This window comes from Carassius auratus, linkage group LG44F (genome assembly GCF_003368295.1).
Source record: "Carassius auratus strain Wakin linkage group LG44F, ASM336829v1, whole genome shotgun sequence".
Taxonomy (NCBI): Eukaryota; Metazoa; Chordata; class Actinopteri; order Cypriniformes; family Cyprinidae; genus Carassius; species Carassius auratus.
This window is the reverse complement of record NC_039298.1, coordinates 24763-152698: the sequence shown is the minus strand read 5'-3', so window position 1 is coordinate 152698 and position 127936 is coordinate 24763. Positions and strand designations below refer to the sequence as shown.

Sequence of the window (127936 nt, the reverse complement as noted above, 5' to 3'; positions counted from 1 at the left end):
TTGTCCTTTCTTTATTTTATGTGCTGGAAGTTGGGGCACAGGCTGCAATGGCTTTAACAAGATTAACAGATTAGTGTCACACACACACACACACACACACACACACACACACACACACACACACACACACACACACAGTTCTCAATGCGTCTGCTTGCTATCCAGCAGTATAGGTTGATTGGCTAAGCAATGTAGGCCAAATACACTAGTGTATGTTCTGTCCTGTTTGTCCTGCGTCTGAGTGTCATTGAAAACCTGTGTCAAATTTGAATGAATGTATAAGAATACATCCTTTCCCTTCAAATAATGAAGGAAACGAACAAAGAGGCATGATTCTTTGAACGCTGTTAGATCACTGTTGTTTACTTGTGAAATCACTGATCAAATTGACCCTATTTACTTTCCTAAAACACTTATTATGTAGTGTTTATCAGTGCACATTACGTCCAAGTCTATAGTTTGTAATCATCCATCAAAACCTATTCCGCATCTGAAACCTCTTGCAAAAAAATTATAAAACGTGTAATAGATAAAACATGCGTACTGACAGTCACGCATACGCATGCAGACACAACAGTTGCCCTCTTCTGTGGGTCAGGGTTTTAGGTGTCAGCGCTCAGGCAGAAGAGCAGGAACAGAGCATGTGGCACGGCAAGCACTCGTTAATCTTATTGGAGCGTTTAAAGACAGGGCCATGGGCGCCATACTCCAGTTCCCACGCAAAAGCCAACTTTAAACGCATATTTCAGCCCACAAACTCTCACATAGACGCTCAAACGACCTGTAACCACTACGCATACATTTTTAGGCTTGTAATCGCAAACGCACTGATACGCACGTGCATATGCATGCACCTTCTCCCACACACTGAAGCGATAATCCACTTTTAATCCTTGCCAGCAATTGAGTAGAGTGCCACAATAACAACATGCCATTCAGATCAGATGAGATTTCTCTTGCTAACACTAATAGGAACGGCACATCTTGTGTTTTGACTGTGCACTGCGCAGATGTTATATAAAAACACATAAAAACAGGACTGTGAAGCACTTGCTTAATATATATATATATATATATATATATATATATATATATATATATATATATATATATATTTATTTATTTATTTATTTATTTATTTATTTTTTTTTTTTTTGAAGGAAAAGCCAAGGTTTCACTTATTTAAAAGTGTTTACCCTTGTGAAAACGAAGTGCGCTTAATTTTAATTGAATGCGGACTTGTACTGTACATCAAATCTTAAAAAAAAAAAAAAAAAAAAAAAAAAATATATATATATATATATTAAGTAAACTTCAAACATGTCAAATGAAAAATTTACTTTAAAGTACATTTTAAATAATGTTTTAATAATCTTTTGTCATGCTTTAAAATAACACTTAATTTGATGTGTTGACTAACATGCTAAAGCACATGGAAAGTACTGGATATAATTTTAACTGTAGTCTGTTATTCAATAAATAAATGCTAATGCTCCTCCAATAAGCTGGCAGAATAGTTTTTTAGCAGATATACAAATGTAAAATTCACAGCCTTTCCCTTCCAAGAAAACATAAAATAAATATTGATGACTCACTTGGTCTATTTTATTTTATTTTATTTTTATTTTATTTTTTCATTATATTTCATTTATTTTATGCTTTGTCAATAAAAAAGAATATCTATGTATATCCAACTTTTTATAAGACCTTTAGCTTATTTGTATGCCATAATACTACAGGAAGACACTGATATAAAGAGAACACACACAAAAGACCACGTTCACTCGTTGTTTTCCTCGATTTTGTAGCAGGCTTAATAGCAGACTGCTTAGTCGTGCTCCGAAACTTTACCTTGCTGAACAGCAGGGAAGACAGTTGCATAAGGAACGAAGGAACTACAGATTTCAATTTCAGCCTCTAGTCGTTTCCATTTCAGCCTCAGGAGAGGATGTTATTTACAGGAACTTGTGGCCACAGACTATAGGGTGTTAATATCCCTCCTGATCCACTGAGATTCCCCCATCCTTCTCGCCTTTCACAAACACATCACTTGTTTTCCTTGCCTCAGTTAAAGTGATTTCGTTTGGCCTTATTGTGTACAGAGAGCGCTGACAGAGCACCGTTGTTGCATAGCTATCGTGCGCAGCCTTAGCAATGGGCTTGTGTGACGTGAACTAGTCTGCTAGGACGGTTTGTACTCACACTCTCCTGTCTGGCTCGCCACTGCCACAACTGTTTCTCCATTGTTTCTCACCCATGTGTACCGGATATCTCTGGAATATTTGCTGCCTTCAAGTCATTTGGGAATTTCCTGCTTTTTAGTAGGAAGTGTAATGTATTACTCATTCCCTTTAACACTAATCCCCATCAGCTTATGGAAAATGTATAAACACTAAACTGTATACAGTTTATAAATGATAAAGTCATTGACACAGCCTCTGCTCTTGAAAGCAATTATGACATCGTAGTGGCATTCATCTCATAATTATGAAATATTTTGAAGGCAGCAAGTATTCTAGTTTCCATACTTGCTCTGATGAATGCTGATAAATATTTCAAATGTGAAACGTTTGTGCCTTGATCTGGATTAGAAACGCTTTCCCTAAACCTTAGCGATACTGAATATCGCTTTGGTTAAAGCACACTTATAAACACAAGACAGCAACCCAAGGAAAGCCACCACTCACAAAAGGGTTGATTATAGAGACAGAAACTTTGATTTACTCAGGCTAGAATAATCATAACCATGAGCCATTTTTCCACTCGCGTCAATGCTACTGTTTTGATCATTTCTTCTGTTGCCAGTCAATCAAATGGACCTGAAACCATGTGGAAACACCTTTGAAGGATGCGCTTGCACACACGACCATGTTACACCTCAAATGCTTCATTGACTGCTGTACATGGAGATTTTTAATGTGACAAAACAAGCACAGAGAGACCTCAGATCCCTATGGATTTTCCAACAAAGTGTCTTTAAACAGACATGAACTCCTGGAAGGGACAACTGGCATGTGGTTTTCCAGATTTAGACTACTGAATTAAGACACCGCGACATGTCGATGGACACTCAGGATCTGGATGTTAAAGTAGACTCTGCTGAACACTGTTTCTCTATGAGTTACGGCTACTAAGATTGATCAGTGTGTTCAATGCTGCTAAATGTATGTAGAATACAAAAGAAAAGCTGTGTAGAGTCTTAATACAGAAACATATCTAGTTCGGTGTAAATATGTTGCGTGTAACAATATAAAATGCATGTATATCATTCAGGAATTGCTACTGTGGTGGTGTACATGTCAACTTGACACTTTTTTAAATGGATATATATATATTGTTCGTTTTCATCTTATGAAGGAAATTCTATAATGTTTCATTTTGGGTTTTTATTTTAATTCAAATTATTTTTTGTACTGATAAAGATCCTGTCAGCTCATCCCAGGTTCGGGGAACCGTATGTTAGCAGTATAAGAATTGTTAATTTCAGACTTCTGTTTGCGTTGTGGTTTTTGATGTGGTTTCAGTGACAGCTTCTTCTGTGCACTTTTACGTACTGGGTACCTTTGCTCTGAAAATTAACAGAAAAAACTTACTACGATAAGTCATTTTGCCAGATAGATGATGACTCTTATTCAGGACAAATGGTATTCTGGTTTTGCCAGACATTAATTATTTTCTACTATCTATCAGCTTTATTTGACATCTTTAAACAGGTGAACAATATGCTGTGCCACAAAGTCCTTTGGTGGAGGCCTTTCAGAGAGCAAGTCTAACTGGTTTATTTTGGACTAAGCTCATTAACTAGGCACAAAACCTCTCTCGATTTTGGTCATTTAGCTCCTGAACTCTCTGAAACCACCATCAGCCTTGGTGTAGCTTCTGAAACCTCCCGTGCTCTTATCGGCACAATACGGTTCAGGGAGTTTTGAATAATACACATGGATATATTGTAGCTCACAGAGTGATGCTGTTGTTGTTTGAAAAACTTGAAATATCTAATATATATATATATATATATATATATATATATTAAATGTGACATTCGAGCTGTGGAATTTCCTTTTTTAAGTTTGATTATAATTATTTAATAAAGTATTCAAATGATATGTCTGTGCTTTGTTACTGATTTTATGAAGCAAATTCTTCGATGAAAGAATGATTCTGTTTCATCATAAAATAGTATTTTGCATAAAGAAAATTAAGCCTATTTTTTTGCCATTAAAATTGTTTGCATCATGATGTTATTGTCATGTCAATAAAGCTCATTTCTCCATTAAATACTTGTTACTATGCAATGTGTAAAAACAAAAACAATATATATATATATATATATAATATTAAATAGTAAATAAACTGTTATACATTATGATAAAGTACGTTTAAAGTATTATGTGTAAAATATTTATAGCTTTCACTATGGGATATTTATGGGGTTTTTAATATGTTAGAAGTTCAATGCACAGAAACTCATGTTAGTGCTTCAATGCACAGGCTTGTCAGTTTACATCTTCTGAGAGCACAGTGTATAAGTGTATAAGTGTTTGTTTGCAGTTATTGCTACTAAAGTTGGTATTAAGTTTAAAGGGGTAATTCGTTTTATACATGGATGATAGGTGCCGAATAACTTGTTTTCTATTTCATAAAAAATATGAAATATGTGTATATATATATATATATATATATATATATATATATATATATATATATATATATATATATATATATATATATATATATATATATATATATATATATATATATATAATAAAACTTCTGTTGAAGAACTTTGCAATAAACATGTATTTTCATTAGTGTATTTGTGCATCTACAACTAGGTTTTATAATCAATAGAGAACCAACCTATAGATTCAATGTTATTTACTTTTAATAAAAGCATTATTAGAACAATTGCAAAACTTCATTTTACAGTATAAAGTTAAACTATTTGGGTAAGATAAGTTTGTGTTTTGAGAGCAATTACATTTCTTCGGGGGAAAATGGTCAAACCGACAGATAAAAACTGTAAATAAGAAGATTGTATCACTATAGCAAATTGAAGAACACAATTTTATCATAGAGGTGAAAAAAAATGGAAATACATTAAAAAAAGCAAATAAATAGCTGTAATGTGGCATTGAGAATCTGGGGTTTTTATGTGTTACATCATCATGAAAAATTTCACAACTCTAAATAACCAACTGTTTTCTTCATGCAAAATGTAATTTACTTTTTGCATTTCCTTTTAGCTTTGAGGTTGATGACATTGTTGATGTTAACAGTGTTTGTTTGAACACAAGCATTTCTCTTGATTTGGTTGGTAGCCACATTTATTAGTGGCTCATACAGTATACTCTACACAGTAACAAATCTGTGCACCTGTTGGGTTTGTTTATTGTCTTTAACCTCACTCTCCTCAGCATGTGTGAGATACACTGCTAATGTGCTCCTGTTACATATGATATACAGAGGCCAGCCCAGCTGTCTGTGCAGTGAGTGTGTGTGCGGCCATAAATCTGATCTGAGAATGAAACGGCCTCGGTTCACAGGAGCACAGCCGGCCCAGCGCTGCAGATGGCTGCCCTGAATCAAAGCACGTCCCTCAGCAACCAGCTGCTCGTTCACATATTCACTTCTGTAATAAATAATAATTCAAATAATAGCACCTCAGGAAAGTTTGTTCTGGTGGTTATTTATTATTGTGCAAGTTCTGTGCAACACTCTGTGCTTTCTACTTGGCTTTTAACTTGACTCTCTTCATTGTAGCATTTTCTAACTCGTGTGTATTACATATGTGTTATTGTGTGCTTGTTTTTCTGACTTTATTGAGCGATGAAGAGAACTAAAGCATTCACACTTCAAAGTCGAGGTTAAAGCACTGAAAACAGAACTTCATCTTTAGTGGTCACAAAACAGACAAGGCCATGTATTCAAACTGCTTTATTTTCACCAAGAGACTAACAGACCAGAAGAAACTAAAAACGAAACCAAAATTTCATCACTTCTGAGATTGAGTATTGAACTTGAACATAATAGTATCCAACAGAACTCTGTACTTGAGTTCACATACAAACTGTTTATAATAAGTGGACATGGCAACCTGTCAAGAACGTGCTCTGTGAACAGTGCAAAGCAGATTTCCAAACATAAATCTTAAAGGGGGGGTGAAATGCTATTTCATGCATACTGAGTTTTTTACACTGTTAAAGAGTTGGATTCCCATGCTAAACATGGACAAAGTTTCAAAAATTAAGTTGTACGTTTGAAGGAGTATTTCTGTTCCAAAAATACTCCTTCCGGTTTGTCACAAGTTTCGGAAAGTTTTTTTCGAGTATGGCTCTGTGTGACGTTAGATGGAGCGGAATTTCCTTAAATGGGTCCTGAGGCACTTCTGCCGGAAGAGCGCGCGCTCCCTTATAGCAGAGCAATTCACTGATCAGAGCGAGAGCGAATTGTCACAAAAGGAGTGTGTTTTTGGTTGCCAGGGCAAGACAACCCTGCACAGACTACCAAAGAAAAACCAGCATTAAGGGACCAGTGGATGGAGTTTATTTTTACAGAGCATCAACGGAGTTGTGCAAGTGTTTTTGTTTGTTCCCTGCATTTCGAAGATGCTTTACAAACAAGGTCCAGTTTGACGACGGATTTGCACATCGTTTATTTCTTAAGGATAATGCAGTCCCAACGGAAAAGGGTCACGATCGTGTGTTGGAACCGCAGGCGGTGAGTAAAACTGCTTCAAATATCTCTGTGTTGTTAACTTAACTATCAGCCCGTGAGCACATCAAGTAAACAACATGCGATGTTGTCATCAAACTGCACTTTCCATATGTACAGCTTAAAAAAAGAAAAAAAAAAAAAAAAAAAAAAAAAGAAGACATAAAGTGGAACTTAGTCATTTTACAAAACCGCTAAGCAAATATATACAGTTTCAGTACATACCACATAGAGACGTCGTTGCTGCTGCTCTTGTTAAATTTCAGCCTCTGGATCTGATTCTGGATCATAAATAAACGGCTGAATCTGACTGCTAGCCATGGTTTGTTTTGGATGATGGTTTTTTCCTCACGGTAATGTCACAGCTTCCAGACGCTCTCAACGCAAAAGCCTACTCGCACTCGTGATTCTTTAGCTCCGCCCACACGTCACGCCTCCAGTCGGTCGTGTTTTTCCGGGAAAAATTGGTACAGACTATCTTTCTCTTATAAATATAATAAAACTAAAGACTTTTGGGAGTTATGAAGGATGCAGTACTACTCTATAGGTACTCAAGATTAACAGGATATTGAGTGAAAACGAGCATTTCACCCCTCCTTTTAAGGTTATTTAGGTTTATTAAAGGTTTATTAAAATCACACAACATTAGCAGTCTTTGGTTGGTGTTAGCGGCGTCACTAGACCCTTTTTACTGGGGCACGAGCAGATCATGAAGGCGTAAGGCCTGCCACACACAGACAACACAGGATGCTGCTTCTCATTAAGAGCAGATGGAATGTGAATTGCAGTGCTGTCAAGCTGTATATTCAGCAGCGGGTCATATCCGAATCTATTTCAGGTGAAATGAAGAGTGTTGTGATGCTCTATAAAGTTAGCAAACAACATCTACTTGGACATTCAGTTCCCCTATCTCATGTTATGTCACTAATTCTCTAATGATCATTGAGGGTAAATTTATAGGATAAAAATACAGTAAAATCAGTAATAAGTGTAGAAATATTATTGCAATTTAACATATCCGTTTTGTATTGTAATGTATTTTAAAATGCAATGTGTTCCTGTGATAAAAACAGAATTTTCAGCATAATTACTCCAGTCTTCAGAGTCACATGATTCTTCAGAAATGTTATTATATTTGTTCTTTTTCAATAATGTAAAACATTTTTTTTTTTTTTTAAAGGACAAGTATCATGTATAACATAAGACATCTTGCCATAAGCGATGTTGAGTCTCACCGCTGGGTGTAAATCTCCATGTCAGTCCACCAGGAGAACAGGGGCTCTTTTATAGATTAGAATGAGCCCTGTCATTCAGCGAGCCAGATGATTGGACGAGCTGTCACTGAGACAAATGGCTGATTGGAGGAGGGTCACTGTGGAAAAAGGACGATTGTTGGAAGTTTTGATCAAGAGTGAATGATCAGAGAATTCATGTCCACAGCTGCATCGTGATTGGATGAGCCTCGCTCCAATCTGCCGAGAAACATGAGCAAAAGAAATGACACATAAAGAAGATTAGAAATCCTACATGAGAGACAAAATAGAAAACAAATAGTTACATTTCAAAATTAAATGTGAAATTTAGTAAAAAGATGGTTGACTCCAATGGTCTGTTTTATTTACAACTTTGAAACAGTTTTTTTTTTTTTTTTTTTTTGGATGGACAGGGCTATATGGAAGCAATAAGCTCTGTGTACACAAAGCACTGATAATTTTCCATGGAATTTTGTTGTTTGCGTCGACATTTGTGAACCGGATACATGCACTAGGTCAAGATGGGCAACTTTAAAAACAAGACCCCAGGTGTCAGATGAAGCCGGTGACCCAGTCAGCTTCAAACCTGATTCATAATTACATTAGCTATCAGAGAAACTCAGTTTGCTGCCATGTGCTGGGGTCGAAGGCGGGTGTTGTTGCCGGGGGAATAGTTATTTTTGCCTGTGACTCAGTTTGCTCTAGAAACATGACTAATGAGATTGAGGAAAACAAACTTGGTCACAGAATGGCTTTGGTGCAGAGCTTACTGACCTAAAAAGCTTCCAAGACGCTTCGCTTTATTTTCAGACTTTGACATTTCCTCATGTTTTAAGGGTACTTTTTAAAACTAAAAAGCTTTTCTACACACAAATGTTCATCAGTGGTTCTTTTGAACACCTTAGTTTAAGCAAAAATGCTATTCTTTTGCCATAAGTGGTTCTTGAATTGGCCATATAGAACCATATACTTTACATTGGTTCTTTACATGACTGATTTATCATTGGGTTCTTTAAAGCACTATTTTAAAAACCCTTAAAAAGCTCCTTGTTTAAGCTCCTATTTGACATCAGGCTTTTGTTTCCAATAGGAACATGTTATTATACTTTTTTTTTTAAAGGGAATGTGACGTATAGCCAAGTATCGTGTCTCATACTTGTGACATTTCATGTCAAATCCCCAAAAGTAAACTGACAACTCGAGTAAAAGGTGTGAAAAAAACTGTCTTAGATATTCAATAACCAGTCATGCTCATGACACATTGAGACGGAAACAGAGTTGAACGTCAGCAGACAGACAGGTGCGCGCAAAGAAGTGTCAAAAAATAGTCAAATTACAAAGACCCGAAAAAAAGAAAACACAGGGGTGTCAGAAAAGATGAAAGATGCTCGCAGCAGGGGAGTGGAAGCAGGAAACAGAAAACAGAGCGACAGAAAGGCACTACTGAGGATCTTCAGACACACACACAGTTTAATTTAACAGGGTCTCTTCATAGTCATAATGGTTTTTATACTCTGCTAATCATATTTTATATCCCCTAACCTAATGTAATTCTCACAGAAACCTTTTTGCATTTCAAAAAGTATGTTTTTATGCCGTTCGGTTTATGAGGCCATTGTAAAACCAAAGTCATTATATGCAATTGTGTCCTTGCCATATACAACAAACACACGATTACTGCATGTGGCATTTAATAAACCAACATCATATTATTTGATTACAGTTCAGTTGCTGCTTTTAAAAATGCAGCATTTGACAAATATTAATAAGTATTGAAATCACTCCTCTGTTTATATATTACAACTACAAAGCAGTAACAATATTTTTAGGTTTAACCCGAGGTCTTGGTTAAATACTCCTGCAATACTCTCAGAAAAAGAAAAAACAAGGTACACAAGTTGTCACTTGGGTGGTACAAAAAAGGTACAAAAGCTAAAAGGTACATCTTTGTGCCTTATTAACCCCTTCAAGGTACATTTTAGCATATTAATACATATGTAAAGATACATATTTGCACTTTAGAAGTATATACTGTATTAGTACCTTTTGAAAGAGTACTGCCTCAGTGACAGCACTGGCACATGAAAATACTCTTGGTCGCATCTCCACAATTCAAATGTACACACTGAGAAAAAAATACAGTCATATAGAACATAAAAATATAATCTGCATACAGAAGGTTACGAAAAGTGCAAAGGCCGTATCTATATAATGTTCCTTCTAAAATGTTGAGAACTCATAAAATACCATTATTACATTATCGCCCACAGTTCAAAAGACATGACACACGTTATGGCTATTTCATGTGCAAAATTAAAAATAGAGGAGGGACGGCAGAATAACAGCGGATTGGCACAATAATTTATGCTGCATATCTTCATTTCAAGCACATGATCAACACACTAGCACAAACTGCTTTAGACGTTCCTTCTGTTTAACACAGAGGACTACTGCAGAGATTACCAAAACGTGTCAAATACTTGTATTTGAGCTCTTCTGGTTCCATCGCCCTGAAGTCAGCGGCTGTTTTGAATGGGTTTTTGGCTAAATGGCTGAAATTTGGTCTGTGGTGAACACAAGCTCAAGATGTTTTCATGTTTCATTCATGTTTTTAACAAGTGTAGAAAGCCTCGCTCAGACTGTCAGTCCAAAATCTGATTTCTGTGTATCTTATTGTACTTAAATGATGGATTTAAATGATTGACCGTCCACACTGTGTGTATGGCAACTGTTCAGATCCAATTTGTGTGTTCTGTGGCCCTCGTTCATTTTACTAAATATCTGCTTTGGTTTCTATGGTAACAACGTTGTATTGTTCTACAAACAATAAAAACAGTAAAACAACAATAACAGCAACACAGTTCGCAATACAGAAGCGGTTTTACGACATGTTGCAGTCGCGCTGGATTATATTCCATTTTACAAGTCTCAAAACTAAAAGAGGTGCGTAGAATAGCTCTATATTGTCATTTTCAGCTTGACTTTGCAACAACACAACCTTGCTTCTTCAAAAACTTACAGCATGTTTTCCACAAACAGCGTCTGGCGTGTTACGTTTTACATGGCGTGAGAAAGTGACGCGGGCAACGGATTTCCAGAAATGTGATATGAATAGTATTTGAAACCACGTGTGAATGTAGGCTGTCTACAGCCTCATTGTGTTTACAATCACAAACTATTCAAACTCAAGCATATGTACACTTATGCACAAAAATATCCAATCCTGTTTGAAATATCTGGAAGTTATGGTCCCTTCATGGCTGAATGGCTAAATACTGTTTTATGTCCTAAGTCTTGGCTTTACTGGTGGGGCAGCAGTAAGGTGAATCCGGTTCGACTCTTCTTGAAGTCTGCGATGGTCTGTCCGGGTTTGGTCTCGACGGTGATGCTCTTCGGTTTCCCGCTCATGTGTACCTGGAACGCTGTGGAGCACACTTTGACCGGCAGTGGAGTGTTCTTCACTCTGGAATAAACACATGACATAATTACTACAGATTCTTGCCAACGCTGAATACATCCCTAAAATAGGCTGTGACAGCTCTCTCAGCTCCCTGGCGTCTATAAAAAGCAGCCAAAGCTGTGAATTTAATTGTGGTTTAGCTGTTTTCAGTGGTTCATGATGAGAATCAATGAGAGTCCAATATAACATTACAGTATATCTTAACAATAGTCTTCTCTAAATAATCCTTCAGAAATGTACATTTTAATTCACTTTTTAAACCATGCTGGTTGATTTTTTTTTTGACTGTACAACTACTTAGTTGTTTTGCTCAAAACTGACCAAATAATGTACTGTATTTGATACAAATAAAAAGACAGAAAAACGAGGCTAACGTATCTGTATTGTATCCAATTATAGCTAAAATGCTGTTTTAAGCACATTTAATTTTCCGTCTATTATATAAGTGGTCCAGAGATGGTAAAGTGGGGCTCGAAAAGTCCCATTTGATGGAGTCAAAAATAATGTTCTATGTAGGACAGAACAGATTAGAAGGGACACCCCTGTCCCTGTTCCCTGAATGCAAAGTCTTCTCGCTTCCTCTGAGTGTTTAACATGATCACCAACTCTCAAACATGCCACACTACGTCTCTTTCATTCAGTTGTCTATAAAACACTAATGCAATGCTACATAAATGCACATCTTAATATTGCACATTGTTAAGGGGCCATATAGAATATTTTTCTTTTCACTTATTTCACTTATAATGTCCTGTTTTTGTACCCATGTTGCATTTTTTTTTTTAAGAAACAGGTTGTTTCTGTGAACTTCTGTAAGTGAATGACCTCTCAATTTTTTTTTTTATTAAATAAAATGTATGCATTTAGCAGACGCTTTTATCCAAAGCGACTTACAGTGCATTCAGGTTATACATTTTTACCTTTCATGTGTTCCCAGGGAATCGAACCCCCAACCTTGTGTTGCACTTGATAGCACAATGCTCTACCAAAATGTTTTAAAACATAATTTATTCCTGTGATCAAAAAAATAAATTAAATAAATACATCTATTATGCTGATTTGCTGCTCAAGAAGCATTTATTATTATTATAATCAGTTTTGAAGCAACTGTGCTGCTTCATAATTTTGCGAGGAACTGTGATACATAATTTTTTTTTCAGGATTTCTTTATAAACAGAAAGTTCAAAAGAACAGCAGTTATTTAAAACTGAAAACTTTTGAAACATTTTAAATGTCTTTACTGTTGTTACATTTGATTACTTTAATGCATCCTTCTCGAAAAAAAGTATTAACTGCTTTAAAAAATCTTACCGATCTCAAAATTTGGACCAGTAGTGTACATGATGATTTTTTAAACATTTTTTTGCAGTTTACTTTTTTTGCAAAAAATAAAATAAAATTAAATAAAAAATGTACATTAAATAATCCTATTTTTCCACGATAAAAATGTATTCAATTTAGTTCTTAAATATATATATCATCCCTGGATTGCACAAACTACAGTAAGACAGGATGGTCTTTTCCCCTCATTCAGGTTTTCTCTTTCCATCTCACTCCAAACCATGCACATAAGCACTCATGCTTTCCTCATAAGCCCTTCAACAGCTGGACAACAGTCCACCATGAAAACAGCCTTCCATGGGTCACGCAACTTCTCATTTATCTTGTTCCCTTTCCACTCAACTGTTCCCATCAGGGCTCCAAACCACCAACCCACTGATCGATGAACAGCATTACATTTTTTAAGTGAACTTTGGTTACAATTAGTGTAGATTAGTTGGGCAAGTTGCACAATGGTTTTCACAAATCCTCTAAGAACTTCAGGAGGTGTGCGATTCCTCAAAGTTGCAGGCGTGCGGTGGAGTTGACCTGTTTTTTTTTTTTTCAGGGACATGGCGCCCCAACCAAAGAGAACATGCTGCAGTGGGGCTGCATTATTTATTGCTATGGAAACCATACGACAGAACTGGGACGCAGCAACAACTTCGTACAGTTCTTGCGTGACTTTAAGACTGAGTCTTCTTTCATTCATTCAGTGTTTGTAGGACTGCTATAATCACATGTGAGTGTACATCTCCATGTCCATTACTGTGAATCATTGACAACTCTGTTTTGGGCCATGCCTGAAAAACACACTTCATTACACAATCTAGATCCGCTATTCCTGCAAGTCCATTCCTAAGAGTGGAAACCGACTCAAGAAAACACACACAAACACGGCAGTCTGCATCCCCGGGGCCCGGCTGTCACTGCGCATTCTTTTTGTTTACCAACACACCCTGAGTTTGTGCCCCTGTGGGCTGCATGCGTTTGTTTGTAGTCTCCTCCTAATGGCCTGTTGAGTACATCACCAATAAAGAGGCGAGAGCACTTCTTCTAACAGTGTCCCCACGAAGACACAATGTTAAATGTTGCATTACTTTATTAAAAATCTTTTTGTCCTTCTGATGACGGAATTACTGAGCAAAATTAGCAGCATCACATCCGAGATTCTCAGTCTCTCAGTGAAAATGCATGTCAAAAAAACATGAATGATTTTGTTTCTCATACACTTAAAGTATTTTTTCAAAAAATATTATTTGAATTTCGCACTTAAATCAGTGTTACTGTTTGTTCACAATTATTTGTGAAATTTGCTTGCAAAAATAGTTTCAAATGAAATATTCGGGGTTTTTTTAAGGGTATTTTTGTTTTGGTGGCTTAAATGTTAGAAATATTTAATATACATAAAAAAACAAAACATGAAGTTTAGGAAAAAATGTTGACGCAAATTTGTTCATTATGATAAAAACTGCTAAATGTATGAGTCATGTCAGCTGGTTTATATGTATTTTATTTTAATTTCAAGCATCACTTACATTAGCAATTGTCAGAATATTGGTCTTACAGTTTGACTGGTTTACATGTTTTATTTTTTATTTTTTTTATGCCAAGATCATACTGCATTTTTTTTAAACCAATGATGTTTGCTTAAGCAAGCATAACTATTACTATAATTTTGCTCATATATAGTGTTCATAATTCATATAAACCCCTCAGTATAATATCAAAGTAAATTGATCAAAATTGACAGTAAAGAATTTTACATTATTACAAAAGTTTACTATTACAAAAAATTCTTTCCTTTGAACTTTTTATTCATCAAAATTTCTTGAGCATTAATTCAGTATATTAGAATGATTTCTTAATGATCATGACTGGAGTAATGATGCTGATGATGCTGTAAATTTAGCTTTACATAACAGGAATAAATTAAGTTTTAAAACAGTAGAAAAAAAAAAAAAAAAAAAAAAAAAAGACTATTTTGACCAGTAATAATATTTCACAATATTACTATTTTTCATTCTATTTTGATTAAATAAATGCAGCCTATTTGCACATAAGTTCCCTTTCAGTCGGTCACTCTAAACGTCACATTGGTGACAGATGAAATTGGGTTCTCGCTTTGATAGACCAATCTACTTGGCTCCTCAGCGAAAAACTGATATGCATTGCACCTTCTGCCTTTTTATACTAATAATTAACAATAACTAATAAAAACAATAATTGCATGCCAGTGTGCATTGGCTCGTTTGGTTTACACTTAAAGTAGATTGGTCTTTCGAAGCGATATCCCAATTTCGTCGGTCACCGACATGACATCTCCGTTCCCTCCTTCAGGGAAGGAGGGTTACCATACGTAACCGAGACGATACTTTTAAATGTCCTGTACGTTTTTTTTATTAATAGAGTAAATATGTGCAAGCTTACGGCTGATTTTGCGAATTTCTAAGCCAAATTATTTTTGTAGTTTATAGCTACTACTAAATACTCTTTTACAGTTTATTAATAAAACTAAGTCATCTGAGCTGAGGTCAGTGGAAACTCTCTTCCACCTTTCCCTCTGTCACTTTCACTCAGTTTCATCCTGAACTAAGAACACTTCTGCATCTCTGCTGCTTTTAAAATCCTTTTCACCTCAGGCATTCATCCATAACTCTCAAACAACGTCACTTCTTTGGCCCTCTCCGAAACTGTCAGCCGTTTCCCCGTAGGCAAAGGCTCTCAGGACAGGAGCTGAGACTGCACATCTGTCAACAAGCAGACAGAAGTGACAAACTCTCTCAGAGAGACAAAAGGTGGAAGCAGAGATACAAAAACATGGCAGGAGAAGATATGAGATTGAAAGAGAGAGAAATATAGGACTGGAAATAATTACAGCTGACATAAAGTGCAGAAATAAGAAATTAATGTTTCTTTAATAACAGAGACACATCCCATTGAAATGATGGAAAATGTAAGTTTAGTTTTATCTCAAGTCTATGATTAGTTTAAAATCACACATTTTTAGCGACATGCACACTACTGTTAATTAAATGTTTTGAAAGAAGAATCTTAAGCTTGCAAAGGCTGTATTTATTTGATCAATATTTTTTAAATATTATTATAATATAATAATTTTCTATTTCAATATGTATTAAAATGTAATTTATTCCTGTGATCAAAGCTGAATTTTCAAAATCATTACTCCAGTCAGTAATTCAGAAATAATTGAATTGTGCTACTTAATATTCCTGTGGATACTTTTTTTTTTTAGGATTCTTGGATGAATAGAAAATTCAGAAGAACAATTACTTGAAATTGTATTTTTTTTTTGTCTTTAGAGTCAGTTTCTATAAATGTAATGCATTTTTTTGTTGAATAAAAGTACTCATTTGTGTTTGTTTGTTTCTTTTCTTTTTAATTGTTATGTTCTATCCATGTAAATTATAAATATGCACTCAACAATACTTTGTAACTTATGTAAACATGAAAATACTTTCGTAGTTCGTGTCTACAACAGACAGTTCTACTTGTTATGCCAAAATTGTGTGCAATAACATACTCTCTAATCATAATTATTGTAGGTTGAGAATACCAAACAGTCACATAAACAGGCTTGTGTTATTCTTCCTTGTTATACAGCTCTTTATGGACAAACTAAAAGCCTTTGGGGCACTAAAACAAACCCAGCAGTCATAAGACACCAGGAGGGACCATTAAGAGTCCACAGATTGAAGCCGTTTAAAACACATTCAGCCCCATACACAATCTCTCTCTCTCTCTCTCTCTCTCTCTCTCACACACACACACACAGACACACACACACACACACACACACACCTCCACTACTCCCCATCATCTCTCCTGCAATCCTAATTAGCACATCCTCAGCTGCTTGGCAACTATCGTCGAGGCAACAGCAGCATCTGCGTCCCACAGAGGTGTAAAGGAACAAGCTATTATCACTAAATGTGAGTAAGGGGAAATCGGGATAAATTGGGGGGCCAAAACACATGCTGAACATCTTTTTGATGTGACAAATTACAGCTTTAGCAGCTCCAAAAATATTTTAAGTAATACCTCATCCAGTAAGAAAATAATTAAATAATTTGACATTTGGAGTAATGGACTCAATAAACTTATCAATTGGCTTATATACAGTAATGCACAAGTCACATGGACTTCGATGGAAGCCAGTTTCCACCACTGAATAAAAAAATGGCAACTTTACCTCATAGTTACGTTTTTTTTGCTTCATAATTTCATGCATGTATAATATAATTTTAAATGTATATCTCACAATTCCGTTTTTCTGCCACTGAATAAAAAATAAGTTTATATCTCATAATGCTGAGTTTTTATCTTTATTATGAGTTTTCATCTCAATTCTAAGTTTATATCTAGCAATTCAGAGTTATTATGAGTTTACATCTCAATTTTGAGACTATATCTCTATATATCGCTATTCTGTGTTTATATCTCACAATTCTGACTTCATATCTCACAATTCTGAGTTTATATCTCTATTCTGATTTTATTCTGAGTTTATACATTGCAATTCTAAGTTCATAATGAGCGATTTCGAGTTTATATCTCACAATTCTCAGTTTATATTTCTATTCTCAATTTATATCTCAATTCTGAGTTTATATCTCAATTCTCTATTTATAACTCATAATTGTGAGTTTATATCTCAATTCTCTGTTTATATCACAAATCTTACTTTATATGTCTATTCTGATCTTATATCTCACAATTCTGTATATCTGTATTCTGATCTTATATCTCAATTCTAAGTTTATATCTCAATTGTCTATTTATAACTCATAATTCTGAGTTTATATCTCAATTCTCTGTTTATATCACAAATCTTACTTTATATCTCTATTCTGATTTTATATCTCACAATTCTGAGTTTATATCTATTCTGATCTTATATCTCAATTCTTAGTTTATATCTCACAATTTTAAGGTTATATCTCGTAATTCAGATTTTATATCTCAATTCTGAGTTAATATCTCACAATTCTGATTTAATATATTACAATTCTGAGTTTATTTCTTACAGTTCTGAGTTTATATTTTAATTCTGTGTTTATATCTCACAATTCTGAGTTGATATCTCTATTCTGAGCTTATATCTCAATTCTGATGTAATATCTCACAATTCTGATTTAATATCTCAAAATTCTGTTTTAATATATTACAATTCTGGGTTTATTTCTTACAATTCTGATTTCATATCTCAATTCTGAGTTTACATTATATCTGATAATTTAATATATTCAAATTCTGAGTTTATTTTTTACAGTCCTGGGTTAATATCTTGCAATTCTGAGTTAATATCTCACAATTCTGGGTTTATACTGTATCTCAATACTTTTGAGTTTATATCTGTATAAGTTAAGTTATGTATCAGTTATATAATCATATAGTTCATCACATAGATTACTTCAAGCTTAGTTAATCCTCAGTGAAACTAAATGTACATCTTGGGAAGGTAGTATGAGATAAGCTGCTCATCAACTGAGCCTGAGAAGATAGTTCCCTTACTGATACACAACATCACACGAGTTGAGGATTATTCAACAGGCTCGTCCTTCCTATATGAGGACAACACACAGACAACAGGGATGATGTCACATATGCCAACAATAGAGAATCTTTTCAGCAAAGATGCAAAATTGATCCAAAGTGAGAGTGAAGACATTTATAATGCCATTCTTTTGAACTTTACATTCAGTAAACAACACTGAGAATGAAAATGTGTTCATTTTCAACATTAATAATAATCAAAAATGTTCCTTCAGCAGCAATTCAGCATATTCCAATGATTTCTGAAGGAACGTGTGACACTGAAAACTGGAGTAATGATGCTGAAAGTTCAGCTTTGCATCACACAAATAAATTACACTATAATATATATAAAAAAAATATAAAACACTTCAGAATGATGAGCAGAATAATCTTCTGTCATAAACACTACCCCACACTTTTGAAAGGTAGGTTGCCATTTAAAGGTGAAGTTTGTAATTTAATATGATGAAACACTTATAATATATCTTTTTTTTTTTAACTGCAATAATGAATGTCTTGAAATCCATAATTCATAATTTGCAGTAGACTGGATTGATTAAACCTGAGAAAAGCTTTGAAGCCTTTAATACCTCCTGCCAATAGTTCTGGTAACCATTATGATAGAGTGAACATATCAACAAAATCCAACTATATGTATTATAATGCCTATATATTCATGGTTATACCTTATTACAGGACAGGGAATAACTAGGCCATTATTATAATGTAAGGCAATTATTACTAAATGACTCATGAGATTGGGCAGTCAATTTGAATGTGTATTTGAAGTAATTAGTCAGGCAAATTGATGTTATTTCCAAAATCTAAGTACAAACTTGCATTCCAGCAATTTTGCCATTTACTTTCCTTAAATTGGATTACTTTATGTACATAAGTAATGGTAATTGGCCACTCTGATTTCTTAACATTTGTATTAAATCCAACCATTGAAAAATTATCGTCCCCAACACACACAAGCATGCACGCACACACACACACATGTGTGTGCGCACACACACACACAGCTGTCTAAACAGATGGCCAAATAGGGTTTTAAACTAGCCAACACACACACACACACACACACACACACACAAGCAAGCACACATGACCCAGTCATAATGTCTGCGTGAGTCAGGTGAGGATGAATGACCCATGGGAAAGGTCACAGAGTTTAAAGACAGGAATATTAACAGAAATGCATCGCTGTTTGAATTTAGATACAGACATTGCTGATCAACAAGAGCTCTCAGCATGCATGCAAAGCAGAATGTGGAATCTTAAATCATGAAATATTTACAAAACTAGATCATAAGAGTGGTTTGATCAGATTGGAAAATGAGCATGAATTACATCGCAAACTCACTTTTTGACCAAACATTTCATGAAAACAAATTTATTTTAAATCACACATGAAATAAATTATATAAGCACTGACACTTTATTGCAGACAACATTTAGTGGATGGTGTAAATAGAACATTTAGAGCTTTGTGAAGTTGACTTCATACATCCACTGAAAATCACCCCGAGACCAGCTTCGCAAAAGCTTTGCTACAGTTCATACATATTTTATGCACATACTCGTCTTTATCTTCCTACAGGTCATGGCAATTTTTCTGATCTTTTAAAATTGAGTTAGAGATGAAAGATCATGAGAGATATGTTCATCTAATCCTGTTAATCACAAAACAAATTTATTGTCACTCTTGAGCCAAATCATCCAGGATTCCTCCAACAACCCAACTCAACCTCCATTTAGTCATTTCAATAATACATTAAATATCGTATAATCATTATTAAGTAATCCGGGGGAAGATCTGGAGCGTGAGATGAATCTCATATCACCCAATGATTACATAAAAAAATGTAAAAATTAAGCTAATCATGAAATTTCTCTATAATTACACAAATAATTTTACTCACCATGCATTTCTACTGTTTAAAGCCTTTATGATTATTTATCAGTTATTACAAATGATTCAAACGTACAGCAGAATTAAGTACCTAAAACCACTACCATAATGTATATTAAAGATATGTTGTTGTTGTTGTTGTTTTTTTTGTTGGAAATTATAAAATTTCACTTTAAAAAGAGTTTGTAAATGCTACAGTAAAAACCTGTTTACTGGTTCACTCTAAAGGTTTTAAATGGCAATGTGCATTACATGTAAAATCACTGTAAATTACCATCAATGCGTGGATTTTGAAAGCTATAAATTATCATAGAATTTATGGTGAAAGGACATTTGCTGTAGCCCCTGCGTGACAAAATTGAATTCATAATTTTGCTATCAGTAATGTACATTAGGGTTTTTTAGTGTTAAATTCTGTTATTTAGTGAATGTTTACAGACGTTCATCATGTGGATATTTTTACAGTTTAGACACAATGTCAGTGATCTCACGTCTTTCAAAAAAAAAAAAAAATTATCTAATTATCTGTACAACATTCTTCTGCAATTCCAAACATATTGTTATTACAGAAAACGATCACAGGCAAATTGATTCATGCCATATCTGTCCTAATTTTGCTGGAAATCTGGTTAGATACTGGGTGAAGACGTTTTTTCGTTGGGAAGAATGTTGTTTCAGGACCAACGAGACATTCTGATCCAGGAACATGCCCTACTTGGCAAAGTACAGTCCCCTTCTGTTTAGGGCTGGCCAGAGGTTATTTTGACATCTGTTTAACTGAAATACCTCACAAATGCTTTAAGACAGTCCCTCTTGTCTTCATGTTTGTGCTTCACATCCTCATCATTATCACCTTTATGAAACAGAACAATCTAGTTTTCATGAAAGTGGTGCTGCGTCTCTGCTGTGGGGATCTAGTGAACTGGACATTTGTGCTTTGTCATCTGTTCCCCCCACACACACATGCTCACACACTTCATCAGGCCTCTGTGACGTCTTCTTTTAATGATGTCGTAAAGGGGGCATGCCCCCACACACTGACTCGCAGATGGCAGCACAATGGCTTTAAAGCAGACGTGCAGGAGCAGTGATTACAGACACCCACTGACGGACACACACTCCACATCCGCTACACACACAATTTATACACCACCGGCCAGCTGTCTGCCCCAGGACCAAATATTGGCTCCCTCGAGGCCAGTCGAACCATTCCTTTTTTTGATTTAAATCTCAAAATTATACAATATACTTCAAATAAAGAAAACGCTGTTCATGCAACATGTGTGTAGAATCTTTGTTTGGATTATGATTGAAATGCAGCGGTTTTCTCTAAATTCAAATGACTACGGATATTTTTAAGGCTAGTTTGCTTGTTACAGGGCAAATAAAAAAGGAATTTGATTGTTATCTGAATCTGCCATTAAAAATCATGATTGGTAAAGCACCACTGATTAAAATATAAATAAAAGGCCTCAAAGTGACAATAACCTTTTAAACTGTAAAACTCTAAACCTTTTAAATTTATAAGACTCCTGGAATTAGAAGCTTATTAATAATCCAGATGAAATGTTTCATTGTTCTCCAGGCAAAATCTTATGTCTGATCACTTCAATTTAAAAGGAGTCTGAGGAATGATTCATGTCTGTAGAACAGATAGTGAGGGATGAACCAAACAACGTGTATGAGTGTATATCTTAATCATTAGTCATATTATTACATTTGCATTATATACAAATCAAGGTAAAAGCATTTTAACAAGTATGATGAATAGCTAATTAATATTAGCCATACTTTTTAAAGGGGGGGTGAAATGCTATTTCATACATACTGAGTTTTTTACACTGTTAAAGAGTTGGATTCCCATGCTAAACATGGACAAAGTTTTAAAAATTAAGTTGTACGTTTGAAGGAGTATTTCTGTTCCCAAAAATACTCCTTCCGGTTTGTCACAAGTTTCGGAAAGTTTTTTTCGAGTATGGCTCTGTGTGACGTTAGATGGAGCGGAATTTCCTTATATGGGTCCTGAGGGCACTTCTGCCGGAAGAGCGCGCGCTCCCGTATAGCAGAGCACTGAGAGCACAGACATTCACTGATCAGAGCGATTCACTGATCAGAGCGAGAGCGTCGCGAAACGTCACAAAAGGAGTGTGTTTTTGGTTGCCAGGGCAAGACAACCCTGCACAGATTACCAAAAGAGAAACAGCATTAAGGGACCAGTGGATGGAGTTTATTTTTACAGAGCATCAACGGAGTTGTGCAAGTGTTTTTGTTTGTTCCCTGCACTTCGAAGATGCTTGTTTTACAAACAAGGTCCAGTTTGATGCCGGATTTGCACATCGTTTATTTCTTAAGGATAATGCAGTCCCAACGAAAAAGGGTCACGATCATGTGTTGGAACAGCAGGCGGTGAGTAAAACTGCTTCAAATATCTCTGTGTTGTTAACTTAGCTATCGGCGCGTAAGCACATCAAGTAAACAACATGCGATGTTGGCATAAAACTGCACTTTCCACATGTACAGCTTAAAAAAAAGTACATTGACATTGCATACCACATAGAGACTGATTGCTGATGCTGCTCTTGTTCAATTTCAGCCTCTGGATCTGATTCTGGATCATAAATATACGCTGAATCTGACTGCTAGCCATGTTTTGTTTTGGTTGGTTTTGTTCTCACGGTGTCACAGCTTCCAGACGCGCTCAACACAAAAGGCTACTGGTTCGTGATTCTTTATCTCCGCCCACACGTCACGCCTCCAGCCACTCGTGTTTTTCCGGGAAAAATCGGTACAGACTATCAGACTAGCAGTTCAGTCAGTGTACTGTTTGAGTAGATGTATTACTCCGGGATATTGGTTTGTTTGAACTCAGAGGGAGTGTCAGCCACATTAAAAAAGTTGACATCTTAAGTCATTTGTGGATTAATGCTTATTAGAGATGCGAACCGTTTAAAACGATTCAGTTCGATTTGGTGAACTGAATGATTCGTTCGCGAGCCTGATATCCAGACTGCTTTGATTTTAACTCTCTCTCACAACAGACACGGAAGAGAAGACAATGCTGAATAAAGTCATAGTTTTTGCTATTTTTGGACCAAAATGTATTTTCGATGCTTCAAAAAATTCTAACGGACCCTCTGATGTCACATGGTCTACTTTGATGTTTTTCTTACCTTTCTGGACATGGACAGTATACCGTACACACAGCTTCAATGAGAACTCTCGGACTAAATCTAAAATAACTTAAACTGTGTTCTGAAGATAAGCGGAGGCCTTACATGTTTGGAACAGCATAAAGGTGAGTTATTAATGAAATAATTTTCATTTTTGGGTGAACTAACCCTTTAATGTAATTTTGAATAAATTATCAGATCTGGACAAAAGACAAGCCTTATGTGGCTGACCCTAATACTAAGGGCTACACGCCTGTTTAAATCCCCAACATAAAGAATGAACAATACTAACAGTTATGCTTGCCTTAGTAGCAGAAATATCTGCACAGTCCCTGAGAAATGTGCATGCTGGAGGTTATTAGCAGGGACTCTTACCGTGTAAAGTGGTCTGTGAGGCTGCCCACCAACTCCCCTACACGGTCCTGATTTGGGTTGAGTTGGCCCCTCTGTAGGTGCACTAGAAAGTCATCCTGAGAGGAAGTATGTAGCGCCACCATCTGGTCGCTGCCACTTGTTACGCTCACACCAACCACCTGTGGGATTGAAGAAAGTGTAAAACAGCAATGCAAACACATGAAACACATTGAATGGCATGTGTTGGTGCACAATGAAGTCAAAGCATTGGCGTCCAATAAATCCATCATTCCTGAGTCCAACATATCAATTTTTCCACCAACCAATGGCATTCAGTCAATCTCAGAGTTAAAGCTCATTCACAGCGCAATCACTTCCTGCGCTTCAGCACATGTAACCTTCAGAATGCTGGGCATAATCGTGAATGAATGACTGGATTGTTGCAGTTACTCAAAGAGTGTGACCAATCGAAGTTGTGTGTCAGTAAAATGTGTGCGTGCCTGGCTGGTACACATGATTCTGAGAGTAGAAACGGTGCTGGGGATGATGTTTGCATGTGCCTTTATCTTCTTTAATAGTGTGCTTTCGCCTTACAAACCCATGAAATCATGCCCTAAACATTTGAAGTATGCAGTCTCTTCTGGGAAAAATATTGATGACTCATCCTGCACTGCACATATTTTTATCCAGTTCAGCGATCCCTAAACAAATAGATGTCCTTCACCTAATATCACCAGCAGTCAACTTGCGAGTATCATTTTAATATATACAGAGGCAAGAGAAAGGATGCAAACCAATAGATATTGCTTGGTTTCTGAATTAATTGGTCATAATATGTCAGCGGATCTTCATTAAAGTCACATGTATAGACAAACACAATGTGCTTGAGCTAACAGTACACAGACAATAACAATCTTTAGTCTTTATTGAACACATCCCATTAAACATTCACATTGCTGCTGAAAAATGAAGTGAACTTTAATTGTCAATATATGAATGATCCACCACACAAGCTGTTCACGAGTCCCTTGTTCGTCATTATTCTTCAGGAAAAAGAAAAAACATCTAGGTCCTGCACTTTCTTTGGTTTTGTAGCATATTCTGCATATTTGAACCTTTAACAAACATGGCGGTATGACATCTTATTACCGATTAATGCAAAAAATCAACCAGTCCCACTGGGTTCACATACTTTTTCTCATCTCGGTATATACTATTACAGTATTTATTAATACTGCAAGTTAGTTTACATTTTAGTTATTTTGTATTGTAATTTTATTCGCTTTTTTTAACATTTCCAAATAGCTTGAAAATATTTTTATTTCAGTTTTTGTAATTTCCATATTTCAGCTTCAACTTATTTCAGAAAGCTGCCAACACTACTATTTTTTTATAGTTTCCGTTATAGTTAACAATAACCAAACACCAATTTTTTTTTTACCAAATACATTCCAAATGTCTTGATATTTGGCAGTCGAATCAAACAAGAAAGTGCATTTGTGGGATACAGTCCTCGTTTTATGACTACATAAAATAATACTTGTACATATGTGAACAGTATGCTGTGACAAAACTAAAGTCTACTGGCTATTTAAAAAAACAAGCCTTCATAATGTCCCGCCTATACAAATTTCCAGGGGTCTTTAATGTTCATTAAAGGCCAGTGTGTTTATGAGTGTACATGAATGTGAATGGTTATGAACAGCAGTAGGTTCGTCACCACTGTGCCTGAAAAAAAGAGAGTGATCAGGCAGCGTTAAGCCTCTTTACTCCCACTTGGATGGGCACACATTAGCACACACAAACATGCACACACACACGTGCAGGCGAGCACAGGTTAATCGTTCTGTGTCCTGCAGTATATGCGGCTGACCTCGCTGTCTGAGATTTTGAGAAATGAGGGTGGACCAGGAAAACACTGCACTGTGTTCCAATCAAACAGGTACACACATATCTGAATAAACAAAGCATTTCCAAAAAAATAAAATAAATAACACCTAGGTAGCATTTATGCAGACAAGTTCAAACAGGATTTCCAAGCACAACTATATGGTTACAAGGATATATTGTGAGGTAAGTGTGAATGGACATAAGGTTGCCCTTTCTGTTCTGTCGCTCTAGAATATCAGCTGATGTGATCAGCCCATGTGCCGCACAGAGCCGTAATGCGTCAGTCTGTGGTGAAATGAGATTAAAACCACAATGTACTGGGCAGTCATAAAACAATATCCTTGTCTGGGACTGCCTGAACCCATCCAGTGTGGTCTGGCTTGACCGGAGGGGCTTGTGAAAGTTCATAATATGCTCTTGGATGGTTACCCATTAGGTGCAGGGCTGCCGGCGAGGCTGTGAGATTACAATAATCTCATAAAATATGTTAGGACATGTGCAGGTCATACTGCTGTCCAAAAAAAATACATAAATAATAATAAAAAAATGTGTGTATGTATATATATATGTCTGTGTGTGTGTGTGTGTGTATTTTTTTTTTTTTTTGCTTTAAAAAATTGGAACCTACTTTAGGTCCATTAAGACGTCTTTTGCATTGTGACATTATTTTCATGACAATTAACCACAATCTTATCCATAATCTCACTATTTAAATAGTAAAGCATTTATACATCATGGCAGTACTAGGATTATTATAGTAAAATAAACCTAAAACTACAACCATAAATTACTAATGATATTAATATCTATTTCAAATAATAATACTTAATACATAATAATAATTATGTATATATATATATATATATATATATGTATATATATATATATGTATATACGTATATATATATATATATATATATATATATATATATATATATACGTATATATATATATATATATATATATATATATATATATATATATATACGTATATATATATATATATATATATATATATACGTATATACATATATATATACATATGTATACATATATATATATATATATATATGTATACATATATATATATATATATATATACGTATATATAAATACGTATATATATATATATATATACATATATATATATATATATATATATATATATATATACATATATACATATATATATATATATATATATACATATATACATATATATATATATATATATATATATATATATATATATATATATATATACTTTTATAAAATAAATGAAATATTCCAGCTAGCTGCCATGGGAAGATTTTTCATTTTCCTTTATTTTCTAATTAATTAAAATTAAAAACAATATACATTTAAATAACTGACTACATTAATTACTAAATTAATTAAAATGAATTAATATAAGAAATAAATTACTAAATCTATTTAAAAAATAAACTGAAAATGTAAAGTATAAAAATAAGATTAAAATATAATCTAATTCAAAATATTAGACTATAATACTTATATAACTATAATAGTTCATATATTATAGTACAATTTTTTTTTTTATTATAAATTATAGTACAATCATTTTAATAGTATTTGTTGTGCTACCTTTAATTTACCCTGGCCTTAAAACATAAAAAAAAAAAAAAAAAATCAATACACTAAATTGCATGTGGCTGTTTGATCGATACATCACATTATTTATTAGAATAATAACTGAGAATAATTAGATTAAAAATAATTTATAAAGTGAAAAGTCCATATGCATTACATTCATATGCTTAATTGCCTTTAAAATAATGTAACAATGCAAACAATAATAATGCTCTTTAAAATATTAATTATGCATTTCTTAGAATTTGGAAATATGATGTATATTTTTGTGAGAACTGACTTGGCATACAAACTGCAATCTGTAAACATCATAATGACAGGTGTAGCATGACAATTTTGTATTTGAAGAGTTTGTGTACATATTTGGCGAGATTTAGAGCTATACTGCAGTTTGTTCTGCCCAATCGCTTATCTCTACCTCTCTCTCTGAGACGTCTGCTCTTGCTTCCGCTAGAGACGTGTGAAACATACAGATATGGATTTAATGTGTGTGTATGTGATTGTGAAGGGGAGCTCAGACTGCAGTGCTGCAGTGTGTGTCCAAATCCCGCATCTGAGAACGTAGACAGAATGTAGGTCAGACACCTCACACACAGACTGTTCTGGTCACTGAACTCACTCCGACGCAGCCAGAAGTTTGTGAATGACCCTGGTTAAACCATCTGACGTGGCTGGTCATATGGAGAGACCAGTTGGTAGTTGCAGAAAAAAAACCATTAGCTAAAGACAAGGGACACGTGCTACGGATGGCAAATCTAAAAGAGCCAGGAGACAGCGAGACTGCAGCAGACAGATGCACTGACCCACATTGCACAGTTACATAAAACAAAAACAAAACCCAGACAATGACGGATACCAAGACACGTCTGCTTTGTTTTTGAGGCTTCATTTCACACTCTTAAGAATAATAAAGGTTCTTAACTGAAACTGATGTTCCACGACAAACTTTTAACATCCATAGAACCGTTCTATTATACAAAAGGATCTTTATAGTGGAAAAGGGTTCTTTAGATCTTTAAAGTGTTCTTTACACTGAAAAAAAGGTTATTTTAAAGGAATAGTTCACCGAAAAATGAAGATTTGCTAAAAATGTACTCACCCTCAGGCCATCCAAGATGTAGATGAGTTTGTTTCTTAATGGGAACAGATTTGTAGAAATGTAGCATTACGTAATTGCTCACAAGCGGATCCTCTGCAGTGAATGGGTGCCGTCAGAACGAGAGTCCAAACAGCTGATAAAAACAACACAATAATCCACACCACTCCAGTCCACCAATTAATGTCATGTGAAGTGAAAATCTGTGTGTTCGTAAGAAACTAATCAAAATACGAGTCCATATCCAACACTTCCACCAGTGAAAAGGTCCAACCCCTGTTGTCCTCTCACATCACAATCCACCCACATATTAGTTTAGAACTGTTTCCACCTGTAAACAGTGCTTGCTTTTGTGCATATTTCACAAGTGTTTTACTAGAGAAAGCAGTATTATTGATAGAGGATTTTAGCTGGAAGCAACCGTTTGAAGCTAAATATATCTTAATGATGGATTTCTTTCTTACAAACATTCAGCTTTCTGCTTCATGACACATTAATTGATGGACTGGACTCGTGCGGACTACTTGTGGATTATTGTGATGTTTTTATCAGCTGTTTGGACTCTCATTCTGACGGCACCCATTCACTGCAGAGGATCCTTTGGTGAGCAAGTTATGAAATTATACATTTCTCCAAATCAGATCTATATATATATATATATATTGGTCTGAGGGTGAATACATTTTCAGCATTTTTCCATTTTTAGGTGAGATATTCTTTTAGGAACTAATCTCTGAAAGGTCTCTTTGAAGATGCGGACCCAAAAATGTTTCTTTCATTAAATCGCTGGGTGACTGGGTGTTCAAGTGCATGAAATACTTACTGAATCAAGCGCTATTCGTTTTTGCACTTTAAAGTGTTTTCTGGGCTCCAGCCTGTAGATATGCTTGTCTGTGATGAGTAGAGCTCTGTCCTTTGTGTTGTTGAACCAGTTGAGCTGGAGAAAAAAAAGACATCAGGAGAGAGAGAGAAAGCAGAAATGAGCTAAACTAGCTTCCACTGTCTAAGCTTGACTGCATTAATAAGTAACAATGATATTCAGCAGGGATAATTGAAATTCATGAGCAACCTTCGCATCAGCACTGTTGGTACGTTTATGTGCTGCTCCCCTACTGTACTGCAGGGTCATGTCTTTAAAACTAGCTTGTGAAGTTGGGTTGAGTCTGGCTGGGAAGGGAAGATAAACTGGAGCACTGGTAGCAGCATCTATAGCTGCAGTGGTATGATAGAGAGTGAGTGTTACAGGCTTTGCTCAAGGCAGTCAAACACTGAGCACTCGGCTATGCTCGTGATCTCCACGTTGGCTACGCTCAGAGGTGCTCACGAGTGAGAAAATGAGAAAGTGAATGAGACTCTGTGACTTGAAGTTTGGTGAATAAGAGAGTGTGTGTGTCTTTGTGTGTGTAGAGAGAGAGGAGAGAGAGAGACTATATTTTGTCACGGTTACCCTATAAGTATGTTACTTTTTTTTTCACTCTACATTATTTATTTATTTTATTTTTTTTTTAAGTCATATTTTTCTTGTTAATAGTACCTATTTTCTTATTTGTAACATTTATAACATAGTACTTATACCACTCATACTTTTATTTTACTTTTTTTTAGTACAGTAGGTTATATTATTTGCTAATATTTCTTGTTTACTCTATTTGAACTGTTGTGTTTTGTTTTATTTGCTAATATTTTTTGATTATTTCATTTACACTTAATTTATTTGACTTTATTTGTACTATTTTCAAACTGTATTGTACTATTTTATTGGTATTTTTCGTTTACTCCATTCACTCATTTGTTATTTTATTTTATTTTATTTTATAAAAAATGCTTGTTCACTTTATTGACAGTTTTGTAATTATACTCCATTTTATATTGTTTTCTCTTTTATTCCATTCACATTTCTGTTTTATTTGATTTGATAACATTGCTTGTTTACTATATTCAAACTGTTGTAATTCTACTTTATTTGTTAATATACTTTACTTTTTTCACAGTATTATTGTTTTATTTTATTTGATAATATTGCTTGTTTGCACCATTCACACTTGTAATTTAATTTAATTTGATAATAATGCTTGTTTATTTCATTCACATTGTTGTAATTTTACATTATTTGACGATACTGTTTGCTTACTCCATTCATGCTATTTTTTTATTTGTTAATATTCTTTGTTTTCTACATTCACACCATTGTTATTTTATTTTATTTGATAATCTTGCCTGTTTACTTCATTTGCACTACTATTTTATCATTTTAGATGCTAATATTTCTTCCATTATTTATTCAATTTTGTGCTATTGTATACTCCAATCACACCATTGTCACTTTATTTGTTAATATAGTTTGTTTACTCCATTCTCACTATTGTAATTTGACTTTGTTATTAATATTACTTATTTATTTTCTGTTTGCTTTATCACAGTCTACTCCATTTGTGCTATTGTTATTTTACAGGATTTCTTAATTTAACAATCCTCCGCAAATGTTTTGGTGATACAAATGCATTGTTTTGTCATTTATTAAAAGTGAAATTGAAAAGTAAAAAGCCTACCATCCTGACAGAGCATGAAAAGAGGATCTGGCTGTACTGGTCTTTGTTCTTCAGCTCTTTGGTGATGCGCACAAAGTTGGTGCTCGTCAGAGGAGAGTCTTTTGCCTGCAGTGGAGAGACACATTACTGGATCTACGACACTAGATTCTGAGAAGCTTAGTCACAAGCAACACAAACACGTATGCTTCCATGGTTTCCTTGATATCAGTTCAAATCAATGCATGACGGATTTGAAAACACAGTCATCATCGTCACCAGCCCACTCCACTAATGCATCAAACAGACACGACACCTTATCTGCAACAACAGATTCTCGACAGCGCGTCATAAATAAGCTTTTGATTCATTTAGATGATCTGAAAACTTCAAAGGTCTTTGAAAGCTCATCTGTTATAGCCGATATAAACTGTGACGACAGGAAGGAGCATTCATTATGCATCTTGTGAGCTCTAAATATGTGCGTCTTGAAAGACAGAAGGCACAATAAGTCTCATGCTGCTGAGGAAAAAAATTCTACGGGATTATTAGAAAGAAAAGAAAGCTCCTCTTTGACTACTGTATAGAGAGCATGGACTCGCTTTTCATTTCACAGCACTGGAGTGAGAATTATTTGGAGCCACAGGGCTCTCGACTTTAGTTCAAGAGAGATTTTGTTTAGCTTGTCCTTGGAAAAAGCATAGGAAAATTAAAAAAAAAAACTAGCATCTGAACAAAGCAGTGAAATCAGGGCATGAGGATGGTCTTGTGTATGGCTGTTACCTTCTCAGATATAGCAAGAGACATCTCTCACCCCCCAAAAAAGCAGCTAAACACCTTCACATGTGCCAACGTGTGACTGCACCAGTTGAACACTGATTTGTGTAATGCATTTAAAAGGGGGGGTGATATGCTATTTCATGCATACTGAGTTTTTTACACTGTTAAAGAGTTGGATTCCCATGCTAAACATGGACAAAGTTTCAAAAATTAAGTTGTACGTTTGAAGGAGTATTTCTGTTCCAAAAATACTCCTTCCGGTTTGTCACAAGTTTCGGAAAGTTTTTTTCGAGTATGGCTCTGTGTGACGTTAGATGGAGCGGAATTTCCTTATATGGGTCCTAGGGCACTTCTGCCGGAAGAGCGCGCGCTCCCGTATAGCGAGGCTGAGCACAGGCATTTCACTGATCAGAGCGATTCACTGATCAGAGCGAGAGCGTCGCGAAATGTCACAAAAGACGTGTGTTTTTGGTTGCCAGGGCAAGACAACCCTGCACAGATTACCAAAAGAGAAACAGCATTAAGGGACCAGTGGATGGAGTTTATATTTACAGAGCATCAACGGAGTTGTGCAAGTGTTTTCGTTTGTTCCCTGCATTTCGGATTGCACATCGTTTATTTCTTAAGGATAATGCAGTCCCAACGAAAAAGGGTCACGATCGTGTGTTGGAACCACAGGCGGTGAGTAAAACTGCTTCAAATATCTCTGTGTTGTTAACTTAGCTATCGGCGCGTAAGCACATCAAGTAAACAACATGCGATGTTGTCATCAAACTGCACTTTCCACATGTACAGCTTAAAAAAATAAATAAATAAAAGACGATATAAAGTGGAACTTAGTCAGTTTCCAAAACCGCTAAGCAAATATATACAGTTTCAGTACATACCACATAGCATACCGCCTTTGCTGATGCTGCTCTTGTTAAATTTCAGCCTCTGGATCTGTGTCACAGCTTCCAAACGCTCTCAACTCAAAAGCCTACTGGCACTCGTGATTCTTTAGCTCCGCCCACACGTCACGCCTCTAGGCGCTCGTGTTTTTCCGGGAAAAATCGGTACAGACTATTTTTCTCTTATAAATATAATAAAACTAAAGACTTTTGGGAGTTATGAAGGATGCAGTACTACTCTATAGGTACTCAAGATTAACAGGATATTGAGTGAAAACGAGCATTTCACCCCCCCTTTAAATGCATAAGGCTGGAAACAAACACACAGGTGGGGTCTGTGAGGGCCAAAGTAGGCTAATGTTTGATTATACAACAAGAAGTAGATGCAATCTGTTGACCTGTCACCCACGGCTGTAGCCAGGCTTTGAAAACTAGTGAGGTCCAGGGGGTTTCTATAATAACCCCCTTATTATAGAATTGTGCTACAATAACCCCTATAAATACAACTAATTATCTACTTGAAAAGAGACAGAAATGTAGATGTTTTTGGAGGTATGCTCATTTTTAAATCATACCCTATTTATTGCATCATAGTTTGTTAATAGTACATTTATGGGGTGGATAATTTTTTTATTCATGCCACCATAGATATTGCCCACCAAATGGCATTAAAAGGCATTATATTACAGCTAGCCCCAGTGGCACAGATGGTAAAGTCTGTGTTGTATATATTTTTGACATGATCGACATGGGTTCGAATCCGCCTTTTATATTCAATGAAAATTAAGTAAATAAGCAAAAAGTAAAGGGTAGGTGTAGGGAGGGCTTTATTCTCCCAAAAAGGTGGCATCCATTAATTTAGACTCAATAAGTTATTATTGCATACAGTATTATAATGTACTACAATACTGAGGTGCAAATTGCCACTATTTGCAGTAAGTAGTATAAATAGCAGAAAATCCTTTTATTTTAACATAATATAATAGAATATATAGATATTTGCACTTAGTGTAAATAGCATATCACAAAAAAATGCTGCTATTTGCACTTACTGTAAATAGTCGCTGTAATGCCAGTGATGCAATGTTGCCAGATGTTGCTATTAAAATAAACAAAAACCTATAAATAAATAAACCGAAATTATTCCAAATATTTTGGAAATTAGATAGTATAAAGTTCTCGCTGACCCTAAACTGCAACTTCCTACTTTATTAACTTTCTAAAGTCTTAAATTTAGTTGAAAAAGAAGTCAAAAAACGCTTATAATAGCTGGATCTGACAACATGGAGGCTGGGTCTCGTGCTCTCGCTCTCAACTCTCTGAAGATTCGTTCACTTCGGAAGATTATTTTTATACCACGGACATGACCATGACCATGAATTAGTAAATCATTAGATCGAATGTTTTTCTTGGCCATAGTTTTTATTTTTGCACATTATGTAAAGCTATATAAACATTAAAATTACTGCTTTCTAACAGAGAAAAGTCGGTGAATATAAAAAGTAAATGTACTTCAGCAAAAATTAATTTACAAATTACACTAATTAATTTCGTTCAATGGGAGCAAACAAATTTTCTTGAACATGAATTCAGATTTTTATAGCACATCATTCTTGGAGCTTGAAAGCTCACATTTGTTATATGGAGAACAGCAGCGTGAACATCCTTCAAAACGTCTTAAAGATAAAAAAGAAACTCATGGTTTGACATGATGGTATATCAACTATTTTAGTTTTTGGGCGAATTGTTTTTTTAGAATACAAATAAAATAAAAATACAAAGTGCATACAAAGGGGAATTTCTAAATGAGTAACCTGAAAAACTTACATTGGCCAAGTAGTCTCTCTCCCAGGCACGGCTGTAGCCCCAGTCCACTCTCTCCCCGCTCAGAGCTGACAGAGCAGCTACTTTTGCCCTCACCTCCGCCATGTCAGATGGAGGGATGTTTTTAATTAGCTGCCGGGCCCACCATCTAAGAGAAAGGCAGTGAAAGCATGAGAGGAGGGCCAAATGATTAAGAAAAAGACATAATAACCTCATGAAGATAAAATCATGGTAATACCGGCGGTAGAGGTGTTGTGTGATTCTGTGGAACTGCACCAGGGCTGCAGGTGGTGTCGGCCACTCCACACTCTTCCCATAGTCGGCCATGTTTCGAACGTTGGTGAAACGTCTCTCCACTTCCCAGAAGTGAGCCTTCACCTTATAGCATTTATAATATGCCATTATGGTATAGATTGCCCTTAATTTCCTACATCGCATACGTGCTAATGCACCTCTCCAAACCTGCAGAAAAACACAAATACAGGTTGAATGAATGTGAGGGAAACCCACTGAAGTCACTAAGCACTGTCCCTGTGATGTGGCTGGTGAAACATATTCTGTTGCAAAATGTAAACTGTCCAGGCATCATGGGCATTAAAGTACCTCAAATTATAATATAATTTTGACCAAATTCTAAGAAATCTTTGCATGTTCATACACTAATGCTCAAAAGTCAGTAAAACAGTAATGTTGTGAAGTATTTACAAAATGTAAAAATTATTTTAAAATGTTTTTTTATTAATTAAATGTAATTAAATTATAAAAAACTAAATGATAAAATGTAAATTGTTTTTCCTGAATTTTTAGCATCATTGATTTTATTGTCCAGTTTGATCAATTTATTGTTTTTCCTGTGTAATTTATATATATATATATATATATATATATATATATATATATATATATATATATATATATATATATATAAATTAATTTAATTAATTTCATAATTCACAAATTATGTTCCTTTTCAAGTCAAGTCTGTTTTTTTGTCAATTCTTCTACATCTACAGCACATACAGTACATACAGAGATTTGAAATTGCGTTAATCTCAGACCCTTGGTACAGATAACACTAACAGTCGAGCATAAAAAAAATACAGATAGATACAGATTAAATATTAAATACAACTAAACAAATAATGTATAAAAAAAATAATAAAGTTAAATAAATCAGCACAAGGCGCATGGCAGATATAGTGCAAACCAGTGAAGTAAACAAACAATGCAGATAAAATGATTGTAAAGAGCTTGTTCAGACTGATTTAAAGTGACAAAAAGCCCAGAGAGTAGTTCTTTTTTAAACGGACTAAAGAGGTAGTTGAATGAGGTAGTGAGAAGACCAATACTGCACAAAGAGTCTGGTGCAGGTCACAGTTTGTTAGTGGGAGGGGGGAGTGAACGGACCTGGGGATGTGGGAGCTGGGGAAGGGTTTGAGTTCAGTGTTCAGTGGTGCCTGGGGCAAAAGAAGGGAGTGGGGGCAAAGTTGGGAGGGAGTTCAGCTACCTGACAGCCTTATGGATGAAGCTGTCCTTCAGTCTGTTGGTCCTGTCCTGGGGCGGGTTGCACCAGCTGGACGTACATCCGAATGTACTTTAGTCGTGTGTAGAATTTATACCTGTTACACCATCTGAGACTAAATCTTACGATTATTAAAAGAAACAGACCCGTTTGACATTTGCTTGGAAGGACAGTGTAAATGCTTGTAAATACTTAACGAATTAAATTCCATTCATTATTTGGAGCGTACCTGCCATTCAATAGTCACAATACGTTTTGTGCTTTGTTACATTTTATAATATAAAAATCAGCAATCACATTTTGCTTTCAAATATTTTCACAAAATACAAACTATAAATGTGTTTTTTCAGCCACAAAAAATGTCAGTAAAACAGAACGTCACGTAAAGTCACATTTAACGCAGGAAAGACATTAATTGCACATACACTTTATTGTAACCTAAGCTTTGAAAAATAACTCTAGAGAGAAGCGTTGCATTTCGTTTATTATATTTTACTTAACCTTCATGAAATCTGTCATGGGAATGTGCAAGGAGACTTCAGATATAAAAACGCGGATTTGTTAGGAAATGTTTACTCAATGAAATCATGGCGCGCTGGCTTCACCTTATGTCTCCAGCAATTCAGTTCTATATTAGTAAGTTGTAGCCATTATGGCGTGAACAACAGTTGGTGCAACAGGTGTAAATATTTATTGTAAAGCTGGACGCTGCAATGTTCAGCATAGGGCTTACAGCCAACTTTTTAACGTCTAGCTTGTGCAACCGGCCCCTGGAGACTCCGGAGTCTCCTCCCTTATTGCAGCAGACTGAAGAAGCTGTGTGATGGGTGGGATCACCTGCAATGCAGAGGGCTTTGCGGGTGAGACGGGTTCCATAAATGTCCTAGAGGAAGGGGAGAGAGGCACCAACGATCTTCTCAGCTGCTCTCACTATACATTGAAGAGTCTTCTGGCAGGTGTCTCTTTGAAAGGTGCACATGATGGCAGCCGGGGCTCAGTTTTTTCTCAGGTTGCAGAGAAAGTAGAGACGCTGCTGTGCTTTCTTGGCCAGTGCTGTGGTGTTGTCAGCCCAGGAGAAGTCCTCTGTGATGTGCACACCCAGGAACTTGCTGCTCACCCTCTCCACAGTCGCACCATTGATGGTCAGAAGAATATGTTGAGTGTGCACTCTCTCGAAGTCAACAACAAACTCCATCGTCTTCTCCACATTCAGAGAAAGATTGTTGTCATTGCACCATCTGGACAGGTGGCTCACCTCACTTCTGTAGTTTGTCTCATCTCTGTTGCTAATGAGACCCACTACAGTTGTGTTATCTGCAAACTTAAATGAAGAGGTTGGAGTTGTGTGATGGTGTGCAGTCAGGGCAGGGGTCAGCAGAGTGAAGAGGAGGGGGCTCAGCACACATCCTTGGGGGGCCCCAGTGTTCATATTAAAATATTCACTCAATAAGTGAGTGAGTGACCTACTGATTTAGTGAATAAACACGTGAGTGAATGATCAGATGATTCAATGAATAATGGTTGAGTTACTGAATAATTAAGTGAGTGCCAAAGAGAAGGATCCAATGTATCAGTGAATAATTGAGTGAATGAGTGAACGAGCGAATGATCGAATGATTCAGTAAATAAAAGAGTGAGTGATCAAATGATTCAGTGAATGAATGAGTGAGTGAGTGGGTTAGTGAATGATAAAATAATTCAATGAATAAATGAGTGAGTGTGTCTGTGAGATGGACGGGTGGACAGAAACAAGGCACCTTCTGGGTCATCTCATCTGCTATGCAGGACTGAGTTTTGACTAAGCTATACTTTAGTTTAAGTCAGGCAGCATTAAGTGGGACAGAAGTTAAATCAGGGCAACTCTGAAGATGAATACTGAATGCAACAAGAATAATAAACCACTCATAATCAAAAACCTAGAAATAATGAGCAGAACTATATTTACATCAATATCTTCATGTATGAGCCCACTATAATCATTCAAAGCAGATTGGAATCAACATGTACAAAACACACAAATAAATATTGGTTTATAATGTTCATAAGTGCAAATAAATATTGCTTTACATATATACAGGTATGTTTATATCAGCTTTGAATAGGAATGGGTTCCCATAAACAATAAAACATGTAGATGAGGAAGTAAATATAGATTTATGCTCTCTGCAATATCAAATGCATGAGGCTATTAAGATCGACTGAAGTGGAGGTGCAGGGGGAGCTGCTGTCTATGTTTTATGATCCCAATCCACTGTCATGTCACCTCTGAACACATAAAAACAATGAAAGAAGTCAAGAATGATTAAGTGAGATAGGCACAGAGAGCAAGAAAACATTGCCATGAAACAGGAAAAGGAAGCAGCACTAGTAGAGTTTCAGGGATAACAAGGTTGAGAGATCTAAAGTGCCGCAGGAAACAGATAGAGAGGGAAAAGTGAAAAGATGGTGTCTGTCACCTTCTGTAAGAACAGCACTAGTATGGGGATGAGAGCAGCTCTCTCTTGCTCCAGGGTGAAGAGCGTGCGAGGGGTTCTCACAAATAGCTTGGTGTGGCCATACGCTACATCATCCTCAAAGCCGTGTTGGTTCACAATGGCCTCCACAGCCTCCTGGTCAGAGCTCATCAGGTGATTAGGCCAGGTGTATTCACACGTCATCTTGTACCTGAACATGAAGATAGTAATCAGAATTTACTTGCTTTCTTCAAGATCAAATGTATGAGGTTAAGTGGGCTCAAACATGAAGGTAGCAGTCAGAATTTACTTGTGGCTAGTGCATTTAGCACTTTTACTGGTGCCTAGTTAATTAGATGCATTTTATTTTTATGAAATAGCACATGCAATGTGATGCTGCTGTTTAGTGAATCTTTATAAAAGTACTATTTTCTTTTTTTCTTTTTTGGTTCACAAATTATCAGCACTAAATCAACACTAACCCAATGCATCTAAACCAATGGTTCTTAACCAGGGCCCGGGACCCAGTTGGAAGCACCAGTAAAATTCCAAGGAGATGCAAAATGGCTTAAAATCATTTAAAATAAGACAAAATATGCTAAAAACCTGTCATTGCCTCTAAAAACCATGGTTCCCTCATTCTTGGAAAACCTGGATAAATGAGGGAACTTCAAAAGTGTGATTTCCAGATTTGGAGTCATGGAAAATTATTTAATATTAAGAAATAATGGAAACTTTTAGAATTAATATACATATTTCTAGTTATGTCAAGATCTAAAATATTTATCAGGTAGGAATCAATGTAATTTTAGAATCATTGAGATACTATTATAGTTTTTGTTCGTATTTCAATAAATTTGTTGTGATTTTGGCATTTTTCTTTTTTAATGTTGATTTGTATATACATATTAAATTAGGGAAATTAGGGAATTTAAGAATTTATAGCAATTATTTTATTTTATTATATTATTATAATAACGCGCTGTAAAATGAAAAGTTGACACCAGTTTTGCCATAACAACAGGAATATTATGAGGGCCTCTAAATATTGAGGACCACTTATTTTAACTGGTGAATTTTCTGTCAAGTAGCATGTGTGACTTCTCACCTCTGCAGAAAGCGTGCATAAGGCTGTCTGTAGGCAAAGCCAGCTCGACGCACACGCACATTCTCCAGCAGTCCCAGGTACGCCACTTGGTGCTGACAGCGTCCGTCATCAAACAGCAGGGAAGACTTCACTTCATTTGGCTTAATACACCGCACATAATATGGCTCCTGTATGAAAAATGTAATCTCACATCATTTGCAGAAATTGCTAAATAAAAATATAACCTTAAAGGTTACACTATTGAACTGCAGCTGACATAAAAGTTAGTTTATTAGCCAATGACAAAGATTTAACAAAGGCAACATGAAATTATATGCTTGATTGTACTAATAATAACACAGGACCAACTATTAGAATAATAGAAAGTATTGTTATGAAAAAGCTACACAATTTGCAAAGAATGACAGGGATATTTTCTCCCCGACCTTTCCTGGAAGTGTAAAGCTCACTTCATCAAGACTGCACTACCTACTACTGCTCCATCTTTCTATCAGTCTATCTGTCCACCATCCATCCATTGTTTCTGTCTATCTGTCTATCTATCAACCCATCAATTTTTTTTTTCAAATGATTCAGTGATATTTTTACAGACAATAGGTAACCTAAAATTAATTTTGTGTGATAACATCTAAATGAACTTGTTAAATGACTAAATCAAGCTGTCTACATTGCAAAAGTAATTTTGATGTTCATATCAGGTATAAGGTTTTTGAGGTAATGGCTGCACACAATCTTAACTTTTTTTTTTTAACAGTGTAGCGATCATGTGAAATCGGATGGATGGGGTGAGCGGTCAGATGAGGTACAGGTGTCCCCACAGGACCAGAAGGAGGGCAGCCAGTCCTTTACTGTGACATAAAAAAGCAGAAGCTGGCTCCGATGCAGCCCCACTTTACTACACACACACATCCCAAAATAACAGCACCAAATGTCACAGATTCTTGGAGAGGAGAGAAGAGGAGAGCAGAGGAGAGGAGAGGAGAGGAGAGGAGAGGAGAGGAGAGGAGAGCCACCCATGACTCCGAACTAAAGCAGGATTTAGCAGGCGTTTCTTTACTGTTAACTGCTTTATCAAATACAGACAGTCTCCATTAGAGAGATTACATTTTTCAACACGTCTACATAAGAGATTATTTGAGCTATTCTGAGAGACACCTATTTAATCTTTTCACAGTGAACAATATTAAAGGGGTAGTTGGGTAGATGAAGCACAGATTAAATTCATGCTTAATTCTACACATATGCTCTTGCAGACATTATGTACCACAATGGTCCCTATCTACACCAATTCATGAAATTTTTAATTGGCTCAACTGACTTAGATTTTTTGTATAAATTAACCGAAATAATAAGATAAAGGAAGTGCATGAAAAATAAATGACAAAATAAGATGAATGAAGGGGTTAAGTGGAATATAAATAGTGATCCCATTTTTTTCTACACTTAACGTGTGCTTTAAAACCACACACACCATTATATAACATTTATCAAGCCAAGTGGCATTTATTCAAAAGAAAGACACACATTTCTGGACTCCATTAAAAATACCCTGACACTAGAGGCTTAAAGTTGTTGTAATAATGGCTCAGAAAGTGAAATTATTTTGAAGAAAAGTTCCAGCAGCATTTATGTGCAGATGCCATCTGGTTTGACATTTTATTTAATGCAATGACATTTATACATATTTAAGTGTGGCTTAAGTGTCCGAATGTTTTTTGGGGTCACTGCATGACATTTGAAGCAATCATTTCTCACCTTACAGGCCAGTTTGTCCACTAGAGCAATAATAGAGTTTTTGAAGAGTGTAGCTGCAGTAAGAGGCCGCTTGGTCACCTCTGTAATACTCATTTTCCCATCAGGCCACATTTCTTTGAGGACAGGGTCAGAACTACATGAAAGGATTAGAAAAGAGGGTGATCAAAATTATTACATTGATTATTTCAATGAAAGAAACATTGAAGTCTCTAAACAACTACCTGTTGTACATCAGTCGCTTGAAATCCTGGAAAAGTGGGTCCTTGTTCTTATCAAGAAAACCCTCAACTGAGTACCTGAAAGGAAAATGAAAGGAGAAATCAGTACAAGGCTCGACATAAAGAAAGAAATTACATTAATTGACTGACTCAGTGGTTAAAGCACTCAGCGAACAGTCCTTCATACGTGATTCAAGTCAAACACATACCGATGACTCACACAGCATGCAGGTAAACCTGCACCTGGGTCATTATCCTAACAGCATGACATGAACAAAACGTTTCAGACCGCTACTTCAGAAAGAAAGGTCTCAAAAAAATAATTAGACACATTCTGCTTTGCCCTTTTTGCCATTTTCATAGACGTTGGAGGAGACAAGGACAGGAAATGATGTGGAAAAGTACTGGAGGTACAATGATGGCATCAGATGGTAATACAATGGCACTTACTGTAGGTATACAATATGATACTGAATCATATACATTCATATACACTGTTCAAAAGTTTGAGGTTGGTAAATGTTTTTGTATGAATTATCTTGATAAAAATGTAAAAAAAAAAAAACTCTGACCCCAAACTTTTTAAATGGTAGTGTACTTCAACAAACTTGGACAACACATACAAACAATAGCAAGAATACCACACCAGCAATCCTATTACACGAGAAGTAGAAAGTAGAAAACAACACTGCATAACACATGCAAGCACACATTATTTGCTTCCACATTTCCAAACACATGCACATTTATTCACACTCACAGTCAAACATGTGCACGGCCACATGGCTGTGAAAAAGAAATATCACTGGGGTAAAAGCAGTTCTGAGAGGAGAGATACTTCCTCGTGGGCCTTCTGCAGTAGGCCAGGCGAACTCCTGAAAACAGGGTGAGAGTCGGGGTTAAACAGCAAGCTTGAGGGTTTTAGATGGAGCAATATGTGCATATACCATATGCTGCTGTTATCAGTTCATGCATGTATGTTTCTGTTTATTTTATTTTGACCTTGTAATGTTAAATCAATAAGTCATAATTGGACCTTCCAGTGAAACCCTCAGACTGCTCTCTGGACATACTGTATACAGGACTTATCAGATCATTTAGTCTCTTTAAACTCTGCTCTCGCAAGCTTGCATTCATCTTGAGTCCACTTTTGAGCAAAACGCCCACATCTCAAATTCCAATCAATGACCAATGCATAGAACCAAGTCCCTGACCCAGGTTTTTTCTTTTTTGATACTCTGTTACACTCAAAAACGGTCACCTTCCATTTCATTGCAAAACTGCAAGTCTCAAACAGTAATACGGTATGATACGGTACGGTAATAAGCCATAATTAAGATAAAGATATTTTGTTTTGAAATGGCATTTAGTCTGACATTTTCTTCTTAAAAAGTTGGCTATTTTTCACTAATGAGTTCTCTTGTTTTAGATAAATCATCGCCACATTTTACTAATTTGTTCCTTAATTTTAGTTCAGTCGTGGCCATGTTGCACTAACTAGTTATAGTTTAGTTGTGGCCACGTTGGACTAATTAGTACCCTTACTTTTAGTTAAATCATGCCGATGTTGTACTAATTATTTCTATTAAAGGTGCACTAAGCGGTTTTTGAAAAATGGGTAACACTTTAGAATAAGGTTCCATTAGTTAATGTTAGTTAATGTATTAATTAACATGAACAAACAATGAATAATACATTTATTACTGTATTTATTCATCTTCGTTAATGTTAGTTAATGAAAATACAGTTATTCATTGTTAGTTCATGCTAACTCAAAGTGCATTAACTAATGTTAACAAGCACAACTTTTGATTTAAATAATGCATTAGTAAATGTTGAAATTAACATGAACTAAGACTTATAAATGCTGTAGAAGGATTGTTCTTGCTTAGTTCATGTTAACGAAAGTAGTTAACTAACATTTACTAATGGAACCTTATTCTAAAGTGTTACCGAAAAATGCTTTTGACCTGTGTTAGACCAAGTCACAAACAACACATTCAGCCAATTAGCAATAAGGGGCTTGTCTAGTAATGATGGGGAGAAGAGAGCGCTCAGTGAGTGTAGACAGATACTAGCTGACCGACTATCGATAGCAAGATGGCAGATAAAATAAGAGGAACAATTCGGAGGAACAAAACATTAAAAAGAAGGGTTACGATCAGAAGAGTGGTAGTACTCACGTTAATATTAGAGCAACTTCCAGCAGTGGAGAGAACTTAAGGAGCGGCAAGGCCTAGATTTAGAAGCCAGGGTGGCTTTGTTTCTTCTTGATAGGTGAGTTAAGTTGATTTAGCTTCTTCACTCAAATTCTGGCAGGCATAGCAGATTCCATCATCGTTGCTGCCAGGGTTGTGTAAGTACAGTATGTGAGGGGCGGAGTTATCAAAATAGGGGCGAGGTCCTGTTGGGGAAGGGTTGTGTTTGTTTTGGTGCTTTCATATATCAATATCGTTTGGCAATAATCGCTTAGTGCACCTTTAATTTTAGTTAAATTGTGTCCATGTTGCATTGATTAGTTCACTCGTTTTAGTTAAATCAAAGCAGAGTTTTGTTATCTTCTTTTGTGTTTCATAGAGAGAAAAAAATAGCTGTTATAAACTTCATGGTGACACGAAGGTAGAGGATCCAAATGCTGTAGTTATTAAAGGGGGGGTGAAATGCTATTTCATGCATACTGAGTTTTTTACACTGTTAAAGAGTTGGATTCCCATGCTAAACATGGACAAAGTTTAAAAAATTAAGTTGTATGTTTGAAGGAGTATTTCTGTTCCAAAAATACTACTTCCGGTTTGTCACAAGTTTCGGAAAGTTTTTTTCGAGTATGGCTCTGTGTGACGTTAGATGGAGCGGAATTTCCTTATATGGGTCATGAGGGCACGTCTGCCGGAAGAGCGCGCGGTCTTTACTAGAGAAGAAGAAGAGCGCGCGCTCCCGTATAGCACAGCACTGAGAGCACAACACACTTCACTGATCAGAGCGACGCGAAATGTCACAAAAGAAGTGTGTTTTTGGTTGCCAGGGCAAGACAACCCTGCACAGATTACCAAAAGAGAAACAGCATTAAGGGACCAGTGGATGGAGTTTATTTTTACAGAGCATCAACAGAGTTGTGCAAGTGTTTGTGTTTGTTCCCTGCATTTCGAAGATGCTTGTTTTACAACAAGGTCCAGTTTGACCCATGGATTTGCACATCGCTTATTTCTTAAGGATAATGCAGTCCCAACGAAAAAGGGTCACGATCGTGTGTTGGAACAGCAGGCGGTGAGTAAAACTGCTTCAAATATCTCTGTGTTATTAACTTAGCTATCAGCGTGTAAGCACATCAAGTAAACAACATGCGATTTTGTCATCAAACTGCACGAGTAAAACTGCTTCAAATATCTCTGTGTTGTTAACTTAGCTATCGGCGCGTAAGCACATCAAGTAAACAACATGCGATGTTGCCAACTGCACTTTCCACATCTACAGCTTAAAAGAAAAAAAAAAAGACGACAAAGAAAGTGGAACTTAGTCATTTTCCAATACCGCTAAGCAAATATATACAGTTTCAGTACATACCACATAGAGACTGATTGCTGATGCTGCTCTTGTTCAATTTCAGCCTCTGGATCTGATTCTGGATCATAAATATACGCTGAATCTGACTGTTAGCCGTGGTTTGTTTTGGTTGGTTTTGTCCTCACAGTGTCACAGCTTCCAGACGTGCTCAACACAAAAGCCTACTCGCGCTCGTGATTCTTTAGCTCCGCCCACACGTCACGCCTCCAGGCACTCGTGTTTTTCCGGGAAAAATCGGTACAGACTATCTTTCTCTTATGAATATAATAAAACTAAATACTTTTTGGAGTTATGATGGATGCAGTACTACTCTACAGGTACTCAAGATTAACAGGATATTGAGTGAAAACGAGCATTTCACCCCCCCTTTAAAGGAGTAATCCACAAACGTTACCCAAAGGCAATGACCAAACCAACGAGGCAAACAGAGTAATACAGAAAACAGGCAGAATAACAAGACCACGAACAAAGACAGGAGAACCAGAACACAAGGATTGCAATTGCAATAATTACATATACAAGACTTAACAATGAATGAAAAATAACGCTAAGGCCATGTCCATATGTACATGTAGCAATGTAGTTCCTTCTTCTGTTTTTTTTTTTTTTTAAATCTCCGTCCACATGAAAATGCAAACGCATGCTATGAAGCACTGTCAAGAGCATGCCAAACCAACAGGTGGCGATATAATCTTAACCGTAAAACCATGTTGGCCAGTCAGAAGCCTGAAAAAGTTTCCAGTAGGCAGTGATGACAGCGCATGATCCGTTGTCACAAGCTAAAAAGTTTTGCTGTCTACACGACAATGCTGCAACCAGAATTTTTGAAAATCTTCACCCTGGCTGGAGTTTTCAAAAAATTTCGGTTTCATTTCATTCATCACCTGGTACTGCATTTGCATGTGGCCAAAACACGTGGAAAAATCTTTGTTTTGAAAATAATCTTGTTCACGTGGACAGGACCTGCTATAGGGTGAGCTTACCATGCTAATGAGACACAGGTGAAAACAATGAGTGCTGATGAGACCTGTCAGAGGATTATGGGGCATGAAGTCGACTGGCAGAAATCTGGGATGGAGTGCCCTCCAGCCGGTGATCATTACAACTGAAAATTGCTTTATAGTACAGTAATATGCTATTCTGAACATAGCCAAGAAGTAGACTACATTAAAGGAAAGACACAACGAAGTGGGGGAAAAAGGCATCAAGAGAAAGGGGAAGCGAGAGACATAGAGTGAGGGAAATAGGTCATGGGTTGGTGGGGCTCTGACAAGAGGCTGGTCAGGGTATATATTTAGCGAGACCTTCCTCCATCACTGACACAGCTGAGCCTAAGGGATCTCACAGATTTTATTTTGTAAGTGTGACTGAGGGGTTGACATGCTAGTTCTGACAGTCCTGATGCTAAGAGAACTACCTAGTGTGTGTGACTGGGTGAGAGTGAGACATCCATCTAGCAGATCTGTATGGCTATGGCCTATGCATTCTCAGACAAATTCAAAGTATTTGTCACAGAACTGTGATTGTGCTTTGTGCCTTAACTGTAGGGTTGTCATAATAATGCCATTCAGTGCTGTGGACTGAGTCCTCTGCACTCTTGACCCAATTATCAAGCCTGTAACATGTGGCTGCCGACACAGTTTATCCCATTTCTCGGACCAGTTCTGAAAGAAATGCTGAATTTACAATACTCTCCTTGACTTCTCCTACCGGCTTTCACGGTTCACTCGCTCAGATTCATGAAGAACAGATCTGAGAACAGTTTCAACATAAAACAAAACTGCAGAAATGCACTGTTAAACTTTATTTCAAGACTAATTTAGCTTTAATCAGTTACTTCTGCAGTTACACTTAAGCAAATGTTCATTAAGGAACAAAAAGGAAACCGAAGTGAAAAATATGTCATCTATTTTCAGAGCTAAGCCCTCCAGTAGCTTCTCTCTGCTCCTCTTTCCTCAATGAGAAAAGGTCTTGCTATTTTCTAAATGAGGACACAGCCTTTGCTGAGGTACAGCAAACTGCAGACATCTACACCAGCAGCAACTTCGTGTATTTATAAAACGGCATCTTCCAACCTTTAAAGAAACTCACCTTCAGATCAGCACGTCAGCATTAAATCAAAACTCACACTGTCCTAGTTCTCTAATGCTGAAGGTCTAATGTCACAGGCCTTATAATATAGAAATTAACATAATTATAACATGAATTCAAGAGGTGGTACTGAACTGGTCACATCCTTGGACTTGTTCATGACCATTATGTCCATCTTCAGCGGTCAGTGTCTACCACAAGAAGTGGTACATGTAGAGTATAGAATGAGTCATATGGCACAGTGAGGACATTTACTGCATTGACAGTAAACTCTGCTCTAGCACAAAACCTTATGGCCACGCCATACCTTCATCACAATGTTATGCAAGTTCTGTAATGTACGTGTATTTTCTAACATGACAAATATTGCCTGTATTAGTTATTTCAGCAAAAAGGGTGATTTGAAACATGTATCTTGCATTGTTTGCTCTTGAATGAACTGATTATTAAAATAACTAAACTGAAAGATCACCAAAATTACCCGGAACATTTGTACCAGGAACTTTTTTCCCGCCAAGACCTGTTGCTTTCTGCGTTTCCACCGCAGTTTAAAGTACCAGGAAGATTAGGCAAATAGACTGGTGACGTAGGTCTGTGCGCATTTCTCAATACGAAGTACGCTGATTTTGGACGTGTATCCTCGGTAGTTCAGACTTTGTGCATTCGACTCCGGAGTGTGATGTCTGTGACGACGCAAATCCGGTAAATCTGCAAACAGCACCGTACTTGATAACTTCAGTCAGCTCGTCTTGGCTACTGCAATTTTCCTCTCTGTATATTTACAATAAAACAAATTATGATATCAAATACCACTGCCTCCTTTCGTTTTCATTTAAACATAATAACAGCTGCAGAAATTTACTTAGTTCAGGGATATGTGTATATATACAGCCATTACAGCATATAATTATGTATGTTATAAACATGAGCTGCATCTAAAAGGCAAAAGGGGAGGTGTTGCTTCTACTAATAACAACGTTTTCAGGATTTCTCAGAGGGCAGGCTTCAAGTATAACTTGTTTGAAGTAATGGTGCTTTATATAACATTATCCAGAGAAACAAATGTTAATGATAAATTCCCTTTTATGTTTGTACTGGCTACTGTATACAGGCCACCAGGGCACCATACAGACTGTATTAAAGAGTTTGGTGATGTTACATCCGAGTTAGTTCTGGCTGCAGATAAAGTTTTAAAAGTTGGTGATTTTAATATCCATGTTGATAATGAAAAAGATGCATTGGGATCAACATTTATAGACATTATGAACTCTATTGGGGTTAGACAATACGTTTCAGGACCTACTCATTGTCAAAATCATACTCTAGATTTAATACTGTCACATGGAATTGATGTTGATAATGTTGAAATTATGCAGCCAAGTGATGATATCTCAGATCATTATTTAGTTTTGTGCAAACTTAATATAGCCAAAATTGTACCACAAAAGACTGCTTTTTAAGTTTTCTTCCTGATGTATCCAAATTCCTTAGCATATCCAAAACCTCAGAACAACTTGAAGATGTAACAGAAACTACGGACTCTCTCTTTTCTAGCATTTTAAGAACAATTGCTTCTTTATGCTTAAGGAAGATTAAGGAAACCAGTATGACACCATGGTTTAATGAGCATATTCGCACCCTAAAGAGAGCAGCCCGAATAATTTAGCGCAGCTGGAGGAAAACAATACTAGAGGTATTTCATATTGCTTGGCGGGAAAGTAACCTATCCTACAGAAAAACATTAAAAACTGCTAGATCCGATTACTTTTCCTCTCTTTTAGAAGAAAACAAACATAACCCCAGGTATTTATTCAATACAGTGGCTAAATTAACAAAAAATAAAGCCTCAACAAGTGTTGACATTTCCCAACATCACAGCAATAATGAATTTATGAACTACTTTACTTCTAAAATCGACACTATTAGAGATAAAATTACAACCATTCAGCCGTCAGCTACAGTATCGCATCAGTGCACTATAGACCCCCTGAGGAACAGTTCCACTCATTCTCTACTATAGGAGAGGAAGAATTGTATAAACTTGTTAAATCATCTAAACCAATAACATGTATGTTAGACCCTATACCATCTAAGCTCCTAAAAGAGGTGCTTCCAGAAGTCATAGATCCTCTTCTGACTATTATTAATTCCTCATTGTCATTAGGATATGTCCCAAAAACTTTCAAACTGGCTGTTATTAAGCCTCTCATCAAAAAACCACAACTTGACCCCCAAAAAACTAGTTAATTATAGACCAATCTCGAATCAGCCTTTTCTGTCCAAGATACCAGAAAAGGTGGTATCCTCACAATTACATTCCTTCTTAGAGAAAAATGGTATATGTGAGGATTTAGACTGTATCATAGTACTGAGACTGCTCTCCTCAGAGTTACAAATGATCTAGTCTTGGTTGTATATCTCTATTAGTTTTATTGGATCTTAGTGCTGCGTTTGACACAACTGACCACAACATGCTTTTGTATAGACTTGAACACTTTGTTGGCATTAATGGAAGTGCATTAACATGGTGTAAATTGTACTTATATGACCGCCATCAGTTCATAGCAGTGAATGAAGATGTATCATATCGATCACAAGTGCAGTATGGAGTACCTCAAGGCTCAGTACTAGGGCTGCTACTCTTCACGCTTTATATGTTACCCTTGGGAGATGTCATCAGGAATCATGGTGTTAGCTTTCACTGTTATGCTGATGATGCTCAGCTCTATATGTCTTCGTGCCCCGGTGAAACACACCAATTTGAAAAAACTAATGGAATGCATAGTCGATATAAAAAACTGGATGACGAGAAATTTCTTACTGCTAAATTCTGAAAGAGGTGTTAATTATAGGACCTAAAAACTCTGCATGTAATAACCTAGAACACTGTCTAAGACTTGATGGCTGCTCTGTCAATTCTTCATCATCAGTTAGCTGTGCTAATTGATCGCAACCTTTCCTTAGAAAGCCACGCTTCTAGCATTTGTAAAACTGCATTTTTCCATCTCAAAAATATATCTAAATTATGGCCTATGCTCTCAATTTCAAATGCAGAAATGTTCATCCATGCATTTATGACCTCAAGGCTAGATTATTGTAATGCTTTATTGGGTGGTTGTTCTGCAAGCTAAGAAAACAAACTACAGCTAGTCCAAAATGCAGCAGCAAGAGTTCTTACTAGAACCAGGAAGTATGACCATATTAGCCCGGTCCTGTCATCGCTGCACTGGCTCCCTATCAAACATCGTATAGATTTTAAAATATTGCTTATTACTTATAAAGCCCTGAATGGTTTAGCACTTCAGAATTTGAATAAGCTCATTTTACATTATAATCCTCCACATCTGCTATGTTCTCAAAACTCAGGCAATTTGATATTACCTAGAATATCAAAATCAACTGCGGGTTGCAGATCATTTTCCTATTTGGCGCCTAAACTCTGGAATAACCTACCTAACATTGTTTGGGAGGCAGGCACACTCTTGCAGTTTAAATCTAGATTAAAGAGCCATCTCTTTAACCTGGCTTACACATAACATACTAATATGCTTTTAATATGCAAATCCGTTAAAGGATTTTTAGGCTGCATTAATTAGGTAAACCGGAACCGGGAACACTTCCCATAACACCAGATGTACTTGCTACATCATTAGAAGAATGGCATCTACGCTAATATTTGTCTGTTTCTCTCTTGTTCCGAGGTAACCATAGCGCCAGATCCAGTCTGTATCCAGATCAGAGGGTCACTGCAGTCACCCGGATCCAGTACGTATCCAGACCAGATGGTGGATCAGCACCTAGAAAGGACCTCTACATCCCTGAAAGACAGCGGAGACCAGGACAACTTAGAGCCCCAGATACAGATCCCCTGTAAAGACCTTGTCTCAGAGGACCAACAGGACAAGACCACAGGAAACAGATGATTCTTCTACACAATCTGACTTTGCTGCAGCCTAGAATTGAACTGCTGGTTTCGTCTGGTCAGAAGAGAACTGGCCCCCCAACTGAGCCTGGTTTCTCCCAAGGTTTTTTTCTCCATTCTGTCACCAATGGAGTTTCGGTTCCTTGCCACTGTCGCCTCTGGCTTGCTTAGTTGGAGTCACTTCATCTACAGCGATATTGTAGACTTGATTGCAAATAAATGCACAGACACTATTTAAACTGAACAGAGATGACATCACTGAATTCAATGATGAACTGCCTTTAACTATCATTTTGCATTATTGACACACTGTTTTCCTAATGAATGTTTTTCAGTTGTTTTGACGCAATGTATTTTGTTTAAAGTGTTATATAAATAAAGGTGACTTGACTTGACTTGACAATGAAACAACATATTATATAAACTTGCCTTTTATTTTCATTTTAACATATAAATTGTATACAGACCAAAGATAACAGGTTAGATTTACCCAAAATGAATTATATTTTATGGTTAAGAGCTAGCGGCACATATCAGAAGGTCTAGCTGAGGTGAGGCTGCTCTCGGCGGACACATGAGGACTGAGCTCCCGCTGATCGCATGGAGCTCACTGTCTCCGAGATTGACTAAACAAATTTTTAAATAGGATCTATCTTTATAAATAAACCACAGATTTGAGTTATAAACAACAACATTCTTACCTGAAATACTTTTAAAATTAAATTTCATGACACAATAAAAGTAATATTTTGAAAATGATCCGAATAAATGGTGGTTGAACCCAGCCAATGCTGCGTGAACTGAACCAATCAGTATGTTTAACGCCCAAGTCCCGCCCCCGAAAGTTCCGGAACTTTGTAAAAGTACTACCTCGCCAGCAGGGACTTTCTGAGGGAATTTTTTTTACCTGGAACTTTATTAAGTTCCTGGTTCCTGTGGTGGAAACGCACCGAGTACCAGGCCAAAGTCCCTAGTTCCTGAGTAAAGTTCCTGAAACGCGGCAAATGTTGTGTTTGTGATGAAATCAAATGTCCTCAATAGATATTACAATAATCTTATATTTTGAAACATTGATTATGCTGACTTAAAACATGTATAACTGTAATGAAAGCATGCAATCAATTTTTAAAAGAACGACTAGTGATTGTTTGTTTGTTTGTTTTATCAAAGCAAAAAAAAAAAAAACAATTGTAATGCCTTTTTTTATTTTTATTTTTATTTTTTTACTTTTTTTCTTTCTATTATTTATGTATGCTTTGGGTGGATGATCCAATTAAATCCAGATTGATAAAATCAAGCCCTTAATTATTTACTGCCAAATATTCTATTAGTTTCTGTCACATTTTGAAAGTTTTATTTCTTGATTGTTATTCTAACCCACAGGGCAAAGTTACGTCCAGTGGACATCTTTTTTATGTCTTTGCTGACATTGAAAATACGTCCACTGAGGAGCCAGAATGAAAGTTTTTATGACGTCTTTTTTTGACGTCTTCTGTACGTCTGATTTAGACGTTCACAGAACCTCCTTAAGGTTCATTTAGGCATAACTTATACAGTTTCTGGACCAAATCAACACTCTCAGGATTTAGACTCGTGTTATTTCAATGTAATTTCCAGACACTGTGTTTGTCTTAAAATCAAGAAAATAAAATAATCTTGATGAAATCATGAAATAACTGATGATTGAGCATGTGGTAAAATCAACTGCAAATCAAAGACATTCAATCTCTGAAGATCTCAGCAGAGGAGGATCAAACATCTCCACAAACATGGAATCATTAAATTGTCTTTATTTCTGTCAGACATCTAGAGAAGCTCTTATTGAGAATTGATATTGGATTAATTTGACGTCACCATTGTGGTGGAAAGTGTTTGGTTTAGTTGGGATCTTGGTCCTCATACTTCTTGTGTTAGCTTGTCTCTTATTGCTGTAACTATGTGTTATAAAGCACTCCTATTGTGGTAGAGAGCGTTGAGCTCAGGTGTTCGCATCTTGCTGATAATGGTGACAAAATTATAGCAAAATAAGACATCAGTGTTTTGTTGCAACTATATTTATTTTCTTGGATAAAACTCTTGTAAAAAAATAAAATGTACATATACTTTTTTATTTTTTTTACAAAATAGATCATTTTGGATATGCATCACATCGATGGTGACATTCAAAACAAGAAAAAAAAGGATATGTTTGTCCTATGAAGTGGTTTTGATTCTCACCGTTGTTGTGATGCATAGCTGGAATATTGATGTCTGTGTTTGAGTGCATGATGCTTTTACTCAAAATATTTAAATTACATGAATTTTCTTCAAAATAAGCAAGCATTTTTCTTTTGGTTGTTCTGTAGATTTAAAAGGCTTGGGGGTGATAAATGAAAAATAATAAAATAAACAAAGCTAAATTCATAACCTCAGGTACTTAATAAGTGATGAATTTTTCATCATCAACAAAGAAATGATACCACCTGAGTTCTCTTAATTTTGTTTCTCTTTACTGCAGTTAAAGCAGTCAGAGACAGGTTTATCAAAGAAGTAGCTATACCAAGATCCCAACTAAACCAAACACTTTCCACCACAATGGTGACTTCAAATGAATCACGTATCAACATTTAAACCTCTGTTAATTCTCAATAAGAGCTTCTCTAGATGTCTGACAGAAATAAAGTCAATCTAATGAGTGAAGCTGATGAAGCTGTTTGTGGAGATGTTTGATCCTCCTCTGCTGAGATCTTCAGAGATTGAATGTCTTTGATTTGCAGTTGATTTTACCACATGCTCAATCATCAGTTATTTCATTATTTCATAAAGATTATTTTATTTTCTTGATTTTAGGACAAACACAGTGTCTGGAAATTACATTGAAATAACACGAGTCTAAATCCTGAGAGTGTTGATTTGGTCCAGAAACTGTATAAGTTATGCCTAAATGAACCTTAAATGATGTTGAAAATATTTCTACTGACCACTTTTGAACTAGTTTTTAACCTTGTAAGCAGGTTCTGTGAACGTCTAAATCAGACGTACAGAAGACGTCAAAAAAAGACGTCATAAAAACTTTCATTCTGGCTCCTCAGTGGACGTCTTTTCAACGTCAGCAAAGACATAAAAAGACGTCCACTGGACGTAACTTTGCCCAGTGGGAAGTGTCATTTTGTTTTTAAGAACTGAATGGCAGATCAAGGTGGTATAATGACGTCAATTTCAGATTCAGCTACACTTGTTTCAGAATGAATTCTGAAATTATATATATATAGATTTTATTTAATTTTTTTCACTCATCAAATGAAGGACTTTGAAACACTCACGTAACATCTCCTGCGTAGTGTCGGATACGGAAATCTCGATTGAACTCCATGGTCTTGTCGGCGGGACAGAGCTGAGAGAGAGAAAAAAGAAAACCATCTAGGTTTCAGCGCTCATGACTTCAACAGTTATCAGACTGCATGTTTTTGTTTCTGTGTGCATGTAATGTAAAATAATACTGCCCCCTTCTGACCCTACTGTTAAAATGAATACAGCCAAATACAAGTCTGGTCAAATGAGTTTGCAGTTTTTTTCCACAATTCATGGCAGGCCAAAAAGTCAGAGGACAGCTGAGGCCGGAAGGAATGGTATCTCTTCTGAGTGCTTACTTTCCGGGAGGTGTAGTGAGGGTGCTGGCCCAGCTTGTTGTTCATGCTGTCCAGGCAGACAGTATCTGTGACTTTCCCTGCAGTGAGACAGGCTTCATCCAGGACGGAGATGATACCTTTATGAGGCTGCTCCACTAAATCCACTATGATCTGATTGTTAAAGTATTCAATCTAAAAGAGAGAAAAGTCCAATTTAGAGAAAGGGTGCATGGATTTTATTTCAGGTTCAGTATGGAATGTTTCTGTGCATTATGCTCACATGTTGCCAGGTGATACCCTCTCTCTGGTACTCGTCCTGCTCCTGTCGTAGAATAAGCTCAATGAAGAGCTGCTGTAGCTTCTCGTTGCAGTAGTTAATGCAAAACTGCTCAAAGCTGCAGACATGAAATGGGTAAGAAAGAACCAACCACAAAAAAAAAAAAAAGTCAAAATTTTTAATGCCAAACAATAAGTACTCAATAATTAAATGGCACTGACCTGTTGTTGTCAAAGATCTCAAAGCCATAGATGTCCAGCACACCTATAACAGTGTTTTTGCCATGCAGGGCGGGATTGTAGTCCTTCACTTCAATCACATTATTGATACGACCCACTATCCATGCAAATAATCTCTCATATAAAGCCTACAAATGAAAGCTGTGCCTTAATGATAACAACTACACATATCACGTGAACATATAATACAGCAAAGTCATATTTAAAAAGGTCATACCAACATTTATAATTTCATTTCTTTCCTGAAGTTCCCCCAAAAAACTGAGTTCCAAACAGTACATTTTCCACACTCCCCGACACTGAACTGAAATTACTGATGTAATGTTGTTTCTTTGTGTTCATGTATTTATCCCTTTGTTGTCACAAAGTTTCCTAATGAGCTGTTTCTGCAAGTATATAGTCTTTCAAATGAAGAGCGCTTTACATAGCACACTGGTATATTTTAAAGGATGAAAGAAAACTGGATGTTTCGTATGACCCCTCTAAGAATCTTTGCGTAATTACAAAAACTAGATGATGGATGAGCTACAAACAAGAAAAACGTTCTGCAGTTACCTTGGCAAAAGCGTCTCTTCCATAGCTAGCTTCCTGCTGGCTGTGTCCCTTTTCAATGACCTCGCCACCCCCAGTAGCCACTGTACGGTACAGAAGTGCTTTTCTGGTATTCTCGGGATCTGTGGACGTCAGCTCAGATATGTGCTCCACTGTATCTTCTCCGACAATTATGACATGTTCACCATCACTTGTAAACTGAAGGCTACCCTGAAACAGTAACATGGCAATGCATTTAAACCAGTGGGTCTCAACCAGGGCAACGTTCAGTTATTGGATTAAAATACATATATATATATAATTCAATTTATTTATTTTACTATATTGGGCCTTCATATAGTTTGTTGGACAATCTTAAAAACAGAAACAGCGCTTTAAACATCAATTTAACCCTGCACTGACCACAAACAGAGAGAAAAACAGAAGAAATCATCTTCCAAAGCACTCATTGTGGAACTGACCAGGTGTAGGATTGTACTGAGGATCTTGTAGATGGAGCTGATCTCTTCAGCAGTGAAGCCGATCACTTTTAGCGCTGCCATCACGGCTTTGTGGCATAAGGAGTCATTGTTGGACGCCTGTGAAGATGATTTGGAATAACAGAGAGACAGAAAAAGAGACTGAGAAACATCAAAACATTTGATGGTATATTTCATATAGTAATAATGTGGTACAGTATACAGAAGCTCTGATTCGATTCTTTCAGTCTCAAATGGTTAGTCTGTGTCTTCAAAAACACAGGATGAGTACGTACAAGTGTGACGGAGGCTCCTTGACTGGTGTAGGCATATTCTGCAGGATCTCTCTGCAGATACAAAGACTTCAGCAGTTCATCAGATCCTCCACGTAACACCTGCATAAACAGAACATATAAATGCTGATCTATGAGAATTGTTGGTTAAAAACTGAATTTTGGGAAACCGTTCGGAAGATCTCACCTGATAAAAAGAGTGGAAATTTCTCTCTCCCTCATGCTGCTGGACAACTCTTGACTGTAAGTACAGCAAAGTATCTGTGTTAATTGTATTTTCGGTGATTTACAGTAGGGCTATGACTCTCAGTCCTCCCGAATAATCTCTAAAAATACAGCTGAAAGCCAGCCAGAACTACCTCATCAGTCAGTTAAATAACTGCTCTTGGTCACTTGTCACTTGTCACTTTAATCAGACTTAATAAGATATTCTTAATAAGTGATTTTTTGCACTAAAAAATCTTTTAACTGCACTGTTGTTCACTTCATTGATTTGCACTATATCTGTCATTTACCTTGCGCTGCTTTTTTTAACTTTATTTTTAAACTTTATTTTTAATTTTTATTATATGTCTTTTTTTTATATCATTCCCTTATTGTATAGCAATTTCGATTCTCTGTATGTATGTACTGTACATGTGGAAATTGACAATAAAGCAGACTTGAACTTGAACTTGAACTTGAAGAAGTGAAGGAATTAAAGCATGGTATTTGTGTACACTCAAGCCCCCAAAAGAGGCCAATTCACATAAACAGCACAAAAATAAGCCGTTTTATATTTATAACTATTATTTTAGGAATGTTTCAACTGTTTCGATAGCGCTATGTCAGTATTTTAAATCTTTTCATGTATTCTCCGAGAAGAGATTAAAAGTGTGATGGGGCAAGCACCTTCTCTTTTAACTTTTACTAATATTTATTAACATTTCTGAAGAGCACTGATGGCTTTTTATTCTCAATATAATATAATAAAGAAATATAAATAAAGAACAAAAGCCGATTAACTATAATAACTTTCAGTTGTTATATCTCAGCTTGCAAAAAAATGTGCTAGGAACATTTTGCTAACGTTTGTTATGAACGTTATTTCTTTGTTACTTAAATGTTCTTCGAACGTTCTGAAAAAAAGTGGTAACATTTAAAAAAAAAAAAAAAAAAAAAAAAAACATTACACGAACATCCCAACTAAAACAATTCAAAATAAAAGCATTCTATGAATGATGTAAAAATATATATTTAGTGCTAATGTTTTGGGAACATCATTAAAGACCAGATAAGGTCACTGTTCTGAGAACGGTCCTTATTATCTTGGGATCATATCGGATGGGAGAAAATATCTTAGAACTGTCATTATTTAACACTTATTAGTGACTTTTCAAAAATAACAAGCATATTACAAAACTGTCCCCATTTTAAATAATAATAATAATATAATTGTTTGGGTGCCAAACAAAAGAAAAAAAAAATAGCCTGCACATAACAACAAATTCAGTAAAAACACTCTAATAGTGACCTAGCTGAGACCGATCACCATATACAAATAGAACAATTATTATTGTACGAGCCTGTGTCAAGTTTCAATCATATGTCATGTTTATGATGTGTTTTCATTTGTATTGATATGATCCTGAAGAGCTCACCTTCTCCAGCAGGTAGTTGTTGATGTGTCCTCCTGTGGGGTCTCCGTTAAAGTTGAAGTTGATGTCCATGTATTTGCCAAAGCGGCTGGAGTTATCATTGCGGTTGGTCTTTGCATTTCCAAAGGCCTCTAACACACAGTTGGATTTCAGGAGCACATTCTTCACACTGTGGTAGGATGCAGATAAAGAAATAGACAAAAAATTAGTTTTTCGGGGTACATGTAGTATATGGAACGCAATAAGAAACTCCGCATCATACTGCCATCTAACGATAGAAGATGTTCAGCTTCATCCCCAAATAAACTACAAAATAGTCTATTAAAGCTGCAGTAGGTAACTTTTTTTTTAAAAACATATTTTTTACATATTTGTTAAACCTGTCATTATGTCCTGACAGTAGAATATGAGACAGATAATCTGTGAAAAATCAAGCTCCTCTGGCTCCTCCCAGTGTCCTATTGCCATTTGCAGAAACTCCATCGCTCCCGGTAAGAAACAACCAATCAGAGCTGCGGTCCGTAACTTTGTTTGTGTTCAAAATGTAGAAAAATGTATATAATAAGCAAGTACACCATGAATCCATTTTCCAAACCGTGTTTTTAGCTTGTCCTGAATCACTAGGGTGCACCTATACTAAGTGTTTATATTCGGACTATTTTAGATTGCTTCGGGGGTACCGCGGCGGAGTAACCCAGTACCTTTGTGATTCTTCATAGACATAAACAGAGAGAAGTAGTTCCGGCTACGATGTTCTTCCGCAAGACGCAAGCAGTTCTGTTTATTAACCGCTAGAGCGTCAAAAGTTACCGACTGCAGCTTTAAACATGAACATTTGGCATTTTCATTTCAGGCATTTCATTTTCATACAAATCTGTTTTTACTATACTATTGAGCAAATAAATGTGATAAAATGCTTTTATAAATAAATGTAAGTTAGCTGTCAGTATCTCCAGGACACTGACCTCTCGACCTCTGCCCTTTGGCCAGGGTTGGTGATCGCTGCGATGTACTGCATAATGTACTTGCTTGCCTCAGTCTTGCCTGCTCCACTCTCACCTGAAACACAAGATTTGTATGAAAGCGTCTAGACAGTAAAGTCTTTGTTTATCAGTTGTATTCTTCCCTAATCAGAGACACAGTAGATAAACTCTCTCACACACGGTTCATCACAGAGTGTAACGTCACCTCGAGCTTGATCCATAAGTCTTTTGAGGATCCTTCAGTCATCATTACATTGCACTGAATTATATGTTTTTGCCCTCCATAATAAAAACTAAAGAACTTCGGTCATTTAAATCTAAGCATTTGAATCAAGTCACATTAAAATCTCATTGATTTACATCACAAGCTGTCAGCATTTTATTTTATCTTTGACAATCCAGTTTGATTGTTGTGTTGTTGATCACTGTACAATTGTTGTTTTATTCAGCAGTGACTGTGCGTTTAGCAGCTGCTGTACCTGAAATGACGATGCATGTGTCTTTGGCTCGTCTCTTCATGGCTTTATAAGCAGCGTCTGCGACAGCATACAGGTGAGGTGGGTTCTCATACAGTTCTCTGCCCCTGTAGTCCTCAATGACCTCCTTCCCGTAGATATCCAAGTGTCTGTACGGATTGACTGACACCACTACCTCTCCAATGAAAGTGTAGATACGGCCTTTCTCAAACCTGAAAACAACAAACAATACTGTGAGCGATGTCAAGATGAAGAGCAGGAACAGCTTTAACAAGACTCATTGTTTGCATCATAGTGCTGGTTTGGTTTAGTTCCTGATAAATGAACAGACACAAAGAACAAACTATGGATGCAGTGAGTGTCACTGTATGGTCTGATGGGTTGCATTTAATCATAAATCATACTTGGAGGTTTAAGATGAAGTTAGGGATAGGAATACATCCTGAATTTGTGTCAACATTAATATAATGAAACACCACAAACAGCATCCCTTTTTACTCTATCGAATATCAAAATACAAGTGGAGATTAATTTAAATTGAAAAAAGTGTCATGATGACTTTAATTTTGGTATATGTGCCACTCTATGTTTCTCAATGTCACACGCCCATATTCAACAGGAAGTGATACGGGGCTGGGAAGTGAGAACAGGAAGTGCAGTGCCTCAAGATGACTAACTTTCTGAATTTCAATGAGCATAAAATATAGCGTAATCTCGGTAAAAAAGAAAAAGTAAAATACAAGTAACAGGTTATCGCTTCCTGCTGTACAGCTAAAATACATAGACATCTGTCCGAAGTTAAAATGCATTAGTCATTAAAGCCGATAAATTCTTTATCGTCTAACAAAACAAGCACATTCATATTAATGTCTACCCATAATTCATCATATTTAAGGATTGAACTGATGCCTTCCCTCAGCATATTGTGAACTTAATCGTGTTTTGATGTATGAATGTATGTACAGTCACATGAGGCCTGGTCATACCTCAGCTGATAAAATGCACAGACCGGACAAGAAACTATTATTATTATTTTTTTGTTTCATGAGGTTTCAGAGGCGTAAGACTCCGTGGCAGACAAAACAAGCGCGCAGTGAAACTTCAAACACTTTTTAACACTCTCATAAAGTCTTGTGAAAAGGTCATCTGATTCAACCCGGTTTAACCGATGACATCACAGACGAGGGCCTTGGGTGCAAATGCTGCATGTTAAAGGAAAGGAGAACTAGAAGCCTCTCATTTCATCATCAGAACTACTAAGATCCTACGGGCTGGCTATGATCATCTATGGCAAGACATGATAAGATGCAAATGTATGTATCTTAGGTTGTTGAAGTCAGCTACTTAAATGTGTATTTCAGCTATGAGCGGGAAAGTCAAAAGTGAAATGACACATCGTTTCCCCTCCACTTTTTTTTTCAGAAAATTTGTCATTTTCTTGTCACGGCATTTGTCTACCGAGAAGGGAGTGGTCAAAATCAAAAAAGCACTACAGACATAAAGCGAGACTTTTAATTCTCACTTTTGAAAGTGAAACAGATTTCACAAGCGAGTTCTACAGATAAAATTGATTTTATCAAAGCTTTCAAACTGAGTTTAAGCTGAACTCAGCATCAATGCCAAGTATCCTCTTTGAAGGCCATGTTCACTGCTGTTTTGTCAGGTTATTTGTAATAGTACATAATGTCCGTTGAATCTTTCAACACAACACCACTTGGTGAAAACTGTTCTCTCTTACCTTAACCTCAAGTTCTCCATAAACTGCTCCATTGTCACCTCGTCTAGAAGCACAAAGTCTGACTTTCCGAACTCCAGGCCCTCCAGCTCCGCCATCCCTCCAGGAGTCTATCAGACGGATGAATGGATGGAGAGAATACTGGAAGCTGACGAGAAAGACACAGAAACCCAGCACTGACTGGCGTCCTCTCGAAAGCCGGTAGAGAAGACGAATGTGGAGTGGGTGTGGCCTACATCTCAGTCTTTGCATGATCCGAGTCTGTGCTGAGTGATGTCAGTGAAGACTGCGGTCTGCAGGCTCCAGCATGTCATCCTGTTCAAGACAACCTCTGCATATCTATCAGTGTATTTTTTGTACACATGACTATCTTTAAATAAGAGTATTTCGAATCTTGCTGAGTTACCACTGGCCCTGAAAGCAGCCACAGTAAAACTTTATCTAACCCTCTGCACACTAAACTTTTTTTGTTTTTTTTTTGTTGCTCAATTCTCAAACATGCCTAGCCTTCCCCATATATGTTGTGTCATCTGCAGAGTGCAATTGAACGATAAAGCCGCCACAGTTTTCTATAAGCTATAAGTGGCCATTGTCTTAAAAGAGGATGAATGGCATTTCCGAAAGCACACCCTCTTCCTCTGGTCCTGCCATCACGGGGGAGTGTGGATCACAGACTCCTGTCAGTTTGGGTTTTGCTGCCCACAGACACTAATCTAGGATCTGTTCCATTCTTGCAAAACCTACTCACAACCATAAACAACAGGACCAAACAAGATACAGACAGACAGGTAAGGACAAACAGCATGCCATTTCTGGAGAAATAAAAGGGGTGCCGGGAACAATTGTGATACCAATCAGCAGATCAGAGATAATATCAGTGAAATACTATGGAGCAGTCCGAATGAACATGTTGTTTCTGGTCAATCAGTAATGCAAATTGCATGCTATTAAATATATGTAAAACTACAAATTCTCTTCATTTCAACTTCATTTACTGCTCTAAAGCCATCAGGTTATGTCATTATGTCTGCTGACTCAAGACTATTCCACTTTTAGACGTTGAACAGGTATTGACAATAAAAAGAAAGAAAGTTTTAGGTAATGAGTAACACCTTATTCAGTTTTTTGTTATTGAGATTGTTTGTGGGATTACAATATTTTGAAGAACATGGGAAATCAGAGACGGAGTTGATTTGAGTCAGTAGTCACTGTACTTTTATAGCTAATGTACAACTATTACAAACGTCACAGATTATTCAATACAGATTACCATCCAGTGCCATTTGATTACAATTACTACTTGTCCACATTACAGTAATGCCTTAAATAATTCACATCCCTAAAAGAATCATTCAAATAGCTAAAAAAATTAGTTACTATATGTTAACACAGCCAATGCATCATAATGACCACTTTGGTAATTCTTAAATAGCAAACCACAGCTTAGGGGAATTTTAGTATGACAGAACTCTGTATCTGATAGAAATACTCAAATTAATACAATGTTAAATCAAAAACAGTCTTTCATAGATCTACAGGAGAAAAAACAAAAGCACTCTGCACATTAGGGTATTTCTCACATTCTGTCATTTTGAAAGCCTGGGTTCTGGTTTCATTTTTTCTAACAGGGAGGTACTCAGCCCCTAAATCAACCACAGGCCCTGCATCACTTCCTGTAGAATGCAGAAAAAAGACACTTCCTCCTCGAGTCTCCATGGTAATGAACGAGAGTCTTGACAAATCGGCAGTGCAGGAAAAGACTGAACATCGAGTCAAGTGCAAATACTGAAAAATATATCAGACAGGTGAACAGCTAAACTAGGTTATCTGGATATACCGATTTTGTGTTTGTCATATCAGACAAAAATTACAAAGCATTCACAGTGATTGTGCTCTGGTGTGAGTACAAATGAAATAGATGTGTTTAAGTCAGGGGTGTCTGAACCTGTTACTGGAGGGCCAGAGTTTATCTCCAACCCTAACCAAACACCTGAACCAGCTAGGTGTTCAGAATCAGTGGATGGACCTATACTCTGTATAACGTTGGCCCTTCAGGACCAGAATTGGACACCTTGGTTTAGGCAAATAGCTCTGTCAGCATAGAGTCTTGTCCCTTTCTTAAAGTAGAGGTAATCACAAGGTGTCTGACCAAAAGTTCTGTGTTTTACAGCGGATGATAACTTAATGTGATCAGTCTGTGCCATACGATAGAGTACTGATGCATTGGATTCAGTCATTTCTTAAACCGTGTCTTTGTATTTTTTTTTTATTTTATCAACAGAAACAGAAAAAAGAGGAGATCTTATTTTAGGGGTTTTTTGTTTAGGTGTCTGAACTACATCAGAGGGTGTCGAATCCTGCTGGTGAGAGCTTGATGCTTCTTGGTTTACTCTGCTTTGATCTTTGTGTTGTAACCGAGAGGCGCTGTGTGCCCTGCCCCGTGGTGTAGAGGATTTAGTGGGCTTGCGACCTCTTTCCTGTTGTACTTCTTGCTGCAATTGAGAGTCTGTTCGGTAATGTGAGGCAGAGGAGCTACTAACAGTAGTAGTGTACACAGCACCAGGACTTTGTCCTAAGTCTGTGTTCTCCTCTCTGGCCCTTGTTTTTGTTCTTGGTAAAGACCTGCTGCGTCGCAGAGTGTTCCTTGTAAAGTTTCCTGGTGGAGCATGATCAACCTCACGTCCAAGAAGATTTTCCTTCGCTTCATAACTGTCTTTAGAAGATCCCACCACTTTAATAATGTCACTTTCCTGCCTAATTAAAACACTGTAGATCTTTTGGAATGAGTTTGCTTTCTGGAAAATGTGATTCTTCTGACTGGAGTCAAGTTCTGTTAGGTCTATTACATGCGTACATAGAGATAAGCTCATAGCTTGCATGAATTCAGACATTTCTTTAGCTGCTTTCTCACAGGCTCCCCCCGAGACTTTAACCTTAACAACCCCTGAATCATCTTCATGATCAATCTTAGTGTGGTAATCTGATTCTATTTTTTCAATAAACGACTTCTTAAAGCGCATTACGTATTTAAACACATCTGGATCCACATGTAAGGAATCCTCAGTTTTCCGTTTGGGAGATGAGAGATTCCGCTGCCGAACGCTCGTGCTGGAATCCTCAAAGCTCCTGGTGGGACTGCTGAAGGAACTTTCTGCGCTTGAACTCACATCCAGTGAAGAGGAAGCCTGCACGAGTGCCTGTCTGTCTGGGGATCTTGAGTTTATTCCAGAAGATGTGTTTCTGCCCGCAGCATACACTGAGTGGCCATTGCTGTGACTGTGTCTCGATGTGGAATAAGATCCTTGGTCATAGTCACTGGAGCTAGCTCTTAAGACAGAGTCAGACGAGAAGCCATTAGAGTATTGCGAAGGTGTTCTTCTTTGAGGGTGGATTTCTTGAGCCAGAAGATGCATGAGTTTGCGATGGATGCGTTTTAAGTTAAGAAAGGTTCCTTGCAAATGCAACTCTCCCGAGCTGGTCTCTGACACCTGGAAGCCGCGGCTATGAAGAATGTCTCGGATCTTTCTCGGACTGGAGAACATCTTCACATTGAGGAATGCTTCAGCTGGGATGTCCAACTGAAAATAAATTAATTAATTAATTATATGAGCATAAGCTTGTCAAGGAAATATCTTTTTCATGCCTCACTTTTAGGCTGTTATTTATTTAGTCCATGCAGTGCTGGTCCTTTTCAATCACTATATGATTTAAACATTATGGTAATATCTGTATTCAGCATTTGAGTAATAATTAATTACTGTTTTAGATTTGGACATCATGCAATGTGTGTTGCAGGTAATGAAGTTGTACTGACATATTAATCTTGACAAAACAATGAATCATCATTAATTCAAAATTAGAAATGCTCCATGACTAAATGTAATTTTCAGTTCGTGTCACACATCAGTAATCAAAACGCTCTGATAGTTGTTTGAATGCAAAAGAAATTGCACATTGTCTTGTGATCCCTATCAGTGCTTTAAAAACACTGCCCATTAATCTAAAGTGTCAATATTTGGAGAATCACTACTGATTTATTTTCATTAGTTTATATAAGCTATGACTTAACTATATGTATCTAGTATCTTATTTAAGTTTGTTTGTAGGTAAATCAAGTGTCTGAAAAATCCTCAGCTGTGTGTTATAGTTTTTCTGACGGCTAGATGGAGCCAGAGCATTACTTTCAGAAATCATTTCGTCAACCAAAATTTGGAGTCAATTTAACATAATTGTTCTTACTGCCAGTTTAATGTGTTTTGTTTTCCAGTCTTCGGTCATTTAGACTTGTTCATTGATTAGTTATATTTAATTTCTTATAGTTTATAGTTCTGTTTATAGTTCTTATGTAAATTCTTCTTGTCTTCTGGGGCCCACAAAAGATACATTTTCAAATTAAAATTATAATAAAAAAAGAAGGAAAAACTTTTTTGTTAATATATATATATATATATATATATATATATATATATATATATATATATATATATATATATATATATATATTAGGACAATAGCAATTATTAAAAAAAAAATATATATATGCAGTGACTGGATTATGGGAGGAATGCTGCATACTAAAGCTGTAAATCACATAATTGTGTGTGATTCGGTGAGGTTAACCAATTAAATGTTTTACCTTAGGCTGATGCATCTTTTTAACATCCAGTGGGTAAAACTGACTATCCAGTTCCAAAACATGATTATGTTTCAAGACCCCAGGTACTAAGACATTAGATGATGTCAAAAAGAAAAAAAAATGTTACTCATGCAATATGATGTTATAGTAAGATATACTTAAAGCACACAGTATCAACGCATAGCATCATACCTTCTTCTTCTTCAAAAACAACATAAGCCTGGCCTTTGTTGGAGGTGGGATAAATCACTATTAAAACCTCTCCACCTTTGTTGCTGGGCCTCAGAAAGTGCATGGTTAATTTGTCAATCATTTCTTTACTGGAGTAGTTGTCTGGAAGTCCATTCACTTCAATAACCATTTCCTTCATGTCCATCTTTACACTGAAACGATAAATAATGGGGGGAAGTTACAAATTATACGTTTTTGCAATACAAAATGTAGTAAAAAATTTATATATATATATATATATATATATATATATATTTATATGTTCTTCTAGTCTATCTAGAGTCAGTATGTCTGTCAACCACTGTCATTATGCCTGAAGCTCACAGATATCTAAAAAGAGAAAAATGTTTGGCTGAATGACTCTGTCTACACCTAGAGGACTACGAAAAAAAAATGTTGAAAAGGGGCTTAAATGCTATGCCTGAAGAAAAAAAAAAAAAAAAAAAAAAAAATAAATAAATAAATATATATATATATATATATATATATATATATATATATATATATATATATATATATATATATATATATATATATATCAAACAAGTATTGATGTAAAAATACAAAGTAATAATAAAAAATAATTATATATATATATACATACATACATACACACGCACACACACACACACAAATACATGTAAAAAAAAATAATTAAAGCATTTGTGCAGAAATAATCAATCATAATAAAAAAAGAGTAAATAATAAATAAAAAAAAACTTTAAGCTTAATTTAAATTTACTCATCCATTTAATTAAATATATTAAAATTTTCGGACTATATTCTTCTAAAATGCATGTAAACAAGCCAGAACGAACAAAGCTGAAAGGGCGACAGTGCAGTCGGTTAAAATCGGGTTTGGTTGTTGGCCAAAATGTGCGTAAATCGGAAAATAAAGTTTCTGATGACTAAAACAGACAGTGCTAGATATCTTTGAATCTTTCTTAGTAAATCACAAAGCACAGACACTTGCTTTCCAATTGACGTTTCACTATGTATCAGGTAACCTATATATATATATATATATATATATATATATATATATATATATATATATATATATATATATATATATATATGACTTAACGATACATTTCCAGCAATTGTTGAGAAATTTTACGCCTAGCATTTTTCGAAAACGTACCTGTTGAGGATTATATAAATGCGTGAGATACATCAGCAAACAGACTTGACAGTCCTTCGTTGTTAAGTGAAAGTGAAACTGCGCAGTGCTCCAAGAAACAAGGGGGCGTGTCAGCGTGCACTGAGAAAAAAAAAAAAAAAAAAAAAAAAAAAAAACATGGGAAAGTCGCGATAAGACCACAATTCAGGAAAACAGTACAACACAAAATTCTCTAGGCCTATTTAAAATATTTTTATGTCCAAAGCTTTTTTACAAACGAGTAACACCACAAGCTTTAATAACATGACAACTATGATGTAGGCCTATGTCTCTGTTAGCTGTGTTTGAAATATTAAATGCAATGCTAAAATGCACTGTCAGATTGTCAGGTTTTTCTGGTCAAGTTCAGCCAACATTTATTTTGTTTAACATACTCCAAGGTGGATTTTGACTCCCTTAAATGACTCAAAGGTGACATTGCGAATCACAAGGAGAGAATAATGATGACTGAAGATATCTACAGTATTTGGAGATAAAGCAATAATAAAGATGTATTGTTATAAATGTTGTGGAGAAATATAGCTGTTACCTTTTCATAGGGCATACAGACATCCCTCCATGGATTTACTTCTGATTATTCCTGTTAATGTTTAAATAAATTAAATTATATTTTAAACACTGCTTTGTCATGCCTGTAATATTCTGAGGTATTTTAATGTTCCAGCCAATGACAAAGTAACCATAAACATCTCTAGTCAGGTCAAAGAACAACACTGAGATCAAAGTTGATAACTTTGTGAGGTCTAAGAATCTAGGAACAGTTAATCATTAATTCATTTTACAGCTGCATCTGAAATGTGTGTATAGTTTCCTCTGAAACAACAGATAGAAGTAACCAAATACAGTGATAATTTGTTTGTTCTTTAAAATATCAACTTTTGACACCATGGCCACCAGAAAAAATCTCTCAGCAGAAACTGACTTGAAGACAGGGAAAAGGTGAGAGAACATTAAGAGTTGTGCCTTCTTGACGAACTGATTGATTCATCATGAAATAAATATCAGCTGCATATCATGTAATTATGTAATATATTCAGTTTTGAATGCTTCAGGTTGGGAGCCTAACCTGTTTTGTGCTTCTACCTTTGCATTGTAAAAATACTCCTTAAGACAAAAGAGGAAGTTTGAGTGTAAAGAAGTGATTTAGTTAAATTGTGTTTGTGTTTAGTCTGAGAGACTTTCCTGAAAGCAGACGGTTGTCTCTGAAGAGTACTGCTTCAATGTGTGACCCACCTATGTTGAGTGGGAAAGACTCTCTTGTTAATATAAGGTGAGGACAGTTTAGAGGATTAAATAAGTTAAGACACTTATATATGAAAATATAAATTAAATAAATATGCACTGAACAGCATACGTTATACATTAGTATAACATTTACATGATTATTCAGGTTAGAATTTGATATTAATAGTGACATCATAGCCTGACACTGACTTGAATAACTTGTTAAGAAGGAAAAGATTTAGTGACAAACCATGAAACCATTTTGTGTTAGTCTGACTCAGAGAGAATGTCCTGAATCAAGCTGTTTGTCTATGAAGAGTGAAGCATCAATGGGTGACCCACCTGAAATAAACGAAATAGACTCTCTGGCTGATGTAAGGTGAGTACAGCTGAGCTGTTTACATCTGGTGCTAGTCGTGTCAGATTCACATGCACATTTAGCGGAAGTGTAATCCTACTAAAGTGCAAGCATAAGTGTTATGAGTAAAGTAAATCCATCTATCCATCCACACTTACACATTTGAACACACTTACAGACAATTTTTTATAACCCTAACTGATGAAGTGCATAGCTTTTCATTTCTAAATCAACCATGTTGGAAGACAAGTCCATGAATATTCTAGGATGATAATGACAAGATCTTGGCCAAAAATTAATGCAACTCTTGATGGAAATAAATGTTGTGATGTTGAATAACATTATTGAAACAATGCCGCAATAAATGCACAACATAATTAAAGCTAAAAGTCCAACAAATTATTAGACTTTGCTATTTATATATTTATTTATTTAGGACAGTGTAAAGTCAACTCTAGCACATCCCAAATACTTTCAATGGGGTTAAAGTCAGGACTCTGTGGTGGCTAATATTTCAGATTGAGCCTGATGAACGTCTCAGGTTATGAATGTAACCATGGTTTCCTGTGAGGGAACGAGACACTGCATCCTCTGAGGGGACACTATGGGGAACACCTCGTCGTGACCTGTGTCTGAAGCAGTGTTGTAGTCGAGTCACCAACTGTCGAGTCCAAGTCGAGTCTCGAGTCACAGTGTTCAAGTCCGAGTCCAAGTCACCAAAGAAGAGTCCGAGTCGAGTCCAAGTCGAGTCCCCATTACCAGAGTGCGAGTCCGAGTCGAGTCTCGAGTCCCGAATTGGAATTTTATTTTTTTATTTTTTGAGGAAACAATAGAAACCTACTGAGTTGGTAGGCATTGAAGTCCAATTTATGAAGAAAAAATCCTGAAATGTTTTCCTTAAAAAACAAAAATTAAAGAAAAAACGGATAATCTGGATGGCATTGGGAGGAGTAAATGATTAGGACATTTTCATTTTTGTGTGAACTAATCCTTTAACACTGTATTACAGAAATACACTCGGTGAAAAAAGAAACGTGCATTTTCAGGACACTGTATTTTAAAGATACTTAAAACATAAAAATCAATACGACATGCCGAGAGAGAGAGAGTGTGTGTGTGTGTGAGAGAGAGAGAGAGAGAAAGAGAGAGAGCGTTTGTGTGTGAGTGACCGAGTGATTTAGCCTGAGTATGCGCGCTCATAATGGAAGCAACGCGCTCGTTTTTTCCAGGCGCGTCCGCACCGCATCGAGTTAAAAACATCTAAACTTTTCAGAATGCGCAAGCGTTCTGTCTTTTGACAGAAACTAATCAAACAGCTTCATCCTTTCCCGCAAGTGCCCGAGCGCTTTGGAGAAAAAGTAAAGTGAGTGACGTCAGTGAGTGTGTTGTCAAGCAAAGAGAGCGAGCGGTAGCAGTGTCTGTGAGGGAAAATAATAGATCCTGGCCGGTCTTGGGCACGAAAAAGGAAGTGTGTAACACCTTATATATATCAAGTCCAGGACTCGAGTACTCCATCACTGGTCTGAAGCACACTTGGAAAAACGCCACTACCGGCGCGACTATAAATACGCGCCCGTAGAACCCGTCACTTATCTTCTTCGTGAAGCTTGCGTCCGAAGCATGGCAGGGAGCTAGAGGACGCAGTGTCTCGTTCCCTCTCAGGGAACCATGGTTACATTCGTAACCTGAGACGTTCCCTGTCAAGGGAACTTCTAACTGCGTCCTCTGAGGGGACACTATGGGGAACAGTATACCCACGCCGCCATGCTGAGGGGAGTGCAGGCCAGAATCATGGCAAACACTAAGTACCAACTCTACCATTTCACCGGGAGTCGCCCCTGGGACAGTTCGACGGCTGTCCATGACATTATCCCTTATGGCCAAAGGCCTAAGCTACATACCCAACTTACCTGTAGGGCCTCGGCCCGGGGTAGAGCTGAAGGCTTGTAATCACGAAAGATTCCTTTAAAGGGATACGACTAAGAACCTAGCACTGTCTATTACCAAGTCTTGCCTGTCAAACAGGGGCTACCGCTAGCTTTCGCAAAAACTTGCCGAAAGCCAACAGTATTATAGTAGCAACACCCTTTTCTAGATAGGTATCGGAGGATACCTGGGTGGAGTGGTGCCCAGGATGAACGGGGCTTTAACCGACTCAAGAAAGGGCAAAAGCAGCCACGCGAAGCCCTCACCATATAGGTTTTTACAAAGAACGCAGAGTACTAGCGTGCAAACAACAGTGTGGATTTCAGAAAGTGTGCAAAGACTTCACGTGCACACTTACCATAGCATGGATTTACAAATACTGTTCTAAGGAGGGGCTCTTGTGGTACTCTGATAGAGCAGCTCATAGATGGAATGGCCCGAGAGCAGAGCAATTGGAGGATGGAACGTACAGATGAAGCCTCTGCCATGCCTGTACCAAGGCGTCCAGCCCCAATGGAGCTGGATGAGTCAGAGGAAGCCAGAGGGGATAGTGCGATGCTCTCTCGAGCCTCAAAACTGATCCACCCAAGTCTGGCCAACCTCTCCAACTCTGGTTCAACACCTTGGTGCGAAGGCGCCATTCCCCGAGCCTCAGCCCCTGCCTCAGCAGGATGTCTGCTCTCACAGTGCATCTCAAAACAGTATGTAGTACTGGAGCGCTCTAATGAAAAAAATTAGAATTCAGTCTCCCGTGAGAGGAGGACTCCAAGCTCCGAGCAGCATGCTCATAGGCGACCCTTTTAGAAAAGGGCAGTGCTTCTAACTACCACGAGAATTGCCCACACAGCCCCCCATGTTGAGGGTGGTGCTTGAGGTGTATAACAAATACCTACTGGTTGAAGGAAGCTCAAGGAACTCTGAGGCTAATCATCTTAAGAAAGGGAACGAAGTGGAGCGAGTAACCCCTACAGTACAGGATTTCAAAAAGTGCACAGAATCTTGTGTGCACACTTACCACTTACGTGGATTTCAGACAGTGTTAGGTATCGCTCTGATCCGGACGAGAACGCTGCCTCGTCTGAATCACATCCCTCAGACCCTGCTTACCTCTTCATGAACCGCGATTCCTCTTGCCCCTGCCCTTAGGCAGGGGAGGAGCATGAGCCGCGATACTAGCCTTCTGCGCCCATCCTCAGATCGAGATTGGCCAGGACCCCTTTGTTGTTCGGGCTCGGACCTGGACCTTCATGGGATGAAGGATTTAAAGGCAGCTGAAAGGCCCCGCCTGTATCCAGGTACCTCAGCAGGTCAGCCTGGTAAGCCTGAAGCACTGCCATCGTGTGCAACAAAGCCACAGCCTGACCTGCTGCAGAGTATAATTTACCATTTAAGTGGGATGTATCCTGGAAGGGCTTAGATGGCAAAGAGGGAGATTTTAGAGAGGATGTTTCCCCCACTGAGAGATAGCTAGCCAGCATCTCTTCTACAGGGGGCATCCTCGCATGGCCTTTCTTAGTAAATCACAAACTAACTTCAGAATCAGAATGGGTTAATGACAATGCATCTTCCTCCTGAAGTTCATTCTCGTTTGCCGCCGGAGAGTGTGAAAGGAAAAGTCCTTCTCTACACTCCTCAGCGAGATCCACCTGTGTTCCCCAAGAGCTCATTCTCCTCCGTGCCTCGGCAACGGCGGGACCTGAGCCGCGGGAACCAGATGGCCGTCAGTCTTTCCTCGAAAAGAGAGACAGACGAGAGCGGAGCTTTTTCACAGAAAACGCTTGCAGTGCACGCACATTTCCCCCTCAAGGACTTCGCGCAAACAAGAGATGCAAAGACTGTGTGTGTCATCAAGTGTCAAATAACACTGACATGGATGCACACACTGTTTAAACACCTTGCTAGTGGATGCCATGATAATAATAATAATAGATCGCTCTTACCGTTCTGGTCATTTCTCAGATGCACGCTTAAAACAAAACAGTCAATGAAGACGAAGAAGATAAGTGACGGATCCTACGGGCGCGTCTTTATAGTCGCGCCGGTAGTGACGTCAGAGGCTGTCGCCGACCAACACATTGGCGTTTTTCAAAGTATGCTTCAGACACGGGTCACGACTAGGTGTTCCCCGTAGTGTCCCCTCAGAGGACGCAGTTCGAAGTTCCCTTGACAGGGAATCTTGGTATTGTCATCCTGGAATCTTCCAACATGGTTGTTTGAGAAATAAAAGATTATACACAGCATCATAAAGTGTTTAAAAAAATTGTTGCCAGACATACAATCTGCAAAAAAAAAAAAAAATCACTGCAATAATGATTTAGCTGAACAATTGATTTAGTTAAAATTATGTTTATAAGTTACAATGATTGATCAGATTAGATTTTTTTAATGTCATTATGGCCTGTTTATTCCCTTTAAATATAGACCTTGAAAAGAACATTTTTTAAACGGTATGTGTGTTAGTCTGATTCAGGGCAGGCCTCCTGAACCAAGCTGTTTGTCTATGAAGAGTAAAGCATCAATGGGTGATCCACCTGAAATAAATGGGACAGGCTGTTCTGTTGATCTGAGGTGAGGACAGTTTAGAGCAGGGTGGTCCAATCCTGCTCCAAGGGGTCCGTCTTCCTGTAGCTTCACCCCTAACAGCATTGCAGTAGTTCAAAGAGTTGAGCATTATTCCACCCATTATTCCCAGGGGATTCCCAGGGAATACATAAACAATCCTATTTATTTATATAATGCAATGTAAAGTACTTTGGATTAAAAGTGTACACCTGCACCAACTAATTAAGGACCTTACAAGTTCTTTAAAAATGTAGGAAGGTTGGAGCTCCCTTTCAGGAGCAGGATTGGACCACCCAAATTAGATGATTAAGTAGGTTCAGGGTTGTGTTAAAACAACTAAATTATCAAATGTTTCCATTTATTTACCCCATACTTATGTTGTTGAACTTATTTCAACAACCAACAGAAACAAACAGGATGAATCACTGTCAGAATCAAACTCCACTGGACAGAAGCAGTTGGACTCGATTTTTAAGGTTGGAGTGTTTTTGTGTATATCTCTTTATCCAAACATCATAAAACAGTGGTTTTCCACCACGTTCCTATAGCTCCCACATACACCCATTTCAGGTTTTGGAGTCTCTACCAGAGTATGTGAGCGGAGTGGAGTGGCAACAATTTCCCCTCCGCGCTCAGAGCATTTAATAATCACTCCGCTCCAGCTCCGCTCCGCTCCGGGTTCACAATTTCCCGCTCCCGCTCCACTCCGCGCTCAGTGATACCAGAAACACCGCTCTGCCTTCGCTCCGTGGCTAAAGTATTTCAGTATGTTTGAAATGTTATGTTCATAACGTAGCCTATATTAAAATAAAAAAATAAAATAACAGGAGAGTTTCAAAGTGGCTTAGGCTATTGTGTGCAAACTTTTTTCCCTACCACATGCCAAATTAATAACATGGATATCAGCATTAATGTAATTACTGTATTCTGCTGTGCAAATTTTGTTTGTGATGAAAATAACAGTACATTTTTATTTTATCTACAGATCAATGCATTTCTTACAGATTTCTGCTCATTCAAAATCAGATACAGATGAAGTAGCACTGTAAGATTACATTTCTTTGAATGCGTTATTGCGAAAGCGATTGCGTGTGAATGTGCTGTAACTGCTTAAAGGGACAATAAGTAACTTTTTAGGTATTTTATTATCTAAAATCAATATTTTTATTCATAAATATGCCCTCAATGGTGTACAAATACCTATGCCAATGTTTAAACTAATCCTCGTAAATGAAGAATTTATTATCTTTATATACATGGGACGGGTAGGTCGACGGAGGCTTCCATGTAGTTCCGCCATCTTGCAAAACTATAATAGCAGAGAGGGACAAAAAGTACTAAGCCAACGCGTTTCCACAGCGCGTTTTCGGTCAGAGCCAGAAACGCAGGTGCAGAGCAGTGAGAGGTGCTTGAAACTGCACCGGCAAGTTTAAAAGTCTGGATTGCATTCTTATTATGGACCATACATATGCCGCGCCACAGGAGAAGAAAACATAGTCGCCAAAACAGTCAAAAATAAAGGAATAAAGGAAACGTGACCGTAGATTACAGAAAACAAGAGTTAATGTCGGGGAAGCTTTTTCTAGGTGGAAAGAGCTAATGCTGGATAAAGATTTCAAAAGAGACGCTGAAGTGGCCAGTTTTCTTCTCGACAGGTAAGTCAGTGTTACAATCTATATTATAATATTTTTTTTTTTATATCTAACAATGCATATAATTCAGAAAATATAACGAATAAATTAGACATAACTACTAATTACAATATTTCATGTTTTCCACAGTCAGTAATTCATACTGTAACATTCGTTTGTTAGTTGTCATGTTGCAGTTTGTTTGAAATAACACACCTGTTCACCTGAAGGAAAACTCGACGAAGTGCTATTAGTAGACATTCTGTCAAAGCTTTTTGGTACATATCGCCTACCGTAGATGCAAAGCGCATTTGAAAAAGCGAGGCGCTGGAGAGCAAAATTAGTTTGAATGCAAAATACAATTTCACCACTAGATGGGAGTAATTCCTACTCAGTGTCCCTTTAAATCATGCTTCGACCCGAAAATATTCAGTAAAAGGAACAGACAAACTCCTTGAGAACTAACCTATAACTTATAACCGCTTGGCTATTGTCGTCATTGTAACCTTCTGATTTGAGAGATCCATCTGTATCAAGCTATAGTTAAATATGTTTAATGTGAATACTTGCTAAATATGCAGTTATATTAAGAGCCGTTGGCATGAATTGTACTGGTGATGGAGCAGTGGTGGAGCGCTCTTGGAGCGAGTGAAAACCACAACGCTCCAACTTTTAAAAAATCCACTCCTCGCTCCTGTCAAAATCACACCGCTTGCAGCAAAATCTTGCTAGAAATGACATCAAAGGTGGAAAACGTTGATTAGAAACATACATTTACACAAAAACTGACCACCGCCCGAAACTTTCAGACGCCATCTTTTTTTTTTTTTGCTTAACTCTCACATGTAACTCACATGATTGTGTAATATCAAAGGCAGCGAAGGATACATCTATGCTGCCTTCAAAAATCGGTCAATTGAAGGTATCTCAGGAGACAGGAAATGAAGCTACCATCGAATTCGGACGTGCCTTGATGCCTCACAACCTTGGAATGCATCCTTCGAAGGCAGCATTTTTCAGTTTTTGGATGCAGCCTCGGCATACTTTAAACTTCCTGTCAGGTGGACTGAGGCATGTTGGAGCTAAACTCTGCAGGACACCTTCCCTCCAGCACTGTTTTTGAATCGCCTGAATCTGTTTATTGTGTATTCACTGTCCTCTGTATCCTGCTGCCTTTTGTTAATTTCTAAAAAAAAGCACACACAAAATTAACTTCCATATGTACAGAGCTCTGAATTATACTCATTTGCCCACATATATGTCCAGGCTCAAATCAACTTTTAGAAAGTTTTTTTTTTTTTTTTTTGAAAGTTTGAATTTGTTTAATGAACCCTGGCTTATTTGAGGCTGCTTATTTGTCAACGGAGGTATCAATTTAATATTTGCACTGAGGTATTAGATTATGGTATTGTTCTGAAGCCAAATTGTGGTATTGTGGTAATGAGCCATCTCTACAAGGTAGCTGAGTGGGATGGAGAAAAACAAAAAACAAAGGTGACGTTACGTGAAGTGTATCATACTCTGAAACTCAGAATCTGTGCTCTGCATTTAACCCATCCAAGTGCACACACACAGTAGTGAACCCACACCCAAAGCATTGGGCAGTAATGCTTGCTGCGGCACCTGCAGGGGAGCAACCAGGGATTCAGTGCTTGCTCAAGGGCACCTCAGTTGTGGTGTTAAGGGTGGAAGAGAACACCGTTCACTCCTCCGACCTACAGATTCTGCTGTTTGAGGCTTTACAGAAGTTTTGTGTGTGTGTGTGATTCAGGAGGTTAATTGTTTGAATGCTCTCTGTCAACACAAATTTCAGGAGCTTGAACACAAAATAATATTTCTGACAATGAAAGAGCTGAAGAGGATCAAAAGAGTTCTGAGCCCAGATTACTCTGCATGCTTTGAGAGAGAGGAGAAGGAGGAGGTGGATGAAGGTGAAAGCAGAGTCAGACAGGGGATCCTGCAGATCACTCTGAATGTCCTGAGGACGAAAAAGACAAACCTTGCTAACATACTACAAACCAGTAAGAACTCGGACTCATATTACCTTGACATAAATGTACAAATGATTTGGGATATTTTAGGATTTAAAGAACGAAGTAGAAACACACCAGCCGTTATACATAGCTGTTGATAAAAGGAGAGTCTAAAACAGTAAAATCTGGTGTTTTAATCATTTTTCTTATGCATCAGGATTTGTATTTAAGTAAATTTTATCAAGCTGACTAGTCCAATCCAATGACACTTTACATATTACATGGAAATTAGGATTTTCCACATTGATCCATGCATTTAATGTAAATAACATTTATTTTGATTCCCATTTTCCTCTGCTCCTTAGGACTTGCCCCTTTTTATGTGAAACAACACAAATCTAGACTGAAGGATAAATTTCAGAGAATTCATGAAGGAATATCAAATCAAGGTAGCTCTGCACCTCTGCATGATATCTACACAGAGCTGTACATCACAGAGGGAGGGAGTGGAGAGGTTAATAATGAACATGAGGTGAGACAGCTTGAGACACAATCCAGGAGACCAGAGTCACATGAAACACCAATCAAATGCAGTGACATATTTAAGCCTTTACCTAGACAAAACAAATCCATCAGAACTGTGTTGACTAAAGGAGTTGCTGGAATTGGAAAAACAGTTTCAGTGCAGAAGTTTGTTCTGGACTGGACTGAAGGAAAAGCAAATCAGGATCTCCACTTCATTTTTCCACTTCCTTTTAGAGAACTAAATTTGATAAAGGAGACCAATCTCAGTTTGATTAACCTGATTCATCATTTTTTCACACAAACAAATAAATTGAGATCAACAAACATTGATGACTTCACAGTCCTATTTATCTTTGATGGCCTGGATGAGTGTCGACTTCCTCTGGATTTTCAGAATAATGCTATTTTGTGTGATGTGACAGAATCAGCCTCATTGGATGTGCTGCTGACAAACCTCATCAAGGGGAATCTGCTTCCTTCTGCTCTCCTCTGGATCACCTCTCGACCAGCAGCAACCAATCAGATCCCTCCTGAGTGTGTTGACCTGGTCACAGATGTACGAGGGTTCAATGATCCTCAGAAAGATGAGTATTTCAGGAAGAAAATAAATGATCACACTTTAGCCAGTAAAATCATTGCACACATCAAATCATCAAGAAGCCTGTACATCATGTGTCACATCCCAGTTTTCTCCTGGATTTCAGCTACTGTTCTGGAGAGATTATTGAGTAAATCAGAGATGGCAGAGATCCCAAAGACTCTCACTCAAATGTTCACACACTTCCTGATCTTTCAGCTCAAACTTAAATCCTTGAAGTACGATGGGGAATGTGATGTTAATCTTAAACAAGCTAGAAGCAATATACTGTCACTGGGGAAACTGGCTTTTCAACAGCTGGAAAAAGGGAATCTGATATTCTACGAGCAGGACCTGAGAGAGTGTGGCATTGATGTCAGAGATGCATCATTGTATTCAGGAGTTTGTACCCAAATCTTCAGAGAGGAGTTTGGGCTGTACCTAGGAAAGGTGTACAGCTTTGTACATCTGAGCATCCAGGAGTTTCTTGCTGCTTTATATGTGTTTCTTTGCTTTTTTAAACAAACTGGATTTTTTAGCATGTTCAGATCATCTTTGACCGATTTACTTAAGTGTGAAGTTGACAAGGCTTTAAAGAGTGAAAATGGTCACCTTGATCTTTTCCTTAGATTTCTTTTGGGTCTCTCATTGGAGTCCAATCAAACTCTCTTACGAGGTCTCGTGAAAAAGGCAAGAATCAGATCTCGCAGTGAACAGGAAATAATTGAGTACATTAAGATAAAGATCAAGGAGAATTCCTCTTCAGAGAAATCCATCAATCTGTTCTACTGTCTGAAAGAACTGAATGATGATTCTCTAGTGCAGGAAGTCCAAATATACCTGAGTACAACTGGTGACAGTCAACTCTCTGGGGTTAAACTGTCTCCTTCTCAGTGGTCAGCTCTGGTGTTTGTGTTGCTGACCTCAGAGGAAAAACTGGATGAGTTTAAACTGAGTAAATATCATAAATCAGAGGAATGTCTTCAGAGTCTGCTGCCAGTGATAAAAGCATCTACAAAAGCTGAGTGAGTATTTTAAAGTGTTGAATATTGTACTGAAGTGATAATAATAAAGCTTTACAAATGGCCAGGGGCAGTAGTTCTTCATCCAGGTCCTGAGGACCCATGCCTTATCTGACACATTTTAATGCTGCATCCCAATGTGCCTATTTATTAGGGGTTGCACGACTACTGATTTCTTCTAGTTGATTTTTTTATTTAAAAAATACTCGAGTTCCTCGACTACTTGTGGTTCATGCTACTGTAACTGAAAAAGTTTTTTTTAATCAATAAACGCTTATTACTTCATAGCTTTATGCATCAATTACATATCTAAATTGTCAAAACTATTATGACATTACATATTTACATTTTTCATGTAACAGCCAGTATTTGTATTTGTGTCTGTAACAATCACAACATTTTTCGTTTCTGCATTCGGATACAACATCGTAGTACTAGATAAGAACATTATGGCTATCTTTTTTTCATAGTGATCACTGAAAAAGTATGCCATGTTAAACTAAAATAATTATTAATTTCTAAAATAATATTTATCATGCAAGCAGAGAGATGTCATGACAAACGTTTAGTGATCATTTGAACACAACTGAATCAATTAAAAGCACACATTTTCATTACATTAACTCTTTAAGCAAGCCTCACTGTTTGATTGGTGAGCGTGCTGTGCTTAATCCATTCATTCGTATCATATCGTAGTCTAAGGTTTAAAGCATATATATATATATATATATATATATATATATATATATATATATATATATATATATATATAAATATATACAATATAACATTTATGATGTATTATAATAGGTGATATTATTCTTGCCAAGCTCTGATTTCTGAGAAATGCACGGAGAGGTGACAGCAATGCAATGTTTGATTTGCGCTCTTTTCACTCATAAAGTTTACATTGATTCACTTCACACTCGTGACTTTAGAGGTCTCTGTATAATATTGCGCTGATCCCCTGGCTCACCTGTTACTAGCAAACTCTGAATGGTGTCAGCTTCAGCAGAGTATTCAGGCAGAATTATTCCTTGTCTGTTATTCATTTTTGAAGCCATTATCCGTACCATTCGGAATAAGGTATTCGGCTTCAGACACACCCCTATTTACATATTACAATTTTACATGCAACATAGATAAGGTCATAGAAAGTAACAGCTACACGCAATATTGTCATCATAAAATTCATGTCGTACTTGCAAACTCTTTGTATGCATTATGGTTAATGCATGCTCAAGTAGTTGATTGTTTCCGACAGCGCGACTAGTGGTTGAAGTACTCGACTACTCGAGTAGTCTATGCAAGCCCTACTACTTATACTACACCCTTAAAGTATTAACTCTTTTGGTGAAGAAAAGTACGCACTTCAGTGTGTAGTAGACGAGTGTGCAAGCTTTGGGACACACCATAACATCATACCATTGCATCTTTAATGGATTGCTCTGTCGCATAGTTACACAAACTTGATTTCTGTAAACTGGCCTGTCAATCATCTTGTCAAAAGTCAACATCCTCAACATTTACTTTCATTTAATTTCCAATTACCATATTGGAGAGAAAAGAAGTAGCACATTGATCTCCGAGCCATGGCTTTGCATGCGGAGAACTCTGCTCTTTTTTTTGCTAAATTATGCATTTAAAAGTTAATGACCAAATTGATGTTCATAAAAGTTCACTCATGGTTTTGCAGATCAAATATGACACTGGAAACTCCTTCCAATTCTTAATTAAGGGCCAGTTAAAGAAATAAAGGGAACTGAACTACAATTAAAAATAAACTGACATTAGGAATCAATCTCTTGCTCTCCTCATGTTTCTATATACGTATTAACACAATTCAGCAGCAAATGAAGACTGATTCCAGGACATAGTTTTTCCAAAAACTTTTATTTTAGTTTAATAAGAAATAATTCAAGTCACTTAAATCACTGTTTACACAACTCACTTATATAACACTGCTCATTCGTATTAGACTGCTCACCTACATAACATTCCTCACTGACATTACACTACTTACATTACTCACTTATGTTAAAGTGCTCTCTACAATCCATATGCATCTTTGCTCTTTCATGTTTTTTTTTCACCTTCTCCTTGTAACAAAACGGACTGAAGGCAGGGGGTTAGTGGTATGCAGGATTTTATTGAAACTGGTAGGAATGAACAGTGGGAGAGTAGCAGGCGGATGGAAGATGAGGGAACTTACGATTTGCATGTATTCTTGCGGGAAGGGGTGACCAGAGTTGACAGGAGTGGGAGCACACACCTCAGTGATGGTGAGTTATGGAGGTTTCAGAGGACAGGAGGATAGCTGGAGGCACTGTACGAAGATGGAGGATTGCTGGAGAGAAGATAAGCACAAAAGGTTCGTTTGAAGGAGTCAATGCTGGTAACTTTACAGAGGAATGATCCGCGAAGTAGACACGAGATCCGACAATGAGGGTGACCGAGGTGTGTGTATTTATGTGGAGATGAGCTGATGGATAGATGGTGAACAGATGCTGGTGATTATATGATTGGTGAGTGAGGGAGTGCACGGTGGATGATAAGCCTGACAGACTCGTGACAGTACCCCCCCCCCCCCCCCCCCCAAAAAAAAAACTTGGGAAAATGTATGGGACTGGACTCGGGCCCTGGAGCCTCATCTGGGCTTAACTGGGGTTCAGAAGCCCTCCCTGGGCTCGTCTGGGATTCAGGAGCCCTCCCTGGGCTCGTTGGGGAATTAGAAGCCTCATCTGGGCTTAACTGGGGTTCAGGAGCCCTCCCTCGGCTTAACTGGTGTTCAGGAGCCTCTTCTGGGCTCAACGGGAGATCAGGAGCCTCTTCTGGGCAAAACAGGAGATCGGGAACCACTTCTAGGCATAACGGGAGGCTCATCTGGGCATAACGGGAGATCGGGAGCCTCATATGGGCATAACGGGAGATCGGGAGCCTCATCTGGGCATAACCGGAGATCGGGAGCCTCATCTGGGCTAAACTTAGGTTTCAGGAGCCTCTTCTAGGCATAACAGGAGATTAGGAGCCTCAGGGATGGACAGGACCAGGGGAGACACAGGGGATTCCAGGCTGGGCGGAACCAGCGGAGACAGGAGATTCCAGGCTGGGCGGAACCACCGGAGACACAGGAGATTCCAGGCTGGGCGGAACCAGTGGAGATACAGGGCTTAGGGTAAGGGAGGAGATCTGGAGGTCTCGGGGAAGGGTTGAGGTAAAGGAGGGATGGGCTCTTTGAAGTAGTATGAGGACGGAGCTGGCTTATGGTGAGATGGAGCACCCACATTCTTCCGGATGGGAGGAGGAGAATGATCCTCCACATCTATTAAGAACTTGGAACCATTTAATTCAAGAACATAATTACTAAAGTCTGCTACAGGTCTACAGCAATCTTCAGGAGTCAAAAAACAAAACAGATTTTTATCTTTTAGTCCCATCCGGAAGCAAGCATTAAGTGAGGATTCATCTCACCAGAGGTATCAAGCTCAGGAACTCCTCCACATACTCCTCCAGAGGTCTTTCATCCTGCCGGAGGCCATAAAGATAGTTGTCTGCCCAGGTCATTCTGTTATGGTCGTTCGTTCGGTTTTGGGTCGGAAGAAGAGGAAGGATTGTTGGAGAGAAGGTAAGCACAAGAGGTTAGTTTTGAAGGCGTCAATGTTGATAACTTTACAGAGGAATGATCCGCTGAGTAATCATGAGATCCGACAATGAGGGTGAATGAGGAGTGAGGGAGTGCACTGTGGATGATAAGCCTGACAGACTTGTGACATTTCAAGAGATGATGCATTTCGGTGACACCTGTAGTTGTCCATGCGATGTCCGTCATACTCTCGGGATGGAACAAAATGCAGTGGCAAATTAGCAGAATAAAGCGCTAGCTACTTCACAACCTATTAGCCTTTCTCTCCGCTCATATCACATCCTCGAAAATCCTTGCAGTATCCGCCCTTCGTAGATACTTGTTTGATGTTTAAGTTTAGTTTTGGTGTTCCTAATTCTTTAATTGCCAATTTATCCTTATTGCTACAATGAATGAATGGTATTTCTTTCAATGACACGATATGATTAATCTGCACTGAGGTATTGTCGATCAAGTTCAGCTGACAACTGAATTTCCATAGCTGTCCCCGTCTCTAAATTTTTTTTTTACATTTCATAAAGATATTAAAGTAGTTTTTAATTTTGTTCTTGTTGTTAAAATTAAAAATAGTTTTTAAATATTATTAGATGTCACTGTTCCGACTACTCATTGCACAAGTTAAGGTGCACGATGACAAAAGCACGTTAGGGCTAGCCCTCCTGAAACTCAAAAAAAAAAATATTTTTGACTTGAAGTCTATAAGAGCACTCGGGGCGATTCTCAGTTTGACAGAAATCGCCCCAAAAAGGGGTGGTACTACACAAAACGTGACTCGATGCTGACTGGACAATTTAGAGGCAGCACAGACAGTCTACATAGTGAAAGCTAGCGTGACACTGTGGTTGAATGTATAGAAAAAAAATCCCTCCCTTTCACACTTTGGTGGTGCATCGCCCAATCGGCATAATGGAGAAACCGCCACGGCTAAAATATTATTACCAGGTCGATGTCGATTATTAGTAACTCAAACACCTTTGCCTAAACCTCACTACTCAATTGTGCACAAAATTTAAGCTTTTTTTTTTTTTTTTTTTTTTTTTAGTAGTTTTGAACCAAGTCCTGGACCAAATGCTTTGGGACACACTTTTTCTAGTCTCACATACTATTTAGGAAGGATAGTATGAACATTGGGATGCAGGGTCAGTTCAGTTGATAGAGCTCTCTCCTAACAACCTGATGATCTCAGTCAGGTGTTTTGAATAAGGGAAGCATGGGAAGGACCAAAATTAAGAACCACTGGCCAAGACATATTTCCATAAATTGTGTTAAAATTAAGCTCTAACAATAAAACATGGACATCAGTTTAAGCTTTGCACATACATTTTTTTACATAATGTTTTTTTTTACAAATTGGTATAAGTTTTTTGTCTTCATGTTTTTTAAATATGTGATATCAAATCTGAATCTGCTAATTCAGATGATGCCATGCCATCAGTCATACATTAATTCAATAACAAATCAAAACACAACCCATTAAAAAAAATCAACTAAAACATTTATCACACCAATAGTGTTCATATATAAACTATCAAGAGTGAAATAAACCTTTAATATTTTTGGAAATGGAACATAGAAAGGGTTTACATTTTTTAAACTGAGACAGTTTACTTAATATTTTTATTTATTATATTTTTATTTATTTAATTTAATTTAATTTATATTGTTAAAATTTGTTTACTGTTCAATTTTTTTACTAAAATGTTATACTGTTTACATTTGAGTTTAAAATATGCTTATGTTATAATTTCCAGTCTGAGACGCTGTAATCTCATGGAGAAAAGCTGTTCAGCTCTGGCCTCAGTTCTCAGCTCAAATAGCTCACATCTGAATGACCTGAATCTGAGTTACAACAATTTGCTGGATTCAGGAGTGAAGTTGCTTTCAGCTGGACTAATGAATCATCAATGTAAACTGAAGACATTACAGTAAGAAATAATGAAACCATTTTAAAAGAGAATAAACTGTGTTCACTGTATTATATATGTACTATTTGCTAAAGCATGTCATACAAGCACTGTATTAAGCAGTACATACAATAAAGTATTAAAATGATCTAATCTGTTGCTACTTGAAAATATCAGAAAAGTCTGTGTATTTGATCATCAGTTATTAAGTATGCAAAAACAATGCACACATTATAATGGGAAGTGTAAAGTTTCACAGTCACTGGATCTCAGTAGTCAGATAAGGTCTTCAGATTTGATTAGTTAGGCAAAATTCCATAAGTGCTTTTATATAGTCCAGCAGAATTAGAAATTTGTATCACTCCACTTGTTTGTGCTTTCACACACTGCCAGTCGGTGCAGTAGTGGTAGGGATTTTTCAGTTGTTTTTTAGTTTGCACAATCATTAAATAAAATTATATTTTACCAGTTGAAGATGATGAGTTTTCCCCTCATTTTTGCAGGTTGGAATACTGCAGTATTGGAGAAAAAGGGTGTTCTGCTCTGGCTTCAGCTCTGAGATCAAACCCCTCACACCTGAAAGAACTGAATCTGAACTATAATAAACTAGGAGACACAGGAGTGAGAATACTCTCTGATCTACTACAGAATCCACATTGTAAACTGGAGAAAATGCTGTGAGTGTTATTATTTTGTCTATTGTGTTGTTGAATTGTTTTAGTGGTTGAATTTTACAATACAAGATGTTCTATCATTTGTATTTATTAATTTATATTTTCACACAAGTTCTTTCATCATCACATAACCAGTGAATTTGGTTATTTTTAAAAGATAAAAATAATAAAATAATAGAGCATTTTGATGGATAAGACTAAACACGTTAACATTGTATCACCTTGCTAGATTGCGGAACAGGCACTTAATGGACAAATGTATTCAACCCGTGAAAGCACTTTGGCGTCCAAGTAGAGCTGTGCTTTTTTACTTAAATCAGAGATAAAATACAATCGCATACATTTAAAAAATCAGCACAAGATTTTTGTGTCTGTTCTGAACCATTTAGAAAATGTGGCTTTACACCAGAAAAAAATGTGTTATCTGGAAATCTGACCTATATAAACACATAAGTCCAATTCCCCTTGGAATTCCGACATATTTGCCGATGTGGCAGATAGCTTTTCTTCATGTTGTTTTATAAAGCATGCTTGTCTGCACCTGGATAGGAATTCACAGCTTCTTTTATTGCAGAAATGTTATATACAGTATAATCTCTTTCTCCTGCAATTTTATTTGTACAAATAAAAATAATTTTACTGCACTTTTTTATTTAACTTTAGAATTTTCATAACATAAACCGTAGATGAAATAGGTACTGAAAACCATTAATTTTATCCAATATCTATATATTGATGACTATCTATTGTCAAATTGTACTCTGCAGACATTATCTAATAACGAAGAATAATAACAAATATTTTTAACTTATCAATAATAATAATAGCAATAAATATAATGACAAATAAACAAATAACAGCTTTGACTTGTCTGTGTTGGCAAGTGATCATGGTACAAATATGATAATCCATATCTAGGGGTGCATTAAAATTAAATAAGCACCCAGTGTGAATTATATAGATATCATTATTAGTTTTAAATATCGCTGAAATTCAAAACAGTGTCACTTACAGTGATCATCACTGGGATTCTTTCAGTTTGGCAGGGATTAATGCAAGCACAGACACAACAGAAAAGAAATGTGTCCTAGGAGTGAATGTAATATCTCTTCACATCTTTAGTGCTGCCTCCTTTTATCTTCTCCTTTTATCAATAGTCAATAACATTTCATCCTGCAACAGCTCTGGTCCTAGGAGTGAATGTAATATCTCTTCACATCTTTGGTGCTGGCAGTGACGGTGCAAGCCCAAATGCCGCTCTAGGCAGAGCACGATCGTGCTGCCCCCACCTCACACTAAGGTATCCTTAAGATGCATGTAAACAAATAATAATATTTTTTTAATCTATAAAATTATACTAAAATAAAAACGTGTTTTTTTTCCTACTGCAACGTGAATAAAACCAACCGCTGCATACAATTTCTGTTTTATAATAGATATTGTACAGAATAAAACGAAACATATGCACACAACTTTTTAGATCATAAGTACTGGTGGTTTAGATTTTTTTCTTGACTGATACACAGAAACACAGTCACACAACTAGCCTACATTTCAGAAGCGTGCGCGTCGGGCTTTCGTAGCGACAAATGCTTTGATTGCGTCCTCGAGTTTAACTTGTTCTTCGGAGATAATTTTTAATCAGTTTAAGCTTTGAGAAACTGCGTTCTCCAGAGCTCACAGTGACGGTGAGAGTGAGAAACACTCTCAATGCTACAAAATACATTTGGAAAAACTGATTCCATCCCTTTTTCACTGAGGAATTTAAGTGCATCCAGTGGTTTAGCTCCAGCTACCAGTCGTCTGCCCAAAGCAGTCAGCTCTTCGAACAATTCATGCCCATCGAGTCCCATGAGTCAGGGCCTTTTCCAGTCTTAAGCAATCCTGAAGAACTATTCTCCTTTTCTTTGAGAGATGCGATGTCATATAAAAATCCAAATACACGCCCTTGGTCTTGAAGCAGTGAAAAGCGCTCTTTCACGGAACAGAGGCGATGAATTTCAAAAAGTAGCCTCATAGTTTCTCATTTAAAAGTGGTCGTCTTTTGTACTCATGACCAGATAGCCTAATTTTATTAATTTTGACATTTTTTAACATACATAAAAGTATTTTGCACGCATATACTAATAGAGCGCGGCCGGGCGGGAATTTTTATTCTACATTTAAAGCGAATTTAAATGTATACTAATGGAGTGGGTTAAAAAAATGCTGTTGATGTAAGTGCGATAATTGTAACCTAATGTAAAACAAACAAATAAATTAATAATTCTCTCTCTCTCTCTCGCCTTTTCTCTCACCTTCTCTCTTTCTTGCTGCCCTGGCTGAGCTGCTGCCCTAGGCAGCTGCCTAGTTCGCCTATAGGCACGCGCCGGCCCTGAGTGCTGGCTCCTTTTATCTTCAATAGTCAAAAAAAGTTCATCCTGAAAAAGCTCTGGTCCATTCAATCTAATTCTGAGAAAGTCACATAGTAAAGTTTTAATCAAATATATAAATATATGCATAAAAAAAGATTCATTAAAAATATTGAAAACACAGACAAACACACAAGCACACAAAACTTCACATAATATTTATTTTACTTAAAAAGATCAATGTGGTAAATATTAGTTTTTATCCTTTTCTCTGCAGGCTGTGTAACTGCAGTTTTGGAGAGGAAGGTTGTTCTGTTCTGGCTTTAGCTCTGAGGTCAAACCCCTCACATCTGAGAGAACTAGATTTGAATGATAACTATCCAGGACAATCAGGAATTAATCAGATTTCTGATCTACTGCAGTATCCACTCTGTAAACTGAAGAAACTAGGGTGAGTAGTATTGATTACAACACAAGTGAACATCTTTAGTTTAATTGTTCTTTGTTGTATTCTCTTGTAATTGATTTTTTTTATTTATTTATCATGATTTGCCTATGAGCATAAGGAAATTGAAATTGTTGATTCTTGAAATAGGAAATTGTCAGATTGTAAGTGTAAGTGTGCTAAATGGACTAAGATTATGTTATGAGCTTTCAATAATTTTCAATTATTATTTCAATTATTTCATTCTAAAAACATAGGTTAAACTACATGCTCAAAAAATAAATTAACTTACATAAGCCTACACACACACTCTAGTTGAAGAATGCCACAATGAAAACACACTCAATCCTTTACCACATATTATGCCAATCTGCCACTCAGGATCACCTGAAACTCACACCAAATACTAACATGACACTAGTGTTCTTGACTCTTTGTGTCTGTTTTCTCCTGAGTTGTGTTTTGTTTTTGTTTTGTTTTTCAGGATGTGTAACTGTAGAATTGGAGAGGAAGGTTGTGCTGCTCTGACTTCAGCTCTGAAATCAAATCCCTCACACCTGAGAGAACTGGATCTAAGCTATAATAATCTAGGAGACTCAGGAGTGAAGCTGCTCTCTGATCTACTGCGGGATCCACACTGTAAACTGGATACATTGCAGTGAGTTATTTTAGCATATTTTTGAAGTTATTTAATTTCTCTCATCATTCTAGTTTTGTTTATATAATATAGATGATTTGAAATACATTCATTGATGTAATTTGATGGTTAAGACTACACACATCGGCATCGAGTGATATTGTTTTTTTGTCTGACCTGGAACCCAACAGAAAACCAAGAGTAGTACTGGTGCATGCCAGGGCTGGGACTGACTTGGGAGACAATTTAAATGTTTGTAGTTCTTTTGTGAGCTGAAGTACCCAGTTAATCCTCTGGTGTCGATTAACACGTATACGCATTTTGAGACATCTTCTCCTGATAACCCCCAAAAAAACTTAAATTAAACTTTCATTTTTGATGTACAGATAAGAGCAATACATCAATCTGATCTGTAAAGGGTTTACTTTTATTTGTATACACACATAATAACAACACAACTTTGTGCATTTACAAAATAAAGAAAACAAAGTGTGCTGTCTGTAGCCTTGATCTGCGGTCATCTTCATTTAGAAACTAAATGTCATTCAGATGAACTGTAACTCAGCAAATACTCAACAAAGAGAATATACAGTTTATTTATAATATATATGTATATATATATATATATATATATATATATATATATATATATATATATATATATATATATATATATATATATAAAAGTTTGACATGTCTACTTTTTAAACTGAACAAGTCTTACCGAAAACAAATATTCTGTGATAAAGTAATCCATATGAAAATGTTCAAGTCTCCCTTCATTATATCTAATGTGACCACGCCCACGCGGTGAACGTGTTATTGATATTATAATGTTCCACGTGAAGCTCGCGCCCTGTGAGCAACCATACCACAGAAAACAAAGCTGCGAGTCTTTTCTTCAAGGTGTTTTTTTTTTGTTTTTTGTTTTTACTGTTTGCTTTGCGCTGAGAGGAATAAGACATAATTCACCCCAAGAAAATGCGCTGATTACCTTTACTGATTTCCTCCAAAAAAATAATAATAATGAAGCGATTTATCCAGCAGAGATCATAAACATGAATACGTCTTTTTTATACACTTGTATTAGTTTTCACATAACGTGTTCACATTTTACTAGTTTTAGTTGGACTTTTTCCAAACTATAATTCCTGACTAAATGTATAATCAAGTGAAACATGAAGTTGCATTCACATCATCTAAATGTTCTACAGTACCACTAGTATCAGTGACCATCAAAATTATATTATTAACGTAGTTTATAATTTTAGTTTATTTGAGAGCACATACAGGTCCTTCTAAAAAAATTAGCATATTGTGATAAAGTTCATTATTTTCCATAATGTAATGATAAAAAATTAACTTTCATATATTGTAGATTCATTGCACACCAAGTGAAATATTTCAGGTCTTTTATTGTTTTAATAATGATGATTTTGGCATACAGCTCATAAAAACCCAAAATGCCTGTCTCAAAAAATTAGCATATTTCATCTGACCAATAAAAGAAAAGTGTTTTTAATGCAAAAAGTCAACCTTCAAATAATTATGTTCAGTTATGCACTGAATACTTGGTCGGGAATCCTTTTGCAGAAATGACTGCTTCAATGCGGTGTGGCATGGAGGCAATCAGCCTGTGGCTCTGCTTAGGTGTTATGGAGGCCCAGGATGCTTCGATAGCAGCCTTAAGCTCAAATGTAAATCAAACAAATGTAATCCGAAAATACTATATTCACAACATTGTCAATTTTATGTGACCTATCAGTTGCGTTGCTTCACTGCCATTCAAAAATCCCCCATAGGATATTGCAATGCAGATTGAATGCAATTTATATATACATTTAATTGGACAGGAAGTAATAAGATGTAATAATCAGCCTGTGGCACTGCTGAGGTGTTATGGAGGCCCAGGATGCTTCGATAGCGGTCTTAAGCTCATCCAGAGTGTTGGGTCTTGCGTCTCTCAACTTTCTCTTCACAGTATCCCACAGATTCTCCATGGGGTTCAGGTCAGGAGAGTTGGCAGGCCAATTGAGCACAGTAATACCATGATCAGTATACCATTTACCAGTGGTTTTGGCACTGTGAGCAGGTGCCAGGTCTTGCTGAAAAACAAAATCTTCATCTCCATAAAGCTTTTCAGCAGATGGAAGTGCTCCAAAATCTCCTGATAACTAGCTGCATTGACCCTGCCCTTGATAAAACACAGTGGACCAACACCAGCAGCTGACATGGCACCCCAGACCATCACTGACTGTGGGTACTTGACACTGGATTTCAGGCATTTTGGCATTTCCTTCTCCCCAGTCTTCCTCCAGACTCTGGCACCTTGATTTCCTAATGACATGCAAAATTTGTCCAAAAGTCCAGTGTTGCTTCTCTGTAGCCCATGTCAGGCCCTTCTGCCGCTGTTTCTGGTTCAAAAGTGGCTTTACCTGGGGAATGCGGCACCTGTAGCCCATTTCATGCACACGCCTGTGCACGGTGGCTCAGGATGTTTCTACTACAGACTCAGTCCACTGCTTCTGCAGGTCCCCCAAGGTCTGGAATCGGTCCTTCTTCACAATCTTCCTCAGGGTCTTGTCACCTCTTCTCGTTGTGCAGTGTTTTTTGCCACACTTTTTCCTTCCCACAGACTTCCCACTGAGGTGCCTTGATACAGCACTCTGGGAACAGCCTATTCATTCAGAAATTTCTTTCTGTGTCTCACCCTCTTGCTTGAGGGTGTCAATGATGGCCTTCTGGTCAGCAGTCTTACCCATGATTGCGGTTTTGAGTAATGAACCAGGCTGGGAATTTTTAAAAGCCTCAGGAATCTTTTGCAGGTGTTTAGAGTTAATTAGTTGATTCAGATGATTGGGTTAATAGCTCGTTTAGAGAACCTTTTCATGATATGCTAATTTTTTGAGATAGGAATTTTGGGTTTTCATGAGCCGTATGCCAAAATCAGACCTGAAATATTTCAGTTGGTGTGCAATGAATCTAAAATTTATTAAAGTTTAATTTTTATCATTACATTATGGAAAATAATGAACTTTATAACAATATGCTAATGTTTTGAGAAGGACCTGTACACAATATACACTTTGGAAATGATAATTATGTGATGTTAATTTATATATTTCAACATGACACAATGCCATTCAATACCAGTTTGCTAAAGCACTAATATTTTGAAATATTTCTACTATTTAAAGTAACTGTTTTCTATTTGAATGTATTTTTAGATTTGTATTTATTCCTGTGATCAAAGCTAAATTTTCAGCATCATTACTCCAGTCTTACTCCAAGGGTAACAATATAACACTATACCATTCAAAAGCCTGGAGTCCGTATATATATTACCGTATTTTCCGCACTATAAGGCGCACCGGATTATAAGGCACACCTTCAATTAATGGCCTATTTTAGAACTGTTTTCATACATAGGGCACACCAGATTATAAGGCGCATAGAATAGAAGTTAAATGCATTAGACATTTTGCAACAAGCCTTCAGCACGTGCTGAATGAGCGAGCGCCTTAGGGGCCGTTCACATATCGTGCCTAAAACGCGTGGAAAACGCTAGTTGCGCCGCTTTCTCATCCTTTCCAAAGCGCTTGGGCAGAAGCGCTCATGAGGCGTCTGTCTTTGCTAAGCAACAATGACGTGCTCTCTCCATGAGATGCGGAAATTTCAGCAAAGGATAAATAGATTTGCAGCTCTAAAAATCGCTTGCAGTAGCTCTGCTACAAAATTTATTTCACAATTGCAATCCATATACAACTATGATCAGCTGTTCCTTCATCTTGGCTGAGCTTTCAACGTTGTTACGGGAAAGGATGAAGCTGATTGGCTAGATCTTGTCACATGACCCGCGGTGCACTTGCGGCATTCTAAAAGGTTGAGATGTTTTTACATTTTGCTGTATCTAAAACGTACCGAACCGAACCGTGACATCAGTGTATCGTATCGAACCGAGCCGTGAATTTTGTGAACCATTACACCCCTAATATATATATATATATTAGAAAATCTGAATTTTAGAAGGATTTCTGAAGGATTGTGTGACTGGAGTAATGATGCTAAAAATTCAGCTTTGACCAAAAGGGTCTAAGAAAATTTAAACCAATATATTGTTTTTTTTGTAAGTGAGTAAACAAGATTATTGTCACATCAATTTGAAGAAAAAATTCTAGGCAACATGTTCCAGATTTGACAGTCTTGTGAACAAATGTTCTTAGGACCTTATTTTAGTGACTTCAAAATTTTTGATTTTCACTAACCACATATGAACATTGTTTTGTCAAAAACACAATCATGTACATACATGCTATTTATATATTATTGTAGCACATTTTGTACTGAATACATTGTTTTCAGACTGAATAACTGCAGTTTTGGAGAGGAAGGTTGCTCTTCTCTGGCTTCAGCTCTAAGATCAAACCCGTCACACCTGAAAGAACTGGATCTGGGCTGTAATAAACTTAGAGATTCAGGAGCGAAGCTGCTAGCGAATCTACTGGAGGATCCACAGTGTAAACTGAAAAAACTACTGTGAGTGTTATCTGAATATAAAATTGATATATTGTGACATAATTTTATTAAATTTGGGGCTCTGAGTATCCAGCTTGCTTGAGCAATTAAGAGTTACTTGAAGTGTGGGTTGTTGAATGTCACTGCAGGGCTCCAGAAATTGGTGCAACGGTTGTACTGTGGTGTTAATACAAAGTTGGCACACTTTTAGTTAGTTTTAGCTGCCATTTGTATGGCATGTCAAGTAGTAAAAATAAATAACATTATTAATAATAATCAGGGGCGTAGCCATAATTTCAGAAGTGTGTGTGTGGGGCAGAAAGAAAGCTTGAAAGGGTTTCATAAATCATTTGTGAAAATGCTTCATATTAATTTGACTTTCACATACTAATAATGAACAATAAATAGATAAATAAATTAATAATAAATAAAATATTAATTAATAAATAAATAGACCTTCCAAATTGTAATATTGGTTTACACTGCCATTTTACAGAATGATAATCTGGCCTCACTTTCGCCAGAGCCGGATTATCCATAAGGGCACTTGGGCCTGTGCCCAGGGGCACCAACCATTCACAACAACTAGGGGGCACCACATGACACAAGCTTTAAAAATATATTTCGTAAATTGTTTTATTATTAACTTGAAATTCTTGAAATACCATAACTTGATTATGAACACTAACTTAACAATAATAATAATAATAATAAATTATAAATAAATAAAGATTACATGACCACTATCAGCACCCCCTTCCGTCCCCAGTCTGTCAGAGTTGAGTTGGTCCACAACAAGTACGCAAAAATGTGTAATTTTTGTAAGGGTTTTTGTTGAGGTATAGTGCCCAGGGGCACCACACTGTCGCAATTAATTTAAGCTGCAATGAAAAGTAAATTAGCTTTGTAAAATCTTTGGCCAACTTTGATTTCAAGTTTTTTTAATGCTATTTCTCACTATATTACAGGTAAGTAGCATTAATATATTATAAATAATAGTTATTTTAAAACAATAGTAGTTTAGGCTAGACTTTCTAAATACTAAATCCTTACAAAATGTCCTCATTCCTGTCGTCAGAATAATACTGTTGATCATGTTGACATCTCACAGCACAGTAAACCAGTTAGTGGTTACCTGTAATGTAAAATCTTCTTTCTTTCTTTCTTTCTTTTTGTGACATAATGTTCATGACTGTTAGCACAAGGAAGTGAGTAGAGACCTGAGACCAAAACCATTGGGCTAATATTCAATCTGGTCAGCCCCAGTATTGCCAATAGAGGAGGTGGTCAGGAGAAATCTGTGCCTTCTGTTTCTTTACACACCGACTGTCACCGTTTGTCCACTTATTCTACAAATACTTAAAGAATGTAAATGTATCTTCTGCTCACCAAGCCTGATCCAAAGTACAGCAAAAGTAGTAATGTTTTGAAATATTATTACAATTTAAAATAACTGCTTTCTAATGGAATACATTTTAAAATGTAATTGATTGTTGTGTTCAAAGCTGAAATTTCAGCATCATTACTGCAGACTTCAGTGTCATATGATCCATTGATATTCTGCTCAAGAAAACTTTTTTAATTATTATTATTATAATTCATATTTAAAACAGTTGAGTCCATTTCTTTTATTCTTTGATGAATAGAAAGATCCAAAGATCATCATTTATGTAAAATAAAAATATTTTGTAACATAATACACTATACCATTCAAAAGCTTAGAAATTATATTTATATAATATAATAATTATAGAAATTAATACTTTCATATAGCAAGGATGTATTTAAATGATAAATATGATAAGATATTTATAATGTTACAAAAGGTATCTGTTTCAGATAAATGTTTTTTTTAACTTCCTAATCATCAAAGAAACTTACTCCGATGTTTTAAACATCATCAAAATAATAAATGATTTTTGAGCATCAACCTGTTTTCTGAAGGATCGTGTGAATGAAGTGATGATGCTAAAAAGTAGCTTTGAAATCTCAATAACTTAACACAATTATAAAATAACACAATTTTACTGTTTTGCTCTACTTTGGATCAAATAACTGCAGGCTTGGCAAACAAAAGAGACTTCTTTAAAAAAACATTAACAATTTTACTGTTCAAAAACTTTTGACTGGTACTGTAGCTATAGGCAACATTACTTTTTTTTAATTTCTAGATTTTAATTGGCTTTTAATTTAAAGATAACTGATGGACAATAATCAATAATAATGATTTGTTAATGTTTAAATACTACAAACCCTTTTTTTATCACAATGAGGCAGAATAATTTCCATACTGTAATAAATGCTATGTCAATTAGCACTGCATTGTTCATATACTTTATGTATTACCTGGTGATGACTTTGCAAAAATACAAATAAACCATATATTGTTGCAATCATATTTTTAATGTCTTCATGTTTCCAAACATTTATGTTTTTATGTTTAAACAACTGTTTTCATACAGCAATAGCTGTACGCTTTTGTACATATAAGGAATTTCCTGGTACTACTTTCTGTGCGAGACCGCTCTCTGGCTTTAAGTGTGAATGAAACACATACTGCATGAGTGTTTAGCGCTTTGAGATGTTCATCTTGCCTTATTCTGGGTCCAAATAAAATATCAGATCATATGCAGACTATCCTTTGAGTTTAAATCTATTTTTATTCACACCAGCTCTTGAAAACCTCTATGCGAACACACTTGCCCGAAAAAGTGCAGGGGACAAATTTATGTCCCGCATGAAATCTACGCCCCTGATAATAATGATTAAAAATAATAATAATAATAAAACAATAATAAAACATCTTAAAAGAATGAAACAGTCTGGTTCTGGAAGTAATCAACAACTTAATATATACAGTATATATATTTTATTGATGGTTTTTTTATCATATTACATCGTACACAATGCTTTATGGCAGTTTATTCCTTCATTACCTTAAGTACACAAACATTTTTGTCCATTTAAAAAAAATATATACTTAAAAAAAAAAAAAAAAAAAAAAAATATATATATATATATATATATATATATATATATATATATATATATATATATAAATTCCAGTAAGTATTCCAGTCCAGTAAGAGGAATTTCAATACGCCACAGAATTATATTACAAATACATTTGTATACTGATTTAAATCAATGTGAAGCGAGATGAAATGCTCACAGTCACAAAAGAATGGAAAACAGGAGAAACATTGTGCCAGTAATGAATTTACAACCATGTGTTTTAGATACTAACATGAACCTTTAAAGTATCACTATGCATCCTTTAGGGGTACACAGTGCCTGGCACAGTGATATACCTATTTAAAAGACTAATGCCCCAGTGGCAGCTTTTGTACTTTTTTTTTCTTTCTGAAAGTGTATATGGAACTCATTCTATTTACCTGACAGATTAATGTCTTATCTTATTTTAGGACCTTTTTTATATTCCTTTCTGCAGGTTGGAAAACAGCAGTATTGGCGAAGAAGGTTGTGCTTCTCTTTCTTCAGCTCTGAAATTAAACCCATCACATCTGAGAGAACTGGATCTGGGCAATAATTATCTAGGAGTCTTAGGAGTGAAGGTTCTCTCTCATTTACTGCGGGATCCAGAATGTAAACTTGAGATACTGCAGTGAGTATTATTTATCTCGCTCTCTTAACAAAAAATAATAATAATAATAATAAACTTATGGAATGTCTTTGGGTTGTAATGCCTTAAATTCTTTAAGATCATTTTAAATTGTGATTTAATCTGAATTAAACTTGGATTCTTTTATCTTTAATAACCAATAAAAACTTTTGTCTACATGCATGGTAAATCTATACACAAATTTTACTTTGCCCTGAACACACTATTTTACAACATCATTGTCCCAAATAGGAGCTATTTTTCTTCTCTTTGCAGGTTGTATAACTGCCGTATTGAAGAGAAAGGTTGTGCCCGTCTGGCTTCAGCTCTGAGATCAAATCCCTCACACCTGAGAGAACTGAATCTGAGCTGTAATAAACCAAGTGTTTCAGAACTGAAGTTGTTCTGTAACTTAGCACAGGATCCACATAATAAACTGGAGAAACTAGAGTAAGTTTTTACTCTGAAGCTTTAAAACAGTTAGTTCTGGTCTTCAAATTCAATGAGTTTCCAGTAGTTTCCAATTTACAGAAAAGACTCTCTGCTTGGAATTAGACAAGGGATAGGTTTACCTTTAAATAATAATAATTATTATTATTATTTTTAAATGTGTCATCATCCACTCAAAGGTCACTTCTGACTGGCAAACAAAGTCATAATTGATTGAATTAGTAATACATGGTTAGAAGTCAATATATTAGGAAAGTACGAAAGAGCATAAGAAAACACATGTAGACAGAGATAACACGACATCTTATGGATTAAAACGAGAAGCAGTAATCACAATTAAGTCCAGAGATGTATCACTTCATTTGGAAATGTTTTCATTATTTAAAGATCATGTGAGGAGAAAATGATGCATTTATAAAGTCTTTTTGACATGATCTCTAATACTGATCATATGTAAATTTATATTTGATCTTTCTCCACAGTTTGTCTGTACTGTATTGAGCCTCACCTCTAACAATCAACTACAAATGACAAACAACAAGAGCTGCCATTGGACAAACACCAGCACTGACCAGCATAAATAAACCCATCTGAATGTATAGAAAAAGCCCCAAAACTGGATATAAAAACATTTTATAGCCCAAATAAACACACCTGAATCTATACATAAAATCACCAAATAGTGGACATGAAATTTTTAATTTCCGCATTTTAACAAACGACGTCACACGCACATTTGAGCTGTCATTTACCAAATTTTATGTGCTCCCTGTACTTGCATTAATCAATGTTAAAATGTAAATAGAAGGCTAAATTAAATGTTCATAAAATGCAACTATAGTTTGAGTTTATAGTTTGTTTCTATGTTTTCATATCTTTGTTTGAATATACTTGTACTTTAGATAATCACAAATAAACAATGCTGTAAGCAATAAAGATAGTATGTACACACCTTCACTTGTAGCATCGAGGTAAACTTTTAGTCCACAAGGTAAACAGTGAGGTCAGACATTAAAATGTTCAAACAAGGCAGGGCAATATATACATAATTTATGCTGAAGTTAAATATGACCATTGTCCAAATATATATATATATATGCATATGCACACACTTATCCATTTTCTTTGGTAATCAGCAATCATCAAAAATAAATAAATCAGTCACATTTTTTATTTTAATCCTTTTAACTCATCTAGCTCATCTGTATTTTTTGTTAAATGTTCTAATTAGTCTGAATGTGGAGAACAAATGTAATCCGAAAATACTATATTCACAACATTGTCAATTTTATGTGACCTATCAGTTGCGTTGCTTCACTGCCATTCAAAAATCCCCCATAGGATATTGCAATGCAGATTGAATGCAATTTATATATACATTTAATTGGACAGGAAGTAATAAGATGTAATAATCAGCCTGTGGCACTGCTGAGGTGTTATGGAGGCCCAGGATGCTTCGATAGCGGTCTTAAGCTCATCCAGAGTGTTGGGTCTTGCGTCTCTCAACTTTCTCTTCACAGTATCCCACAGATTCTCCATGGGGTTCAGGTCAGGAGAGTTGGCAGGCCAATTGAGCACAGTAATACCATGATCAGTATACCATTTACCAGTGGTTTTGGCACTGTGAGCAGGTGCCAGGTCTTGCTGAAAAACAAAATCTTCATCTCCATAAAGCTTTTCAGCAGATGGAAGTGCTCCAAAATCTCCTGATAACTAGCTGCATTGACCCTGCCCTTGATAAAACACAGTGGACCAACACCAGCAGCTGACATGGCACCCCAGACCATCACTGACTGTGGGTACTTGACACTGGATTTCAGGCATTTTGGCATTTCCTTCTCCCCAGTCTTCCTCCAGACTCTGGCACCTTGATTTCCGAATGAAATGCAAAATTAGCTTTCATCCGAAAAAAGTACTTTGGACCACTGAGCAACAGTCCAATGCTGCTTCTCTGTAGCCCATTTCCTGCACACGCCTGTGCACGGTGGCTCTGGACGTTTCTACTCTGGATGTTGTGCAGCGTTTTTTGCCACACTTTTTCCTTCCCACAGACTTCCCACTGAGGTGCCTTGATAACCTTTTCATGATATGTTAATTTTTTGAGATAGGAATTTTGGGTTTTCATGAGCTGTATGCCAAAATCATCAGTATTAAAACAATAAAAGACCTGAAATATTTCAGTTGGTGTGCAATGAATCTAAAATATATGAAAGTTAAATTTTTATTACATTATGTAAAATAATGAACTTTTATCACAATATAATTTTTTGAGAAGGACCTGTACAACGTAGGTTCACCATATGCATCTTCAGTTATACACTGTTACACGGGACACCACACGTTGTAGTGTTCATCCTGTTGTGAGGTTAATGGTCTTGAGCATTTTCCCCATTAGCAGCACGTTTTAAGATAATGTATAAGACAAGTAAAATCTCAAACAATTATTTGTTGGGTAGTGGCATGTACATTATTCCTTGTTTGATCTAGTTTGTTCAACTTGGATAAAAGCCACTTGCTAAATACTGCTTTAATTGGCAGGAGCTTTAAGTTTATTAAAAGCATGTAAAGATGAACTCAAATTAATGTATAATTACTTAGGAGTCAAATAATCATGTAGTAAGCAGGATAATGTGCTGCCAGCTATTTGCTATACACAGCATGTTTGACAATTAGTCTCATGATACCAACATGCTTTTAATAAAGTGAAAAAAAGACAACTTTGTTTAAAGGATTTTCTCTCTTTATTCAGCTGAACATTTATTAAATCAAACAGTTTTCACCTCTGGGTTTTAACACTACTCAGCATTCAAACAACAAATGCACCAAAAATAATGTTCCATGTCAATCTCAGTGTGTAATATTTACTGCTTTCCTAATATCTTGCCTTGCTCAAAATGAACACTTGGTGATCCAACACAACAGCAAACCAATTCTTCCTGTAAAAGGACAGAAGGAAATAAGATTATGTTTCACATGAAGAAAAATAATTCCCATAAGATTACGGACAGCTAGTTGAAATGTTTGAAGATTATATAACCATGCTGGGAAGGGCACCGCAGCAGGCCTCAAACCACCTCAAAATCTCTCTAGCAGACATTACAGGAAAGGACAGAGTCACAATGACTAAACCTTGCTGGTTAGCCTGCAACAATGACTTCGGTTTTAGAAAGCTGAACTAAAATTGTACAAGTGTTAATATAGGTATGAATTATGTGTTTACCAAACTTACTTGTAACAGATGGGGAGAAACTCATGACCGATACATAACATTAAGGTGGCCAGATAAATGCTCTCTGAAGGCTTCAAGGAACTTCCATTTAGCTGTAAAAGACCATTTCATTAAGTTTCATAAGCAAAGGATGTTATTGTGCAGAATTTGAGACCTTTAAGCACATTTGAAGTATTGATTGTCTGAGGTTTCTATAACCATACTGCAGAAGGTAAACAGCAGGCCTCAAACCACCTCAAGTCCATCTAGCAGACACAACAGGAAAGAACAGAGTCACTTCAGACTCAGCCTCGCTGAACGGCCTGCCAGACTACTAGAGTCATAATATTCATTTCATTACCAACCAAAAATTTTTTTTTTTATTCACTTGCACAATTAATTTTAGCTGCAATGAAAACTAAATTGTTATAGCTTTGCAAAATCTTTGGCCAACTTTATTTAGTTTTTACAGGTGACTATATTACAGGTGAATAGCATTAATTATATTATATATAATTATTTTAAAACTATAGTAGTTTAGGTTAGGCTTTCTACAATATTTTATGCCTCATTCATTTAATTACCAACCAAAATGGACAAAATCTACATTAAAAGTGTACATAATTACTTTTGAACAACTTAAAATAATAATAAAAAAAGTTGCATTTTACGAACACGGGCGTCTGCGCTCGTATCACACGTGGAAACTTGTGACCACGTGCTTTTTATAATTTTATTAAAACTTATCAAAAACTACTCGGCCACTTTAAGATAAGATTTAAATGAAAAAACGGCATTATAATAGAAATCTAAAAGTATTTTTTTCCACTTACAAGCAGACAATTTAACTTTGCACTAGATATAAACTATAAATATCCTTACCGCATTATACCCCTATTGCATAACATTTACCATATCACATTAAGATGAACAATAAATAAGCTTTTGTGATGTTTACGCACTAATATTTGAAGCTCACCTCAGAGATGCAAGAGAGTTGACTCTGCTCGCACAGACGTCCTCAAGCGAAAGAAGGATCCGGAAACGACGCCAGCCAGGTCTTATCTTCTTCTTCTTCTACGTTTTTGATGCCAAGTGGCAATACATGTTTTTGCGCTTTACTGCCACCAACGGGACGAGAGCGTAAAGCGCAGAAGAAAAACATATTAGTAACGTATTTGAAGTTATATATTAAGTTTATTGCTTTCATTTTTATACAGCTTATAGGTTATATAGTTATATAATATCAAAATAATCCTATTTTGATATTAATTTGAAATGTATTGCCATTTGTACAGGTACATTACAAGTACATTGTAATTCTTGTGCGTTTCTCTCTGTCAGCTTTTGTAGAAAAGTAGAAGTAAACATTCTCAAAAAAAAAAAAAATATTATTTTAATAAAAATAAATTAAATTATGTTGATTTGATTATTATCCTATTTTGATTAGAGAACTAGACAACTTTTCTATTTTGTAATACAACTATTTTATTTTTTATCACTTAGACATTCCAAGAAAGCTTGAAAGGGTTTCATAAATCATTTGTGAAACTGCTTCATATTAATTTGACTTTCAAATACTAATAATGAACAAATAAATAGATAAATAAATTAATAATAAATAAAATATTAATAAATAAATAGACCTTCCAACTAGTAATATCGGTTTACGCTGCCATTTTACATAATGATAATCTGGCTCCACATTGTGCAATTATTTTCAGCTGCAATGACAACTAAATTAGCTTTGTAAAATCTTTGGCCAACTTTGATTTCAAGTGTTTTTTTATTTATTTATTTTTTATATGCTATTTCTCACTATATTACAGGTGAGTAACATTAATATATTATAAATAATAGTTATTTTAAAACTATAGTAGTTTAGGCTAGACTTTCTTAATACTAAATCCGAATCGTTACACAACGTCCTCATTCCTGTGGTTTTCAATTCTTTCACTAGAGGTCAGAATAATACTGTTGATCAAGTTGACGTCCCACAGAACAGTAAACCACTTATTGGTTACCTGTAATGTAAAATCTACTTTCTTTCTTTCTTTCTTTCTTTCTTTCTTTCTTTCTTTCTTTCTTTCTTTCTTTCTTTCTTTCTTTCTTTCTTTCTTTCTTTCTTTCTTTCTTTCTTTCTTTTTGTGACATAATGTTCATGACTGTTAGCATGAGGGAGTGAGTAGAGACCTGACACCAAAACCATTGGGCTAATATTCAATCTGGTCACCCCCAGTATTGCCAATAGAGGAGGTGGCCAGGAGAAATCTGTGCCTTCTGTCTCTTTACACAACGACTGTCACCGTTTGTCCACTTATTCCACAAATAACTACAGTAAAATGTATCTTTCAGTAGCCTGTTACTCACCTGTAATATAGTGTAATACAGCAGCCCAATGGTCTGTTTTTTTTCTGTTTTTTTTCTGACCCATGAGGAAGAGTTTCAGTTTACAAGGGGCTTTAAATCAGACGTCACAGAGAGCCACACAGCGATATGAGAGCACACAGCACTGTGCCAGAGCGGCTAAAACGGGATGAGCTAAGAAACAGACTTCAGTGTTGTGTCATGAAATGAGGCTCTTGAGCAGATGGACCAAAAAACTGCTCTGTGCCTTGCAGGGGTTCATTTTTTTCAGTCCTTGTTCAAATAATTTAATGTTTTGTCACAACATTTTGGTTGTTGTATTGGTGAAATATGAAGTCCGCTCTTTGTCCTCCTCTATAGATTTCTCTTATTTATTTGAACACATTTCTCAACTGGTTTTGTGTCAGGATCCAAGCATTGGACATTAAATTGCAACCAAAACACCAAAGTAAACTAATAATGCTTTTAATATCAAAAGTTTTAGTAAAAATGTATTTGCAAACTATGCAAACTATATGTAAGTTGTATATATTGTGTGTGTGTATATATATATGGTAGGGTTTCATTTTTATATAACGACACATCAATTTAGAAGCACTGCCCTAATAGACCTCCAGCCAGCAGTAGACAAAAAAAGATGAAGCACTCAAATAGTTCTTGGATAAGGCCTGGCTGGGCAGATGACAGCTGTCTCCCTCTCCCTCTGCCATCTATTAAGAGCAGTAATCCGTCTATAGGAATTCTGGGTAAAGTGCCCAGTTTAACAATGCTGTAATGCAGCACAGTGACGCACATCACAAACAGTAGGACTTATGCCCCGGACCATTGCACTGGCCTTGAGGTCAGACCTCACTTTCCAAGAAGCAAACAGATGCTGCTTTAATACTGCAGGTTATATGATGCACAACATACACTCATTTACACTGAGATTCATAACAGCATGTTTACCTCTGAGAATAAATGCAGTTGCTTTAGTGTGGAATGGCACAAGCAGAGCCGTGAATGACGCTTTTGTTTGAGTGTTGCAGACTCTCATCAGCTGAAGGTGGGGGAGGAACACAGAGCTACACAGCGTGAAGGGCAAGACGACACATATACTGCGATTAAGGGGAAAGTGATTCATTGAAGAACTTTCACTGAATTACAGTGCATTCTGTACAAAAAAATACACAAGTAGTACACAGCGAAATGAAACAAGGCAGTACAGAACCAGAATTAAATACATAGTGATACATCTATGAACATTTGCGGCCCAACTAGTCCACAACTTGTTTGAATCGTCTAGTGCAATGTTGCAATTTAACACCTGGGATATGCTGACCTCAATGTAAATTTTCCACTGAATACCCAGAGAGAGCACAGACTCCAGCACAGGGAGGTGATCGAGTGATAGTTGTGTACGCAGCTGCCCGTGTAACAGGAGAACATTGGGAAGATTTTCAAACGGTTTAAGGTTTGCCATACAATCAGGGTTCATAAAATTCCAGTCAGCTGACCTTATCGGTACAGTATATTAGATTAAAAGAGGCAAAGACAACAACACAGGTCTCACACAAGAGAAACTTGAGTCAAGTTCATCCCTGCCCTAGTAGGTTTTATTTCACACTCTTTTGCTTTCCTGCTGGTTGATAATAAATGTTGTCTTTCACAGCTTCAGGTTTAAAGTGGTGTTGTGTTCTGTTTGCAGTGTTCACACAAAAATGAACATTCTGTCATCATTTACTCACCAAACTTGCATGACGTAAATTTCTTAGAACACAGAGAAGACATTTTTAAAAGTGTTTAAACTGCTGTTGTCTATACAACCGACAAAAACACAACTGAGTTTAAATGTATCTAAAAAAAAACGAAAATATTTTATGTGTACTCCATACAGGTTTGGATCGGTGTAAATGGTAATTTTCAGTTTTTTACTTTTTTTTTTTTTTTTTTTTAATGAAGTACGCTTAAGCATAACTCAGTGAAAAGAGACATTGTTAATGAAATAATATACTTCAAATTTATTTTTAAATTGTATTCATTTTAAATACATATAATGTACTTTAGTTTGTTTTTGTTTGTTTTTTTTGTTTTTTTACCCACTTAAGTAAGACTTAAGTGCATCTTTTTATGTCATTTTATAATTCTATTGTCGAAGTGTGGACTTAATGATGAATATATTTATGGTAGAAATAATAATTCACTGACATTTCTATTGAAACATGTATGCCATGTATTTAAATCAGTTTGTAATTACACATTTGTAATATTGAAGTTGTAATTTAGCACATTTAAATGTAAAATAAACTGAAAATATAATATTGAATAACACAATACAGCTATATGCTTTAGTATGTTCAATAAAACATAGTTATATATTAAAAGTTATATTGTCTCCAAGTACAGTTTTTTTTTATTACAAGTGCTAGTGCACATTCAATACAATTACAGTGCACTTAATACATTTCTTAAGTTTCACAAATGTTTCAGTGAGAAAAGAGGCCCCGTAATCCCATATTTACTTTACAGACCTAAAAAAAGACTAGACCTAAAGTCCCAGACTATGCTCAGATTTGCCAAGATATGAAAGCCTGCAATTCATTCAACATTTTTCACTTTATCTGACCTATTTTTAAAACTTGACATTCTTACTGTAAACCAATAATTGTGTCTTTTTAGGTCTTATGAGGAATTTTAAAAGAAAAATCTGGGATGAAATTGATACTTATGAAATATAGCTGAAAACTTCATTTAGTCACCTGAACTGTGAAAGCACATCCTCTGAGAAATACATTTTCCTTCAGGCCATGCTGAGCTGCACTGTGCAGTTAATGCATGAACAATGTTTGGTTTGCCTGTGTTAATATTATATAGACTGCATGAATGGCGTCATGGAGGAGATGTATTTGCAGTGTCATCTCCCTGGCTTGTTAGTCATGCAGTAATACCCACTCCATTCCTCCTGGTAACGGCCTGATGACTCAGGGCTCATGTGCCGCCGCCGGCTGCTGGATGTTCTGCTCAAGTGTGACAGTATCACTGTCCTCCTAATCCTTCCTGCCTTCCATCTTTTTCAAGCCATCTTATTTCCGCTCATTAGGACCATCGCTCATCCATCTCTTTCTCAGACTCATTCTCCTCCCCATCTGTAGGTCAGCTGACTGGATAAATCCAGGTTATTTGTAGAGGCCTGATCCCAATGTAATGGAATTATCACATGACACACTGTACCGTGACACAGCATGTGTGTGCTGCCCGACTACCAGGTGAACTGACCGTCTGGGCTTCTCAGACATGACATGGAGGTTAAATGGACAGTACAGACAGTACTGACAGGATAGATCATTCTTTGGTCATTCCAGAACATTACAGCCTTAATGCAGTATTAGTTCTGCATGTTATGAGGGGCATTTTGTCAATGGATCCCATACTTTTTTAAAGCCTACCCCATCTACATTACCCTATCTTCTGTTGGTCAGTAAAAACAGATCCTGCCCCAAAGTCAATGTCTCTGGATCGAGTTGGTCAGATTTACTTAGTTATTAATTTCAGAAAGGAATCAGCTTTCAGATAGCTGTTTCTGGCTCTGCCCATTTAACTATCGGACAAGAGAAAATACAAAGTAAAACAGACTGTGAAAAAAAGAACGACTTCCCAATTTGTCTGAGGTTGTGGATAACAGGAAATAATGTTGCAATTAATAATCAACTTCTTGCACAGACTTATTGCTTTACTTCATGAGACCACAATATATCTTCTGGAGCCATGGGTATTAATTTTGTTAAAAATAGCTAAATAGCTAAATAGCTAAAAATCTTCTTTACTGTTTGGAAAACTGTCATCTACATCTTGGATGGCCTGAAAATAAGCTAAATGAACATTTTCATCCTTAAGGTGAATCTAAATATTGAAGTACACTACAAGTGCATGTTTACACACTTCTTTTTCACATGGAAGTGTGTGTGTGTTTCTTCAGATCAGAATGTTCTGTCCATCGATGTTTTAAAGGAGGTGGTTGTTGCAGTTGCTGCTGATTAGAGCATGTTCTGCCATTGCAGTATTTCTCAGTGGGACAGAATGTTTGTGAGAGTTAATGAAGTATGACTCTGTTTGCTGTCAGCAAGTTATCAGTGATGAACATTCACTCAGAACAGGAATTCTCTGCTGGGCTTTGAAAATTACTATAATTGCTTTTGCTCTTAATATTCACCTCATGCTTCTTGCGATTGACTGTATAACCCAAAATCTCTAGGCAAACATAGTAGGAGGTTTTGCATTTAAAGTGATATACTCCCTAGTCTAGTTTAAAGCCCTTTATCAATGTGTTAAAGTCAGTTTAGATAGAAAACAGGCTTATTCTATCTATCTATCTATCTATCTATCTATCTATCTATCTATCTATCTATCTATCTATCTATCTATCTATATAAGATGCTATATGCACTTTTACAAGTTGTTTGAACTGAAATGTGTGTTGGCAGTGTGTACACAACCACCCTATAATGATAAAATTCACCCAGTGTGTGTTTTTGTCTTTCATCTACTAACATTTTAGTTGTAACGTCACATAAACAGGCCCCTCCCACTAGAGTTTGATTGCCAGTGGCGTTTCAGGACCGACTGGACTGGCGTCTTACCTTAGATCCGCATTAAGATCTAATGTCTCCCAAGCAATTTAAGTGTTCTGTTGTTGGATGTAATAATGAACATATCAGTTGTCCTTTACTTCCTTTGTATCCATTACCAGTGATCTCCATGCCATTCAGAAGGATCACAATGGACATAGTTGGACCTCTGGAGAAAGCAGTGTTGTGTGCTACTCAATACCCTAAAGCATCCTCCCTAGGATCAATTACAACTGCCAAGGTTATCAGTGCACTAGTGCAAAGGTTTTCCAGAGCAGTGGTGCCCCCAGAATATTTTAACAGGGGTGGCCAAATGAGGCCACAGTAAATTTTGGGGTGGCACATTAAAATAAAGAAAAAAAAAATAATAATAAGGGTTTGCAATATAGACAAAAAAGTTATATCTCTGTGAGTTCTAGGATTTTATCGATGAAGATAATTAGACTATTATGCTGAGTGTTATTGTGCTGATATCTTATTTTTAATTGTGCTGACATCTGATTTTTTATTTTATTTTTACCTTTACACCATTGTTTCTAAAAGTGTGCACCATCTTTTAGGTCAAATACTTGCATTTGGGCTTTTACCAAGCAAATGCAATCATTATCAACAAAATTGATCTTTGCAATGCAGATAAAACAGAAGCTGCATCTGAAGTGCCATTTAGATGTTTTTACACACTGTTTAAAATGCAGCTCCGTGGAATATGGAATACTTTAACCTGCAGTTACAAATGAATAAATAATGTTTTGATGTTTTAAAGATAAAACATTGAAAACTGATGTTTGAAATTATTAAAAAAATGAAAAGGTTCCATAAAATGTGAAATTAAAACCGCCAATAGGTGGCAGCGAGTCAATGTTAATAAGTGAGTCATTGCGATTGAACCAAATCATTTAAACGGTTGATTCATTCAGGAACGAAACACTTTAATGTTTTTTCACTTCTTAAACTATTGTGAATTTACATTCTGCATTTAAATTAATAGTATCCAGTACCCACTGCAAATAATCTGGGTGGCCAGAGGGGTGGCCAGAGTTTATACAGAGTTTCTACCACCCCTTGGGGGCGCCCCTGTTCCAGAGTCGGTATCCCAGACAAAATCATCACAGGTCAAGACCCCAACTTTACATTAGGGCTGTCAAAATGGCTGAAAAATTTAATTAGAATTTTGTACTTATACATTATCAAGATGATGAATTATATTCGAATTTAAAATGCATAATTTCAGTTAGGGTGAAGCAAAGCTTTTGGCTTCTCTCCTGATGCCACAAGAGGGCGCATCCAGCAAAATATTACAAATGCACTTTTATTCAAGGCATTAGAATACATTACTGTGAAGTGAATAATATTTAAAATAATGTTTATAAACCAATTATAATTATGTTGCTTAAACAACTATAAACAAAACAGCATCACGTATGCATGCATAGTTTAATACAAAGAGCAGAAAGCAAATCACACGGTACATTTTTCATTTAAAAACATGAGATGCAGTGGGATGGGGAAAAACCCACCATAAAGTCTCGAGATGTGTTATTGAAAAGTTGAACTTGCATTAATTTTACATGGCTTTCTAAACATGCGGCTCTCTTGTGCAAGACGCGAGTGCAACGGTTATAGAAGATGTCCCTCTAAAAAATGCGGGAAATATGTGTTCTGTGTGAATGGCTTCATTTCAATATTTTGAATGAACATCGGAGCAGCGCTGCATTTAGTGGAACACTTACATTGTCATCGCATCTCGTGCGCCACTGAAAAATTCCAAAATATACTTAGCCGTCCGCGCCCACACAGTCTCTGCATGTCATTAAGAGTGCAGGACAGCCGGGCACCCCTCCCGTGTGCAAGGAATTTTTGAGACCACACGGACAGCGCAAGCACAAGGTGAATGATGAGACAGAAGTGGTACTGTGAGTCGAGCTCGTCCACTTTTTGAAAGCTCTGCGGATGCTGCTGGGCGCGAGACAGAACAAAACGTGGAATGTGAAGTATACCCTGGCTGGTCCTTAAAGCAGCATCCTTAAAGCACACCTAAAACTCGAATGCAACGTTTTAGCATTCGAATTTGGATTTTTATTTTAAATTCGATGAATAGTCGAAATTCGAATTATTTTTTGACAGTCCTACTTTACATCATACTTAATGAAGAACTTCTACAGAAAGCTGGGTATCCAGTCGATCAAGACAAGCCCCTATCACCCGCAGACCAACGGACTAGAGGAGCAGTTCAACCAAACCCTAAAAAAACATGCTGAGAAAGTTTGTCAGTGACACGGGAAAAGACAAGCGGCTGCCGATTGTTTGCCTACAGGGAGGTACCGAAAGCGTCAACAGGGTTTTCATCTTTTGAACTAGTGTACGGGTGGTCTGTCCAGGGTCCAATAGATCTGCTGAGGAAAAGCTGAGAATCCCCGATGATATCCACAGCTGGTGAACAAGGTATTCTTCAGTATGTGCTGCAGATGAAAGACAGCTTGGAGAAGTAACAGAGAACAGAGAACCCAGAGAAGGTGAAGTCCAGCCCAGTGTACCACATCAACCTCCTGAAAGAGTGGTGAGAGAAGACAGCAGAGAAAGAGAAAGTACCTGTTTGCCTGCAAAGGAGTCACAGATGGAGAGAAGGGTGATAAAATGGAAGCCGTGGCTTTACTGAGACCTCCAGCAAAGATAACCCTGGAATACTGCTTAGCATCTGCTAAGGAGAGTAGACAAGCACCCAGATCTCTTAAGGTCAGAGCTAGGAAGAACCAACCTGACTGAACACACCAACCAGTTCACTGCCTCAACTCCCATTCAACTGTGCCTGAAAGGCTTGTTGACCCACTGAGGAAGGAGATTCAGCTAATGAGGACTATTACATTTTTTGACCACGCTATTCGGTTTACACAGAGCTCCAGCAACATTGCAACAGCTGATGGATAAGGTTCTACATGGGGGGAAATGGATTGCTGTGCAGCATATCTCAGAGATGTGGACATCTACAACGGTAGCTGGGAAAAACATCTACGGCACCTGAACAGGATATTACAGAAGATTGCTGATGCAGGCTTAACCTTAAATGGGACAAAGTCAAGTCAAGTCACCTTTATTTATATAGCATTTTATAGAATACTGATTGCGTCGAAGCAGCTTTACAGTGTTAAACAGGAAAATAGTTTGTCAATAATTAAAGAAGACAGAAACAAAGAGTAATTTTACCAGCTAAAGTCAGTTCATTGATGGTTCTTCTAATAGTGTCTGTGCAATCAGTCAAGTGTCCCCAACTAAGCAAGTCAAAGGCAGCAGCTGCAAGGAACCAAAACTCCATCTGTGACAGAAACTGAGAAAAAATAACCATAGGATCAGTTAGGGGGCCAATTCTTCTTTGACTAGACGAAACGTGGTTTATTTCCAGGCTGCAACAGAGGTCAGATTGAGTGAGTGAGCAAAACAAGAGGTACAATACTTGGAATTTCTGCTGGCCAATGTTGAAGTCTGACCACAGGTTGACAAAGTGGAAGCTGTACGAAATTGTCAGAGACCTCAGACAAAGAAAGAGGTACTAGCCTTCTTTGGGCTGTTTGGATGGTACCGAAGGTTTACACTAGAGTTTTCAAGTGTTGCGGTACCCCTGACCAACTTTACGACAACGTTGGTTCTGAAATCCAGTGCCCTGGAATGAGGAAGCTGAGCGGGTATCTCAAAGCCTGAAAGAGAGTCTATGTAATAGTACTGTGTACTTTGATGTCCAGATTTCTCTCAGAGATTTCTAGTGGATGCTTCCGCTTCCTTCATTGAATGCTTCCGCCAGTGGACTAGGAGCTGTACTAGCACAGGGAGAGAGAGGCCAGGAACACCCAATTTTCTGCCTACAAAATAAGCTGCTACCTTGAGAGACCCGAATCTCAATTATTGAGAAAGGGGAATTGCCAACATGTGGGCATTGAAATGTCTCCGATATTACTTAGTGGGAAGGGAAAGTTTATAGAATGCTGAACTGGATAAACTCAAGGATCAAAATGCCAGGATGACAAGATGGTACAGGGGCAGCTGTGGCCTAATGGTATGAGAGTTGGACTGAAGGTTGCAGGTTCGAGTCTCTGAGCTGGCAGGAGTTGTAGGTGGGAGGGAGTGAATGAACAGCGCTCTCTTCCTCCCTCAATACTCATGGCTGAAGTGCACTTGAGCAAGGCACTCGACCCCCAGTCATTCCCTGGGCGCTGGATATATATAGCTGCCCACTGCTCTGGGTGTGTGTTCACAGTGTGTTCACTTCTCACTGCTGTGTGTGTGCACTTGGATGGGTTAAATGCAGAGCATCAATTCTGAGTATGGGTTTACCACACTTGGCAAATGTCACGGCTTTCACTTTCAGTACCTGTTGCTGCAGCCTTAAAAAAGAGAAAATTGGAAAAGAGATTCTGACTGCTGATTGTCTATCCAGATTGCTGAGTTCGTCAGTCTAGAAGGAGGTAATGTGACAGAGGGCTTGGTCAAGAAAAACAAAATTGTACTTACACACGATCCACTATCCCTCCATTTTTCTGTTGTTTCCTACACTTGGGTGCATATGAGGTTCAGGTTAATGTTACAGTTGCATACACAACACACATTATCGCATCCTACTCCGATATCCCACAGTAAACACATACAGACATCAAATAAGTTGACATGTAAATGTTTATTGCACTTATCTATCCATATTATGTATCGTCTTCCATTGTCTTTTTGTGCCGTGTCACAGTCCAGGTTATCGGAAGCTAATGGCAAATGCTGGTAGTGGGCAAGAAAGATAGAAATCACTGAATTCCCATGTTGCCACGAACGATTGAAGCCCACCATGAAAAAAAAATTATAATAGTAAGAAATATTTCTAAAGAATGTAGGTTGAGTAAAGGAGCTCAAGCTTAGTTCAGAGAGACCACGGCATGACAGCCGGCATCTGCTAACACTTTTGCATTGTATTGTTTTGTATTTTAAAGGTGAAGTTGAGCGAAAAATGAAAGTTATGTCATCATTTACTAACTCTATGACTTTATTTCTTCTGTGAAACATAAAATAAATGGAGATTTTGGTCAACGGTTTACGAACATTCTCAAAATATTTTATTTTAACTTCCACAGAAAGTCATATGGTGGAACATGAAGGTGAGTAAATTATCTATTTTGAGTGAACTATCCTTTTACATTTATTTGTGGAAGTCTGACCATTACAACACTTTTTTTTATGAGTGCCAATTTTTAAGAAGCCATAATTGATAAAAAAATATTAACTTCTATAAGTGCATCACAAGACTGTTTTTGAATGATTCCACAGACACCGCTGACTTTCAACCCTCTGTGCAAGAGCACGAACGAGATTCAGGTTAAGTGGGTATCGAGTCACAGCCGCTAAATCCATTTGCTGGAACCTTCCACATGAGACAGCAGGTGAGACACCGGTAACCATGGTAACCACACTAGGGGACTTTCCATTTGTCTGAGTCCCAGTCGCCCAAGCCATTTTTATACAAACATATCCACAGCAGGGATATGCAGGGGTTGTTGTCTTGACCAGATGGATTACATCCAACATGCTGTACAGATGGACATTTATGGACAAGACAAAGCTAGTCAGTAGGGGTTCTACTCATTCCGAATCAGTGAATGAACCAAAGGTAGTGATCATAGAGATGAAATAAAAATGTAACAGACTGTGAACATTTGTAAATCTCATGATAGCACTGTGTTTCAGGTTTAAACAGGATTGAACAAGGGCTCTCAAACTGATAGGTTCTCACAGAAACAGGTTTGAACCACCAAGAATGAACTTTGGAAACAACACATGCCATTAATAATAAGCAGCAAGGAGCATTCATAACACCAGCTGTCTAAAGACTCCTCCACGGGTGACAAAGCTATTATTAGTATTAAATATATAAAAAAATGAAAACGGATCAGCATGTCGGTACTCCTAACGCACGTCCGCAAAATGCTCCCCCAGAGAGACATCTATTTTAGAAGAGTAAATACAAACACTGAGTTTCATAATAGCATATAATTTAAGGTAATAAAAACACTAATAATAAAGAGAATAGACAATGAATTATAAATAAAAATATAGAGGAAAATAAAATGGCAGTAGACACATTTGTAAACATGCACATTCACAATTCTATGTTTTGATAAGTTATTTACAGATACAGTTCTGAGGTGTGTTATGTGTTGTTTGGGTGGGATATGGCTTGGGGGGAGAACTGTTCTTTTGGGTTCCCAAAAAGAACATTTCAGTAACAGTAAAAGAACCATTTTATCTTATGGTGTATAAAACATTGTACTGATCTAAAGATTCATTTTTGTACAATGGAACGTTTCCATGTCATAGATGCAAAATAACCTTTATTTGAAACAAACAAACAAACAAACAAACTACAAAACCCCAGCAGAAATGTATTTAAATTATGTAAGCCCATAAACTCTTCTTCTATGGTTTGCCCCAAAATGTCAAATATGACATGTTGAAATGAATTTCAAAGGTCTTTGAGGTCTTAGAATCTGGAGAAGCACACTGAAAAAAGTGATTTTGGAGAGTTGTAAATATAATCTGTGGAAACCATATAAAATGTACATGATTATTGCAGCCAGCCAACGAATTCTAAAGTAATGGGTAAATTCTACATATGCTACCCATTCATCAACAGTAAGAACCATCACATAGAAAAATGCAGTAAAATATACCCCCAAACCGTGAGTTTTTTTGCTTTAAATTGCGCATGCGTCAGCCCGCATTTTTGATTGAGTGTGGACTCATATAAACACTGAAGCATTGTTAAAAGTAACACTGAAGCAGAGTTGAATTTAATGAGATAATTAAGAAATTAATTGGGTCATGATTGACCATTATTGAAGACATCCGATGTTAACAAGCAGACTCACCAAACTAGAAAATCACAATTTGTGTGTTACCATTGTAGTGGTCAATGTTTCCTTTAGTTGGGTTCTTGAACCTTCAGATGTTTACTTTAGACTTTGTGGGGCTGTGTTAACAGAATGATTACAGACAAATCAGCCCAAAGACAATCATGTGTGCTATTGATTGTTGTTTGAACTAATTGTTATGGAAAGACCTGAATGCGTCAGTTCAGGTTTCTTTAATGTATACATAAATTAAGTGGTGGGTGGGGGTAGGAAGTCAGCATTTTTTGGCATAATATGACGTTTTTAAAAGTTAGTTCTACATAAAGAAATAATTATTATGTTTAGAAACACAGACATCAAGAATCAGCGTGAGCATCACAACAACGGTGACCATCAAAAAAGCATGTTGTAGCCAATAAAAACTCATCCATTGCTCCCATCATGCATTGCGGCATGAATAAATTATGGGCTGAACTGACTTTTTAACTTTTTAATAACTAAATTGTATTTTTTACCTAATTTTAATGAGTAAGTAGCTGTTGAATATATACATAAATGTGAGGTATTGTTACCCAATTTATGCAAGCATTTAATAGCTTTTTACTTCAGATAGTTTATACTCAATATATGGGATTAAATCTACCCCACCAAAGTCGATGCAAATTGTTACCTCACATTTATTGGGTAAATTCTATAGATTAGTTTTTACAGTGCACTCTCATGTGAAATTTAAGTGTCTGGCTTAAATGAGGTGGCAGGGTGGATGTTTTGAATATTGCAAATTTAACCTCTAGTTGCTAGGCAAACATATAGCATGTCCATCCTAACCTTAAATAAAATGAATTAGTTCATGCTAACTCTTCATTCAGGCAACATTTTTGCTATAAGGATAAAAATGATAGGTGTTTAAAGTGTTATAAAGAATTGTTTAAAGAATACTAGATGAAAGTAAGAATCCAGCATATGTTGGATTTGTAAACTGGTTCCTAGAAGATGAAAAATTATGACAGAACGTATGTTTAGATGTGATTAATGTACAGTACTGGCATTGATATGCACATTCATGAGATTGGGTTAAATCTTCTTTATAGGTCATTTTGTGGCTAGAACATGATATTCCGTATCTCTTGAATCCCATGACTTGATGCATTCATTCATACCCTTCTGTCATTTCATTCATACTTTTGAAGGAGCTTTTGACGTTTGAAAGACCTGTGAAAGTCTATTCACAGTGTAATTCCTCCAGGTACCAACAGACACAAGTGGCTTTCTCATACTGATGGATTTATTGAATCCAGCTTAGTCAGGATCATAAACACACCGTGAAAACTAAAAGCACAGAACAAACAATAATTAGCTTAAAGAAAGAAATCTGACAGATAAAACTATTTTGACAAATACAACATACAAAACATACCTCGTTGGCTGAGTACCGAGAGAGGAATTAGTTTAAGTCTTTTTCTTCTTCTTTTTGTTTATCTTATTTCTCTTATTAGCTTAGTGACCACACTTTAGTCATGCATCTTTCTTTCTCTTGAGAGATCGCTTCTTTCTCTAGAGAGATCGCTTCTTCTTCTGCATTAACCTCTTCTCTGCATACGAAGCTCACTCTTAAGCTACAGCGCCCCTAGTGGCACTTAACGGTAATAATAAAATACAGAAAATGAATAGAAACGAAAATGTGGCAGTAACACTCCCACCAATCTCACAACTCTTACTGTGGGATTTCTATGACTTACACTCAGTCTGACAAACTGAACATGAAAATAAAAATAAACCCTTAGTCTGCTTCTAGCAAAACAATAACCTTATGAATAGGTCGTTCTAATGAGACTGTCTTAGTCACAAGTTTACTGTGCTTGTCATATGTCCTTTCACTAACCAAAAGTCGAACCTTTCTCACTTTGTTATCAGTTCCTGGATAGACATCAGTGACTTTGGCAAGCTTCCATTCATTACGTGGTGCCATGTCATCTTGTAGAAGCACTACATCATTTATCTTCAGATTCCTTCTGTGTACATTCCACTTCTGTCTTGGTTGCAAGTTGAGCAAATATTCTTTCCTCCAACGAATCCAAAACTCATTGGCTAAATATTGTACTCTTCTCCATCTTTTTTGAAGATACAAATCTTCTTTCATAAACTCTCCTGGAGGAGGTTGAACAATGGTTGACTTCATAGTGAGAATGTGATTGGGCGTTAATGGCTCAGGACCTGTTGGATCACTTAAATGCTCGATGGAAAGTGGCCTACTGTTGACAATCGCCATTACCTCATACAACAAGGTTCTCAAGGATGTACTGTCGAGTCTCTTTGCTGACTGGTCAAGGATGGCTGAAAGAACACTACGGATGGTCCTGATCTGTCTTTCCCATATTCCACCCATATGGCTTGCCGAAGGGGGAATCATGAGAAATTCACATCCAAGCGCTTTTACCTTCTCCTGATTCATTTCTTTCATGAGATCTGCGAGTTCTCTCTGGGCCCCAATGAAATTGGTTCCTCTATCACATCTCAGTTGACGCACATTTCCTCTTATTGGAATAAATGCTCGCAGAGCATTTAGAAATGCGTCTGTACTCAGGTCGTCTACTACTTCAATATGTATGGCTCGTGAACATAGACAGGTTAGTATGAGTCCATATCTCTTGAGCTCCTTTCGTCCATCTTTGACGTATATTGGTCCAAAGCAATCCATTCCAACATAAGTGAAAGGCGGGGTAGACTCAGTTCGTTCTACTGGCAAATCTCCCATACTTTGATGCTCCGTTTTCCTTCTGTATTTGCGACATCTGACACATTTGAAGATGTATGATGAAACTGCACGGCTGCTCCCAAGAATCCACCAACCATTTGCACGCAACTCATTCATAGTCATTCCACGACCTTGATGTTGAACCTTCGTGTGAAAATGTCTGATCAGCAAAGTTGAAATATGACTGTCCTTGGGAAGTATGGCAGGATGTTTTACATGCGGGTGTAGTACAGCTTGACCCAAACGTCCACCCACTCTGAGGATTCCTTCTTCGTCCAGAAACGGACTTAGTTTGTACAGATTATTATTTGTGGTCTTGGAAACCGTTTTCTTTGATTTTAGACTCTTTATCTCTTCTGCGAAAACTTTCTCTTGAACAATTTTGATGATAAACAGTTCTGTTTGTTTTCTTACTTCCAAAGTTGTACTTTCTTTGATGATTTGTATATCATGCTTGTGTTCCTTGACCTTTCTTCTCAAGATTGCAAATGCTCTTATCAATCTGGACCATTCTGAAAACTTCTCAAATCTGCTGAAAATAGTTTGCTCTTCCTTTGCATTGATGGTATACACAGAGGCTTTGCGAAGTTCTGGATCATTTTCCCTGATCTCTCCCACCTTAACATCTCTATCAGGAATGTTCTTCTCCCAGAGAAATGCTGGCCCCTCAAACCATTCAGAGGACTTCAGTTGTTCTGCGGTTAAGCCTCGAGAAACGTAGTCTGCAGGGTTCTGCTCTGATGCGACATAAGCCCATTGTTCTGGCTTTGTGCTTGACTTGATCCTTTGTATCCGATTCGCTACGAAGACTTGAAACCTTTTGGCATCATTATTTATGTAGCCGAGAACAACGGTGGAGTCTGTCCAGAAAAACTCAGCAATGTATGGGATTTCAAGTTCTGTCCTGAGTAGATCACTGACTCTAACTGCAACAACTGCTGCTGAGAGTTCGAGTCGAGGGATAGTTGTGACACTAGTAGGTGTGACTCTTGACTTGGCCATTACCAAGCAACAATGGACTTGATCTGATTGGTTAATGGCTCGCAGGTAAGTACAAGCACCATATCCATTGACACTGGCGTCTGCGAAGTGATGAAGCTCGTAGCTTTTAACCTGACCGAAATCTGTAGGAATGAAACATCTTTGAATCTGCATGTTAGCTAAACTTGGAAGGTCTTTAATCCAGGATTCCCACTGGGGTTTTAAGTGCTCTGGAAGCTCGTGGTCCCACCCAACCTTATCCTTGCACATTTGCTGAAGAATCTGCTTTCCCAAGAGGACGAACGGTGCAATAAACCCCAGGGGATCGTAAATGGAGGCGACAGTAGAAAGTACACCTCTTCTTGTAAGGGGGTTCAACTTGACTTGAACTCTGAATTTGAATGTGTCTGAAGTGACGCACCATTCAACTCCAAGAGCTCTTTCAATGCGTGGTAAACTTAAAGACAGGTCAAGGTCTTTCACTGTGGCACACTCTTCTTCTGGAATAGTGGACATAACTCTCTCACTGTTACACACAAATTTGTGGAGTCTTAACTTTCCTTTGGAACAGAGCTCTCTTGAGTCTTTGATGAGCTGAATGGCTTCCCTTTCAGTAGGAACGCTTGCCAAACCGTCATCAACATAAAAGTTTCTCTGTATAAAGTGTATGGTGTTTTCTTTGAATTGACCTTGTCCTTGGGCAGCAAGGTGTTTCAGGCCAAAGTTGGCACAGCCTGGAGAAGACGCTGCTCCAAAAAGATGGACCTTCATACGGTAAACTGATGGTGATGCTTCCAAATCTCCCTTCTCCCACCAAAGAAACCTTAAGTAATCCTGATCTTCTTTTGTGACATGGAACTGGTGAAACATCCGCTCTATATCACACATGAATGCGACAGAACTTCTGCGGAAACGACAAAGAACACCAACCAATGTGTTTGTCAGGTCAGGACCGGTTAAGAGGTGGTCATTGAGAGAAGTATCCTGGTACTTGGCCGAGGCATCAAATACTACTCTGATTCTTCCGGGTTTGTGTGGGTGATAGACCCCATGATGTGGGATATACCAAGCAGGAGTGTTATTCAACTCTTTGTCAGGGACTCTTTCAGCATCTCCTCTTGAGATGATGTCATCCATGAAGTTTGTGTAATCATTGTAATATGATTTGTCTTTCTTTAATCTTCTTTTAAGACACTTTAGGCGATGCATTGCACATATTCTATTGTCTGGTAATGTGGGTCTTTTGTCACGAAATGGTAGTGGCATCTCATAGTGGCCGCTCTCATTCTGTGTGATGTTTTCTTTGAGTTTTGTGAGAAACTTTAAATCTTCTTGTGATACAGGGTTGCCCTCAATGGCTCTTTCAGAGAAGTCTCCTTCAAGTGCTTTGATAATGTCCGAAGGGGTGATGTCCTTTACTGTTGTCCTATTGACATAGTGGACTTTGTTCTGAAGCTTTAGAGAAGGCTTAAGCTCTGGGATGACTTTCTTGACAATAATGCGATGACTAATTCCAATTGCATCTCCATAGTTCAAGCAGTGATTGGTTTGTCCAACTATACTCCAACCAAGATCGGTGCGCTGAGCGTATGGCTCGCCTTCCTTGCCTGACACAATCTCTCTCGGCAGAAGAGCTTGTGAGCAGTTATATCCGATCAACAATCCTACCTCGCAATCTTGCAAAGGTGCGATTTCTGATTGAAGGTGTTCCAGATGTGGCCAAGCTTTAGCTGTTTCATTAGTTGGAATGTGAGCTTTGTTGGCTGGAATGAATTCTCGTGTGTATGTAGGAGGTAAAGTGATTATTTTGCTTGAGTAAAGGCCACGAACTTGAAGATTTTGAAGTCTGTCGGACTGAACAACTGTAGTCTGGGAAGACATAGTAGACAGTTCTAGTTTAACAGGTTCTTGGTTTGTCTCTAGTAACTTTGCAACTTCACTGAGAACAAAGGTTGTATCGCTTTGCGAATCCAGTAAAGCATACACAAGAACTTCTTTGTGTTTTGTGGAAGATGAAAGCCACACAGGAATGATTGCAGCTGTCTGTGTGTTATTTTCTTGACTTGCGACTTGGTTAGTCGTAGCCATGGCTGTAACTTGTTCTTGAACTCGGTCGCTTTGACTTGACCTTTCGTTGCTTGGATTTGGATTAGCTATTGGTTGCCTTTGTTCTCCTTTGTCCTTAACTCTATCTTCATGAAGACAAGTCGGATGCCCTTTACTGCACCTTTCACAAATATTGCGGTTGGTACAGCTCTTCGAATGATGGCCTGGTTTGAGACAACCAAAACATAGCCTTTCTGACTTAATAAAGCTGACTCTGTCTGACACAGCCTTTTCCAGAAAACTTCTGCATTTGTGTAAACTGTGCTTAGGTTTCTTACAGAATACACATACCAGTTGTATCTTTTCTTGTGAAGTCGTCATCAGTGTTTTAACTCCAATTTCTTTCTGTTTTGTAAGCTTCGGTTTGTCTGATTTGTTAGGCTCACATTGTTTAAGTGACTGTAAAGATGTAACAGGATTACAGGCTATCTTGGCTTCTCTCGATAGAAACTCAACAAACTGGCTGAAAGTGGGAAACTGATTTGTTTGTTCTTCAATTTCAATAACCTTGCGGTTCCAACTGGCAGCAAGCCAGTCTGGAAGTTTGGAAAGTATCTTTTGGTTCTCATTGCAGTCATTCAAGATCTCTAATGACTTGATGTGAGCTGTAGCCGCTTCACAACTGCGCAAGAAATCTGCAAAGTCTCTTAGTTCGGAACTGTCTCTTGAGGTAATTTTGGGCCATGCATGCAGTTTGTCTCTAAAGGCTTTCGCGATTGTGAATGGATTTCCATATCTTTCATCCAGAATCTTCCAGGCAGCAGCATATGCAGATTCGGTTCCAAGCAGGAAGTATCCTTCAACCGCTCTCTTAGCCGGTCCACTCACATATCTCCGAAGGTAGAATATTTTCTCCTTGTCTGGGATATTTTTTTGGTCTATCAGCGTTTGAAATGACAGCTTCCAGTCACTGTAACTTAAGGAATCCCCAGAAAACACAGTAGGTTCAGGAACAGGGATACGGCTAGTACTTAGTGCACTTGCTAGCACTTTAACAAGATCTGATGTACCATCACTTGTAGGAGTGGCTGCAGCTTGGGGTATAACTTGTTTAAGCAGAGATGGGAAGCTTACATGTTCAGCGTCTTTCATTTCTGTGTTAATCTTTGTTACATCAATCTTTTGCGCTTCTACTGCACTCATTTGGTCATAAACCTGCATCTTTGCTTGTGCTGCCTTTAGATCTTTGACCTTTTCCAGGTGCAGTACTTTTCTTTTCTTTTCATCAAGTGTTCTCTGCAGAGCTGCATACTCTGCTTCTTGTTGAGCCTTAAACTTTGCTTCTTCTGCTTCTCTCTGCATTCTTAATCTAATTTCTTCTGTCTCTCTTTCTAAGCGCTTTTGTCTAATCAATGTTTCTTGTTCTACTGCCTTTTTCCTGACTTCAGCTTCTAGTCTTTCTATTTCTTGCTGTTCCATTTCTTGTTCTTCTAATATTTTGAGAACAGCTTGACTCGCTGCTGCTTCTGCTGCGGCTTCTTGACGTTTTATAGAGGATCTATGTGAATGCTCATTTGAGTTCTTAGTGGTGTTGAAGGAGCTTGACTTATTGCTTACAGTTTGAAAGAGGGAGCCTGCTTCTGGCCAATCTTGTTCCTCTTTTCCTTCCAATCGGCTGGTTGCTTTATTCACGAGGAAACCTGAGATCTCCACACACAGATCTACTCTGCGACGTGACTCCTGATCCGGTGGGGTGAGCTTACGTAACTCTTCATAAACTTTTGTGACATCTGCACAAAGACCTCTAACATCACCAATAATATCTTCAAGTATGTCTTTATTCAAGGGTTCTGTTTGAGAGAGGGGTAACTTGGATGCTTTTGCACGTGTTCTCCACTTTTCATAGTTGTAGTTAAATCTTTGCTGGAGTCCTTTAATCCTCTCATCCTGCATTTCTCTTCCCTTTTCTGTGAGTGTTTTCACTCTCTGACTTCTTCTAAGTTGTACTGATTCTTGCTGCTCACTAATATCAGTACATTGGGTTTCTTCAGACTGCATCTGGGGTTCTGCACTATTTAGTGGTGTATTTGGATCAGTCATTTTAACGTCTTGTCACTTGTCACTAAACAGCAAAATCTTTACGTTAACTAAAAGTCACCCCTGTACTGCAGGCAGTTAAAATATAAAGGCAGAATAAAATAAAAATGTAACACTGAATCTTAATGCAGTAATATGAATGTAACTTAAATTACTGTCAACTTAAATATACCCAAAACGTATACAAATAAGAGTTATTCACATTTAAACTGTTCACATAAAATACAGAATTTTACAAATAGCCCAATAAAACAAAAGTACTGATGCTTAAACTTAGGTGCTTTAGAACTTACACTGTGGCTTAATAAAACAAAACTAGGAATAGCAAAACGTTACTTTCACTTTTCACAGTTTGATTAATCAACCATAAACTTGTGTTTTGTTTTCCTTGTTTAGACAAACCCTTAACTTATGAGTGTCCACACATCTTATGGTCTTATCTGAAAGTGTTGCTCTTCAAATCGTGTGCTTTGGTCCCGTGCGCGCTCCCCGCTCTGTTCACGTGCCGATCACGCTGTGGCAAGACTGCTGCTCCTTCGATCATGCCGCCTCGCCTCCACCCGCATGCAGATCAGTCCGAGTTTTCACTGTAATTCCTCCAGGTACCAACAGACACAAGTGGCTTTCTCATACTGATGGATTTATTGAATCCAGCTTAGTCAGGATCATAAACACACCGTGAAAACTAAAAGCACAGAACAAACAATAATTAGCTTAAAGAAAGAAATCTGACAGATACAACTATTTTGACAAATACAACATACAAAACATACCTCGTTGGCTGAGTACCGAGAGAGGAATTAGTTTAAGTCTTTTTCTTCTTCTTTTTGTTTATCTTATTTCTCTTATTAGCTTAGTGACCACACTTTAGTCATGCATCTTTCTTTCTCTTGAGAGATCGCTTCTTTCTCTAGAGAGATCGCTTCTTCTTCTGCATTAACCTCTTCTCTGCATACGAAGCTCACTCTTAAGCTACAGCGCCCCTAGTGGCACTTAACGGTAATAATAAAATACAGAAAATGAATAGAAACGAAAATGTGGCAGTAACACACAGTGTGTAAAGGCTCCTATAACACTAAAGGTAATGTAGCTCTGTTTAAGCCTTGTTATAGTTTCATTCTTCTAGATCGTAATTTCACTTTTTCTGAATGATGATCTTGTGTCACGATTATTCTGAATGGATCTCAATGAAGATGGAATAAGCCTGTGTAATCCCATTGACGGAGATTCTGTAATTCCACAGCCACTTTACCCATCTGTTTAGCTGTCCAGATGGAGATCTAAAAGGATGTAGAGCCTATATGTGTGTACAATACATTTAGATACTTAAAGGAACAGTTCAACCAAAAATAAAAATTAGTTTACAATTTACACACCCTCATGCCATTCAGGATATAGATGAGTTTGATTCTTCATTGGAACAGATTAGATTAGAAATATAACATTATATCAATCGCTTACAAATAGGACCTCTGCAGTGAATGGGAGCCATCAGATGAAAGTTCCAAACAGCTTTTAAAAACATCTCAGTATTTTTATATAACTGTTTTGGACTATTTTAGCTTATCAAAAATGCTTGATCAGGGCATATTTCTCTCCTGATTCAGACAAGACAATATTTTAACTGGAGAAAGCAAGTTAAAAACTCCTTGATGATGCACTCATTTATTACAAACATGCATCTTTTTGCTTCAGAAGAAGTTAATTGATTGATTGGATTACTTGTAAATTATTATGATGTTTTTATCTGCTGTTTGAACTCTCATTCTGACAGCACCCATTCACTGCAGAGGATCCACTGGTAAGCAAGGGATGAAATGCTAAATTTCTTCTGATCTGTTTCCTTGAAGAAGCGAATCTAGAATCTAGAATCTTGTATGGTCTGAGAGTGAGAAAATATTCAGCAGTTTCTAATTTCGGAGTGAACTATTCCTTGAAGCAACGCTTAAAAAGAGCCTTCAAAAATATAATTTGCAGTTGTTGAAACATAATATTTTTGGTATTGTTTATTTATTTACTGAAATGTAAATTTATAGTTTAAAGATGAAATCCTAACACTCTTTTTTATGCTTAGCATTTTGGGGACTTTAAACCAGACTGTATTTCTGTGCTCAGTGTTTTATAAATATTAGTTTGTGTATTATAAGAATAGATTATAAATCATCTGACCATACGTGTGAGTGTGAGAGCACTCTGAAATCCACTGGAAAATCTCCTGCTGCTTGTAGAATGTAGTCACAGCCGGCTGCCAGCGCTGCATCTCACAAATACACTTACTGTAGCCTAGTATAAATATCACACAAAGACCACTGACTGTCACAGCAAATGCCACAGCACAGCCTTCTGTAATTTAAACCTCTACACTGCATGTTGGTAAATGTAATGGTGTATTAAGGCTCAACAAACACTCCCAGATCAGGTCAAAAACAACCCAACCACTTAAAGCTAATCTGCAAGATTGAAAACTCGAATCCTTTTGAATCCATTCATGTTCTCCATCATAACGCGGCTTCTGCTTCAGCATACATTTTTTACACACAAAAAGTTTTCTCGTAGCTTCATAACATCACGGTTGAACCACTGATATCATATGGATTATTGTAACGATGCCATTATCACTTTTCTGCTGTTCTGAAGATGAATGAAGGTCTTAGGGCTTTGGAATGACATGAGGGTATGAAATTAAGGACAGAATTTTTCATTTTTGGGGGTAGAACTAACTCTTTAATGCATTAATGTTAAAGTTTAACATTTTCCATGGTGTGATTTTTGGTGAATTGTATTGAATTCAATTAGTGTCAGTGTGACAATATAAAACCCTCCGTAGTACTGGAAGAAGGAGGCGGGAACCGGCGAACATACAAATGAGAGCTTTAATCACAAAATATACACAAAACACAAACAAAACCAAACACAAAATAAAGCCCAGGCCTGGTCCTCTCTCGTCCTTCACTGTCGTCGCTCCTCCTTTGTATCCTTCCGTCTCCTCTGTGGGACTCAAGACCAGTGAGTGGAGCAGGTGTCTGAGATGCAGGTGTCCAGATATGTGAGCTGCTTGGAGGAGGAATTGTTGTTTAGTGGATATTATATGAATTGCATGATAACTGTTGAAAGTGATCTGCCATTGTTTATCATTTTTGACTACTGCTGCATTGCCTGAGTGGATGAGCACGGATCTTCAACCTTCAAAGAAGAAATACTGTCCAGTTAGGGACATCTTTAGTCTAAACTCAGTCCATTTGAACTTATTTTCTGAATATGTCTGTTCAAGATACACAGGCCGACCATCTCCCAAAGATTCCCTCTTTCTTACTGAAAATGGAAAACTGGCCACAAGATTCTGGTTTAACAAGAACTTCTATCAAAACATCTGTATCTCCGACAAATATCCAGAACATTATTCAGTCCATTACTCTCTCATTGGAGAAGCAACCTCAGCAGCCAGATGCATAATATATATACTGTATGCATTAAGTCAAGAAGCTGCAGAAGAGATTGCAGTTTAACTAATGAGCATTATTCAGTTAAAACAGAGTAGATCTTACATCTACAAAAATTCCTATGGCACATGAAAGTGCAAAGGGGTTTATGTAAGGCCTTTCCTGTGAATATCAGGATAAGAGAGCTCATGTGACTCTTTACAGTCGATGTAGTTAATAGCACAAGGAATGCGCTGAGAAGAAGCTCACATGACCATGAGTACAGGAATGACAGTGCTCATGAAATGCTTATGGTAACAGACTTTTCTCATGTAATTTATTGTATGTGTGCATGGAATGGTTCTTGGTGTTTGAGTATAGCAATACTGTGTCATGTATACATTTTATATAAATACCTGTAGATGTCATTTCAAAATCAAGCTGTTTTTGACAGTGACCTTCAAGGTCATCTTATATCTTACTGGGTGTTTGCATGATTCAGGAAGGGGGACCCATGGATATAGGACAGGATTTCATCCATCCATCAACTAGACTGCTGACTGTTCCAGTGGTGTAACAAAGATAACTTGAAGAGAAAGGATATACATCTACCTAATGGAGAAGATTAAGGATACTGTATATAGTGTGACTGTCTTGTTGAAAACAGCTGTGCGAGTGTTATATAATAGAAGATGTTTTAGCATTATATAATGGAAGAAAGGGATTAACTGATAATTACTGTCTTCATTTACTCACCTTAATGTTGTTTCGAAAACTGTCTGACTTTCTTTCTTATGCTGAACACACCCACCCACACACAAAAGAATGCTGGCAACTAAACATGGTCCCATTGAGTTCTTTTGTATGAACAAAAATCAGTGGAAATCAATAGGAATCGAAACAGTTGGGTTACCAACATTCTTTTATGTCGACTTTCTTAAAACATGCAGGCCTGATTGTGTATGATTCATTCATACATGCTTTAAATATCTATGCTTTGAAGCATTTGATGACACATTTCTCTTGAATGCTAAAAACTATTTTTAACTTGTTTTGAACTTGATTTTTAATTTAACACAAACTAAAGAGATGTTACTTGAGTTGCAAGTAAATGTAAAGGCCTTTAATCAGTAATCCAGAACACTAAATTGACTTACTCCCAATAACATGACAACCTTGTAAAGCTGCAGGAGTTGGGTAGGAACAGGTTATCTGTAAATATACCTCAGTATACCTCAGGGCCATCAAAGCCAGAAGAGAAAGCGAGACTCATTCTGACTGCAACACTTTATAAAAGACAGTAATACATTCTTCAAAAGCTCTGAGGCTTTCCGACAGAGGCCTGGCTGGTCATATCAGCTGTGTCTGAACAGCATGCTGCTATACAAATACTTTGTTCAGCATGTTTGTGGACATGGTTAAACCTCTTTTTTCCTCCTGAGACTGGAAACAGGAAGGGGTCACTGTGCATTTTCAATGTCTGAGCTTGCTTCTGATTCGACCTGGCCTGGAGAGCACATTAAGTTTCAACAGCACTGAGTAGGGTTTTATTGTGCTTTGCACCATAGGAATCCACTTATTGTTGTAGGCCTGGGAAAACGAGACATTGCATAGCAAGAATGCTCTGAAACAAAAACAATGTCTTCATCTTTATATGCATTTGAGTAGGTGTATTATTTTTTTTGTAACACAGAGCCTTCAAGACGAGATGCTGTAGCCTGCAGCATGAAAACAAACACTCCCTTTTACAAATGTCATCTTTTATCATCTAAAGCCCCAGTATTAATGACAGCTGGTCTGAGAGAGTGAAAGTTGTCTGTTGCATCAACTGAACGTCAACGGGCTATTTTTAACAAGGGTTTGAATGATCACAACTATAATTTGTTGAGTGGAATGTGACCAGTAGAAATAAGTGGTATTTTAAACATCCTCAAAATACTTTTATCTTTAAAAGTGACATTGTGTGAAACTGATTTTACCCGCCTTTGAAAAACATTAAAGCAATGCTCCCTGCCTTAGGCCTTTTTATACACAGAAATGTACAATTCCTAGGAGGAGAGAATAGTGACGCATCAAACAGCATGCTTTAAATGAATGACGCCTCGTTCACCAACCATTTTACTTCTGTAATGTGATATATTTCTTTGTAAAACAGAAAAAAAATGTTTTTTATTATTTGATGTACAGTACTAAAGTAAAACTTTATCATTACAAATGTAATTACAAATACATTTAAATGAATG

The 127936-nt window shown here is 37.0% G+C and overlaps 4 protein-coding genes, 1 long non-coding RNA gene and 2 other non-coding genes across 11 annotated transcripts; 1 reads left to right on the top strand and 6 right to left on the bottom strand.

The window, feature by feature from the left end:
- Nucleotides 1-10106: 10106 nt before the first annotated feature.
- On the bottom strand, nucleotides 10107-61753 carry LOC113068240 (unconventional myosin-Ig-like). The gene is made up of 22 exons (XM_026240898.1): nucleotides 61253-61753; nucleotides 59518-59726; nucleotides 59021-59114; nucleotides 58059-58224; nucleotides 56606-56659; nucleotides 56422-56520; nucleotides 56129-56245; nucleotides 55671-55877; nucleotides 55098-55243; nucleotides 54880-54994; nucleotides 54621-54791; nucleotides 54294-54364; nucleotides 41421-41495; nucleotides 41200-41332; nucleotides 39445-39611; nucleotides 38340-38547; nucleotides 34600-34823; nucleotides 34365-34509; nucleotides 30892-30996; nucleotides 29166-29279; nucleotides 23767-23924; nucleotides 10107-11430 (listed from the first exon to the last, which is right to left on the bottom strand). Exons 1-22 carry the CDS (start codon nucleotides 61345-61347, stop codon nucleotides 11268-11270), a joined length of 3036 nt encoding a protein of 1011 aa, XP_026096683.1. The 5' UTR covers nucleotides 61348-61753; the 3' UTR covers nucleotides 10107-11267.
- A 694-nt stretch (nucleotides 61754-62447) lies between these two features.
- On the bottom strand, nucleotides 62448-67363 carry LOC113068241 (uncharacterized). Of its 2 annotated transcripts, XM_026240899.1 has the most exons (4): nucleotides 67261-67363; nucleotides 66078-66268; nucleotides 65886-65971; nucleotides 62448-64827 (listed from the first exon to the last, which is right to left on the bottom strand). In XM_026240899.1, the coding sequence occupies exons 2-4, from the start codon at nucleotides 66259-66261 to the stop codon at nucleotides 63490-63492; spliced, it is 1608 nt and encodes a 535-aa protein (XP_026096684.1). In that variant the 5' UTR covers nucleotides 66262-66268; nucleotides 67261-67363; the 3' UTR covers nucleotides 62448-63489. The 2 variants fall into 2 exon arrangements, with proteins under 2 accessions (XP_026096684.1, XP_026096685.1); XM_026240900.1 differs by lacking the exons at nucleotides 65886-65971; nucleotides 67261-67363 and having other exon boundaries at nucleotides 66078-66163.
- Nucleotides 67364-68095: 732 nt separating this feature from the next.
- Nucleotides 68096-98880, top strand: LOC113068238 (NACHT, LRR and PYD domains-containing protein 12). The gene is made up of 15 exons (XM_026240897.1): nucleotides 68096-68238; nucleotides 68468-68569; nucleotides 68795-68902; nucleotides 73268-73375; nucleotides 73776-73845; nucleotides 76814-77021; nucleotides 77339-79100; nucleotides 84492-84665; nucleotides 85148-85321; nucleotides 87947-88120; nucleotides 88599-88772; nucleotides 93114-93287; nucleotides 96718-96891; nucleotides 97165-97338; nucleotides 97821-98880. Exons 1-15 carry the CDS (start codon nucleotides 68186-68188, stop codon nucleotides 97837-97839), a joined length of 3648 nt encoding a protein of 1215 aa, XP_026096682.1. The 5' UTR covers nucleotides 68096-68185; the 3' UTR covers nucleotides 97840-98880.
- A 1176-nt stretch (nucleotides 98881-100056) lies between these two features.
- LOC113068239 (uncharacterized) lies at nucleotides 100057-101625 on the bottom strand. The gene is made up of 3 exons (XR_003279499.1): nucleotides 101526-101625; nucleotides 100568-100659; nucleotides 100057-100274 (listed from the first exon to the last, which is right to left on the bottom strand). It is a non-coding gene; the product is annotated as an uncharacterized LOC113068239 (long non-coding RNA).
- On the bottom strand, nucleotides 100354-100486 carry LOC113068465 (small nucleolar RNA SNORA9). The gene has a single exon (XR_003279545.1). It is a non-coding gene; the product is annotated as a small nucleolar RNA SNORA9 (small nucleolar RNA).
- Nucleotides 100744-100875, bottom strand: LOC113068464 (small nucleolar RNA SNORA9). The gene has a single exon (XR_003279544.1). It is a non-coding gene; the product is annotated as a small nucleolar RNA SNORA9 (small nucleolar RNA).
- A 13985-nt stretch (nucleotides 101626-115610) lies between the features above and the next one.
- On the bottom strand, nucleotides 115611-123318 carry LOC113068237 (uncharacterized). 4 transcript variants are annotated; one of them, XM_026240894.1, is made up of 4 exons: nucleotides 123048-123318; nucleotides 121562-122959; nucleotides 115813-121528; nucleotides 115611-115724 (listed from the first exon to the last, which is right to left on the bottom strand). In XM_026240894.1, exons 2-3 carry the CDS (start codon nucleotides 122275-122277, stop codon nucleotides 116176-116178), a joined length of 6069 nt encoding a protein of 2022 aa, XP_026096679.1. In that variant the 5' UTR covers nucleotides 122278-122959; nucleotides 123048-123318; the 3' UTR covers nucleotides 115611-115724; nucleotides 115813-116175. The 4 variants fall into 4 exon arrangements, with proteins under 4 accessions (XP_026096679.1, XP_026096680.1, XP_026096677.1 ...); XM_026240895.1 differs by having other exon boundaries at nucleotides 115813-121533; nucleotides 121567-122959; XM_026240892.1 differs by having other exon boundaries at nucleotides 115813-122959.
- Between the last annotated feature and the right edge of the window lie 4618 nt (nucleotides 123319-127936).

Bases quoted from the DNA above. Each gene is read 5' to 3' on its own strand.
- LOC113068241 (XM_026240899.1), bottom strand. From the start codon at position 66,261: ATGGACATGAAGGAAATGGTTATTGAAGTGAATGGACTTCCAGACAAC. The intron at 65,972-66,077 runs GTATGATGCTAT...CTAATGTCTTAG, and splicing joins TGTTTTTGAAGAAGAAGAAG to TACCTGGGGTCTTGAAACAT. The intron at 64,828-65,885 runs GTAAAACATTTA...ATTTATTTTCAG, and splicing joins AAAAGATGCATCAGCCTAAG to TTGGACATCCCAGCTGAAGC.
- LOC113068240 (XM_026240898.1), bottom strand. From the start codon at position 61,347: ATGGCGGAGCTGGAGGGCCTGGAGTTCGGAAAGTCAGACTTTGTGCTT. The intron at 59,115-59,517 runs GTACAGCAGCTG...CTTGTGTTTCAG, and splicing joins CACATGCATCGTCATTTCAG to GTGAGAGTGGAGCAGGCAAG. The intron at 34,510-34,599 runs GTATTACCATGA...CCTTTCTCTTAG, and splicing joins ACACAACACCTCTACCGCCG to ATGGTGGGCCCGGCAGCTAA.
- LOC113068237 (XM_026240892.1), bottom strand. From the start codon at position 122,277: ATGACTGATCCAAATACACCACTAAATAGTGCAGAACCCCAGATGCAG.
- LOC113068238 (XM_026240897.1), top strand. From the start codon at position 68,186: ATGGCCACCAGAAAAAATCTCTCAGCAGAAACTGACTTGAAGACAGGG. The intron at 77,022-77,338 runs GTAAGAACTCGG...TCTGCTCCTTAG, and splicing joins TGCTAACATACTACAAACCA to GACTTGCCCCTTTTTATGTG. The intron at 84,666-85,147 runs GTAAGAAATAAT...TCATTTTTGCAG, and splicing joins TGTAAACTGAAGACATTACA to GTTGGAATACTGCAGTATTG.